The following is a 129796-nucleotide window of genomic DNA, read 5'->3' as shown; positions in this document are numbered from 1 at the left end:
AGGAAGCAGCTACAAATAATTAAATAAACCATTGGCTAGGGCAGCCAGAAGGGACCTTAGGGACTATCTTGTCTAACCTGATCGTTTTACAGAGGGGGAATACTGAGGCTGAGAAACAGGAAGCAATCATAGCATGCCTAAAGGATATTTAAAAAGGAACTGCTGGGCAGCGGATAGAGCCGCTGGAGTCAGGAGGACCTGAGTTCAAATCCGACATCAGACATTAGCTGTGTGACTCTGGGCAAGTCACTTAACCCTGATCACCTCTTTAAAAAAAAATCAACTGCTGGTCAGAACACAACTGATCACTTCCAGATCCCTAGAATGATCCTGAAAACAGACGGTGTGTCTGGCATCCAGGGATCTACCTAGTTAAGTTCAGAGAATGTTTTATTAAATCAGAGGAGGTCCATAATCTGTGTCGATAGAGGGAGCACCCACACTAATGACATCAGGGATCTCTGAAGCATCAAAGGAAAACAATCTCTTAGTCTGGAAGGGAGCCTAGAGGTCATCTGGACCAACCACCTCACACTTGTTGAGGTATGCAATAGGTCCGACTCTTCATGACACCATAGACCATAGCATGCCAATACATCCATGGGGTTTCCTTGGCAAGGATACTGGAGTGGTTTGCCATTTCCTTCTCCAACGAGTTAAGGCCAGCAGTGACTTACCCAGGGTCACACAGCTATTAAGTCTCTAAGGCAGGATTTGAACTTCCTGATTCCAGGTCCAGTGATCTATCCACTGAGCTGCCCACCAACCGCCTCACACTACATAGGAATAAACTTTGATTAACAGCTAGGGCCAACTCTTTGGCTATCCTGTCCAAGCCTGAGGGAACTCAAAGGAGAGATCCCATAATTCCCACACTTCCTGCCATAAAATAGAATACGAGTTCTGGGAAGGGGGAGGGGCATTGTTCTCCTTTCTTTCTTTTTTCTTTTCTTTTCTTTTTTGTATCCCCAGTGCCTGGCACAGTGCCTTACACACAAGCGTTCAGGGTTTTTTGTTTTTGTTTGTTTCTTTGTGTTGTCCTGATCTATGATTTCATTGGAGTAGGGAATCTCCTGATGTGGAAAATCACTCCAACAACACAGATGGGCAATTTATCCATAACTTACAGTCTTAGAGAGTCCCCTGGGGCACTGCAAAATCAAGGGACTTGCCCAGGGTCCCACAACTAAAATACATCAGAGGCAGAGCTTGAAGCCAAGTCTTCTCGACTTCACAAACCTAACTACTAAGTCACATTGCCTCTCATGTGGCCCACTCTGGGGGCTACCCCTGCCTTAGAGCTGCTCACAGTAGGCAGTTAATAAATGCTCTTACGATTGGAATAGTAATAGCTGACATTTATATAGCACTTTAAGTGATGTATATTTATATGTATATGTGTATATGTGTGTGCGTGCATTTATATGTGTGTATGTATATATGTATTTATATATGCTGAATATGTGTGTATATATGTGCCTTGTATGTGTGCATGTTTACATGCGTATAGTATATCGGCGTGTTTGTACATTGTACACGTGTTTGTGCATGTGTTTGTACATATGTATATGTGTATAGATGTATAGATGTGTTTATATATTTGTGTATGTGTGTATATTTGTATTTATTTTTGTACATGTGCATGTGTATATGTGTGTTTATATGTATGTGTACATACGTGCATGTGTGTTTACATGTGTACCTTGTGTATGTGTGTTTACATGTATATATCTGTGTTTGTACATTGTACTATGTTTATATGTGTGTTTGTGCATATGTATGTGTATGTGTATGCATGTGGACACATACAGATCTCTCTATATACACATATACACACACACATATGTATGTGTGTACATCTCACTTGAATAACCAGACAACAGGCAGTTATTTAGCATTTACTATGTTTCAGCTACTGTGCCAGGAGCCAAGAATACAGTGCCAAAAAGACAAGATGAAATATTCCCCTCCTTCAAAGAGTGTCCACGCCATTGGAGTAAACAAAGCATACATGTGTGTATGTGTGTATACACATATATACACACATATATACATATACGTACATACACACATATACATACATATATACATATATACACATACATGCACATATATACACATATATACATACACATATATACATGCATGCACACACATACACATGTATACATATATACATATACATACACATATATACATGAATACACATATATGCATATATTTGTATATGTGTACATATGTGTACATATACATATATACATGTATACATATATACACACATATCTCATATACACAACGTATACAGAATGAATACCGTGTAATGGGAGAGAGGGAGGGGGGAGGTACCAAAATTACCTCCATTTTACAGAGGAAGAGGCTGGAGCTCAGAAAATTTGTGACTTGTCAGTGTTCTGATACTTATACAAACAGTATGTACCAGGGGCAGGATTCAAATTTGGGTCTTTCTAACTCTAGACCCCATATTTTTATCTACTCCTCAGTGTCGCAGTCATAGCCTCCCTCCCTATTTCAACAATTTGGCTAGCAGCTACCATGGCTGTGTAAAACCAACAACAACCAGCTCACAGAATGCTGCAAGCCCAGGTTCTTTTGATCTGCTTTACTAAGGAAAGCAATGTTAAGGGGTTAACAATCTTACTTTAATCCAGCATACAAATATCATTCACTTAGTTCAGCCAGCACCCTGAACTTCAGAGCAAACATAAACAAATTACAAACATCAACAGACAGACCTTGTCTGATTCAAATCTCAATGCATAGTTACCAGGGTTTAACAAAGTCTGAACATCCGGGTTTACAAGCTGGAGGGCTCTTAACTACAGCTACCCAGAGTCTCCACATCAGCACACTGTCAAGAGTGAGAGCCTTAAGCAAATAGCTCTGTCTTCTCTTTTTATGCACTCTTTTCTGTCATCAAACGTCATCTGAGCAACCAGAACTTAAGCTCTTACTACTGGCTCTGGTCTTCGCAACTCCCCTTAGGACCCTGGGGCCTTCACGCCCACACAGGCTTAGCACCTAGTAGCTAGGGGTTTGGGGCCTACTTGGAAGCAAAGACCTCCCTTCATTTGCCCCACCTGGAGCCCCACCTTAGTTACCAATGCACTCCCCCAGCTCTGCTAGGTACTAGATGACTGACAGACTCACCTTTCTTGGAACTGCTTGGAGGGAATGAGGCCAGCTCGGAGGTTGGTGTCCCCCACACGCTTCGCCTGCCACCATGTGGGGTCATCTTGGCTCACCACTTCAAGAATGTGCCTCCTCTGAAAGGGCAACCCTGCCTCCTGACAGGGGATGGCTTTGTCCTCCTTCGGGTTGTACTGGAACAGAGCCCTCATGAATACCTGAGGAGGGAGAAGAATCTTGGCGTGAGGCTCCCAGACCCATCTGCCAAGAAGAACCTCCTTAATAGCCAAGAGGAAGCGAGGTGAAGGAAAGAAGAGGAAGACACAATTACGTGGATGATCAACCTTTGAAAAAAATCAACGTCTACATAATCTGTTGTCTAAATGATCCTGGTTTTACAGCCTCCTGGAAAAACCTCTATTTGGCTTCAGTGTCAAATGGGTCTGGCTTTTATGGGCCTATGTAGACCTAGTCTAGCCCTGAGCTTGCAATCTCAAGTCTATGATAATAGAGCCACACTCTTGGGTAAGACAGTAATAGAAAGAGCTAGGGGATCCTCGTGGCTATTACCGCCCTGTCTTCATTATCATTCTGGTTTTTATTTTGTTTTGTTTTTAATGGCTGGACTCCTGAGATCTACATGACAAATTCTCTTGGAAGCAGTATTTTCTAGTCTTGAAAAATATGCATATGTTCCAGCTAAAGACCAAACTGTAATTAATGTTTGCTGTAAGAGACGAAGGATTAGGTTTGACAATAGAAGATTAAGCAGAAATACAAATGTGTGAATTTACTAATTTTTCTTTCTTCCTTTGAAGGCATCAGTTATTGTTCAGTTCGGTCATAGATAAATTCCATCAACAGTGAGAAAATTTAAGAGAATATGCCAACATAAACATCAGTTTGCTTTTCTTTTAAGAGAGATGACAGCAGTCCTCATTAAGGGTTTTCAGAATACCAAAAAGTGTATTTTTAAAAGGCAGTTACTAGTTATGAAAGCAAAAGGGTAATCCCAAGCACAAACGATCACTTTGTCAGGTCCAAAGGCTATTTCTGACGTACTAACAGCCAGCAATGAAAAGAGAGTTTGTTCAGTTGTATCTGACTCTTCGTGATCCCATTTGGGATTTTCTTGGCAAGTGGTTTGCCACTTGAGTGGTTTACCATTTCCTTCTCCAGCTCATTTTCCAGATGAGGAAAATGAGGCAAACAGAGCTAAGTGACTTGCCCAGGGCCACACAGCTAGTAAATGTCTAAGGCTAGATTTGAACTCAGAAAAAGGAGTCTTCCTGATTCCCGGCCCAGAGCTCTATCTACTGAGCTACCTCACTGTCCCAAGCTACCAGCTAAATAAACAAACAAATGTCGACCACTGTGATATGCTCATTTCTTGGTTATTAACAACCATTATTGTTAACCATATAACAACAAATATTATTTTATAGATAGCATTTATGGAGAAAGCACTTTAAGGTTTGTAAAGTGCTTGACATACATTATGTCACAACAAATGATAGAGGTGCTATTATCATCCCCGTTTAACAGATGGGAAAATTGAGACAGAGAAAAGTTAAGTGGCTTGCTCAGAGTCACACAGGAAATAGGCCTCAGAGGCAGGATTTGAAATGCCTCTCAGGTCTTATGGAATCTATCTCCAACACTTCATCCCCAACACCATTTGGCTGCCTGATTGAAGATGGACATTAGGCATTTAAAATACAGCATTTTAGCACCTCTGGCCTACCTCATCTCAACTCCCCTATGCTGTGGTCAGTCTCAGATCCTAACCTGATATGATCCCTTACCACTCACTCCCCTAGGTAGAGATCCTGAGGAAGAATGAAATGAAATTGCATACTTTGTTTCCAAATGAAGATCTCATTTACCTCAGTGGCAAAAGAGGTCCCCCCCTCCGGTGGCAAAGTCAAGTCACTTTGTGTGTGATATGCTAACCAGTAGGGATGTGGGTTAGACGTGGAGAACATCCTGACTGTAACAGCGATAGAGATACTAGCTCATGTTACTAAGAAAGAAAAGGGTCAGTTAGTTCAGGGTCTCTCTCACTTCATCTGTTATCTGTTAGAAAGCCGTTTCACCCCCAACCCTCACCCTCCACCTCAGTGAAGAGCCCATACTTTGCTGTCTTTTAATCGATCTTCTTCTTTAACGGCCGGGATGATTTTTAAAGTGATGGATCCTTGGGACTGGGCCTGAAAGGCAAAAAAGATGGACATAAGGTTTCTTCCTAAGTGAAGTTCAATTTCTTTTTTCATTCCTAAAAAACTCAACTTGAAAAAGAAAAGAAGCCCGACGGATCAAGAAATAGCCAAACAAATTGTAGCATAAGAATGTGATAGAATATTCCTTGCCATCCTGAACAGCAAATAGGAGGAATCTGGAGAACTATGGGAAGACTGATGAAGAGTGAATGAAGTCGAAATAGGGGAAACCAATAAACACAGTGACCACAACAAATGAAAAGAAAGAAAAGATCCAGGAAGGGAAGCCATGCACTGTGGTTGGATGGCCACCCTTAGCTATGGAAAAGATAAGAAGATGTGCATCTGTTTCCTGCTAGGTAGCACAGAGGATAGTGTTAGACTTGGAGCCAAGAAGAACTGAGTTCAAATCCAGGCTCAGGTATTTACTCACTGGATGGCCTTGGGGAAATCACTTAAGCTTTGTCAGCCTCAGTTTCTTCATCTGTAAATTGCGATCAACAATAGCACACCTACCTCCCAGGGTTGTTGTAAGGATCAAATGACATGATATAGGCAAAGGGCTTAGTGAACCTTAAAGTGCTCTAGAAAGGTCAAAACTACGGAGTGCACAATGTGGTCAGATGTGGCCCCTGGTTGGCTTGGTTTTGCTTTAATTGTTCTTTGATAGGGAAAGCTCGATGGGTGGGTAAGGGTGAGGTAAATCCAGAAATGACTAGGAAACAAGAAATAAACATTAATGAAACTCTAATTAAGAAAGGGAAGAAAGGAGGGAGGTCCAAGAAAGAAAGGAAGGAAGGAAAGAAGGAAGGAAGGAAGGAAGGAAGGAAGGAAGGAAGGAAGGAAGGAAGGAAGGAAAAGAAAGGGGAGGGAGAAAAGGAAGGAGGGAAGGAGGAGAAAGAGAAAAAGAGAAAGGAAGAAAGGAAAACAAAACAAAGAAAAGAAGTAGTTCTAACTTTTTTCTGCACCTCCCTTAATAAAAAGTATCCACAAGTGAGAAAAATCTCAGATTGACTCCAGAAAGAATATACATGGACTCCAACTATCTCTCCTGACAACGAATTCTTCAAAATGCTTCTTGTTGACATGTTTTATCCCTTACTGGATCTCAGTCACTTTCTTCTCCTCTCCTAGCTCTCTGTCACTCTTCCCTCTTCCTCTATTTCTTCACTATTACCTACTAACCCACGGTCTCTTGTTTTCCATTATTTAAGGGATGTTTTCTAGGCTGGCCCCCCACTTCTTACTGGCCTTCTACTTTTTGGTCACCCCACTCTCTTCTCTGCTTTCATTCACTTTTCCTGGGCTGTTCTTCATCCTGGAGGCTAACACTCCAAACCCACCGGTGAATGCCCTCCTTCTGACCAATGGGACAAAATCATCCAGATTTTCCATCTGTAACCTGCTCTGACATCTAGAAGGAGGGAGGGGAGGAAATAAGCATGTTTAAGGACTAATTTTCTACTATGTGTCAGGTACCATGTCGAGCATTTTACAAATATCTAATTCGATCCTCACAACAACCCTGGGAGGTAGGTGCTGTTCTTATACACGTTTTACAGATGGGAAAACTGAGTCTCAGGTTAAGTGACTTGCCCAGAGTCACACAGCTAGTATGGGAGCACTGGTTGTAAGTAGAGTTGGGTCACCCAGGTTCAAATCCTGTCTTTGCTAGCTCATTCAATCAACAAGCATTTATTAAAGTGCCCTACTACATTCTCAGGGCTCCATGCTAGGTCCTGAAGAGCAAAAGATGAAACACTCACTACCTTTGTGACCTTGGGTAAGTCATTTCTCTGGGTCTCAGTTTCCTCATCTGTGACCCGAGGGAGTTGGATTAAATGATCTAATAATAGGTGCCTTCCAACTCTAAATTTAAATTGTGTAAATTGGATCACTTTACTCAAGGGAAACAGAGATAGGTTCTAGGAGCTGGGGAAGGGACAGACCTTTGTAAAAGGCCCTTAGGGTCCCTTCAAATCCCAGGCTTTCCAACCAGATTTTTCCAGAATCCTTCTTACTTTCACATCATTAACATGAAAAGTCAAGTGGAGTTTTTGAGGGACAAGAAGGCAATGACACTTAACTTTAGCCTTACTCTCATCACTTTGGACAATTCAGCGTGTCCCAAAATTCTTAGTGCAGGTTTACCTTCTTAAAGGAAGATTTTCAGGATAGCCTCTATATGTTACTAATGATACCTCATATGTGTTCACTTTACGTTGTTTAAAACATACAATTATCCCATGAAATTGATGGAGGTAGCCAACACATTATACGGATGAGAAAACAGATACAGAAAGCTATGTATGTGACTTGTCCAAGATCATTCAATCAACGAACATTTTTAAGCCCTTACTATGTGCCAGGCACTATGCTAAGCACTGGGGATACAAAGAAGGACAAAACCACGAGGATCTTACATTCAAAGGGGGTGGTGGTGGTGACAGAGCCAATGTCATAAAATCTTAGATCATGGAATTATAGACCTAGAGACAGAAGGGACATCAGAGGCCATTTAGTCAGACTCCCTCTTTTTACAAATGAGGAAGCTGAGCCCCAAGGAAATTAAATGATTTGTTCAAGGTTACACAGTTATTAGAAACAAGTGTCTTGACTCACAGACTCTTGCTACTATGCTATGCTGCCTTCCTCATAATTTCACATTCCCCAGTCAGTCATTTAACCAGAAAGATGGGGAATTTTTTCTATGCCTTGGTTTCCCCACCTATAAAGAGGGGATAATAATGCCTGTCCTTCAAATGTTGGAGGGAATGTGAGAAAAATGGGACACTAATGCCTTGTTGGTGGAGTTGTGAACTGATCTAATCATTCTGGGGAGTAATTTGGAGCTACATCCAAAAGGCTACAAAACTGTGCATACCCTTTGATCCAGCAATACCACTAGGTCTGTACTCCCAAGAGATCAAAGAAAAAGGAAAAAGACCTATATTTATAAAAATATTTATAGCAGTTCTTTTTATGGTGGAAAAGAATTGGAAACTGAGAGGATACCTATTGATTGGTGAATGACTAAACAAGTTATGGTATATGATTGTGGTGGAATACTACTGTGCTATAAGAAATGATGAGCAGGATGCTCTCAGAAAAACCTGGAAAGACTTACATCGACTGATGCAAAGTGAAAGGAGCAGAACCAGGAGAATGTTGTACACAGTAACGGCAACACAGTAAGACAATCAATTGTGAATGACTTAACTATTCGCAGCAATACAATGATCTAAGAAAATTCCAAAGGACTCATGATGAAAAATGCCATCCACCTCCAGAGAAAGAATTGATGGAGTCTTAATGCAGATTGAAGAATACTTTTTTTAAAAACTTTATTTTTCTTGGCTTTTTTTTTGTCTGTGGTTTCTTTCACAACATGACTAATGGCAATAGTTTCACAAGACTGCACATGTATAATCTGTATCAAATTGCCTGCCTTCTCAATGAGTGGGGAGAGGAGGGAGGGAATTTGGAACTCAAATTTTTTAAAAAAATGAACATTAAAAAATTTTGTATGTGGTTGGAAAAAAAATCAAATTTAAAAAAATAATACCTGTGCTTCCTATTTCACAGGAGTGTTTTGAGGATGAAGTAATCCCATACCAGCTTTGGCAGCAATTAGTTTTGGTGGAAGAGTTCACAGTAACATCACTCTCTCCCATTGAAATGGGACAAACTGAGGCTGTATGTGATGAGGAGGTATGATAATTGGGTGAGAGGGGGAATGAGAGATGAGAAGTCTGGGAGATCTGAGTCCAAATTCTCCTCCTGTCCCTGGCTAAGTAAGACATTTGCCTCCCCTTTTACACACACTCTTTATGCTGTAAAATTCCCTCTGCTAATTATCTCCAATTTATCATATATATATATATATATACATATATATACACATATATATATACACACACACATATATACACACACACATATACATATATACATATATATGTATATATGTGTGTGTGTGTGTGTATATATACATATATGATATATATGTATATATATATATATCTTATTTGTACATAGCTGTTTATAATGTTGTTTCCCCCATTAGACTGAGCTCCTTGAGGGCAGGGACTGGTTTTTGCCTTTCTTTCTTTCTTCCTTTCTGTCCTTCCTTCCTTCTTTCTTTCTTTCTTTCCCTCCTTCTTTCCTTCCTTCATTCCTTCTTTCTTTTTCTTTCTTTCTCTCTTTCCTTCCTTCCTTCTTTCCTTCCTTCCTTCCTTCTTTCTTCCCTCCTTCCTTCCTTTCTTTTTTTCTTTCTTTCACTAACGCTTAGCGCAACACCTGGCACAAAGTACAAACTTAATAAATGCTTGCCTACCGTTGACTGACTGTAAATAGGGAAGCTAAGATATTCACCCTGTCTGACCCCTAGGATTCCCAGGAAGTCATGGAGATGAAACACCCCCCAACAACCCCAACGCAACACACACCAGAATTTGACTGATTTCATCCGGCCGCTTATGTAGGACCACAATCCCATTGACTTCCCTCAGCTCATCTCCAACATGCACCAGACCTGAAAAGAAGACAGAGGAGCTGATGGATCAAGGAGGAGGCATTGTGAGCCCTCCCTTTACACCCCCTCACCCCAAACCTCCAAGGACACTGCCTTGTCCCATAAAGCACCTATGACAGTGTCACCTTTGATGTTTTGAAAAGCAACAATAACTCATCCTATTTCTTATTTAAAATAAATTCCAGGCACACACACATAGACCACACACACAGACACACACACACACACACACACACACACACACACACACACACACACACAGACACACACACACCTCAAAGGAATAGGGTGGGGCACAAGTTTAGAGAGGTAGGTGAAGATTCATTCACTTGAACAAGTATTTATTAAGCACCTATCATAAGCCAGATAGAGGACCAGCTTTAGAGTCAGGAAGACATGAGTTTGTATTCTGCCTCAGACACATACTCACTGTGTGACCCTGGGCAAGTCAATCAATAAACATTTTTTAAGCACCTACTATGTGCCAGGTATTGTACTAAACACTTGAGTCACTTAATTTCTCAGTTCCTTGGGCAAAATTTTAAGAATGCAATAGTGTGAGAATTGCTTGTACAAGCAACATTTTTTATAGAGTTTCACTTTATGACAGCAAAGGTCATGGGTTTATATTTCTACTGGTACATGAGGCTGAACATCTGCTGCCTTTGACCAGGTGAAACCTCATATTGAAAGAAGGGCTGATTGTGTAAGTCAGGGTTTTACTGTCATTTTCTTTTTGTTTTGTGGACCCATCGGCAGCCTAGAGATTTCTTTTCACAATAATGTCTTGAAATAATTGAAGGAAATGCTAAATTTCAATTAGTAAACATAAGGATGCAATTTTTTCTCACTTAAGTACATAGATCGCCTAAATTCTACCTACAGATACATTAGGGGTCCATGCGCCCCAGGTTAAGAACCCCTTGTATGAGCCAATCTAATTCAGTGCTTCCCATAGTTTGATCCAGGAACTACTGGGGGGTCCCTGAGAACCTTTCAGGGCATTCTCAAGGTCAAAATAATACTAATAATGCTAAGATATTTTAATTTTTTAACACAGTAAATATCAATATATAATATATACGACATACATAATTTATATATTAAGTATATAAACCCACATAAACAAAAGCTCTCTGGAGGGTCCTCAACAATTTTAGGAGTATAAAGGGGACCTGTTTCCAAAAAGTTTGAGAACCACTAATCTAATCGTTTTACTTTGTCCCAACTAATTCACACATCACTATCCAAATGCCAGAGGAGTTGCTGATCTACACCAGTGGAGGAGGTTTCCATACAGGGATTTCTCTACACCAATAAAATCAGAGGTAAAAACTTTCTTTTTTGATGTGTAAGACACTGTCTTCGCACAAAGACCAAATGAAAAGACCCCTGCCCTCAAGGAGTTTACATTCTACTAGGAGGATACAACATGTAAACTGATAAGTAAATATAGCATAATGGGGGGGGGGGTCGGGGGAGGGGGAAGAAAGCCTTAACAATCAGGCAAGTCAGAAAAAGCTTCCTGTAGGAGGTGACACACACATTGAGCTTCAAAGGAGTGAGGTGGAAGTGCACTGGGACCCAGCCTGTGGGAAGTCAGAGAAGAAGGATGTGCTTTAAGATGTCTCAATACACATCTGTCTCTTTGCTTTTATGTTAGTAAAATTTAAAAATTTTAGAAACCTTTGAAGCAGGGATTCCCATGCTCTTAGGAGCTGTGGTGACAGATTGTCCTTTTTTCCAGTTCCCAAACTTTCCCTTGTCCCCTCATCCTCAAAGTTCTCTGTGGTCTATGCTTACTTTACCTAAAATATATTTTTTGGTGGAGGAGGGAAGGAAATTGTGGTTCAATGACTTGCCTAAGGTCACACAGCTAATAAGTGTCAAGTGTCTGCAGCGAGATTTTAACTCAGATCCTCCCGACTCCAGTGCAGGTGTTCTGTCCACTACAACACCTAGCTGCCTCTACCTAAAATAAATTAAAATTTCTTTTTTTCCTTTGGGACTTTTGATAAGAACTCCATGTTTACCCTGGAGCAGTAGTTCTTAACCTTTTTTGTGTAGTGGACCACGTTAGCAGTCTGGTGAAGCCAGACTGACTCCTCAGAACCATGTTTTTAAATGCATAAAATAAAATATACAGGATTGCAAAGAGAAACAGTTATAGTAAAGTAAAAATGTACTGTTCTTTTTTTCTTATCCAAGGTTACAAACTCCCTGAAATCTATCCACATATCTTTCAGGGCCACTGGACCCCAGGTTAGGGACTCGTGACTTAGAGAAAACAGAAATTTCCTTCAACAAGACAGGAAACCTCTGCTCCCAAGACTGTTGGTATGTGTCTCCACTAGGAAGTGGCAAGGTTGGAGGAGTCAGTTTGGGGGACAGTACAACATTTAAGGAGAAGGACTTAGTCACTTACCACTCCGGTCAGCTGCGCCCCCTCTCATGATCCTGGCCACAATGACTGCCCCTGAGTGTTCATCCCTCCGGATGGTTGCACCCTGAATCAGACCCCGGAGAGAAGGTAAATCACTGAGGTGGAAACACCAAATCCCAGATCCTTGAGGCCCACATGCTCCATGTCCCTTCCTCTGCCTCCGGGGAAGGCTAGGCAAATTAGGGTTGAGGGGAAGACTCTCCAACACTGACAGGAGACAGTTCTCTCTTAAGCAAAGATCTCACTCAACAGGAAAAGTCACTGAGAAAAATTACACCACCACCATGACCACCTTGCATCTATATGATCAGTCAGATACTCACTAAGTTCTTCTCCGTGCAAAGCATTGGTAGAATGAATTAAATTAAATTAAATCTTAAATTTAAGTCAGGGATTCTTAACAATTTTGTGTCATGGAGGCTGAAGAAGCCTGTGTACCCCTTCTCAGCAAAAGCTTTTAAAATGCATATAATAAAATCCAAAGGATTACAAAGGAAATCATTTATAATGAAATAAAATTATCAACAATTTTTTAAAAATTTATAGACTATAGGTTAAAAACTCCTGGCCAGTATTTTCTTACCTATTATCTTATTTCTCACCCCTCTGCGATAGATAGGACAGGTATTATACCCATTTTTCAGGGGAGAAAACTGAAACACTGGAAAGGTCTCCATCTCTCTAGCTAAGTGATTTGTCTAAAATCATCAAATCAGGCACTATACCTGAGCTGGAGCTAGAACCCACCCTCCACCCCTGAATCCCAGCCCAGGCTCTCAGGACTACAAGGCACAAAACCTTTGTTTTAGCAGGAGATCACATTTTAACTGGAATCAACAGCCACATCAGCAGAAGCAGAGAGGGGTGACCAGGGCTCGATATTTTCTCAAATGTGTTTGAAGGGTTGAGGATAGGGGCTTGGTGAGTAAAGTGACTTCTGATGTTTCAAAGAAGCAAATAGAAAAAAAAAAACATTCCCCAATTTACTAGGAGAGCGGAAGAGAATGAGGGGGAAGAAGGGAGGGAGAAAGAAGGATGGGAAGATGGAGGGGAAGAGGAAGCCAGAATGGAGGACTGAGAGGAAGGAAGGATGAGGACTAAAAGGAATGGTGTGGGGAATAAGAGAAGGGGAGGAGGGCAGTCAGGTGGTTCAGTGAGTAAAGCACCAGCCCTGGAGTCAGGAGGACCTGAGTTCAAATCCACCCTCAGACACTTGACACACTTGCTAGCTGTGCGACCTTGGGCAAGTTACTTAACCCCAATTACCCTGCCTCCCCCTGCCCAAAAAAAAGAAGAGAAAGGGAGGATGGGGAGATAAGAAGAGGGGAGAATGGGGGATTGAGAGGAAAAGAGGATGGAGGAATGAGAGGAGGGGGACGGGAAAATGAGAAGAGGGAGGATGAGGGAATTGGGGGAATAAAAGGAAGGGAGAATGGGAAATAAGAGGAGGGGAAAAGGATGGGGAGAGGAGGTATGAAAAGATGGAAAGAGGAAGATGAAAGGATTCGAAGGGGGAGAAGAAGGGAGATAGGAAGACCCAATGAAAGGATGGGGGAAGACGGATTAGAGGAGATTGTAATGACAGAATGTGGTGGGGGTGGGGAGGCACAATATACATACCAGAGGTTCTTTGTTTTTCACAAGACGGACAATTTTCACTGACTCCTCATTAAAATCTTCCTCGATATTCTCAGGCAGAGGGGGAAGAACAGGGTCAAAATTCTTCTGAGCAACAGTATCATGTACCATGAGCACAGCCTGTGGGAAACCAAGGAAAGCTGAGAGCTATGGCCCTAAGGAAGGAGATGATGGCCCTGTGGCAGCCACTGCAGAGCCCCAGTTGCTAAGATGCAAAGGCCTTGGAGGGCTGACTGCACACAGACCCATCAGAAAGCCAGCAGCATGGAAAGGCCTCCCAGGGAGGCTCCCAGGCAGAAATGTCCCTGACTTTGTAGCAAGGGTAGCCTTTCCACATGTCTGTGGCCCATTCTCCCCAGATGGCATTAACCACATCACACAAAAAAACATGTGAGCTGAATGAGCCGGAATTTTTTAAAAGGGAAGCAAAATATATGCCCATCAATTGGTGAGTGGCTGAATAAATTATGGCATATGGATCTAATAGGATATTATTGTACCATAAGTCATGGTAGATGTGGAGAATGCGAAGGAAGACTTATATAAAGAGACAAGGAGCAAAGAAAAGGTGACCAACAGTATGGTTAGGGAATGGAGACTTGTGATTTCTTTGGTACAAGGAACTCCCAGATGAAAAAAGTCCCTCTACCAAAGCAAGCGGGTACCTCTCAGAGTCTGAGAGAGTTGCCTAAATACTAGGAGTTTAAGTGACTTGCCCAGGGTCACACAGCCAGTATACAGAACAATGCACAATATGATTTAAAAAAAAAAACCCAAACCAGTGTAAGAAACCTCCAAAAAAGAAACTCTCTTCCACCAATGCACAATAATTACAAGAATGTAAATAAAGTCATCATGGGGAAGTAACACAATTCTAGTCAAATGCCAGCTTTTTAAAGTTAACGGATGAAGGGACGATTTCATCTTTCGTTTTTGTATCCCCAGTGCCTTGCACATTGTTGCTGTCGTTCAGGCATTTCATTTGTGTCTGACTCTTCACATCCCCATTGGAGTTTTCTTTGAGAAGATATCAGAATGGTTTGCCATTTCCTTCTCCAGTTTATTTTACAGATGAGGAAACTGAGGCAAACAGGAGTAAGTGATTTGCTCGGGGTCACACAGCTATTGAAGTCCCTGAGGCTGGATCTGAACTCAGGACTTCCTAACTCCAGGCCTGGTGCTCTGCCCACTGCATCACCTAGCTGCCCAGCTTTGCGCACAGTAAGTGCCTAATAAATGCAGTTGACTGGCTAATCCTTCCTTTCTGTTACCAATCAATAAACTTTTTCAGGGAAAGTATTTTCTAAAGAAGATTGTTAGATTTGAGAGGAGGAAGAATAGGAGTTTAGAAGAGGTGAGATTGTGAGTAGAGCACCTGCCTTGGAGTTAGGAGGACCTGAGTTCAAATGTGGCCTCAGACACTTGACACACTCACTAGCTGTGTGACCTTGGGCAAGTCACTTAACCCCAATTGCCCTGCCTTCCCCCCTCCAAAAAACAAAAGAAGAGGGGAGATAGGGGCTAAAAGAGGTTGGAGGGAGATTGGAGGACAGGAGGATGGAAGGGCAGAGGAGAGGAGGGTGGAGTAATGAGAGGAGGGGGAAATGGGATTGAAAAGAAGAGACTAGGAGATAAGAAGAGAGGAGGATGAAGGGGGAATAAATTTGGGGGAGGGGGAGAGCAAGGTGTTTGTTGTGTCAAAACAAAATATATCAATGTTAAAAGAAAAAAAAAACTATGTGGGCCAAGACTGAGAAATGACAGAGGTCAGTACCCTGAGATGGGGAGTAGACAGCAGTTGGAGCAGCTCCCTCTCATCACTGTGGACTGATGCAGCCTGCAACTCTTCTATAACCTAAACAGAGACAGAACACCAGAGGCAAAAGGGAATTAGTTGAATGCTAATCAACGTCCTACTTGTGATAGGTTTTCCCAACTGTTTCTAAGCAATTTCTTGGTGAAAATAGTTGCTCCTAGGACTTATGGCCCATGTCCCAGCCCCAGACTGGCTGCACAACCAAGGGGTCCTGTTACATCCTTATCTGCTCAGGAACTGGGGGATCGATGCCTGGCATTGTAAACTCTCCCAGGCTCTGGGGAGTAGACATGGGAAAGCCCTCCTCTGGCTCACTGCTTCCCAGTAAGAACTTACTCACCAATTAAAAAGTTAGTGCATCAAATCTAGACCTGAAAGAGACCTAATCGTATTCAACCTCCCCACTTTACAGAGAAAGAAACAGAGAGGGAAAAGTGATTCACCCATTGTTACAGAGCAAACTAGTGGAAGTAGCAGGTCGTGGAACCCAGCTCTCATAAAGTCTCCAACCACCATAATTAAATAACATCTTAGGGGTCATCTAGTAGAATCTTTTCATTTCTGAGATGTTTTGTCCAAGGTCAAACAGAAAGGCAAAGGCAGAGTGGGGGAGGTTTGGAGACTCACAGGCAGGGCTCTCTCTTCACTAGATTATAAGAGGTTCAATTAAGAAGCAAAGGGGAAAAAGGAATTCTGTGCTTTTTAGTTTCCAGCGTGAACTCCTTCCAGGTAAAGACAGCACAGCCCCCAATGCTGAGAGTGCAAATCTGCCAGAGAGGGGAGACTTACATCCTCTGCGAGGGCTGTGGCACTATGCAGAACTGGAGTTGGGCTCTGTCTCTCATAATAGCGAAGTTTCTCATGAATCTGAAATGACAAGTGGGGTTTCTGGAGAATAAATGCAAACCCAGCTAGCTTCCCAAGCCCTCCTCCGAAAAAAACTTGCAAGAATTCAGGAGGGGAAGAGCTGTAATCTGGACCCCAAAGCATGTTACTGGCCACGAAGATAGTGACTACAACACAACAGACCACTCTTTTTCTAAGCCTGGGGAAGAACAAGGATTCCCAGAGACAGAGGAACAGACAGAATGACCATCAAAGGTGACCAGGAAGCCAAAAACATCTGGAAATTCTAACTGGGCCACATGGAATTTAATTGAATAAGCATTTATTAAGCACCTCTTATGTGGCATGCACTGGGGATACAAAAATGAAATACCCACATGTTTGTAACAGGGGTTTGATTTGTTCTTGTTTCTCAATAGGGAGACTACAAAGAGAGAAGGTGGATTGTTGTTGATTGAAAAAATATTTAATAAAAAAATAATTAAAATTTGTTCAAAGAAATGGGGAAAAAATGAAATAGCCCTTGCCCTCAGGGACTGAAAGAAAATGGGAAGTGGGAATGAAATAAATGTTTACCTTCATTAAGTAACTGAGGCTTTTCTCACTGAAGACATCTCTCAAGAACCCCATCTCTTCTTTATGGTTAGAGTCTGGTCTGAGCTGGGAGGTCAACAGGGCTAGGGTTTCATGCAACCCTGCAGAAAAGGGAAGAGAAAACAAAGAGGCAAATAGGTAATGAAAACTGAAATGGGACAGAATGATAGAATTTAAAGCTAGTCCGATCCCTTCATTTTATACATAAGGAAACTGAGGTACAGAGGATAAGAAGACATCCAAGGTAACCTGAGTAATCATTGGCAGGTTATTAATGTTAATTATTAATATTAATAATAATTGCCAGGTCCTCTGACTCTGACCTCTTCAGTCAAATTTTCTTGGTGACCTGGGGTTTTACTTTTACTAGGCACGAAAAATTTTAAATGTAACATATAAGATTTCAGACTGCAAAAACTTTGGACAATCACATACTAGTTAAGATATATCCAGAATTAGTTCTACTATTTTTTGTGACAGGTTCCTACTTACCTAACACTAACCTTATTTAACTGGGCTGAGACATTTACTTAGAAAGACAAATGCACAATCCAATCAATAAGGGTGGGGAGATTCAGGGTCAGGCAGGGGCAGGTCCCAAATTAGTCAATAACACTCAGTATAAAACACCTAATATAAGGTTTTCCCCCAAATTAAACCTGGAAAATATTTTCTAACTTATAGCTCCCTCTCCACTTATTCTTATCTTATCTTTGAGTTGTCCCTGATTCTTTGTGACCTTATTGGGGTTTTTTTGGCAGAGATACTGGAGTGGTTTGCCATTTCCTTCTCCAGCTCATTTTACAGGTGGGGAAACAGAGGCAAACAGGGTTAAGTGACTTGCCCAGGATCACACAGCTAGTAAGTGTTTGAGACCAGATTTGAACCCAAGTCTTCCTGGGGCCTGGCACTCTATCCATTGCAGCACCCAGCTGCCCAAGAGGACCCTCTCGGGATCATAAATTTGAAGCTGGAAGGGGTCCAACCCCTACATTTTATAGAGGCCTGGACTCACCCAGCAAACAGCAGTGACTAGGACAGCACTGGAGCATTGGGAATAGGGGATGGAGAAGTAGAGTTTCCTCTATTATTTAAGTTTCTTGCTGCCTGATTTCTTTCTACCCCTAATCTTGTGGGCACTGGGAGAGAGACTCACCTGAATCTTCAGATAGCACTGGCATGCTTGTCCTCCCAAAGGAAACTTTCTGGTTGAAGCAAGGATTCTTCTTCTACTGCCTAATCCAGGGGAGAGAAGAGGGAAGGAAGATAAAACTGATTATATCCTCTCTCTGGCTCTGCCCCAGCATTTTCAGCCAATAACTAGGAAGTGTCTATGTTTAAGTTCGGTTCTGGTTGACTGGTAGGACATGGTTCAATGAGGTAGCTCAGGCCGGAGGAAATTAATAGTGATCTCTGGCTTGGTGTGACCTTGGGCAAATCACTTCTTGTCTAGGGCCCTCAGTTTCCTTCTCTGTAAAATGAAGGGACTGCATTTGATGACCTCTGAGACCCCCCTTCAACATTAACATTCTACGGCTCTCTGATCTTTTCCTCCGACAATAAAAATGTGTTGTGTTTCTTTATGATGGACTTGGGCTCAGGCAAATTAATTACTTTCCTGGCTGACCATTCAGTGCTCTCCTCTATAGAGATAACTGTCCCTCCCTCTGCCATGTCTCCTAAGATACCCTTGAATACACCCCTCCTGCCCTTGGTCAACCAGTAACAAATCAACAAGTATTTACTGTATGTTTAACATGACATTCCTTCCTTCCCTTCTCTTTCCCTCTCCTCATTTTACCAATCCTCCAGGCTCCAGGATGAAGGAAGAATATAAAACATGAGAACTGCTAGGCTAAATCAAACCAATGATTCATCCAACCCAGGATTCTACCACGAATAGCCCTCAAGAACGCAGTGGCAGTAATATTCTCGGGGGGGGGGGGGGGGGGGGGGGGGGGCTGGAAAGGAGGAGAGGTATGGTACCTTCCGACCCTCTCCCACCCAACACATAACCATAACAGATACAGCTGGACCTCTATCAGCGATATGTATGTACCTACACCTCAGCCTTCCTCTACACCCCTCTTCCCAAAGTTCTCATCCCGGCCAACTCCCTCCCTGGGTGATACTGGAAAGTCTATATCTCTTAGGGTTTGGGGGATGGGAAAGAAAACCTGTAGCCAGGAAGAGGTTGTAGGAAGGAGGAGAAGGGTCCTGGAGGTTGTCAAAGGGGAGGGCCTGGGAAAGGATGGATGCTGGGGCAGGAAAATTTAAAAAAAAAAAAAAAGCTTGAGAGAAAGGAGTCTGCTTTAGAGGAAAGGAATACGGTCCTCGGGGTCCAGAGCGGAAAGGGTCTGAGCGCCTTGCTGGCCCCCCTCTCCAAGCAAGAGGCTCTTTAAGCTGCAAGCTCTCTATGAAGCTGGGGATGTGGATAGAGTGAGGATCGCGAGCCCCTGGCCCATACGACCCACTCTCCCCAGTCGCTCTCATCTTCTCCTGTGCCCCTGGACGACTCCCTCCTTTTTGAGTTCCCCCACCGAATTCTCCACCTACCCCCGGTTTTGAGCTCTGCCAACAGGGTCCGGGGTCCAGGCGCTTGGGGCTGCTGTCCAAAAGCTGGGGCCGCTCTCTTGCCCAGGCCGTTCCAGCCTCTTGCTCCGCCTTCCCTGGCTCCTCCCTGCGCTGCCGCCGTCGTGTAGCGTGTGGGTGGAGGAGGAGAAAGAGATGAACTGAACACTAGGAGATAGATCTGATACCCTCGGTCTGTGGCGCCGCCCCTATAGCTCGCCCCATTTTTCCTCCTTGGCCATCTCCGAAAGAGCCTTTCACCCGTATTCCCTGCCCTCTATCCCTCAATACACGCATCTCCTCATCCCCAGGGACGCTCCTTCCTCACAATACTCTTCCCCCTCCTCCCCTCACATCTGTCCCTCACATCTGGCCCCAGAAAGCCCGATTTCTTCAAGCCTTCCCTTAGCCCACTTGGGTCAGGCTGACCTAAGAATAGAATCTAATGTTATCAAGGCCGCTCCTAGTTGTGGATGTTTGTGCGGGCATTTAGGGACGTGGGGAGAGGAGGGGGGAAGGGGGTTAAGGGGAAAAAGAACGATAATTCTTCGTGAAAAGATGGAAGAGAGAACGTGGAGGAGGGCTTGAAAAGAGAGCCCCTGGGGGATGGAGGATGTGTGCATCGAGGTGTGAGTGGAGTGAATGTGAGGAAAGGTCTACAAGGCATATGTGTGGTAATAGGGTGGAGGTAGAGAAGCACCCTTAGAGCAGGTGGAAGTGTGGCTGTGTGTGGAGGGGGGTGGGGCAGTGTTGTGGAGGGAAGGATAGAATAATGTTCGGGAGAGGGGTGTGGGCAGGGAGAGTGCCGGGAGCTGGAGTGTGTGTGTGTGTGTGTGTGTGTGTGTGTGCCAGAATATGTGGCGGGAAAGTTGAGGAGGTTCCGTCTCACCAAGGAAGTTTGGTCACGCACAGAGGAACGCAGAGACTAAACTGGGGTCGTGTCAGAGGGAAAGGAAAGGAGAATCTGGATGGAAGCCATCATGGAGGTAAGTAAAACCAACAGGACTGGAGTCCTTAGAGAGCACGTGGGCAAATGCGGTGCATTGGGGAGCAGTCCTGGAGGTAGAAAGATCACTCCAAGAGTGAAGTCTCGGGCACGAGGCACCCAGCAGGAGTATAGATTTTCAGTGTGAACATTTAGACCTGGACATCGGCAAACACTATCACAAATCAGGGTTCCGCGTCTTGTTGACTGTCTACACTTAGGAAAGTGATGGCAAACCTGACAGTATGTCCTGTGTCCATTTTTGTTCCTGAGATCCAGTTGTAAAATATTCAGCAGCACACCTGAATTAGTATTCCTAAACCCACAGAGGCCAGATTTTAAAAAGGAGAAATAGCAGCAACCAGTAAAGCTAAATCCCCCAAGCTGGGTTGGCATTACATAGAATCCCTGAGGTAGGGGAGACCTCAGAGATCACTTAGTCCAACACCCACCTGGGCAGGAAGCCTCCTCACCCTGACTTTGAGCAGCTCTGCCTCACTTAAATCCAGTTCAGCGGCAAGTCAAAACAAGTCTTGTGATGCCATTGGTCCTCTCCCGGAATGAAGGACGATCAGTTGACCGAGGGTCATTCTTCCCCAACTTCAATATTTTCATTAACATGGAATTTTTTCTCTCCCAAGGCAACTCATTTTACTTTATGAAGGGCTCTAATTGTTTAGACGTTTTCATAAATTTCTTTGCCACTCCTACTTCTGCCCCTTGGGAATGACCAAAACAAGTTTAATCCCTCTCTCTCATGACAGCCCTTCAAATACTCACATGCCCCGCCCCATCTTCTCTTTTCTAAGTTTCTAAAAAAAAAAAACTTAAAAAAAAAACTTTTCCAGAATTTTCGAAGTCAATAGCAATATAAGTGATAAATGGAAGCATAAATATCGATTGTGTTTTAATCTTAGAACATGGCAATGGAGAGAGACAGAGATTCTTAATATGCTCATAACAAATTACGATATTCCAGGTCTAGATGGACCAAAGCTAAGTACAGCAGGACCATCACTTCCCTCATCTAGGGACTGTTCTTCTCTTAATCCCCACTTGCATTGGTGGGTCAGGTCCCAGAGCTTCTTGTCCCTTTAGGATTCTAGGAGATCCTGAGTAGCTGGTGAGTATCTTATTCTAATGCTATATAGCTCATAAGTCCCCATTGGTGTGCTCTCTCCATTGATTATTAGTCGTTATAAATTAGACAGCCAGGATTAGTTAGCTTTTAGAAGGGATATTTTACTAAGATGGTATAGGAAGAAGGGTACAAACCATTCCCCTAAAAGTCTATGACATGCACTCCTACCAGAGGAAAGTGGGCTCAAACGTACATGTACAAATCTTATATTCTGCAGCTCCTGGAAGTCCTTTTCCTGGGATTCTCAAGATGTTCCTCTTAGTAATGGTGTAGTTTTCTCTCTTTTTAATTAATGAATTAATTTTTTGTTACATTTTGAGTTCCAAATTGTCTCCCTCCCTTCTTCCCAACCCCATCAACATTTGATATAGATATCTATGTGGAGCCATAAAATACATATTTCCATATAGCAGTTCTTTCTCTGGAGGTGGATAGCATTTTCCTTCCTAAGTCCTTCACAGCTGATTTGAATGATCATATCACTCAGACTAGCTTAGTCATTCACAGTCACTCTTTGAACAATATTACCGTTACAACATCCTCTTGGTTCTGATCATCTCACTTGGCATTATTTCATGCAAGACTTTCCATGTTTTTCTGAAAACAGTCTGCCCATCTTTTTTGCTTTCCTTCTAATCTTGGGGACATTGATTTTATTTGTAAAAAACCTTTCTAATTTAATAAAAACCATCCATTTTATATCCCACAATGCTCCCTATCTCTTATTTATTCATAAATTCTTCTCTTAACCATAAATCTGATGGGTAATATGCTCCATTTTGCTCTAATTTACTTATGATGTGTTCCTTTATGTCTAGGTCATGTATCCATTTTGAATTTATTTTGGTAAACAGTGTAAGATATTGGTCTATACTTAGTTTCTGCCAAACTGCATTCCAGTTTTCCCAGCAGGTTTTTTTTTTTTTTACCAAATAGTGAATTCTTATCACAAAAGCCTAGATCTTTGCATTTATCAAACACAAGGTTACTGTAGTCATTTACTACCGTATACTTATACTCTGGAGCAATTTTCCTTAATAATTTTTTGAAGTATAATGTCTAGACTCCTCTTTTGATCATGATTTTCAGGTAGTCCAACAATTCTGATATTTCTTTTTGATCTGTTTTCCAGGTCAGTTATTTTTCTAACAAGATATGTCATGTTCTCTTCTATTTTTTTTCATTCTTTTGGTTTTGTTTTATTATTTCTTGATGTCTTGTGAAGTTGTTAGCTTCACCTTGTTCAATTCTAATTTTTAAGAAGTTATTTGCTTCAGTAAGTTTTTGCACCTCTTTTCTCAATTGTTCATAATTTTCTTGCATTACTCTTATTTCTCAAAATAAGCTCACCCTCCCCCTTGTAAACCCAGATGTTGATGCTTCCCTGGTAACTATGAGTTGTGATTTGAATCAGACAAGGTCTGTCTGTTGATGTTTGTAATTTCTATTTGTGTTTGCTCTGAAGTTCAGGGTGCTGGCTTTTCCTCCTGAACTGAGTTATATATGTATGTTTGATTAAAGTGAGATTGTTAACCCCTTAAAGTTACTTTCCTTAGTAAAGCAGATCAAAGAACCTATGCTGGCTGCTCTTGTTGCTGGGCTTGTTGAGTCTTACACTCCCACAGCTGCTGCTAGTCAACTGTTGTTACTCTATCCTGAAATGGTGATCAGGGTCCCACCCCTCTGTATTCTCCAGATTGTACTTGCTTCTTCCCTCCCATAGCCATAGCCTAGGACCACATCCCAGTCAACATACACAAGCCCTGCGTCCAGTGCCAGCAGAGGGGCCCAAAGTCTTCCCCAATCAGCCTCCTGACCCCTCCACTGTCAGCCAGGCAAAACGTTCCCACAGTTCTGGCTACCACCGATACATCTGCCCTCAAATCTCACTGTTTGTTGATGGGAGGTATCTGCACTTTGTTCTGGTCAGAACACCACCTCAATAGATCAGAACTTTCCTAACATCTTCCCAAGTTGTCTTGGGCTGGACAACTGCTTTACCCTGTCTTTTTCTTATTTCTGCCCCTCTAAAATTCAATGTGAAGCATTGTTTTAAGTTATTTGGAGAGGAATTTGGGAGAGCCAGGTAATTTCTTGCCTTATTTTCCCATCTTCCTACAATCCCATATGGCATAGTTTTCTACTGGGCTCCTGTAGAGTCCTGAAATTGCCTTTCCCCAATGTGTCTTGTTTGTTCTCAGCTAGAATTGCAGGTGTTACTGTCAGTTACTGATATTCTGGGGATGCTGCTAACATGCTGATAAGAAATCCAAATACTCTGACCTTTTAAAGATCATAAGGGCACTGAATGAGGGAAGGGGGGAGAGGGAAAGAAGACTGAGGCTCACGGCCTTTCTACCAAGCAATTCCCTAAGAAGGAGCTTGGCTGGTATGGCCCGACTCTACATTGACAGATACTCAAGACTGGATTCCAAACTGGCTTGCTCTTTTATAAAAGACTCACAAGCTGTAACCAAGTTTCTCCAGGCAATCCAACTCTACTTCCTGTGCAATGTCACTCCATTTCATTGAACATCTTTCCGGGATTTCTAGTCTAATGATTGATTCATTGATTCGATTTGATTCTTACCTGGTTGAGGTAGTAACTTAGAGTGGGGCCGGGTGTTTGATTAGAACCAGGGCCAGGCTGCCATTAGAAATATGCCAGGTGCCACAATGTATAGAGTGCTAGATCTGGAGTCAGAAAGACCTGAGTTCAAATACAGCCTCAGAAACTTACTGGCCATGTGACCCTGTGCAAGTCACCTAACCTCTGTCTGCCTTAAGTTTTCTCATCTGTAAAATGAGGATAATAATCTCACCTACCTCCCAGGGTTATTATGAAGATCTAAAGCACTTGGTAAACCTTAAAGGGCTCTATAAATGTTTTTGTTGTTGTTCAGTCGTGTCTGACTTCATGACCCCATTTGGGTTTTTTGCCATTTTCTTCTCCCGCTCATTTTACAGATGAGGAAACTGAGGCAAACAGGGTTACACAGCTAGTAAGGGTCTGAGGTCAGGTTTTGCCAACCTTCTCTTACAACCTTCCATCTCCCATCTCCATGACCTTGCACTGACCGTCCTTCCCACCTGGAATGTCCTCCCTTTTTAATTTCTGCCTCTCAGAATCCCTAAGTTTCTTCAAAGCTCAGTTCAAATGCCACCTCCTATATAATCTCTTTCCTGATCCCCCAATTGTTAGTCCCTCCCCTTATTACCTTATATTTACTTCATTTGTATTTTGTCTATAAGGAGGAGTTGATCAGGGACTCTCCTACTCAAATTTAAAATTACCCAGTCAACCCGATGAAATGACAAGGCATGGGCCATTGTTAGTTACTGGTTAAACAGAAGGGTCCCCCAAACCAAATGAGAGTGATTGGCTGACTGAAAAATCAGCCACTCTTTCTTGTGGTTTATAAAATTAACTTGAACAGACTCTTTGGGGCTCTCACCTCTTCAGAACTCATTCTTTGACTTTTCCCCTGTGGCTTCTCCCAAAGTGCAGCAATGGACTACAAGTCTTCAAGAGCTGAGAGCCCCAAAGAGTCTGCTCAGCTTAATTTTATAGGCCATGAGAAAGAGTGGCTGATTCTTCAGGCAGCTAATCACCAAAAGTGCCTTGTGTCCCATTAGTTTGGGAAATTTCTGAAACAAAACTTATGTCCCCTACCCCACCTCTGCCCTTCCCCTCTCCTCTTCCTCTTCTTTCTCCTCCCTCTCTCTCCCCACTCCTCTTTGTCTTCTCTCCTCCCCCCTCTTCTCTCTGTCTCTCTCTGTCTCTCTGTCTCTGTCTCTGTCTCTCTCTCTCTCTCTCTCTCTCTCTCTCTCTCATTGGTCATGACATCTGCAAAAAAGCCATAGTCTACAAGTCAAAAGACCTGGATTCAGGCCCTCACTATACCACCTGAATTTGACCTTCTAGCCAACCACCTTTTTACCTCCCTATTCTTATGCAGGAAATGGAAATGTTAAAACTTATTCTTCAGGAAGTCACTTTGAGGACAGAACAAGAGAATACAAGTAAAAACATTATGGGAAAATCACCATTAAAATGTTGTTGTTTGTCCTTCATTCTCCAAGGGAACCATGACCTCAGGGAGGTGCTGCTGTGACATTCAAGTGAATTGGATTTAAGTGAGGGAGGGCTGTGCAAAGTCACCAGCCTCACTTTCTCCTTTGGAGCCATCTGGGTCCAGTGGCCAGATACACATAAGGACTGCTGGGGATGGCCCCAGCTGCAGTGGAAGACCTTGGCCTTTTAAATCTAAGGGCTTTAGCAGGACTCATTTAAAAATGAAAGAGTATTTGGATGTTGAGATGCATACCAAGTCCTATACAAATTTGTTCAACATCTTGAACTTCCTTGCTGGGGTTGTCCCAGTCATTCCAATAACAAAGGAAGATGAGGAGGAGCTAAAGTATTATGGAGCTTACCATGGTGATCCTCTGGGACAACAATTTTAAGTTGGCAGTGAAAGAAACAATGGGACTACCGGTTGTTGTACAATGTGAAGCCCTGCCACAGCAAGAGGAACTCTAACTGCATTTTTTGAGAGGAGGCAATGCAGGTTAAGTGACTTGCCCAGGGTCACATAGCTAGTAAGTGCCCGAGGCCAGATTTGAATTCAGGTCCTCCTGACTCCAGGGCTAGTGCTCTATCCATTGTGCTACCTAGCTGCCCCTCTTTAACTGCATTTCATAAAGAAGGTAGAGACACTGACCCAGGGACAGAGAAGACTCGAATCCTGAGAGAGCTGGTGAATTGTATTTCTATTAAAATCGCAAAAATCCACAGTGCTAGACTGAATGCATCCTCTAGCAGGCAATCAGCAGTGGGATCAAGGCTTGTCTTCCTTCCCTTCCCTTCACTCCTGTCCCTTTCCCTTCCCTTCCCTTCCCTTCCTTTCCCTTCATTCTTTTCTCTTTTCTTCTCACTCCCCTCTCTCTTCTCTTCTTTTGCTTGTCTTTCTCCTCATTTCCCTATCTTGCCTAGACTGGAAGTACAGTATTGGACTGGGCAAGGCCCATTAGCCTTCCTGATGCACTGTGTCTAGTTTGGTTTCTTGCTGGGAGTGAGCTCCAACCATGATCGAGAAACAATCCCAAGAACCACCTGTGTCATTCCTGGATATGAGGAGCATAAATCCAGAGGCAATGGTACGGAAGGCTCAGGCTTCAATCCTCATGCTTGAGACTGTTGCTCTCAATGGCTTCATCCCATCCATATATAGAATGGGGGCAGGCTTAGATGATTTTGTCTTCCAGGACATTCCTCCCCCACCCCCCAAGGTAGAACAGGCTCAGGTATATGGTAATGAAATTCCAGTGTCTTGGTCACAAGGGCCCTGTAGCACCCTGTGTCCATTGAAGCCCATGGAAAAGAACATGTTGCTGACCAATGGGTGGGGGTTCAGCAAGCTATTCTAATTGAATGGGTTATAATCATAGTAGGCAGCCCAGGCACTTAGCTCTATACCTTCTGAGCTAGATGGACCTTCACCTTTTTCTGGAAGAAGGTTAGATCCATTTCATGAATCTGGAGCTAAAGCCACCTAGGGATATAAACTCTACTGGTCTGCAAGAAATAGAGCCTCTGGTTCAGGTCTGCAATGGGCAGTGTTAAATATACATGTACCTTCTTCTTGACTACAGAGCTTTGCACAGTTACTGGCAGGTAGTGCTCACTTGATAAATGTCTATTGACACCACAGGAAGCCTGATGTCTAGCAAAATGTCTGGGGGGTGGGGCGTTCCAATGCCAGCCAGCTCTGCTAACTGCCCAGATCAGGCCCCAGCAGCATGGATCACTATAGCACATTCTGCAAGCTGGTTTTCCCAGCTGCTTTTCACCTTTAAAATGACCTTATAAATCCTTTTGATGTTCACTAGTTCCCCTGTGGAAGTCACCACAGGCCTTGTTGAAAAGATTAATTCTGTGACCTCCCCATACTTTTGAGAAAATGTTGTTCCCAGAGACTTCTGGCTGAGATGGCTGCCTGAATGGAAGCAGGCTGTCCAGCTCACCTACTCTAGCAAAAACTTGGAATTCATACCAGACTGAATAAGTGTGATCAAGAAATCTAATGAGGAACTACAGTAAGGTAATTTTTCTATTCTGAAACTGCATAAAAGCCAGCCAACAGGCAATACGAAAGGGAGCCCCCCTCTAGCAAAGACCATCCCAGGGCATGCAACCAAGCCAACAGCCTCCTAGCACAACCAGGAATGACTTGGAAGCACTCATAGCCTTCAGGGCTCTCTGTCTGGAGTCTACAAGACTGCAGAGCTCCCCTAAGAAAGCCCCAGAGTGGAAAGACGTAAATGCGCTGGTGCAAAGGGAAGAGAGCAGAATTGGGAGAATGTTGTACACAATAACAGCACTATTGTAACGAAGATCAACTGTCAAAGACCTGGCAACTCTGATCAATACAATAATCCACAACAATTCAAAGGCTCATAAGGAAAAATGCTATCCGCCAACAGAGAGGTAACTGATGAGCTCTGATTTCAGATTTTTTTCCACTTCATTTTTCTTGCCATTTTTTTGGCAACATGGCTAATGTAAAATATGTTTTGCATGATTTTATATATAAAGTGGGTATCTTATTTCTTGCCTTCTCAATGGGCAGAGGAGGAGTGGGGGAAGAGAGAATTTGGAACCAAAAATACAAATAAAATTTGTAATACAAAAAATACAAAAAAAAATTTAAATTTTTTTAAGTCTCAATGTGTTTCTTTTATTCATTTAATATTTTATTTTTCTCAATTATATGTAAAAACAATTTTTTATTTTATCCCAAATTTAAGCTCCAATTTCTCTCCCTTCTTCCTTCTCCACCCCCCCCCCCCAGTGAGAACACAAGCAATCTCACATAGATTTTACATGTGTGGTCATACAAAACACATTTTCATGTAAGTCATCCTGTGAAAGAAAATGCAGACAAAAAAAAAAACCAAGAAAAATAAAGAAAATAAAGAAAAAGTAATTTTGATCTGTGATCAGGGTCTACCAGTTCTTTCTCTGGAGATGGAGAGCACCTTTAATCATAAGTCCTACAGAATTGTCTTGAATCTTTGTATTGCTGAGAATAGCTAAGTTATTACTGAAGATAACAATGGCAATAGATCATCAAATAATATTGTTGTTACTGTGTACAATGTTCTCCTGGTTCTGCTCATTTCACTTTGCATCAGTTTGTGTAAGTCTTTCCATGTTTTTCTGGGAGCATCCTACTCATCATTTCTTAAAGCACAGTGGTATGCCATCACAATCATATGCAACAATTTGTTCAGCCTTTCCCCAATTGATGGGCATCTCCTCAATTTCCAATTCTTTGCCACTACTAAAAGAGCGGCTATAAATATTTTTGTACGTACAGGTCCTTTTCCTTTTTGTTTTTTATCTCTTTGGAATATAAATCTAGTAGTGGTATTGCTTGGTCAAAGGATATGCATGGTTTTATACCCCTTTGGGCATAGTTCCAAATTGTTCTCCAGAATGGTTGAATCAGTATACAACTTCACCAACAGTACATTAGTGTTTTAATGTTCTCATGTCCCCTCCAACATTTATCATTTTCCTTTTCTGTCATATTAGCCAATCTGACAGATGTGAGGTAGTAGCTCAGAGTTATTTTAATTTGCATTTCTCTCATCAATAGTGATTTAGAACATTTTTATATGACTATAGATAGCTTTGATTACTTTGTGTGAAAACTGCTTGGTCGCATCCTTTGACCATTTATCAATTGAAGAATGGTTCTTATTTCTATAACTTTGACTCAGTTTTCTATGTATTTGAGAAATGATGTCTTTATTAAAGAAACTCACTGTAAAAATTTTTTTCACAGTAATGATTACCAACTATGTATTTCCCCCATCCTATTTTCCCTTTGTTTATTCTACTCTTTCTCTCTCTACTTTTACCCTGTTCATTTTCAAAAATGTTTTCCTTCTGACTTTTACCTTCCCCAAACTGCCCTCCCTCCCATCAGTTCCCTGTTTTCTCTTATCCCCTTCCCTTCCTACTTTCCCATATAGTAAGATGGATTCCATACCCAACTGCATATTATTCCCTTGTTGAGCCAATTATGATGAGAATAAGGTTTGTTCACTCCCCTCCCCAATTCCCCCATTTTTGCCTCCACTGTAAAATCTCCCATGTCAGATAATTTATCCCATTCTACCTCCCCCTTTCCCCTTCTCCCGGTGCATTCTTCTTTCTCATCCCTTAATTTTATTTTTTTTAGATAACTATACTATCACATTCAACTCATGCCTCTGCTTTCTGTCTACGTGTACTCCTTCTAACTGTCTTCATAATGACAAAGGTTTTTAGGAGTTATAAATACCATTTTCCAATGTAGGAATATACACAGTTTGACCTTATTGAATCCCTTATGATTTCTCTTTCCTGTTTACTTTTTTATGCTCATATTTTCTATTCAGCTCTATTCTTTTCATCAGGAATGCTTGAAAGTCCTTTATTTCATTGAATATCTATTTTTTCTTCTGAAGGATTATATGAAGTTTTTTTGGGTCGGTGATTCTGGTTTTGCATCCTAGCTCTTTTGCACTCCAGAATATCATATTCCAAGTCCTCCAATCCTTTAATGAAGAAGCTACTAAATCTTATGTTATCTTGACTGTGGCTCCATGATGTTTGAATTGTTTCTTTTTGGCCACTTGCAGTATTTTCTCCTGGCTGTGGGAGGTCTGGAATTTGGCTATAATATTCCTGAGAGTTTTCATTTTAGGATCTCTTTCAGGAGACGATCAATGGATTCCTTCAGTTTCTATTTTACACTCTGGTTCTAGAATATCAGGGCAATTTACCTTGATAATTTCTTGAAAGATGATGCCTAGGCTCTTTTTTTGATCATGACTTTCAGGTAGTCCAATAATTCTTAAATTATCTCTCCTGGATCTATTTTCCAGGTCAGTTGTTTTTCCAATGAGATATTTCACATTGTCTTCTATTTTTTCATTCTTTTGATTTTGTCTGATTGTTTCTTGGTGTCTCATAAAGTCATTAGCTTCCACTTGCCCAATTCTAATTTTTAAGCAACAATTTTTTTCAGTGAGCTTTTGTACCTCCCTACTTTTTAAGGAGTTCTCTTCAGTGAATTTTTGTATATGTTTTTTTCCATTTGGCCAGTTCTGCTTTTCAAGGCATTCTTCTCTTCATTGGATTTTTGTGCTTCTGTTACCATTTGGCCTTGTCTGTTTTTTAAGATGTTGTTTACTTCAGTATTTTTTGTGTCTCCTTTACCAAGCTGTTGACTTTTTTAATGATTTTCTTGCATCACTCTCATTCCTCTCTCCAATTTTTCCTCTACCTCTCTTACTTGATTTTAAAAATTCTTTTTGATCTCTCCCATGGCCTAAGACCCATTCATATTTTTTCTTCCTTTGAGGCAGGAATTTTGATTTTGTTGTCTTTGTCTGAGTGTGTGTTTTGATCTTCCTTGTCACCAGACTAAGTTTCTATGGCCAGAATTTTTTCTGTTGGTTGCTCATTTTCCAGCCTATTTCTTGATTTTTAACTCTATGCTAAAGTGGGACTCTGTTTCTCAAGTAGAGAGAGCACTGTCCTAAGCTTCAGGTTTTTTGTGCTGCTATTTTCAAAGGTAATTCTGGGGACCTGTAAGTTTTTGGCTCTTCCAGGGTGATAAGATCTAGGGAGAAATATGTTTACTCTTCTACGCTGTGCACTGGTTCGGGGGCTACCACAAACAGTTTTTCCCATCCTGGAACTATGACCAGGTTCCCTGCTCCCCTGTGGCTACAAGCTTGGCTGTGCTAATGCTCCTCCTCACAATGGGACTAAGACCCAGGACTGAGACCCAGATCCAAGTATAGACATGCAACAGAGTCCTGCCCCTGGTGCCAGCAAAGGAACCCTTGTAATTCTCCTTCTGACCTATTGTCTGATCCCTTTATCATCTGTGGGATGAGAGGTCTGGAAATCACCACTGCTGCCACTGATTCAATTGCCCCAGGCCTGTTCCTGGTTTGCTGGGGCCCAGTCTGTGCTAGCACAGCCTGCTCTGAAGTGTGCTCTTCTCTCACCCTGGTGCAATAGGCCTTTCCTGCTGGAAAATTGTTTTACTCCATCTTTTTGTGGGTTCTGTCACTCTAGAATTTGTTTAGAGTCATTATTTAAAGGTATTTGGAGGGGTTTGGGGGAGCACTCAGGTGAATCTCTGCCTTTATTCAGCTATCTTGGCTCTACCTTCTAAGTTTCAGGGTTTTTTTTAAATCCACATGGGGCCCTTGGAAGTTCCAATATTGAGACACCATAGAGGAGTCTCAATATTCAGTGCTGTCAGTCTCAAAGATCTGGGGGCCCTAGCTGAAGAAAGAAGAGGAGGAAAAGGAAGAAGAAGAAGAGGAGGAGAAGGAAGAGGAGGAATCTAGGTGACCAGGGTACAACCAAGTACCACCTCACTGAAACATGTCAGAAAGAGTGGAGCCTAGCTCTGGCACAAAGTCCCAATTCACAATCTAAAGCTGGAGAGATGAATAAACCAAAAAAGATACAATCCAATGAATAAATAAATAAAAACCCATCTGCAAATCTAGAGATCCCTTCAAAGAAGGTATGAATAACTCCTTAAGAACTTCTAACAGAGTCTTAAAGGAAAAAATGAATTTTCCACAAAACTATATGGATACGTAGAAGAAATGAAGCAAGAGTTTTTTAAAAATGAAATAAACACTCAAGGATATATATGGAAGGAGAATAAATAGTTTGGAAGAAAAAAATGATAAACCTTACCAAAGTAATAGACTCTCCAGAAACTAGAATAGAGAAAAATAGAAACTGATGACTCCATTAGATAGCAAGAAATATTAAAACACAAATCAAAAGTTTGAAGAATAGAAGACAATTTAGGATATCTGATAGAGAAAAAAACTGACCTGGAAAATGAGTCAAGGAGAGATAATTTTAAAATCATTTGACTCCCTGAAAATTATGATTTTAAAAGAAAACTGGACACTATATTTCAAGAAATCATAAATTGAAACTGCACAGATTTATCAGAAACAGAAGCCAAGTGTAGAAAGAATCCACCTATCACCTCCCGAAATGTCTCAAAAGGAGAAATCCCAGAAATGTCAAAGCTAAAATCCAGAGCAGCCACTTCAAGGAAAAAAATACTGCAAACATCCTGAAAGAAGCAGTTACAGTATCAAGGGATATCAAGTATCAAAAAACATATATTACTCACCTGCTATATGCCAAACACTGTGTCAAGCACTAAGAATACAAATACAAAAAAGAAATACAGTATCCCAAGGAGCTCACAGTCTAATGAGGGAATACAACACACAAAATGAAGCTAAAAAGGGAGGGGTGGGGAAGAGGGAAGATACTCAGTTTGGGGACACGAAGGAGAAGTCCGGAGAAATGCAAATAGATGTAAATAAAGATATGGCTGGTCTGGAGCTCTCCTTCCTCTAATCAGGGTGAATCCCAGGGGCAGAGGAAACCACAGTCAAGATTACACAAGAGCCAGCAGCTTCAACTAAAAATGAGCGGAGATCTTGGAATCAAATATTCCAGAAGTCCAAAGATATAATCCTATGGGGGTGGGGAGTAGATATTTAATGCTGTTGAGAACTTTTAAGCATTTTTGATGAAAAGATCAGAGCTGAGTAGGAAGTGTGAATGCAAACACAAGAGTTAAGAGAAACCTAGAAAAGTACATTTATTTGAGCAATTGGAAAGGGCCAAATGATTTTGTAGTACTAACATTTTAATAAGGGGAAAAGAAACAAGTGTCCCTTCAGAACCTTAATGTCTTCATTTGGCACTGAGGGAATGAAGTCAGAAAATCAGAAGACTCCTGAGGGGTGGATTGGTTCCATTCTGAGAGTTTGAAAAGGGTAAAGAGAAAAGAGAGTAAGAAGACTACATCAGTGTAGAAAGGGAAAAGAAAGGAGTGGAATTTGCTGCTTCTCCTAATGGAGGTGCTTGGGCAGAAGGGTAAAAAAATAGAAGAAGGGATAAGGGGACAAACATCAGGTTTACTTGAAACAGACAAAAGAGTATTATGTTACCCATCTCCTGACAAAGAAGTTAATGGACTCAAGGTGCAGAAAGAGGAAGCAGGGCTCTAGTGAGTGGCCCAAGTGCAGATGGGAGGGTAGAGAAGGAGATTAAGGACCTCCAACCATGAGTGATGCCTACCTCTAGGGGCCATCACCACATTAACATACTATTTTACACAGCAACAGGGGGATATAATAGACACAAAGGTAGAGGGTCTAAAAGGGAGGCTCTCCCTTTTAGATTGCTGTGGGGTACCCTAAGCAAGTCAACAAAAGAGAAATATAGTCTCAAAATACTTCTCATCTTCTGAGAACAAGTTACTCGACCCTGCTGTCATAACTAAGAGAAGGGCTAAGAGCTAGCACAGTCATCTCTCCTGCTTGCTGTACATCTCCACCGGATGTCCCACCTGGACCTTAAACTGAGCAAGCTGAAACCGAAGCTCCTCATCCTTCCCTCTAGCAAAAAACAAACATTTCATGTATTCTTTTCCAGGCTACACTCCTGTCTCTCCCAAACTTTTTCTACCAAGCCCTAGAAACTTCTTAACCCTGGAAGCTCAGTCCACCCCTGGACAACTTCTCATATTGGAAGTACCCTCTGCCCCTCCCTCTTAAGGGCCAATTCCTCCCAGAATTTCTATTTTAAGTGGGAGGCTCTGCCATCCATATCTTCATTCCTCTCTAGGCTGTACTCTTGACTCTCCTAGACTTTCTCTACAATGCCCCCACTCCAAGCACCTTCATCTCCCCGCTACATCCAGCTTCCTTTTATGTGTTGTTCTCCTCCTTTAGAATATAAGCTCCTTGGGGACAGAATCTGTTTTTCTTTTTCTCCTGTATTTGTATTGTGGTGCTGGAGAAATCAGTTATTTCTAAGGAGACCCCTGCCCCACAACCCCTGAGAAAACCCCAGTTTGCATAAGAAAGAATGGACTCAGACCTTTTGGCATTTAGCTAATGACCCTGGGGCTCCGTGACTCCTCCAAGGAATGTCAATAGATAAGATTATCCCACTTAACGATAACCTGTCAGAATCTTTGATCTGTCAGGACTTTTGTTCCTGTTCCGCTGGACCACCCTGTGACCTGGCCTGTAAACTTCAAGAGATAATTGACCGCTGCACCCTGTTTTTTCTGTATAAATATGACTTCTTCACCCCAACTCTGGGCCATTCTGATTTGGGTTGAACCCCGAATGATCGCCGGCTAATAAATTCTCCATTTAAAACTTATACTCTGTGGCGTGTTTAGCTCGCTCTTGGTATAACAGTATGACCAGGGTTCATGGCATTGTTTGTTGTTGTTGTTCAGTCATGTCCTATTCTACGTGACTCCATTTTGTCCATGTGGTTTTCTTGGCAAAGATACTGGAGTTGGTGTGCCATTTCCTTCTCCAGGGTGCCCCCATTTTGCAGATGGAGAACTGAGGCAAATAGGGGTTAAGTGACTTATTCAGGGTCACACAGCTAGTAAGTATCTGAGGTCAGATTTGAACTCAGATCTTTCTGACTCCAGCCCCAGTGTTCTATCCACTGCATGACCTAGCTGCCCCAACATGGCACACAGCACTTAATAAATGCTTGTTAACTTGCCTTCACTTGAGACAAAGAGATGTGAAATGAAATGTCACGTACAAGGAGCAATTGGCAGGCCAGTTTGTCCAAGACTGGAGAAAAGAAGAAGAGAATCAGGATTTATGCTGATAAATTTGGAGGAATAGAAGGAGTTAAAGAGCTTTTTGGTTCAGTTCCTCATTCTCAGTGAATGGGAACAGGCACGTGCTCTAAGTAGGGACAGGGAAAGAAAGGATCAAAGAGAGACTAAAAAGATTGGAACAGTCTCTGTGGGGAATAATACAGGAAGCTGGTTTACATTTTTCCTTGACAAAAAATTTAAATATCCACATTTCTGTATTTCTCACTCACCCCTCCAAATTTCTAACCATGCAGAGACAGAGGCTACTTAGGGGTTTCATCTCAACCTTCTGCTGCCACCCAGTGGTCATTTTCAGTAGTACTCAATCAAGTCCCTTGGACTTGAATGGAGATGATGCTATGCTGGAGCTGAGCAGTCAGTGTGACGATTATTCAGGGTTAGCAAATACAGGAGAAAAGCCTTCGGAATTTTCTCAGCTGCAGGGCTGGGGGGGGCAAGAGAGGGGCGAAGAGGGGTGCTCCTGGTTTCTCTGAGTACTCAGAACTGGGGAGGAGAAGAAGTAGATGGACATAGTTGCTGGAAGGAAACTTGAAGAATCAGCTGATAGAAACCCCTCCCACCCAGATGGGGAAGCATACACCCCTTCCACTTCCCTCTTCACTTTTATGTGAGATATCTGGAGGAAATGATGCTTCTGTGGGAAATACCTTTAAAAGCAGAGACTAACTGCTGAGATCTCACTTTCCCACTAACATTTTGAGAATCAGCAGGAGTCTTACATAGACCTGATGAACCCTTCCCTATAGGCCCAGGACAAAGAATCATCTTTCCTAACCCTCACGAGTTAGCCCCAGAACAGACAATGAGGCTTCTGCTGCTCTGGGGTTGGATCATCATTCCAGGTGAGAACAGAATGGATTTGACTAGAAAGCCCCTGGGGTGGTAGGAGGGACTGGGATTTGGCATGTTTCACTGTAGGTCTGCAAGATACTCCAGCTCCTCCAGAGTGAAGGACTTTGGGCATTGTATTCTCCTTCCCCAGAATCAGCCTTTCAGGCCAGCTCCGATCAGCCCACCTGCAGCATTTTTCTCTCATTCCATCTATCCCATCCCACCCAATTGTTTCCAAACCAACAATGTCCGTTCTCCCTTTTCCATCTTGAGATGCCAGGAGAGTATTGGTTCTGGTGGTTTCCCGGAGAGAGATACTCAGTTCCTAGAAAATAGCACCTGAGCTAAGGATCTTGGACTTGGAAACTGTAAGGCCACTCTTGCCTCTGTTTGGCAGTGTGAGTTAAGTGAATTGTTTTCCTTGTCTGACATCTTTTATTGTCTCACTTGTGACAATGGAGCTCATAATCTTGACTCCATTTTCCAAGAGAAACTGGGGGGAATTACTGATCTCAGAGATCATATAAAGGAAGAAGCAGAGGAATTCTGAGGGGAAAGACCCCATTCCTTCTTCCCTGAAGTAACTGAGCCTGTGTAGCTCCAGGTACTGCCAACTCTGCTCCACTTGATTTCAGGTTATGGAGCTGTGGTGGGTCCAAAGGAAGTCAGTGGGCCAGAGGGAAGCTCTCTGTCTGTGCAATGCTCCTATGAGGATAAGTATCAAGAAAACAAGAAATACTGGTGCAAAGACAAAGGAATATTTTTTAGCCGCTGTGCCACTGTCATCAGCACAGAGGCAGGGAAAGAAGAAACAGATGGCAAGGTGTCCATCAAGGACGATCCCCAAAATCTATCATTCACTGTGATCATGAGGAATGTCTCCCTTCAGGATATTGGGAAATATCAGTGTGGGATTTCCATGCCTGGATTTGATGAGGTTTTTGCAGTCACTGTGGATGTTTTTTCAGGTAATCTTTTCTCTTTCTAAACCGAGAGAGCTGAGGCTGAAGTGGGCTAGGGATGGGAAGGGTGCTATGGGGATGCTCAAGGAAAAGGAATGAAAGTCAGTATTGGAAAGTAATGGATTTGGCACGGTTTTGAAACTTGACTCACCAAAGTGACCTTGGGAAGTCACTTCCCCCTCTATGGACTCCAATTTCCTCACCTGTAAAGGGAGGAGGCTATGATCTTTTAATACTATTGTGTAGAGAACTGTCATAGGTTGGAAGCAAAAGAGATGAGCCCTAATGATACCCCCCAACCCTGTAGTCAAGGTCATTTCTAAGTACTTCCAAGCCAGGGATGATGCTGTATTTCTGGGTCTTTTTAACCTCCCCCTACCACATTGACCATTCACTCAGTCTAGGGCTGCTGCCTACTGGGATCTTAAAGGCCCATTAGTAGCAACTAGAAGATGCTCTTTAGGCTCTGTATGCTCCACAGAAGGTCCCCAAAGGCAAAGCCCCCTCTGCTTCCCTCAGGACACCATGAACTCACTACTCCCTGCAGTTCTCAGCCGATACTTAATTTTTTTCCCCCAGTGTCATAAGGTTCTTTTGGTTGGAGCTGAGGATCCTAAAGAGTTTGGGTAGTCTGGGGAACTGAGAGGATTTGGGTTCTTATGACAAGAGCCATTGAGAGTTTGGGGAATGGAGACACTAATAGCTTTGGGTGCTCGAAGCCAGGGTCACTGAGGGATATGGTGGAGGGAAGGGTTTGGGTTTGGGCCCAATAAATTCATCGAATCTTTATGTTTTAAGGGACCTTAAGGCTCACCTCTAAATTGTCTCTAAGGCCCCTTCTCTGAGATCTCAAAAGGTTATTAAATGACTCATCTAGAGCCACATAGCTGTAACTCAGGTATTCTTCCAGTGTACTTTCCCCTCATATAAAGGGAAGGAAATAACCCTTTATTAAGTGTGTTATCCTTAGCACTGTGCTAAGCACTTCAAAAGTGCTTAATATTTAATATATACACATATCTCATTTGAGCCTCACAACAACCGTGAGAGGTATTATGATCCCCATTTTAGAGTTGAGGAAACTGAGGCAGAGAAAAGTTAAGTCACTTGCCTAGGGTCTCCCAGCTAGGGAGTTTCTGAAGCCAAATTTGAACTCAAGTCTTCCTGACTCTAGGACCAGCACTCTGTCCACAGGGCCACCCAGCTTCCTCCTCATTGACTTCATTGGAGAATAGAGCTGGAGCTGTAGGGGAAAGTAGAGAGGGCTAGCTAGATGATGGGGGAAAGGAGGATTCTTCTCTCTGTAGGCCACCTGGACTTACCGTAGGTGTCATATGTTAGATTAGTTAGGAAGAGAATGGTCAGCTGAGAATTCCCTGTCCAGTCAGTCTTAGTTGGGGAGGGGGATGGCATTGTAATCGAAGAGGAGATGAGAGAATGGGAGTCTATCATGTATTTGCAATGAGGATCCCCTGAAGATTATCGAGCAAGGGAGTAATGTGATCCAATTGGTACCACAGGAAGATTGTACAGGCCACTGTGGGCAGAGTGGATTATAGGGGGTGGTACAGATTGGATCCTCAGAGACCAGCAAGTTAATGCAGCAGTCATAGTGATGGAGAGGCGAGTGTGGAATAAGCAAGCTGTGGGACCATAGGCAAGTGTCCTTGACTATAAATGGAGATCGTAACGTTTACACAGACCTTAAACAAGTCTCTTAACCTCTTCAGGTCCCAGTTTCCTCATCTGTAAAATGACTGGCCTAGGTTGGCCTAGATGGTCTCTAAGGCCTCTTCTGGATCTAAATTTAATGAGTCTCTGATCCTCTCTAATGCTTAGCATTCTAGAAATGAGTTTATATTATTAACATAAGAACATAAATGAGAGTGATTTCTAGCGGAATAAAGAGAAAGGAATGGGTGTTTTTATATGTATCTTTTGAAAGAAAAAAAATCAAGGATTTGGTGACTGATTTGGAAATAGAGAATGAAGAAGCGAGAGATCAAAAAATGATTTAAAGTTTTAAGCCTGGGTAACAGAGGGAAATGGTGGTTCCAGAGATAGAAATAGGACACTGGCAGAGATGAAGGGAAATGTTGTAGTGGAGAAAACTAGACTTGGACATTGAGAATTGGGGTTGGAAACCTCCTCTTCCACTTAACTACCTATATTCCTTAGGACAAATCATTTAACCTCTCTGGGCTTCAACCTGCCCTTCTATAAAATGAAAGGGTTAAGTCCTTTAGAGCTCTAAATCTATGAATCTATGACCTGGTATTTGAGGATTGCCAGTTTCACTGCTAGGAATCCCTCCCTAGAAAGGAAAATTGAGAGCTGGCTTTACTCTTTCCAAAGAGCACAAGAGAGTGATGGAGGAGCTGGGACTTCTTCATACTAGAAGGTCTCAGTTGGAGTCTTGAACTCTCCAGGTCTGCTGTGATGCACAGTGCTTATTAGCCCAAGACAGGATTCTGCTTCTCCTTTCTCTTTATAGGGCTCAGGAGCTCTGTCTCCCCAAACCCCTCCCTTCAGCCTCTCTCTACAAGGAGTGTCCAGCAGGGGGCAAAAGTTTGGGAAACTCAGTCTCCAGAGTTGAGTGAGTGATTGATTTTTGGGGAGTGGTGAGGGTGGGAGGGGGGCTGCCTTCTATGCTAGAGAAGTATTGTGCCATGAAGGCAGTGGACTGGGAGCCTGTGTTCCGACAGAGAGAGGGCAGGCTAAGTGACTGTTATTAGCTACCATCTCCTTCCTTCTCTGTCTGTCCCTGATCAGTGTGCCCACTGACATAAAATCAAAGTACACTGAGCAGGGAGGAGGGCAGTGATGTGCTGGGGCTAGTTTGTAGTAGCTCTCAAGACCCAATTGCTTCATTTTCAGTGTGAGCATTTACACTTCAAAAATAGGGAAACACACAAATCAAGGGACGATATATTGTTTTGTTCGTTTATAAATGGGACAGTGATAAGGTGAATGTTAATACTGCAGATTAAACTTAAAAGTTTGTCTTTTATGCAATTTTTTCAAACAGCCTGTGGCTAAATATTTACCAGGATACCCTTAGGTGTGGGTGAACAGTGCAAGGGGGTGGGGTCATGGCATAAAGGAAAGGAAAAGAGTCCGAGGGCCTCGGTTCAAATCCTAACTCTTCTGGTTACTCTCTGTTACCTCGGGCTAGTCACTTTCCTCTTTAGATTGTCAATCTTCTCCTCTGTGGTACATTGGGGGTTGAACCAGCTGACTTCTAAGGTCCCTTCTATCTCTACATCTGTGGTTGTAGAGACCTCTCATTTGTTCCTGGGACAGGAGATGGAGCTCAGTTGCACAGTTCATGTTGTTCCCAGTCAGTGGAGAGATTGGGTATAAGAAATGGGCATGGGGAGAGGACAGGGGACACTCTGGGGGCAGAAATCCTAGGCAGATGTGCAATGTGTGTTGATGCAGAGTACTTGGAGAGGGGGAAGCTAAGAATGATGGGTAACCTCACATTCTGGACCGTAACCATGCACCCGCTTCTATCCATCTGGATAGAAGAACTCAAGTGCTTCTGTCCAGATGTGGCCAGATGTCCTTGAAATGTAGACCATTCAGAATGGGTTGGGTTTGGGCTTCTTTGAGCCAATCTGGGCCATCTCCTGATTGAAACAGTGCAGAGAAGGTGATGAGGGAAGGGGTTGAGGTTGAAATATTTTCTTTTAATTTGTAGCATGTTCTAGTGCATATTAGCCCAAGACAGGATTCTCTGCTTTCTCCTTTCTCTTTATAGAGCTCAGGAGTTCTGTCTCCCCAAACCCCTCTCTTCAGCTTCTCTCTACAAGGAATGTCCAGCAGGGGGCAAAAATTCATCCAAGAGTGAACACCCCCACCCAGGAAAAGATGAAGCCAGCAACATTCACAAATGTGAGGAACAGGGGAGCAATCCTTCAAAGAGGCCAAGAGACCCTCCAGACAAGAACCCAAGATGTGGCCCAGACAGTCACTTCCCACGATAGCTCCAGTGATATGAACCCAAGGTCCAGGTGAGCTCCAGAGCTGAGGTCTCCTCCCTGAGGGCTGCAGTCCTGCCTGCCTCTGACTCTGATGGTGAAGGTCAGGAAAGGTTTCTCCTCCCATCTCCCATCTCTCTCTCCCTCCTATGTCCTTTTCCTTCTTCCATCTCCCTCTCTCATCTCCCTCCTCCTCTTCCTTTTCCTAGCTCTCATCTCCCCCTCTCTCTTCCTCTCCCCTCTATCTCCCCTCTTCCATTTCCCTCTCCAATCTCTTATCTCCTTCTACCTCCCTCTCCCTCCCCTGTCTCCTTCTTCCTCTCTCATCTCCCTTTCTTTCTGTTCCCAGGCCTTCCATCCCCTTGATCCGCATTCTGGCTCCATGCATCATCCTCCTGTCGCTATTGGTGGTGGTTATAGCAACTGTCCTGATCCAGTTCGCAAGAAGAAAAAAAGGTGAGAGCAACAGGTTCTTGAACTAGACCTCCAGCATCCCCTTCAGCTCTGACATTCTATGGTTCTAAGGGTTCGTTTGGCCAGGGATTAGAAAAAAAATCACCTGGTGAGATATTTGTTGGGAGAGGCAGAGAGAGAGGGAAAGGATGGAGGTAAGACTCCTCTGGTGTCCACCACGTAAACATCTTCAGATGCCAGGCTGTGCAGTTCCTCCAATCTCTTCTTAGCTCTGATTAAACTAAAAGAACATTTATTAAATGTCTACTTTATACAAAGTCCTCTGCTAAGCAGAGTTCTATACAATAAGATGCCTGAGCAAGGCTAGAGTAGCTTCAAGCTTGGGACTGATGCTGAAGGACCTATCTTGGCAGCCAGATGTGGGCAGTGTTATATCATCTTAGATGTTCTGGAATCTCTGCCGTGTGGCTTGAGCTTCAGGTTGATGGGATGGGATTGGCAGGAGAAGGGCAGACACTAGCCTCTCTGGGTGCCAGGGGAAGCTTTAACCCAAAAATGTTGATGGTTTAGAGGTAGACTGAATAATATTGTTTTTCAAAGTTCTTTGTAAAACTTTTCCCTTTGGATGACAGCAGAAGGATGTGGGTTCTGGGGATTTCTTATCACTCCTCTCAGAGCTGTCTTTAGGCTGGTCTTTGCCTGAATCTTCTACTTCTGGAATCTCTTTCAGCTCAACTTGTAGTGGAAAAAGGAAAGAATGGACAGTTTCACTCCTCAAACTCGGTAAAGGAATCACAAATTGATGCCTGATGCAAGAGCGTTCTCACTTTGAAGGGTTCCCATATGTGCCCCACATGGGGCTCTAAAGTCAGATGCCTGGGGTCTGCCCTTGGCTCCACTGCTTCACCTTCTGCTATCTTGGGCTGCATGAGCATGTCACGAAAAGGGCTGGCTTTGGAGTCAGTAGAGACCTGGACTAAGTCCCACCTCCACCTCTTACCAGCTGTGTGACCATGGACAAATCAATTAACCTATCTGAGCTTCTGTTTCTTCATTGTAAAATTGACATAATAATACCTACAGTACCTAGCTCACAGGGTTGTTGTGAGGCTCAAATGAAATTAGTATATAAAATGCTTTATAAACCTGAAATGTTGGTGGATTGTTGGCCCTCGCTTCCTTGACCAAAAATGGGATGCTAGTTTGTGTCTTCTTCCTACCCATGGGAATCATTAAGAATAGGAGCTCAACATGGGAGGAGCTGTGCCTGGAAATATTGGCCAATTCCTAGATCAGTCAATCAATCCAATTTATTAAGTGTCTGCCACATGGTAGGTGCTGTGTTAGGTGATGAGAACATATAGACAAAGAATGAAAAGATTCCTACCATCAAGGGACTTACATTCTAACATGGGACACATTCTAACAGGCTTAGGCTTTAAGGGGAACAGAAGCAAAAGAAAGAGAAATAAGAGCAAACCGCTCTGGTCCAAGGAAATGGGGAGAGCCCTGAGGAGGACATGGGGATATGCAAGGTCACACTCTCTACAGCCTTGATCCCTCCCACTTCTCTCCCTCCATCCAATCTCCCCCTTACTATGGCTAAGCCTGGGTTAGTGGGGTGGCCCTTGAGACTTGAGCAGAGCCAGGGAATCCTGGAAGAGATTAAAGAATAGGGGTGATTCAGATGTCCCAGTTTCTAGAGGCAGACACCTTAGGAGGACTCTCACCTTCCCTTAGTTGAAAGTCACCCCAACACCAGGTTAAAAAGTAAGAAGTGACTTAATATCCCTAGATTCAGAATCAATCAATGGGTCAGTTAATAAGCATTTGTTAAATGCTTAAAATGAGTCAGGCACTGTGCTAAGCTCTGGGAATACAGAGAAAGGCAAAAAGACAGTCCCTGATCTCAAGGAAGTCACAATCTAATGAGGATCAGTCAACAAGAATTTATTAAGGGCCTATTGCCCTGCAGGCATCAGAAGATACAGAATTAGAAATCTAGCTCTGCTTCTCAACTCACTGTGTGACTCTGGGCATCTCATTTCCTCTGTCCAGCCTTGAATTCCGCTATTGTATAAAATTAGAGAGTAGGACTAGATGTTCTCTAGGGTGACTTCCAGCCCTGAATCCAAGATCTTAAGATAGGGTCGTGTGTCCACTTTAGAAGAAGAGAAATTCATACGTCTTTTTATGTTCCCAGCCCCCTTCCCTTGGTTGTTTACAACGTTGCTTCACATCACATTTCCAAGGACGGTGGAAACAAGACTGACTTTGCCTTCTTTCCTGGCGCCGGAGAAAGACAAAAGACGTAGAGCCCTGATAACCCTTGGGATGCAGTTCTGGTTGGGGGTGGGGAACACTCTTGATATTTGGGGAGGCAATAGGAAACAGCTGTTGTTTTTCATAGGCAAGACCATAAGGCCAAAGGTGGCTATGAAGAATGAGGGATTTGGGGCAACTTCCTCTCTACTGAGCTCTCCGTCAATCTCCTGCCTCTGTGCCTTTGAAAATCTGTTCCCCCCATTTGGAATGCTTTCCTTCCTTACTCCTGCCTCTCAGAAACCCTAACTACCTTCAAAGCATGGTTCAAGGGGCTCCCTTCTACATCAGGCACTTCTGAATCCCCCAAGTTTTAACAAGGGAGGGAAGGCAGGGATAAGGAAGCCAATAGAACTGGAATTTAGTTTCTGGTCCATCATTAATTAGTTGTGTGACCTTGGGCAAGTCAGTCCTTAGCCTTGTTGCCTGGGTGCAGATAGAGCACATTTGAGATGGTAACCAGCAACTTAGAAGAAGGAACAACTAGGATGAGCATCTGTCTAGTCAGAGTTTCAAAATACCTAGAAGAGATCCCTGCAGCACCATTCCCAACATTTCCATTCCCTCTACCTGACCCCAGGAAATGTGGCTGTTGGACTAGAGCTAGGAGCCCCAGCACTTTCACAACATGCATATATCCCCCTTATGGACCTCAGTTTCTTCCATAAAAAGAAGGGAATAGATTGTCCCCTACTCTCAGGACTGAGCAGCGCTCCATGGTACCATTAAGAGGTCTGAAGGAAGAGGGAGAGGAAAGACAAGAAAAATAGTAAATACTTCATTTTATGGACCTTTCTTTCCCCAAAATGCATCTGCTTTGTGCATCATTTGAGATCCTTAAGGGTCTTGGAGTATGGGAGCATAGCAGAGGCAAGTTGGTGTTTAACCTTGAGGCTGCAATCAATGATGGAATCGGCAGCCTCAAAGTCTCTAGCCAGCCGGTCGATTATGCCAAGCCACCCCAGCAGGATACAAGCCATTCCATGAACTTCTGAGCATTGTGCCTTCATTTTTTTTCTCTGCTGGGGTTGCCAACAAGAAAGTGAAAATGAGGTTACTAATAAAATGAATGCTTGAAGTAATGAAAGCTAAATATACAAATGTTGAGGATTAACTGTACATTACCTCATTTGTTCAGCACAACAAGCTTGAGATAACAGGCAGGGGTCATTATCATTCAATCATTCAGTCATTTATTAAGCACCTGCTATGTGCCAGGCCCCTTGATAGGTGCTAGGGACAGAGAGAGAGAGAGAGAAAGCTATAAAGACATATACATGCATATGTATATGTATGTATAAATAGAGAGAGGGCTATAAAGACACACATGTATATGTATATATGTATATGCGTATGTGTATATATGGAGAGGTGGGGCTATAAAGACATTTATATATATAGAGAGAGAAGGGGGTATAAAGATATTTATGTATATATGTGTATACAGAGGACTATAAAGACACATATGTATATGTGTGTATAGATAGAGGGGGCTATAAAGATATGTGTGTGTATACATATATATACATATGCACACATACACACACATATATCTTTATATCCCTAGTAACTATCAAGGTACCTGCCATACATACATATATGTGTGTGTATACATACATACACATGTACACATATATATATAGTGTGTATATATGTAAATATATTATAACATATTTATAAAGATATAAATTAATCAGTCTCTGCATTGAAGGAGCTCATATCCTATAGGAGAAGACAATGAGAATGCTTATAAATATATAGAATAAATTCAAGGTAATTTGGTGGAGAAGTCACTAACAACTAGAGAAATCAGGAAAGGCTTCATGGAGGAGGAAGCATTTGAGCTGAGCCTTGAAGGAAATTGGGGGGTTTTAAGAGGCAGAGATGAGGAGGGAGTACATTCCAGCATGGAAGACAACCAGTACAAAGAAATGGAAATGGGAAATGGAGTGCCATGTATAATGAACAGTAAGGAGGCCACTTTGACTGGACCGTTAAGTACATGAAGGGTGCTAATGTGTAACAAGCCTGGAAAGGCAGATTGGAGCCAACTTGTGAAGGGCTTTAATTGTTAAATGGAAGAGTCTTTATTTGATCCTATAAGTAATAAGGAGCCACTGGAGTTTACTGAGCAGGAAAGCAGCATCGTCAGACCTGTGCTTTAGGATATACACAATAGCAATATTGGAAATTGTGTAAAGAATGGATTGAAGAAGGGAGAGACTTAAAGCAGGAAGCCCATTTAGGACACTAGTGTAGTAGTTTAGGCAGGAGTGATAAGGGACTGAACTGAGAGAATTGTAGTATGAGTGGGGAGAAGGGACAGATGCAAGAGATGTTATGAAGGTAGAAACAACAAGACCTAGAAACTGACCAGATACGTGGGGTGAGCAAGAACAAGTCAAAGATGGCTCTGGGTGACTGGGAGGATGAACTTGGGAAGTTAGGAAGATGGGGTTGGTGGGGTGCGGGTGTGACACCAGAGTTTTGTTTGGGTCATATTGAGTGTGAGATGCCTACGGGACATCCAGCTCAAAATGTCCGATAAGTAGTTGGTGATAGAGGACTGGAGCTCAGGAAGAAGTCTAGGGCTGGATATATAGATCTGAGTCTTCTTCATAGGGATGGTAATTGAACCCATGGAAGCTAAGAAGGTGACCAAGTAAGAGAGAGTAGAGAAAAAGAGAAAGAGAGGTACCCAAGACAAAGCCATGTGAAGGCATCCCCCCACAGTTAGGAGACATGATATAAATGATGATCTAACAAAGGAGACTGAGGAGAGGTCAGACAGATAAGAGGAGAACCAAGAGTAAGCAGCATCATGAAAATCCAAAGTGGACAGAATGGCCAGGAGGAGGTTATCAAGAGTAGCACATGCTGCCCAGGGGTCAAGAAGGATGAGGACTAAGAAAAGTTGATCAGATTTGGCAATTAGGAGGTCACTGGTCTCATTGGAAGGATGACTTTCATTTGAGTAGTGAGGTCCAAAGCCAGATTGTAAGGAGATGAGAATGAGTGATAACAGAGCAAATGGAAGCAACGAAGTGTAGACAGATTTTTTCAAGGATTTTGGCTGAGAGGGGAGAAATGCAGAATGAAAGCTTAAGGGGAAGTGAGGTCAAGTGAGAGGCTTTTGTTTTGCTTTGTTTTGTTTTTTAAGGATGGGAGTGACCAGAGCATGTTTATAGTAACAGAGAATGATCCCGTAGACCTGGAGAGACTAAGATTAGAATATAAGGAAGGATAATTTTGGAGGGAACATACTGAAGAAGTCAGGAAAGAAGAGAATCAAGAACACAGGTTAAAGTAAGGCCTCTTAAATACTCTGTGAATGACCAACCACAATTCCAGAGAACTTCTGGTAACATGCTGCCCACTTTCTGAGAAAGAGGTGACACACTCAGGGTATGGAATGAGACTTTCTAGGGGTGCATGGCCAATGCAGGAATTTGTTTTGCTTGACTAAACATATTCGTCAGAAGGGTTTTGTGTTTCTTTTCTTTCCTCTTTTTGTTTTGTTTTGTTTTAGTGGAGGAGGGGAGGGGAGATGGAGAGTAAAATTAATGCTTATTACCATATTTCCCCATGTATAAGATGCACCTTAATTTTGGGGCCTGAAATTTGAAAAAAAATATATTACATAAAGTTATTGAACTCAAGTTTTATTCATCTGCTCATAGCTTTCAGGCATCTTTTGGGCAAGTCTGGTGCATGTACGCATGCTTAGTCCATTCCGTTTCATGAACCTGAAGCACCAATTGTGTCCTCCTTTGAAATCAGTAACTTCTTTTTCATCAGCAATTCTTCTTGCGTCATGCTGAACCATCTTTGGGGACACAGGAATTCCAATTGCCCTTTGCTCTTCAATCCATATCTTCAATTCCCTCTCTAAATCAGGCCATTTTGATGACTTGCCTCTCATGGCCTTCTTCTGCTGTGGCATTTTCAGTAGGGTTTCTTCTTCCCGTAGCTAGTCTTGGATTGTTTTCTTAGTTGGAGGAGGCCCAAACTTACATTCAGCAGCACGATTTCCATTCACTTTTGCAAACTGGATCACTTTTAACTTGAATTCAGCAATGTACAAAAATCTTTTCTAAGCCATTTCTGGGCAGAATGTGGCAAAACGTAACCCAATATACTGGTGACAAATGCAAAACAATGAGCGCAAAGCCAAGTGCAAAAAAGCAGGAAATGCAAGTAAAAAAAATCTACAACCACTGTATAAGACGCACCCAGTTTTTAGACCTCAATTTTTTTTTGAAAAACAGTGCATCTTATACATGGGGAAATATGGTAATTGAAAAGAAAAGTTTTTAATCTGAAAAGGCTGCAGAAGACACGGAGTTCTAGGTGGTGAACCTCAGCTGGCCCCCTAGCTCTTCATCCAAATGTCTCAACCTTCTCAATGATATAGGGGGGAAAGGATAGGACTGGGGAGGGGAGGTCAGGAGGTTCTACTCCCTATTGTGCCAATGAGATGGCTGGATATAGGATAATAACAATTAGACCTGAAAGGGAACTTTGAAGTCATCTTATCAAACCTCTCCATTTTACAGATGAGAAAATTGAAGACCAGAGAGCTTCTAATGACTTGCTCAATGCCACAAAGGTACGTAGCAGAGTTAGGATCTGAAACCTGCTCCCCTGACTCCAAATCTATTTCTGGTCCTCATCGTACCATCGCCTCACCCCAAAGGACTTCAGTACTGTAATTCTCAGCCCATCTCTGGGAGATTAGAGGGCAGTAGGTGTGAAGGCAGCACAAGAGATGATGTACTCAGAAGACAGATAGCTAGACAGATAGATAGATAGAGGGAAGGATGAAGGGAAGGAGATAGATAGATGGATGATGGATGATAGAGGTAAGGAAGGAGGGAAGGAGATAGATATGGAAGGAGAGAAGGAGATAGATAGATAGATGGAAGATAGATGGAAGGAAGGAATGAGGGAAGGAGATAGAGGGATGGAGGGAAGAAGAGGAGATAGATAGATAGACAGATAAAAAGATGGATAGAGAGATGGATGATAGATAGAGGGAAGGAAGAAGGAAAGGAGATGGACAGATAGATATTTAATATGGCCAATGTGTCAATTTCTTTTGCTCAACTATACATCATTACAACAGAAGTGGCTTTTCTCTCCTTATTTCCTCAATTGGGGAAGGGAGGGCGTGTGAGAGAGAAGGAAAATGTTGGTGAAAATAAATAAAAATTTAATTTAAAAAAAAGCAAAGATAGAAAGGGAGCCTATGGGGTCTGTATGGGACTCCACAAGTCAGTGGCTCTAGTCACAGAACTATACTTACACACCATAAATCAGCTCCAGCCCCAGAAAGAAGTGGTGTTGAACTAACCTGGAGTCTTGGCTACAAGGGGTGCCCAAACTCTTACCATTTCTCAGCTCCAGGACCACTGCAGACAAGACCAGGGCCAACACAGAATAAAGGAACTCAGCCCAAACTGTCTGGGCCTTGGAGACATAAGGGGACATCAGTGGCCCAATTCTATAAAAGCCATGTACACACTGCCAGATCAAACCAGAAGAACTCAGGCGAGAGTGGAGCAACTAGATGGTACAGTGGATTGAGCACTAGACCTGGAGTCAGGATGACCCAACTTCAAATCCTGCCTCAAACTGTTACTAGCTTTGTAACGTTGGGCAAATAATTTCATTATCCTTTTGCCTCAGTTTTCCCATCTGTAAAATGGGGATTATAATAACATCTACTTCCCAGGGTATTTGTGAGGGTCAAATGAGATATTTTGAAGTTTTTTTTATCTTTTTCTTTATTTTTATCACATTCATGTGTTTTCATTTTGAGATCCAAGTTCTCTCCTTCCCTCCAGCCTCTCCCCCACCCACTGAGTAGACAAGCAATGTGATACACGTTATACATGTGAAATCATGCAAAACATAGCTCTTTATCAGCCACATTACCAAAAAAAGCAAGAAAAATAAAGAAAGGGGAAAAAAACACTTCCATCTGTACCCAGAATTCAGCAGTTCTCTCTTTGAAGGTAGCTAGCCCTTTCCATCAGGAATCCTTTGGAACTGTGGTAGGTCACTGCATTGATGTGAGTCACTAAGTCACAAAGATCTTCCCGTTCTTCTCATGTAATTTTGCATCAGTTCATATAAATCTTGCCATGTCTTTTCTGAAACCACTCCCTCATCATGTCTTATAGCACAATAGTATTCCATCACAATCATATGCCACAACTTGTTCAGCCATTCCCCAATTGATGGGCCTCCCCTCAATTTCTAATTCTTTGCCACCACAAACAGGGCTGCTATAACTATTTTGTATATATAGGTACTTTTCCTTTTTCTTTGATCTCTATAGGATGCAGACTGAGTGGTGGTATTGCTGGCTCAAAGGGAATGCACAGTTTTACAGCCTTTTGGGCATAGCTTCAAATCATTCTCCAGAATAGTTAGACCAACTTACAACTCCACCAACAACACATCAGTGTACCTATTTTTCCACATCCCCTCCAGCAGTTGTTATTTTCCTTTTCTGTCATATCAGGCAATTTGGTGGATGTGACATGGTGCCTTTAACATGCATTTTTCTAATTATTAGTAATTTAGAGGATGTTTTTCATATGATTATTGATAGCATTGGTTTCTTCTTCTGAAACCGCCTGTTCATAGCCTTTGACCATTTTCCAGTTAGGGAATGGTTCAAATAAGAATATGTATAAAGTGCTTAGCATGGTGCTTAGCACATAATAGATGCTCATGAATGCTTGTTTCTTTCCTTCCTTCCTCATGTATAAAATGGGGATAATAATTGCACCTTCCTCACAATCACATGAGATAATATTTGTAAGTGCTTTGCAAACTTTAAATCATTACATAAATGCTAGTTAGTATTACAGAACACAAGTGGATGTGAACAATTGGGCTTAGAAGTTAGGAGATTTGCCTTTCAGTCTTGATTCACACTAGCACAGCCAAGACAAGACCTTCTCCCATTTTGACTTCAGTTTTATTTTCTACAAAATAAGGAAGGAGGATTCAATGATCCCTAAGATTCCTTCTAGCTTTGACATTCTATGAGATATCACTTTCTCCTCTCCCCCCAACACACACACACAACACACACACACACACACACACACACACACACACACACACACACTCATACTCACCCACACACCTATTCTGCAGTACAAAATCTTTAACAGGTCTCACTGGGGCAACACCCATTCAGTGATTAAGGCTTAATAAGAAATGAGGCTGAGAATGGCCTCTTTGCCTAATTAAAAAAATCCTACCTGGGAGGGGAAGATCCTCAGGGTTTCTGGCCAAAACGGAAACAGTTGTTATTTACATTCATTCTGAGCCAATCAGGGCCCAACAATGACCAACTAGGGCTTAGCCTGGGACCTATTGGCCAATTGACAGGAGCCATAGTGATTTGAGGTTTAAAAAAAAGTTTCAGGAATTAAAATAAAATTCACATTCTTTTTGGGCCTTAGCTTGAAAACACCAAGGTCCCCTACTGCAACCTGGGCCATCTCCAGCTGTCCTGATCCATATGTGGCCCCTGTGTTGTACCAGAAGCGAGCGAGACACACCACAGAGTATAAGTTTTAAGTGGAGAATTTATTAGCCGGCGGCCATCGGGGTACGGCACCACAAATCAATGGCAAATGTGTTGGGGTGATGGCTTGGCTTATATAGGATATGGGGGTACAGAGTAAGGGGGAAGAGGAACAAAGGTCCTGGCTGATCAAAAGGTTCAGTCAGGTTATCGTACTAGTGGGATAATCTCATTTACATTCCTTGGTGGAGTCACAGAGTCCCAGGGATATCTCTCAGGAAGGGTCTGTCAAGTTATCTCTCAGTGGGATGGTCCTATCTATTGACATTCCAGGAAGGAGCCAAGGAGTCTCAGGGATATCTGCTAGACAGGATCTGCCAGGTTATCTCTCAGTGGGATGGTCCTATCTATTGACATTTCAGGAAGGAGCCATGGAGTCCCAGGGGGTTTGCTAAATACCAAAGATATCTGAATCCATTCTTTCTGGGGGGGCTTGTCAGTAGCTAGGGGTTACTCAGGGGTTCCTAATTTCCCTTGTATTACAACTGGACTCAGATGTCTCTGGAGGAGAAGGTGAGGCTGGTGACTTTGCACAGCCCTCCCTCACTTAAATCCAATTCACTTGCAAGTCATGACATCAACTTCCTGATGTCATGGTCCTTTTCTGAGAATGAAGGACAAACCACAAGTAAAAATACAAGGAAAGGAAGGTTGTGCCATGGCCTCTCTGGGTGCATCATCCCTTGTTATTCAAAGGGCCTAACTGTGATGCTTTATTGTCTATGTGTGTTTCCCTATGGTCCTCCAGAGGCAGCACCCAACCAGTTCCCCAAATCGAAGGGCACCAGGATAGGGACCCCTTTGTCATCTGCCTCTTCCTTTGTTCTTTCATACCTGTCACCCTCTCCTTTCTGATACCAGGAGACGGCCCTGCCTGTTCAGTTCTCAATGTCTTTGTTCCAGCCACTGGAGAATGAGGTGCTAGGGTAGGGAAGGTAGGAATGGATCCCTGAGCACCCTCTGATCAGCTTTCCCACAGCCTCAGAGCTCACTGGGACCTACTCCAACACCCAGCCCACTGAACTTTGCCACAGCCAGACCTTGTAGAGACAGCAATAGCTAGCACTGCTGGAACTATCAGACTGCCTGCTAAATAATGTAGGGAAATGGGGTGGGATGTTTTGTTCCCTCCCCTCATATCCTCTCCTCAAATCTGTAACCACCAAATAATGCACATGAGACTCATTGAATGACTGGGGAAACTACATCCCTGGATCGCACATCCCCTTCAGGTCTCACATCCCCTTTGTCCCATTTCAGCCAGTTCAAAAATAGCTCCATCATGACTTGGAACTTCAAACTGTGCTTGTGATGTCATTTCTATATGATGTGGTCTTCTCCCAACACCAACACGCACAGACACATACACATGTGTGCACATACACACATGCACATACACGCACATGTATAAAGGCAAGAAGTTTTTTAGCATGCAACAGTTGGCCACACGACTTCCTCCTACTCAAAGATGGGCATAAATGCAGACTTCAGGTTCCCATTATCCAGAGAATCTTCTCTTAAGCCTCAGTTTTCTCTTCTGTAAAACGGAGAGTTTGAACTAAATGATCTCTAAGGTCTAAATCCCGGGATCCTGTGAATAAATTCTCCAAATACATTATTTTTGCCATCTCCTTATTTGGGAAGAAGGGAGAGTAGTGGCAGAAGCGGACAAGAAAGGGAGCTGAGCCACTTTATAAAACCTAAGAAGCCCCACAGAAATATGGGAGAGGGGAAACAGGGAGTGGCAAATGGTGGGAAGATGAGGAGTGACCTAGGGATGGGTAAGGAAACTTGCTGGAGTCAATTCTTAGGTACTTGGTGCATCAGGCTCCTAAATCCTGATCTCTGACCCAGAATTTTATTTTATTTTAAGACTCAGGAAGAATAACAGGAAACAAAAGGAAAAAGATCCAGAAAGGAGTCGTTCCAACCTTTATTGTGAAGAGGGACCTAACCGCAGACCCACTGCCTTAAGAAGCCTGGGAAAGATCTAGTTGAAGAGATCTCTTATCAGCCCCTCCAAGAAGCCCTAGAAATGGTTCCTGGGCACATTTTGTGTTGATAAATAGGATGGAGTGTATAGAAGGATAACTGCTCCTGTCTGCACAAATTTCGCTAAGTGGGAAAATTAGGTAGACAGAAAACCATTATCCAACACTCCAACTCCCACAAGTCAGAACTAAGGCAGATGCCCTGGAGCCTGGAGCATAGTCCTCATCAAGGAAAGGTGAGGAGGGGAGGCCACCAGTGTAAAGAGTGGAGGAGTGGAGAACACCCCTCAAAGGGAAGATGGAGTTGAACTACCTACCACCTAGGAGAGTCTTCCACAGTCACTTTCACCTACAGGCAAAAGTGATGAATTAGGTTTCTTCCTTGACCTGTCCTTGAAGACAGTAGTTTCCAAAGTAAGTCCTTAGCCTGACTCCAAGGGGTATTTAATCAAGGTGGGGGGGAGGGTAGGAGTATGAATTTATCACTCCTCATCCTCCCCTTGATATCCAAAGGGGGAAAGGGGAGTTGTCTCCAACACAATTATACAGATATTCCTTCCACGTCATGACTTTTCCTATGACCGTTTTGAGATATGTAGGTCGTAATAAGAAATTAAATGGGATTATACCAGCCCTTTTCATGGTAGCAAAATATTGGAAATTGAGGGGATGCTCATCAATTGGGGAGTTGCTGAACAAGCTGTGGCATATGAATGTAATGGAATACTGTTGTGCAATAAGAAATGAACAGGCAGATTTTAGAAAAACCTGGAAAGACTTGTGCAAACTGATGCAAAGTGAAATGAGCAGAACCAAGAAAAACGTACACAGTAGTAGCAACATTGTGTGCTGATCAACTATGAATGACTCGGCTCTTCTTAGTAACACAATGATCCAAGACAAGTACAAAGGACTCAGGAGGGAAAATGCTATCCACATCCACTTAAAGAATTGATGGACTATGAATGCAAATTAAAGCATACTTTTTTCACTTACTTCATTCTTTTTCATGAGTTTTTTTTTCCCTTTTGATCTGTTTCTTCTTTCACAACTGTGACTAATATGGAAATATGTTCTACGATGGAGGGGAGGGCAGATGGCGGTGGAGGTAATAAAAAACAAACACTTTCAAAAGGGGACAGGGTCAAGGGAGAAAATTCAATAAAATTAGTCTTTCACAACATGAGTGTTGTGGAAGGGTTATACATAATGATATACATGTGGCCTATGTTGAATTGTTTGACTTCTGGGGGAGGGTGGGTGGGAAGGGAGGAGGGGGGAGAATTTGGAACTCAAAGTTTTTAAAAACAGACGTTCAAAAACAAAAAAAAAAGTTTTTTGCATGCAACTAGAAAATAAGATACACAGGCAATGGGGAGTAGAAATTTAGCTTGCCCTACAAAAAAGGAAATATGTTCTACATGACAGTGCATGTATAACCTATATCAGATTGCCTACCATTTTAGGAGGAGGGGAGGGAAGGAAGGGAGGGAGAAAAATTTGGAGAAAAATTTACAAGAAAAATCTTGTAAAAATGAACGCTAAAAATTGCCTTGACATGTAATTGGGAAAAAATAAAATACTATTTAAAAAAAGAAACTAAATGAGAATTTGGGGGGAGTTTTGCAGAAGACACAGAAGACACTTGAAGGCCAGCAGATGACATAAAACCTATGACCAAATATTTAACCCAAATTTTACAATAACACCCCATAAAAGAAAAAGAAAAAATTCAGACTTCTCTGGTATGAAGGGGGAGCCAAAAAATTTTATGGGAATTTTCCACATCTCAGGGGTACCATGTCCCTAAACCCTGAGATGTGAAAGGGATAAGTATACTATCCCCTTTATTCATTATGGCCCAACAATCCCCTACTCTGTATTCTCCTGCAGCTATTCAAATTCTCAGCATCTCTCCTTCTGTCCCTTGTAGACCTCTCAGGATGGTTATAACCTAACCTTGACCCAGGCACCCACACCAGCAGCTGAGCAAGAACCACAGGGAAATTCTGCCTCCACCCAGTGTGCCCAAACTTTGATGCCCAGATCATCTCGTGGCTGTGGCAGCTGGCCCTTGACTTGCTCTGCAATTCAGGGCAATGATCCATGAGTCTGCCAGCCCATCCCTTCTTATTTTTAGCATGACAATGATTCAACAGAATAAGCAGGCACGGCAGGGTTGCAATCTGTACCACAGATCTCATTATAGATCTTTCCCCCCAAATCCACCCCTCTTCCAAAATTCCCTGTTACTGTCAAGGGTACCACCATCTTTCTAGTCACCCAGGCTCACAACCTGGGTGTCATCCTTAACTTCCCACTTGCACCCTGCATATCCAATTAGCTACCAAATCTTGTCATTTCTCCTTAATGATATGTCTCAAATCTGTCTCTTTCCCTCTATTCACACAGTCAGCATCCTATTTCCAGCCCTTGTCACCTCCCACCTGGACTAATGTAACAGCCTTTTAACTGGTCTCCTTGCCTCAAGTCTCTCCCCACTTCACTCCATGATTTTCCTAAGTTACAAGTCTGACTGTGTCACTCCCCTACTCAATAAATTCCAGTGGTACGTTATTGACTCTGGGATCAAATACTGTTGTTGCTGTTAAGTCATTTCAGTCCTGTCTGATTCTTCATGACCCCATGTCGGATTTTCTTAGCAAAGATACTAGAGTGGTCTGCCATTTACTTCTCCAGCTCATTTTACAGATGAGGAAACTGAGGCCAACAGGGTTAAGTAACTTGTCCAGGATCACACAACTAGTAAGTGTCTGATCTAAACTCAGAAAGATGAGTTTTCCTGACTTTAGACTCAGCGCTCTATCCACAGCGCCACCTATATTACTTCATCTTTATCTCATACTTTCAAAAATGTCCATTTCTTATGCATTACAATGTAAATAATTAATAATACAGTAGCACCTGTACATAACTTATAAGCAAATATACATATATTATGTATGTGCTCAAAAATACTTTCAATAAGGTTACACAATGAAAACAGTTTGGACACTACTGCTTTAGGGGAAAAGCTATGAGAGTAGAGCTGCTGGACTGATCCAGACAAGTGGAAGAAAGAAGAGGAAGGTCACCTACTGATGCTGAACCTTAGGTCTTTATATGCAGTGTATACTGGCATACTCAAAGGTATTGCCGAAGCTCCTTCCAGCTCGTGTTTTGTGATTCTATCTGACTGAGTCACTGGAGTTGGTTCCCCCACCTTCCACTTCCCTATGCCTAGGAACACAGACATTATACTTTCCTTAGGGAAAATCTAGTCTTCATTTTACAGATGAAGAAACTGAAGCCCATAAAGGTGAAATGACTTGTCCAGAGTCACGGAATAAGATCAGAATTTGAACCCAATTCCTCCATCTCCAAATCAAATTCTCATTCCATTACAGCACATTACCTCTACTTGACCACCTTTCCCCAAGTGTCCACCGATGCTCATTTTATTCAACTCTCGTTTGAATAATAATAACCCTTGTGATTTTTCTATTGCTTTGGCAGGTTTGTGAAGCATTTTAAATGTATGATTTAATTTGATCCCGACAGCATCTCTGTCAGATAGATACTACCAATGTTATTTCCCAATTTTACTGAATAGGAAACTGAAACACTAGAAGATTTGCCCATGGTTACACAACTAGTAGATGTTAGAAGCAAGTTTTGAACCCAGGTCTCTTGATGCCAGGTCCAGCACTATGCTCTTTCTCAATAAAATATATGTTTGCAGTTTTAACAAACACTGAGTCCTTGAGTCACATTATTTCTGATTCTCCCTTGTCTAGTTCTATGTACTTTTCTATTTTTTAATCAATACCAAATGGTTTTGGTGATTGCTGCTTTATAATATAGTTTGAGATCAGAAAGTGCTATTCCTCATTTGTTCACACCTTCTGTCAATATTTCTCTTCAAATTCTAGACATTTTGTTTCTCCCAATGAATTCTATTATTATTTTATCAAGTTCCAAGAAATATCCCTTTGATAGTTTGATTCATATAAAATTAAAACTATAAATTAACTTTGAAAGTAGTGTCATTTTTATTGTATAGGCGTGGCCTAGCCATGAATATTGAATATTCCTCCAGCTATTTATTTTCAATCAATCAACTAGCATTTATTAAGAGTTTACTATGTGCCAGACTCTATGCTAAGTGCTGGGAATGCAAATAGAAGGAAAAAGGAAGACAATTCAAGGGCATGGGAAGACAATACATACCCAGGTGGCAGTCAAAATATGGCTAAGGAATGCAGCTAAATCTGGAAAATCAAGAATGACTGATATGGGGCTCTTCCCCAACATGGGGTTTCTGGGAAGAGCTCACCAATGGAGGAAGGAGCGCGAGAGAGCCCTTTCTTTATTTCTTTAAGGAATATTTTGTAAGTATCAAGTGTACTTTGGTAGACTGAATCCCAATTACTTCATGCTTTTTGTAGTTATTTTGAATGGTATTTCCCTTTCTCTTTTTGCCTTTCAGATTTTGTTGCTAGTTTATGGAAATACAATTGATTTTTTTGTGGGTTTATGTTAGAGCCTACAACTTTCTGCAGATATTATTGCCTCAATTAATTTCTTTGCTAATTCCCTTGGATCTTCTAAGTAAACTATTATGTCATCAGCAAATAGGTATAGTTTTATTTCTTCTTTGTCTATCTTCACTCCATTAATTTACTTTTCTTTTCATGTTGCTAATTATAGCATTCCTAGAATTATATTAAATAAAACTGAGGAACACCCTTGCTTTATTCCTGTGTTTACTAGGAAAGTTTCTAGTGTATCCCCAATGATTACAATGCATATGTTTCATTTTTGATAGATACTTTTTATAATGTTAAAAAATATCCCTCTGTAAAGGTTTTTAGTATAAGTTAGTGTCATATTTTTTCAAAGCTTTTTTTCTGCATATACTGAGACAATCTTGTGGTTTTGTTTTTTCGGTAATTAATTATGTAGGTTGCTTTCACAATATTGAACCATCTTTGCTCCCCTAACATAAATCCAATTTGATCATAATAAATGGTTTCTTAGATTAATTACTATAGTCTGTTTGAGAGGATTTTATTTAAATTTTTAAAAGTGAACTAATAATATTAATCTATAGTCCTTCTTTGCTTCATCCTTCCCTGATCTAGGTATTAGGACTATACTCATCTCATAAAAAGAGTTTAATAGCATGCCCTCTCTCTCAATTTGTGGGAATAATTTGTGTAGTGTTGGTATTAATTCAATAAGCCCTTTTTTCTTAGGGAATGCTTTCTCTTATGTCCTTTCAATACTTTTCGCTAAGAGGCTGCTTTCTCTCAGAATCATCAATGTTTCTCCTAAGTACTGTTCTCTGAGAGGCCACTTTCCTCAATGTTTGTCACGTAAATATCCCTTTTCCTACCTCATTCAGTAAATAAACATGTCCAAATAACAAAGAGGCACCTTACATCAGGATCATACACAAGCAGAAGAGGCAGCCAGGAGTCCAAGGCCCAGGCTCTGACTTATTTGGGTGCTGTCGTGGGCAATTCCCACCTGCCACTGTAAGTCCCAGGGTTGAGGGTTCCATGCTACACATTCTAGAAGGCAGAATAAAACAACAAGAGCAGTAGTAGTTGACAAAGTACATTCAATGGGTGCTTCTTTCTGTCAATGACCCATCCTTTTTTTTTAAGCAATCAGGATTAAATGACTTGCCCAGGGTCACACAGCTAGTAAGTATCTGAGGGTGGATTTGAACTCAGTTTCTCCTGACTCCAAGACTAAAGCTCTATCCACTACACCATCTAGCTGCCCCATGGCACATCCTCTTTTGACACATCTCCTTCCCCCCTCCTCTGCTTTCAAAGGAACCAAGGGATTGCTTTATCCTCCCAAAGTGCCAAGGCCTTCAGCGTCTTGAGCACATGTCCTCAAAAATGGCCAGGGGACACTCAGTCAGTACTTCATGTTGCACGCCCTCACAGGCTCATCTTTACTTTATGATGTGTATGGTGTACACTCCAATCCAACCCCTAGCTACAGTAAAGGAAGAGCAACAAAGCTTGGAAAGGTGGCTTCGGTCACTAGTAGCTTATCTGGAAAGGGTTAATTATCTAATCCTGCAACAATGATAGCAACAGATTGGACAATCAGGAAATCTACCCTGCTGGAGAACAATTGGCTAGCTAAAGACTGAAGCTCCACCTTGGCTCACAAAACAAAGGGGGGCATAAGAGAAAGCTCTGGTGAGAGAAGAGAAAGTCTGATAGGGAAAGGTGTCTTCTAAGGGAGAGGGAATGTCTTAAGGTCGAGAGATTAGCACCTGAGAAAAGGAGTAAAGGAGGAGTGGGAGAAAGTAAGTAGTGCTCTTAAATTCCATAGGACCCTAAATTCCTAACCAAGCTCATACCTTTATGCATTTAGACTGCCTTCAAATCCCAGCTAAAATGCCACCTTCTACAGGAATCCTTGCCCTGTGCCCCTTAATGCAATGGTCATTTTCTCCAATGCAAAAAACACTCCTTGAAACAAGGCAGCTTGAACAGAGATAGACCTAAGATCTCTTCTTGACCTTTGATCGGCTTCTTGCTTGTCGAAGCACCAATCTTTCACTCCTGCCCAGCCAGTGAAAGAGCAGGTCCAGGACCACCCTCTCTATCCCCACCACCCCCTCCCCCATCTCCCAGGCCACCTATCCCCTTGCCCTCTCTCCATTCTCTTCTAGGATCTCCTTTCATTTTATTCCCTTTCCTTTTGTTCCTTCCTCCCTTCACTTAGACACATTCAGGTCTCACTTGGTGGCCAGTTCATCCATCCTGGACAATAAACAGCTGAGATTAATGGTTCATGTTTCTCACACCACCCCGCCTCCCGCCCCCCCATCACCCACACAGCTCCTCTGTTAGGACTACAGAGACACCTAGCGATCAAAGTTGGGAAATTCACCTGCCAGATTCACTCCACTTCCCACACTCCATCATCATTTATCCAGAGTAGGAATGTGAGCCTCTGGCTGAGTCCTACTCCAGATGTGTATGGTACAGTACATAGCCTGTTTCTTTTCTAACTCTTAATTCCGAGATGCTGCCTACTCTCACTTGGTCATCTCTGTTTCAATACAATGATTTACGGTATATGCAGTGGATCGAGTGTTGGATTTGGAATGAGGAAGAAATGAGTTCAAATCCTGCCTTAGATACTTACTAGCTATGTAATCTTTAACCTCTGCCTGCCTCAGTTTATCTGAAAAATGATAATAATAGCACCAACTCACAATGTGCAAGACATTAGACCCACACAGGAGAAAAAGATACAATTCCTATTCTTAAGGAGCAATGGGGGCAATCTCCATAGGGAAGCCTATTTCTAGAAAAGCATAAAGCACCTGTATGTACAAAAATATTTATACCAGTTCTTTTTGTGGTGGCAAAAAATTGGAAATCAAGGGGATGTCCATCAATCGGGGAATGGCCAAACAAGTTGTGGTATATGAATGTAATGGAATACTATTGTGTTAAAGAAATGGGGAGCAGACTAATTTCATAATAACCTGGAAAAACCTACATGATGTGATGCTGAGTGAGGGGAGCAGAACCAGGAGAACATTATACATGATTACAGACACATGGTATCTGTGATGACTAACTTTGATAGACTTGGCTCTCTTCAGCAATACAAGGTTCAAAGACAGTTCCAAAGGACTTGTGATGAAAAGAGCTATCTTCATCCAGAGAAAGAACCACAGAGTCTGAATGCAGATTGAGACAAACTATTTGCTCTCTTTTTTATCTTCTTGTTTGGTTTTGTTTCTCCTCTCTCATGATTCATTCCATTGGTCTTAATTCTTCTTTACAACTTGACTATTGTATAAATAAGTTTAATGCAAAGGTACATATAGAACCTATATCGGCTTACATGCCATCTTGGGGGGGGAGGGGGAGGACAGAGAAGGGGAGAAAATTTGGAACTCAAAAACTTGTGGAACTGAGTGTTGTAAATTAAAAATAAAAAATATTTTTTTAAAAAAAGAAAGAAAAGCATAAAGGTCTGTAATACAGTGCTCTGCTCTGACTTTGGAGTATGTGCCGACATTCTGTAACTGGTTCTGTTCTGCTAACCACATGATGAAGAGACAGACTGTTAATTAGTTGGGCAGCCAGAACCAGGGTCCATTCAAAAGGCCTTGACCAGAAAAAGCAAGCCCCTTGCTTTGCTCTGGCTCTTTCTTTTTTTATTTTTTTAAAATTTTTATTTTTAGTTTACAACATTCAGTTCCACCACTCTGGTTCTTTCTTGCTTAGCTGTTGTTCTAATGAGAGAAACGATGATGCAAGCAGAGACGCCTGAGGCCTTCCCCCTCTGAGGCCAACAAGTGGTTGACAAACAGGGGCTTTTTTTCTTTATGTCTTTGTTTGTTCAGGTGAAGGTGTATTGGAGACAGCTATGGCCCTAGTGGGTTTCGAAAGGTTGGAATGTGGAGCCATCAGAAATTCAGGACCTTGAAATTCATGCCTGCTTTCACAATAAGCCCATCTTGATATTGAGGTCCTAAGGAATTATCTCTGTCAGGGACCCAGGCCAGCATAAAGGCATAGATAAAGGCATATCTAGCAGCTATGCTGCATTTGGAAGTGGACCCATGGGGGTGAATGCTATAGAGAAACTTGTTAAGTTGGAGCCCATTCTCCCAGGGACCAAAGGGGCATAGGGGAGAGTGTGGCCCCAACTGTTGGAGGAAAATGTTCACAACTCCTGTTCCTGCTATATCTTTGCAGGAAATATCCCTTCGTAAAAAGCTAATGGATTATAACTGGTTAAATGGAACTGAAGCGCCAATCACTTAATAGTGGGAGGAACATATAGGGTCTTGAGTTGAGAGCTTTAGAGAAAGCCATCCCACTGCCCTGGGGGGGGTACCCCTAGAACCTTGAGGGGGGAGATGTAGTCAGCCTCACAATCATGGTAATATTCATAAATAAGTACGATACAAGGAAGGGTGAATATCAGAGAAAGTTCTCTAAGAAAATCTAAGAAAAGAGCGATTGTTTTCAGCAGGTGGTGGGGGATAGAGGGTATTCTGAAAAAGCTTTAAGGAGGTGATGGATACCTGAATTAGTCCCTGGAGGAAGAGAAGGATTTCACCAGGCACAGATAAGGAGAATTCAATCCAGACATAGAGGACAAATAGGATACATGCATATGTTTTAACAATTCGGCTAGCAGCTGCTGTGGTCGTGTAAAACCAACAACAACCAGCTCACAGAATGCTGCAAACCCAGGTTCTTTTGATCTGCTTCACTAAGGAAAGCAACGTTAAGGGGTTAACAATCTTACTTTAATCCAACATACAAATCAGCTCAGGGGGAAAAGCCAGCACCCTGAACTTCAGAGCAAATACAAACAAATTACAAACATCAGCAGACAGACCTTGTCTGATTCAAATCGCAATGCATAGTTACCAGAGTTTAACAAAGTCCAAACATCCGGGTTTACAAGCTGGAGGGCTCTTAACTACAGCTGCCCAGAGTCTCCACATCAGCTGGCCCCAAGAGTGAGAGCCCTAAGCAAATAGCTCTGCCTTCCCTTTTTATGCACTCTTTAGCCATTATCAAACGTCATCTGAGTGACCAGAACTTAAGCTCTTACTACTGGCTCTGGAGTTAGCAACTCCCCTTAGGACCCACATGACCTAAAATCGTCAAAAAAATGCGACTTAAACCCACGTGGTCTAAAAGCCTCTGATGTCACAAACATGTCACTCAAACCCATGTAAACTAGGCTTTCCCTTGAGACAAGGAGGTCATCCAGGACTCCTAATTTAATCAAGGAAACAAAGGCCAAGCTCTTCAAGGGCACTTGGTTGAATAAGTGCTAGGAGCCCATCTTGATTCCCAGTACAGCATAGAAGGAAGGAAAAAACTATTATGTGCTAAGCATTGTGCTAAATGTTTTGCAATTATCTCATTTTTATCTTTACAAAAACTCTGGGAAGTAGGTGTTATTCTTATCTTACAGTTGAGGAAACTGAGGCAGACCAAGTTTCAGTAACTTGGATCACACAACTAGCTGGTGTCTGAGGCTTGATTTGAACTCAAGTCTTCCTGATGCCTGCTTTATTCACTTCATCAGCTAGTTTTGTGAAGAGCACCGGATAAAATGGGAGACATCTAGTAGTCTACTTTGGCTTAAACAGAGACTCTGTGAAGAATAATGGGACGTAATTCTGCATCCCACACCCAGCTCCCAGGTTTGGCTCACTTTTGTTTCAAGAACTTATCTCCACTAGGTTTGGGAGTTGTATATATCTATAGGCTCCTCTGCTTATGGTAACTTATTTTTGCCTAGTTCTGATTTCAGTATGCTTCCACTGTACCTGGTACTTCCAAAGGAATCAGTGTTTCCTCCTCCTCTCCTTCAGCCACACTGAAGCAGGGATGTGTCTCCTGCTCCTCTACAGAGATCCAAACCTCTCCCTAAAGTGGAATAAAATGCTGTCAATGAATGGACAGTGAGCCGTCGGGGAAGGGGGGAAGTTGTTGGTCAGTGAGCAATCAGTGGAAGGGAAGAAGTCTCTGGACAGTGAACAGTAGCGAGCAAGGGAAAATAGTTCGTTGGACAGTGAGCAGTGGGAGGGGTGGAGAGGAGTGGACAGGGAACAGTTTGTCTTCAGCTCATGCAGTCAGATGGAAAGGCAGAATCAGCTCCTTTTCACTTCTTCCATGTCCCAGGAAGGAAGGAGAGGCAAAAGCTTGGCTGAATTGGGCAGTTAATAGGGAGATGCTCCTTTACCCAGAACAAAGACAAGGAGATAAGTTGGTAACCTGGCACAGGGTTTGCATTATCTCATCAACCATGACTTTCATGAGGCTCTTCGTAGTCTATCTGGAACTAATCACTCTGTTCAGTGATGAAGCCTCATCAAAGCCTCAGAAGGAGGGTCCGGGGAAGCAGGGATCAGAAGACTGCTCAAGTCCCTACTTGTGAGATAGAGAATGAACATACTCCTTCTGGCATCTCCCTCACTAAACTCTCAAAAAAAAACAAACAAAAAAAAACCAAAAACCACAGTCCCAGAAAGCCAAGTTCAAAAGGCATCACTATACGAGAGAACTCTGGGATAGCATCTGCTTGGTTGACTCATCTCCATAGCAGTGCTATCCAGGTTCGAAGTCTAGGAACCTAAGGTAGAACAGAAACTGGCTAATGAAGTACTGGGAAGGTGTGAGCCTTTAAGGATCTTTTTCAGAGAGGGAGGAAGAATGCTTTAAAATGAACATATGTAAATAGGTGATTCTAAAATGCTTGAAAAGCTGCCCTTCTTAAGTAGGCTAAACATACCTCTGGAAATCTTATCTACTGTTCATTTATTTAGCAAACTTTCCTCCTGCTCCCCCCCCGCCCCCCCCCCCCCCCCCCCGCCCCCTACCCCTTACCGTCTTTGATCTACCCCTCCTTTGCCCCGCCCCCCTAGGAGTCACCACAAATACCAAATGAATGAAGTGTGAATTAATGAGGTCTTATTTTATTTGCCATTGGTTTATGATGCATATTTGTACCTTGTGATATCTCTGCTTCTTCCCAGAATTTTAATCTCCCAGAGCCTTCCTAATCCCTCTCTAATATCCTTGCCTTCTATTTTTTTTAGTCTGTTTTACATTCAAACTTCTCAGTCAAGAAGCCTCTGTATATCATTGCTCTGTATAGCTTTTCTCTCCCCATTCTTTTTCCTAGACCCTTCTTGAAAGCCACTCTTCTCCATTTTCTGACACTCTTTTCAGGGAGATCCCACACTTTTATCTCCAGTTTTGGACCCATCTTGCTTTGGCCCTCCCAGGATATGTCAGCCTCCCCTCCATGTATATCATCTCTTAGCCTTCCATCCCACTCCCCTCCCAGCTAAGACATCTGACCAGAGCGAAAAGGTTGGGCATCCTGTTTCTGAGGAATTGCTTCCTATAGGTGTTGCCAGGAGGCACTGGCCTAGGAGTCAGAAGATCTATTTCTGCTCTGACCCCTCCCTACTAACTGTATGACCTTGGGCAAGTCACTTAACCTCTTTCCAGCCTCAGTTTCCTCATCTGTAAAGTAAAGCTCACGATATCTGCCTTATTTGCCTTGCAAGACTGTTGAATATAAAATGCTTTTTAAGTGTCAGAGCAGTATAGAAGTGTGAACTATTGTTAGTATAGTCATAATACTCAGGAATTTTAGTGACAAAGTGTAGCTACCACCACCCATCCCAGGAGAAGTTCTTAAATTTTATATACCCCAATGGCCTGCTTCTAATTTGACTGAGTATGTTGAATGAATGAATAAAAAAGTAATTAGTAAACATTTACCACGTGCAAATCACTGGGAATACAAAGAAATAAAAGAATAAAAGAAAGTTCAGTTTAGGGCAGATAAAAGTCCTAAGGGCACAGCGGTGGATTAGATGACAATGCCCAGAGGTCCTTCGGTCCCATAAGGTGTTGAGAGTGATGGGGAACTATAGGACAGAGCAGAAGGGAAGACCTGGAAGCTGGTAAGAGGGCTCATGCTAAGACCTGGTATTTGTCATCGCATCAAAGGGAATAGTTGTAGACTCCCATCTTTTCCAAGCCCTATGAGCACCAAAAAAGGCTGGGCAAAGGAGAAAGGCAGGGAGGAAGACAACCCTGGCAGTGGCAGCTCTTCCCTCCACTAGTCCCAGATGGGTTCTGACTGTTAGTGTCACTTCTCTATTGCCTAAACATAAAACAGCCACGACTGGGGAGCTCTCCCAAGTTTGGCTGACAAATCGTCATCAATTAGGGGAGGAGCTCAGTTGAATCATCTCAAGGTGTCCTTAATGCCTATCCTTTCTTTCTCTTTCAATGGCTAAATAGATCTCCTTTTGTTAACTGCCCCATTCCCACCACCCCCACACCAATATTAAATCTAAACTATCAGGGAATTTGGCTGAGTCAGGCCCAGGCCAGAGCAATTGATCTGGTTGGGAGTATCAGAACATAATTCATCAAAGTGGGAAGAAGGGCCCGAGTTTCAGAGGAAGATAAGCCTGGATTGGCCTTCATGCTTCTACTGGTACTTTTGGTGATATCTCTAGAAATGATGGTCTTTTATTATGAGGCATTCATGACTCCTGGGAAATTGAAGGGTAAACTCTCTGTGGCCATTTAACAGGAAGGGAACAATGTGAGTAAGCTCTGTGTTCTTAAGACTATGCCTTAAAGATAACTGCAATAAACTGTGTTTTAGGCCCTTCTTTGTTGGCCTTCAAACCTGGTAATTTAAGCCTCCTCCAAGTTCTGCTAGGGGATCCCTTCAGAATTCAGTTTACCTTCAAAGCACCCTAGAGGGACTGAATTTGGAGGTGGGGTGGGGTGTGTGGAAATAGGGGAGAAATGTTCCCCTCATTAGAAATGAACAAATTCAGAAGAACTAGTTACGCTGAGCCCGTGCTGGGAATATTTGCCTTTGTATAGCTAGCGGTCATTATCACCCAATGAAGGCAGGGCGGAGGCTCCTGAAAAAAAAAAGGACCCCCCCAAATGAAGGGAGTCATACTTCTGTCAACTATTTGTTTCTGAATGACTTTTTGGAAATGACAATGCAGCTAAACCAGCAGTCCTCAGTCCTATAACTGTACATGGACATAGCCAGCTATTAAGGGACCCCAACAGTGAGAGAATGAGAACCAAGGCAAATCCCTGCAATTTTAGGATTGTATAACAACTGTGCTGAAGAAACTCTTTGAGTTTTATTCTTTTTTTTCATATGTGTAATATGGAATTTAAGAGACCAACAACAATTTCGCCACAAGGATTTTGTTGTGATTCTTTGGTGCAAGCCATTGGGGGAGGCATTAAAAATGACAATGCTAAATTCTCCCCAGGAGCCAGAGACATTTCTGGAATTGGGGATGTGGACAAATGTGCCAATCGTTCCCCTGTTTAATTAGCTGAGGACAGGCAGGGGAGCTATTTCAGTTTAAAGAGTTTCTACCAACTGCATGGACCTAATTATTTATATACCTGAGATTGTCTTTCCTGGGCTCTCCCAGATTCAGTCACTCCTTTCAAGGGACTGTGATGTTGTTTTGTTTCCCTTTCGTTATGTTTCTGTTTTAGTTTCTCTCTTCTTCCTTTAGTGCTGCTTGAATTCCAATATGGAACTAAACTACCAGGAGACTGGCCTGAGTCAGGCTTTCCTATTTATGTAAGCAAACTTGCTTTTGCCTAGGAGTCTGATATACAGACCCCTAGTGATCTCCATTGCTCTTGGGCCTTCCAAATGGAATCAGTCTTGCTCACTCTTCCGTCCTCAGCCAATGAAGCAGAAATATGTCCCCTGTCTCTTTGCAGCGATCAGAACCTCTCCTCAAACTCTACCCAGTGCGGTCATTAATCACCCGAGCCAAGGATTCATGCACACTGGATTTCCTTTTATATAAAGGGGAAATAGGTCCATATGTAATAACAGTAATAATAAGCAGTTGGGGAACAAATCATTTATAAAGAAACAGCTGCTGAGCTTCTGTGACGGGAAATAGAATCATCTCCTTCCCGCAAGCTCAGCCCTCTCCTGAAGGGAAAAGAAATAATCTACAAGCTTAACAGAGACGTGAGTTTTGAGCTAATCCCTCTTTAGCAGACAAGTGAGGGAGAAAGCAAAGTTCTTTCTGACTCCTCTGGATTCTCATCAGCATGCCACCACTGTTTTTCAGCTGGAGGGAAGAGATATTTCCTTATTTTTCTGCTACAGGAGCTCTCAGGGTTATAGAGGTAGGGGGTCAGGGGAACAATGGCCCTCCATAAGCCACTTGACCCTGTCTCTGCACCCAGAATTCCACCTGGTAGGAACAAGATGGATGCTAAATTCTTCTAGCTTCTATCTACATAAAGCTTTCAAAATAACCCCAGAAAACCTAGTTAAAAAACATCACCAAATTGGTGAACTGTCTCCATGGCAGCACTCATGATGTAGGTGCTACACATTTTTCTGGGAAATGCAGGTAATATAAAAATAAAATATGTCATTTTTTAAAAAAGCTTAATCCAAAAACTGGACCTCAAATTCTACTTTGCCCTAAGCTGTGCTATACAAATTGTGTGACAACTAAGGTATCCCAGTGCCGATTTGGGGGGAAAACCGGAGACTTACACTTTCCCTTCTTTATCCTTTTGTCCAAGCCCATGCCTTGAAGATCCTAACTGTCCTTTAAAGCCTAGGTTAAATACTACATCCTCCATGAAACCTTCTCTGATTCCCCCAGGGTAATGATCTCGCTGGAGTCACATGTCAAATGTCATTTTGCTCACAGATCTCTTAGGTCTTGTAGTAGGAGGGCAGGAATTAGTGACTCTGGGCTGAATCTCATCAGGACCCTAACCTGGCCAGACCAGATCTGATTCTGGACGCTGACCCCAAAAAGGTCATTTTCTTTTGCTGAATCATTGTCCCCACCTGGAGTTACTCCTAGAGAGTGTCCTAATACATTGGTCATAGCTCATGACTAAGTTTCCCCAAATGTGGATAACAGGGTCCCTACCTCCCATAAAGGCATTCAAATTACTATACATATATATATATATATATATATATATATACACATACACACACATATATATACACACACACATATATATATACATATATGTATGAATGTATGTATGTATTACACATATATATGTGGTATAGGATATGTTTTATTTCACCCCACAGAAAAATTTAAAGATGTGAAACACTCATAGAAAGAAATCCAAAGGCAGATACAGAAAACATATAAGGAAGTCAAATAGCCCATCAGCTCCTCCTAGAAGGGAGCTGAACTTGGGGCTGCTACTGGTCTCAAGATTAATACCGTAGTTAATGTCATCCCTGTTTTTCAGGGACACAAAACAAGCAAGCTCCTTCCCGTTTTACCAGAACTGTGAAAGTAGCTCACTTTGCTATCCATATAGGACCCTAAACAGGAACTATATGGACAATCTTCTTCATTCTAAGGGTTCATGCTACATCAGTAAATCCCTTCTCTCTCCACAAGGTTGGACTCCTGAATTCTCAAACTGAGGAACTCTTGAAATTGAACACAAGGCAACCCCAAAATTTGATTCTGCCTAGGAAACCTCTCTTTGTCTAGGTGGTTAGATTTCAAGATCAAAGTGCCTAGGAAATTAAAAAATCCCGGTCCTCAACAAAGAAAGTTAGGGTCCACGAAGACTGTCCATGAAATACCTCTCAGGGCATGTGCAAACACAGGTCTAACTTGGCCATTTGCTTCCAAAAAAAGTTACTACCAACTGCTCCTGGCCCTCCCACCCTTAAAATTTCAGGTCTGCTCTGCGGTACTGGTCTGTCTTCTGAAACAGGAGTGAGAAAAGAGGAGAGAAATAGAGAAAAAGACAGAGAGGTCTTTTTGCAGCTCACTTTTATAGACTATAGAGAGAGGAGGAAGCTCTTCCAACAAATCTTCTCCTCAGTGTCAGTCCGCCAACCATCATTAGGTGATCAGCATTAGAAAGCATGATAGATTTGGAGTTAAATGGCCTGGATTCAAATCCTGCCTATTCCACTCACCATCTATATCTTTGGGCTAAATCACTAACTTGAGGCCTCAGTTTCTTCATCTGTAAGATGAAGATGTTGGATTAGATAGACCCTAAGTTCCCTTCCAGCTCTAAATCTACCATCCTGTGATCTCTGAGCCTATGTTTTTGAGTTCCCTATGTCTAACTGGCAGGGGTATAGTGGACACATCCCTAGTACTTGGGGGTGCCCCTCAGATATCTCCAAAGGCTCCATAATCTCATTGATTGGGAATTGTTGAGAGACTCCCTTGAGCAATTCTCTTACATTACAATGATGATGATGATGATGATACACATTTCTAAAGGCTGTAAGGTTTACAAAGTGCTTTTCTCATAATGATACTTTACAAGGGATAGTGCATTATTATAAATGGAGAAACTAAGGCATGGAGAGGCATCCAGGATCACACAACTGGTAAGTGTCAAAATTGGGATTATGTTATTTTCATGTTGTATTCTATCATACCACTATTGTGTTATATCATATTATATTACATCATACCATATTGTAAGGAAAGATTGGTGTTTAGTTGACTCTAAAGCCAATGCGGTCCACAAAGTTTTCTTAGCAAAGATACTGGAGTGAGTTGCCATTTCCTTCTTCCTTCCTACTAGATTAAGGCAAACAGAGGTTAAGTGACTTGCCCAGGGTCACACTGTTAGTAAGTGTGGGAGGCTAGATTGGAACTCAAGTCTTCCTGACTCCAGGACGGGGTGCTCTATCTATTGAGCTACCTAGCTGCCATCTATAAGGACCTGCAATTTCTTTGGAACAAGGAACTTCTAAGTAGGGAAATGCCCCCTACTAATGCAAGTTGGCACCTTCTCCACAACTCATTTGTCTTAGAAAATAATTGTTAATAATCACATCATAGTTACTACGTACAGGAGCTATGCTAAGCACTTTAGAATCATTATCTCATTTAACCCTCACAACAACCCTGGGAGGTAGGTACTGTTACTATCACCATTTTACAGATGAGGAAAGAGGCTAAGTGACTCTCCCAGGGTCACACAGCTAGGAAGTATCTGAGGCAGGTCTTCCTGACTCCCGGTCTAGCACTCTATTCACTGCACCACCCAGCACTCATCTCAGTCCGTACATGCGAGAAGCGGCACCCAACCTGGGTCATCCTTAGAGGATAACTCTCCAGTCATTATGCCATGCTTCTCGTATTATGTACTTTATCACGTCATATTGTATTATACTGCATTACATCATCGCATGTTATATTTTATATCTGTATCATATTATGTCAAAGTACATTTTGTTATGCCATAGCTTATATTTGTTATGTCATTTTCAGTCACGCCCCACTCTTTGTGATGTGTTTCTTGGCAAAAGATACCGGAGCGGTGTGCCGCTTCTTTCTCTAGCTTATTTTACAGATGAAGAAACTGAGGCAAACACGGTTAAATTACTTGTTCAGGGTCACATATTTAGTAAGTCTGAGGTCAGATTTGAACTCAGGAATGTCACTCCAGGCCTCTAGGGCTCCAGATGCCCGTGTCACCTAGCTGCCACTATGTTATATATCATATTATGTCATGTTATACTATATCATATTTATAAATCTTATTAAAAAGAAACCAAAATCAGTCAGCTATTTAGTGAACTCCTTTACTCCCCAGAAGATGAAAATGTAATACCATACAACCGCATACAATATGATTTGATAGGATAGAGTACAATATTCAGCTAGGTGGCGCAATGTATAGAGTTCCAGACTTAAGATCTGACTCAGACACTTGCTGTGTGACCCTGGGCGAGTCGCTTAACCTCTTTTGGCCTCAGTTTCCTCAACTGTAAACTGGGGGTAATAACAGTAGCTATCTCCCAGGGTTGTGATGATCGAAAGTGCTGAGCGCTGTGCCCGGTCACATAGGGAGTGCTATATAAATGCTACAGAGCGTTAATACACAATGTAGCACAACGTAATATAATGTAGCAAAGCATAACATAATACGGACTATATGGTGGTGGTGTGATATAAACTACATTTTTACATCAATTGATAACTGATCGTCTTTACTCTTATCAAGGCTGTTTATGCCTGGCCATACCCCTGCTTACAGACTGCAGACGCTACGAGAGCAGGCACTGTCTCGCTCAGTGCTCTGCGCAGCCTCCTCAGCGCCCAGCCCGGCACTCCCGGCCCGTCTGCCAAGCTGCGGGGAGGTCATCCATCCCAGTCTCCCAGTAGGGCTGCGCGGGAGCACGTCCTCAGTGCGCAGCCGCCGGATCGGAGGCGGGGCCTCGCGTACGGCCACGCCCCGTGGGCGGGGCGCCTTCGCCCTGGGCCCTCCCCCCTCCCCCGGCCTCCGCTCGCTCCCCGCCGTTGCCGAGATCTCTTCTCAGCCTATTTCACTTTAGGCTCTCGCACGCGCGCCCCCGCGACCAGGCTGCAGGGTTCGGAAGCGCGCCGCACCGGCGGCACGCGCTGGGGGGAGGAGGAAGGGGAGGAGGACGAGGGGGGGCCGCCGCCGCCGCCGCTGGGGCAGGAAGATGGTGGCAAGCGCGCGGGTGCAGAAGCTGGTGCGGCGCTACAAGCTGGCGATCGCCACGGTGCTGGCCATCCTGCTGCTGCAGGGCCTGGTGGTGTGGAGCTTCAGCGGCCTGGAGGAGGAGGAGCCCGGGGAGGTGAGGCTCGGCCCCGGGGGTGGGGGCCGGTGGGGGCGTGCTGCTGAGGCGCAGCAGCTTGGGGAAGGGGGGCGCGGGGGCACTGCTCCGGGAGCGGGACCCGAACCCGGGGCTGAGGCTGCAGGGAGAGCGTGGGTGCATGGCCCAGGGGATGGCCGGAGCGGGGACGGGGGAACCAAGAACCAGAACCTCCCTCCCCCACCGCCACCGCACTCCAGGAGGGAGCCCAGCCCAGGCGGGGGTGGGGGGAGTGGGTCTGGGTCCCAGGAAGTCCAGAAAGGGGGACTGATGGGGGGGCGGGGTGAGGAAGAGGAGCAAGAGGAGAGGATCCCTGGGGAGGTAGACAAGGAAGGAGGGAGCCCTGTGGGCTGTGAAGGTCAAGGGGAGGGGAGCAGGCTGCGGTGGGGCGGGGGCGAGGAGTGGGGGGCGAAGGCCGAAGCTGGGGAGAGGGAGGTGGCCGCAGTGGGGACCTTCCCGGGATGGCCACGGAAAGGCAACTTCTGGGGGAGTGGGCTGGAGAGCGGTCACTGGAGCCCCAGGGCAAACTTTTACAAGTTGGGACTGGAGGAAAGGAGCCAGGGAGTGGGGCAGGTGTGCGACAGGGGAGGACCCTGTCCTGTAAACTTTGGGGACCCCCGACTTGGTTTCCCAGGAGGTGCCACATGGGCCAAGGCAGCAGATTGGAAAAAGTGGGGTGCGGGGCAAGTTGGAACTCTAGAGCCCGGACTATGGGGGCTGTGGGTGGGAAGGGTACTTTCTCTCTCTGCCCCTCCAGAAGCTGGGATAGGGGAGCCCGAGGATTGGGAAGACTGGTGGGGGAGGGGATTGTGTCTTCCACCTTCGGGGAGAAGGAGCCTTTATCTGTGTTTAGCCTAGGAGGATCTGGGAAATTTGGTCTCCCTCCCAAAAGAGAGAAGGGAGCTTCCTCTTCTTCAGCACTGGAAGGAGTTAGGGGTATAGGGAGGAGAGCCTGGAGATTGGCTCAGGAGGTGGGGACAGCTAGTCCACTACCCTCTTCTCTGAATGGAGCAGGCTCTGCATTTTGTCCAAATAGGGTCCCCACTCAGATATCCAAGAGCATGGAGTGTGTGCAGAGGCACTGGTGACCTACCCAGCTCCTTCTTGATTTGGGAGGAGCCCAAAAGAGATAATCCTTCCAACCCCATCCCAACTCCAGCTTTTAATTTCACACAAGGCTTAAATTCTAGTTAGACGCCAAACGGTCCTAGTAAGACCACATTCTGCTCTGGCACCAGGCAGGGGGAGAAGTGCCAGTCCTAGTAAGGGGAGTGCATGTTTATGGGCAGCCAGTTTGGTCTCAAAAGCTGTTCCTTCTGTGACCTGGACTGCCCCATCACCCTGCTGGGTTGTGGTCCTCACTTCCAGCTGAATGCTCATGCAGAAAGTAACAAGCAAGGAGACATCACTGTCCTGGGTCTCTGTTTGGAGGGACCCTGCATATTTTAAGGCTGTAAGCTGTCCTCTGGGTCCCTAGTCACACTGATTGCTTGGGAAGGGTTACCTTGCTCTTCCTGATGAATTTCCCCCAGTTTCTCTAAACCTTCTCAGGATAAAGGTAAAGGGAAAAGAAAGGAAGGAAGAGAAGGAAAAGTAACTATGAATCTTAGCCCTGCAGACTTACAGGTCACAGAATATCAGAGCTGAAATGGACTTTGGAGATTACCTAATTCAACCACTTTATTTGACAGGGGGAAACTAAGACTCACAGGTGTCTGTGGTCACGCAGAGCTCTTTTCAGGGCCAGGATAAGAACACAGACATTTCTTTTGCTTATCTTGCAGTGGGGCAGTTGTCAAAGCCCTAGGGACAGATGCTACACATACCCACTTGGTTGTCTCTGAATAGCTTGGGGAGTTCTCTATTCCCAGTTGGGGGTGGAGGTAGCGTGTCTCATACACTAATCCCCCTCCTCTCCTTCAACCTGTGGGTGCAAAGGTGAGGTATCACAGTCTAGTGACACATAGTTCCTATTTGCCCTCCACCCCATCCCCCTTAGCACTGTTGAAGAGGAGAGAGTGGGGGAGAATGAGGAAGTCAAGGCTCTAAGGTTTCCCTGGTGTCCTCTGTGGCTAGGCATACACTAGTGAGGAGGCAGGTAAGCGTCTAGGAATACAGCTGGGTCAGAAGGGCAGTCACCCCTTCCCCGCTCCACTTGGTACGGAGAGGAAGTTGGCTTTAAGCTTGCTGAGGTGATGAGCTTGTAAGAGACTGTTGGGTCTGCTGTTCAAGGCTCTCTCTGGGACAGGAGAGTGGGGAGCTCTCATTACACCTGTGTGTTCCCACAGGTAGCCGGGAGACAACTTGATAGTGGGAGAGCTCTCCCAGATAGCCAGGGGAGGGACTACCAGCTGGTGGGACTAGGAGGAGAGATGAGGAGAAAGGGCCTCTTGCCTTAATAGTGGTTCTTTCTCAGACCACCCCCTCCCCCAAGGTCACCTGCCTAGCCTGGCCAGGTCCCACCCAGGTGTCTCCCAGCACTTACCCCTCCTCCAGCTTCTTCTCAGCTTGTCCTTTCTGGGGTCAGCCAGCCCTGTGCTGCAGTGCAGGGCACAGAGATCCCATTTTCCTCACCACATCCTGTCCCCTGGCCACAGCACTGCCTGGCATGTTGCCTTCTTTTCTGCCCTCCTTCTTCCTCCCCATTCTCTCCCCCTCAGCCATAGTGTCTCTGACATCACCATCCACACTAGAGAGACCACAGCAGTGCTGTCTCTCCAGCCCCACTTGCCTGCACCTGGGAATGTCTTTTCACACCAGCCATGTGGCACAGAACTAGGCTAATCCAGCCTGCCATAAACTTGGGTTAGTGGAGTCTCTTACTCTCTAACTTTTCCTGGAGACTGCTCCTTCTTAACAGGTATAGAACTGAAGAGGGTTCTCTGTTAGACCGTCCTTCCTCTCCCTGCAGGGCTGCTACTCCAACCTGGAGCCCCCCAGCCTATCCTGGCAACCTGCCAAGAAAGAAGATAACACAGGGTTGGGAAAGCTTCATTTGTTCTATTCCCAGGGGACATAGGTATCCCTGTCCTGGGCCAGGCTCCTCTGACTCCCTCCTATTTTTAAGGGCCCTGGCTATGGTAGGCCTTGGAAATTGGAGGGTAGAGGTGGGCAAGAGAGGGGAACCTACTTGGTTACCAAGCAAAAAGAGAGAAGCAGGGACAACAAGAATCCAAATGTGTTGATATCACTGGAAGAGCCAGCCCAGACTCTAGCTAAGGAATCCTGGGGAGGTAAACTAAGTCCAGGGAATCAGGAAAAAGGATGGGGAGGTGTTCAAGGCTCTCCTAGATCTTGCTTCCTGCTTCACAGTGAATTATTTCCTCTTTTGCCACACTGATGGTGAACAGGAGGGAAGGGGCGGTTGGTAAAGTGTCAGGAGCAGAAAGAAAATTCGATTTGGACGTATTTCTGTAGCATTTTATGTTTCACAGTGCACCTTCCTCAAAGTAGCTCTCTGTACCATCCCTGTTCTACGCAAGAGGAAACTGAGGTTCAAAATAGTTAAGTGACTTGTCTGAGGTCACACAGGGAATAAATATCAGAGTCAGGACTTGAACCACGGGGCTTCCCGAGGAACCATGCTATTGCCTTTCCCCCAACCACCTGTCCTGTCCCTGAAAAGCTTTGTAGCAAAGGCTCATGTGTAAATGGCTTTGAGAAATTGTTCAAGATGCCTGGCAGTACTAGAGTGGGAACCAGGAAGCTTGGGTCCTAGGCCCAGCTCAATCCTTGACTTATGTGGATTTATCTCTCTGGGCCTCTTTTTTTCTGTAAAATGGGTCAGCCCTCCCTTGTCCTAAAGAACTAATTTTCTTTTTCTAAGCCTAGTTCCCAACCACTAGTGTAGCAACAAATGGGAGTAGGTGACCAGGTTGACAAAAGGCTACTGGTTCATTCATTCATTTATGTGTTTATTTGCAGAAGGGACGACAGAGGAAGCCACGGCCACCAGACCCAGGCGAGGGCTCTAAAGACAGAGATAGCTCTGCAGGGCGACGGGGAAATGCAGGCCGGAGGCACGGGCGCTGGAAAGGCCGAGTGGATAGCCCTGGGGTGTTGGTGGCCAAAGTGGTGAGAGCCGTCACGGGCAAGCACAGATTTAGCCGCCGGATCCCCCCTGCCCCACCCCGAGAACCCCTCAGCCGCCAGAATCTGAGTACTGGAGGTGGAGGAGAGGGGCTACCTGGGGCAGGTGTTGTTGGCGCCTTCCAGCAGGGTGACACAGGCAGCGTGGAGGGTGCTCCCCAGCCCACAGAGAACGGCTTCACCCCCAAGTGTGAGATCACAGGCAAGGATGCCCTGTCTGCCTTGGCCCGGGCCAGCACCAAGCAGTGTCAGCAGGAGATCGCCAATGTGGTGTGTCTGCACCAAGCAGGGAGTCTCATGCCCAAGGTGGTACCCCGACACTGCCAGCTGTCTGGTGAGGCCCCATATCATTGGGTAAAACCTCTCTCTCCCCTTTACCACCCATTTCTTGACTCAGGACATATGCACATCCAGCTCTTTGATTGGGGTGGAGGGTGCAGTAAACTCTGTCCCTGCCTGGGAGGTATGGTAGATACCCACCTTGGGGAATCTCTGGGGTAAAATCAGCTGTCCATAAAAGGAGCCCCACTGCCCTCGAAAGGGGGAAGTAGGGAGCACCTCGGCTGAAGTCCCTATTCTTTATACCTCTTCTGACCTCTCCCTCCCGCCACTGCCCAGGAAAGGTGAGCCCCATGATTCAGTGGGACGAGAGCAGAGTGCAGTTACCACCGGGCAGGCCCACAGTGCGAATTGCCTACATGCTGGTGGTTCATGGTCGCGCCATCCGGCAGCTCAAGCGACTCCTCAAGGCTGTTTACCACGAGCGACACTTTTTCTACATCCATGTAGACAAGGTGCCCTTAGGGGTGGGAGTTGATGGAGGGGAGAGGGATGTGGGTGGTGTGGCCAGGAGGGAGGAGAAATGGGAACAGGAGGGATGGGGAGCCTGGCCGGGGAGAAACCAGGAATCTTTGCCTATTTCTGGCCAATGGGGAACAGAGGAGAAGCCAAGAGGCTTATCGAGCTGTGGGCAAGGCTCTCTTTCATCTTCCTAGCGCTCTAACTACTTATACCGAGAGGTGGTTGCTCTAGCCCAGCACTATGCCAACGTGCGGGTGACCCCTTGGCGCATGGGCACCATCTGGGGTGGTGCGAGTCTCTTGAAGATGTATCTACGCAGCATGCAGGACTTGCTAGAGGCACCTGGCTGGACCTGGGACTTCTTCATCAACCTTAGTGCCACCGACTACCCCACCAGGTACTAGGGGCTCATCCCCCTTAAGGGAGGGATAGGCCAGGGGCAGCTCGGAACCTGGGTGTCAGCTAGGTCAGTGCCACTGGCTCTCCCAGTTGGAGAGGGCAGGGATTTTTAGGAAGCACAGTGGGAGAACATGAGAAGTCTGAGGAAATAAGAGGGATAAAGATTAGTGTGCCTTCTTCACTGTGAGCCTTCAGGACAAGGGTTCATCTGAGGCCTGTGGCCTTTTAAAAATTTTTCCTTTTTTTTCCCCAGTATTTTGATAACCATACTTTAATATGATTGGTTTCCTTTGTACTTCTATGTATGTTCGGCCTTTACACACATTATTCTAAGAAGGGTGCCCTAGGCTTCATCGTGATACAAAAAAGGTGAAGAACTCAGCTTTAAGATCATCACACCTACACCTACCAGCAGCCGGAAACAAGGATGTCCTCCCCCCACTCTCTCTGGCAGCAAATCATAAGATCATAGATCTAGAGTTAGGAGGGACCTTAGGGGCCATCTCTTCCAACCCCCTTGTTTTACAAATGAGGTAACCAAAGGGGCAGCTAGATGGCGAAGTAGAGAGAACACCAGGCCTGGACTCAGGAAGACCTGAATTCAAATTCAGCCTCAGACACTTACTAGCTGTGTGACCCTGGGCAAGTCACTTCAACCCGATTGCTTTCCCCCCACCAAAATAAAAATAAAACAAATGAGGGTTACCTCTCTAGGCTTGCCCAGGGTGACACAAGGAGATAGTAGCAAGGCCAAGATTTGAGTCAAGGTCTTCAGACTCCAAATCCGATGCTTTTTCTACTATATTTATTAAAGGCATCTCAGTTTATAATCAGCAAATTGGCAAAGATATAGTTTTTAAAAATACTATTGTATTTCTATTGTAGTGAATTGTATTTTCTGCAGAGAAACTGGCATCTGATTACCCCTTTGTTGGAGCTGTGAATTGACAGAATCTGTTTGGAAATCAATAAGGCTGCAATTAGGAATTAAAAAGCTGTCCATGCCCCTTGACCCAGGCCTCCCATTATGGGGACCATGTCTTTAGACTGTTACTGATGGGGGGCAAAGACCTGCGTGTGAACAGTATTTCTACTAGCATCATTTGTAATAGTTAGAAAATGGATGTCTAGTAATTGGGGAATGGCCGAACAAATTGTAGTGTGCATTGAGAATATGACTTATATGTAACGATATTATCCCACCACTTAAAGTTACAAATGAGAAAAATGCGGAGAAATATGAGAAGGCTTATATGACGTGACTCTTAATGAAAAAATAGACTCCAAGTAATGTTTTTGTTGTTCTTAGTCAGTCACATCCAACTCTTCTGTGCCCCCTTTGGGGATTTTCTTGGCAAAGATCACTGGAGTGATTTGCCATTCCTTCTCTAGCTCATTTCACAGATGAGGAAACTCAGGCAAACAGGGTTGAGTGACTTGCCCAGGGTCACATAGCTAGTAAATGAGGCCACATTTGAACTCGGGTCTTCCTGACTCCAGGCCTATCACTTTACACACTGGGACACCTAGCTGCCAATCACATTAGACATACTGATTATGACTGTATAAATAATAATCATTAAATAGAAAAATAAAATCAATAAAGTCCAGGAAAATATACAGAAGGAAAAGAATTCAGAAGACCCAGAGACAAATGGAATTTTCCATTTAAAGTTAATATACACTTCAAAAAAACCAAATTGTTAAAAAAGAAAGAAGGAAATAAAAAAGGAAAGAGAGAGAAAGGATGTATCAGAGAGAAGCTTAAAGGATAGAGAAGGAAGCATTTTGGGAGGTGGAGGAAAGATTGAGGGCTGAGACTGCTTTAGGGCCTGGGCCTCTGAGTACCTTCCTCCCTTTTCCCTTAAACTTGCCTGTTTGCTGCCCCAGGACCAATGACGAGCTGGTGACATTCCTCTCCAAATACCATGATAAGAACTTCCTCAAGTCTCATGGCCGGGACAACTCAAGGTGAGGATGAGTTATGGGTCAGTCAGTTTAGGGACTAGAAGATGCATGGGCTGTCTAGAGGGATCCCCCTCACACCCTGTCTTGAAAATAGAGGGATTGAATCATTGGTCGCCAATCCAGGTTTATAAACTTTCTGCCAGTTACAGGGCAGTGAGTGGTCCCAAAGCCCATCAGGCAGCTGGTTGGGGGTAGGGAAGGCAAACTTCAAGAGTCCCTTTCCCACCCTAGACTTGAGGATTTCCTCCCACTCACCCCTGCCCCAGCTACCACCAACCAGGTCCTATATCTGAGTGAGTCCTTCTGTGCCCCTTGTCCCCAGGTTCATCAAGAAACAGGGCCTGGACCGGCTCTTTCATGAGTGTGACTCCCACATGTGGCGCCTGGGAGAACGGCAGATCCCAGAGGGCATTGTCGTGGATGGCGGCTCAGATTGGTTTGCCCTGACCCGCAGCTTCGTGGAGTACGTGGTCTATACAGACGATCCCCTTGTGGCTCAGCTGCGCCAGTTCTATACCTACACACTTCTACCAGCTGAGGTGGGCCATCAGTCCTTAAGATAGTCTAGAGGGGAAGGGGAAGAGTGGCTGACAGTGGCCAGGAAGGAGGAGGAGAGTGGTCAGTACAGGATGGGCACGTGGTACCTGGCTCATTTCCCACCCACCTCCCCACAGTCCTTCTTCCACACTGTGCTGGAGAACAGCCCCACCTGCAACACCCTCGTGGACAACAACTTGCGTGTCACAAACTGGAACCGTAAGCTGGGCTGCAAATGTCAGTACAAGCACATCGTGGACTGGTGTGGCTGCTCCCCCAATGACTTCAAGCCCCAGGACTTCCTTCGGCTACAGGTGCTGCCCCTACCCACCTAGGGCAGACTAGTTTCTTGTCCCTGTATGCCCTTCCAAGTCCTGGCCTGAGGGGACTGGGGACCTTTAATCTCCTGGGCCAGGTGGGGAGGGAGAGTGGGGATGGAACATGTGGCCAGAGATGGGGCTGGTGCATAAGAATTAACCCCCTCCCCATACTTCCACCCACCCTCTCTGTGGTTTCATTGATGTAGGGAGCCTCCTGTGAGAGAAAGCCCTCTACCAAAGCAGGTCTGAATGGGGGGATCTTTCCTGCATCTTGCTGTCTGTTTATAAAATTGCCAAGAGCCAAAAGGTTACGTGACTTGCCCAAAGTCACATAGGTGTCTGAGAGGGGACCTTGAACCTAGATCTTCCTGGGTTCAAAGCCAGCTTTGGATTCCTGCTGCCTCTTGCATGCCACTTAGAGGCAGCCAGGTGGCTCAAAAGAGGCAGAAAGACCTGAATGCAAATCCTGCCTTAGACACTTTGTGATCCTCTTTCAGACTCTGTTTCCTCTTCTACAAAATGATAGATAATAGTACCTGTCACAGGGTTGTTATGAGGACCAAATGTTTGGAAAACACTTTACAAAGCTTAAAGCACTCTATCAATGTTCACTTATTAGTATTCACTTATTAGGTTTAAAAAGCACTTTGCATATAGTATCTCATTTAACCTCACAGTAACTGTGCAGGAGCTAATTCCAGTATTTTTATCCCCATTTTAGTAATAACGAGAGGCAGCATGATGCAGGGGACAGAGAACTGGCCTCAGGTCCTTTCTCTGACACACACTGGCCGGGTGACCCTGGGCACCCTCTCAGAGCCCTAGGCAACCTTCTTAGACCCTTCGATTTCAGAGAAGGTGCTGACCTGAATCAGCAGAACGAGAAAAAACACAGGCCCAACCCCTTTTCTGTGTGATTATCACCAAATAATAACTGATATTTATATTGTACTTGGGGCAGCTAGGAGACACTGCGTGGAGTTGATAGAGTGCCAGGCCTGGAGTCAGGAAGACTCAGCTTCCTGAGTTCAGATCTAGCCTCAGACACTTCCTAGTTGTGTGACCCTGGACAAGTCACTTAACCCTGTTTGCCTCAGTTTCCTCATCTGTAAAATGAGCTGGAGAAGGAAATGGCAAACTGCTCCAGTATCTCTGCCAAGAGAAGCCCCAATGGGGTCTCTGGGAGTCAAATGCAACTGAAAAATTGTAGTTAAAGTTTGCAGAGTTTGTGAAGATGCTGTAGATCATCTCAAAACAACCCCCTGGGGTAGATGCTACAGATATTATTATTATCATTATTAATTATTCCCACTTTGCAGGTGCATAGACTGAGGCTCAAGGATGTTAAATGACTCATCCATGGTTATATAACATGAGGTTACCCCAGACAGGACCTGAGGCCAGGTGGTTCCTGACTCTTAAATCTAACATTCAACCACACCAGGCTGCCTCTAGAGACCCAAAGAAGATCAGAGCTGGAAGAGACACCCTAATTCTACACATGACAACATATTTTGCAGTCAGGCCCAAAGAAGGCAAACCAATCAATCAGTGAGCATTTATTAAGCGCTACCTGCATGCCAGGCTCAGAGCTAAGCACTGGCGGTACAAAGAAAGGCAAAAACAGACCCTGTCTTCAAGGAGCTTACGGTCTAATGGAAATGGCTTGAACAAAGTCAACAACTAGTTAGTGTCAGTGCTGGGCCTAGAACCCACAGTCTTCTAAGCTGTGGCCCAGTGCTCTTAGCACCATGTACCACGCTGTCTTCTAGGGCCATACAGTGGAGCAGTGGTAGACCAAGATCCTGATCTCCCGGCACTTTTTGAACTAGACCCTTGTTGTCCTACATACGCATTCAACATAACTTTAATGTCTGACCTTTGATCCTCACAACTGTCCTTGGGAAGCCGAACTGGGAAAATGGGCACATGAGGGAGGTGGGATCCCCCGGGGAAGCTGGGTATAAAAATGATGCTACCCCTGAGTTTACCAAGAGGCAGTCTGGAGATGGAGCCGAAGCTGGGGTCAGGAGGGCTCCTCGCACACTTTGCTGGCTGGGTGAGCTAGTCACCTCAGGTTTTAGTTTCCCCATTCTTAAAATGAGAGGGTTGGACTCGTTGATCTCCAAGATCCCTCCCAGTTCTAATTCTAGCTTTCATCCTACTTCTGGCTCCTTGGCCTTTAGTGATAGTGATGCATAGGATGCAGGTAGAGCCCAGAGATCTCTTTGCTGCATGGGTGATGTGTGGCCTCTAGTCTCTTTGCATTCCCAACAACTGTCTTACATTCTTTATGCTCCAGCAACTCTCCAGACCTACCTTCTTTGCCCGAAAATTTGAGTCAACTGTGAACCAGGAAGTGCTGGAAATCTTGGACTCTCACCTTTATGGTAGTTACCCCCCCAACACGCCAGCCCTCAAAGCATACTGGGAAAATGCCCACGACTTTGCCGACGGCCTGGGTGGGCTCAGCGACATCCTCCTCACTGCCTACACAGCTTTTTCGAGGCTTGGCCTACGCCATGCTGCCGCCATGGCATCCCCTTCAACTAACCAGCTCTGCAGGTGGGAGACACCGCCCCCCTCCCCTTGCTGAGGTCAATCATCCCCCCTCTCTCCTGTCCTGGTCAACCTCTATATACAGAGTCCTGTAGGCTTTAGGGGATACAGAAAGTTATGGAAATATGGTCCCTGCCATTGGGGAATTAGTTCCCTCTTTAATGGGGAAGGTGCTGTCCCTTTAGGGAGCTTTCACTATGATGAGGGACATAATCTGTTCTAGGTCTGGTGGGGAAGAAAGAATACATAAGTAGAGGTTAAAAAAATTGGGATGAGTGCTTTAAAAAACTGCTTAAATGAGAATTTATGCTGTAGAGAAGAAGAGTGGAGGGTAGAATTGATATAAGGTAGGACTCTAGGATGGTCCTTTCTGGGACCCCCCATTCCTGGCCTGTTTCTGATGACAAGTGTCTTCATTTCTCCCTCCCCCTCCCCTACATCCATCATAGGTTTGAGCCTAAGGGCTTCCCATCCAGTGTCCACCTGTATTTCTATGATGACCGTTTCCAGGGCTACTTGTTGACCCAGAAGGTGCAGCCTGTGGCCTCTGGGCCCGAAGAGGCGCTGGAGATGTGGCTGATGCCTCGGGGGGCCCTGAAGCTGACAGAACACAATGGTCAGGCCAACCGGCTGCAGAACCTGGAGGTGGGATGGGGGCCCTCATCCCCTTGCCCCTATGCCCCTGGTACAACACTGCAGTCATGGGTGTCCTTTGATCTAGAGGGTATTGATGGCCTAATGTCTCTGGGGTCTAGTCTAGGTTAAGTGATGGGTAGAGAGAGAAACTTTTGGATCTCAAAAGCTCAGCTCTGACTTCCTTAGCCAAACGTTTATTGAGCACCTAGTATATGCCAAGCAATATGCTAAGGGCCAGGGATATACAAAGATACTGCTGTCAAGGAGTTTACATTCTGGTAGGGCAGACAACATCCTAGAAGTACATGCAAAATGCATAGACTTTTTTCTGAGTGAGAGTAAGCACTGGCAGCTGAAGTTTCTGTCATGGCTTTGTGGTACATTCTCCTCCCTGTCATTGCAGAGCAGTAGACAAGATTCCTTAGCGATCATGCACTCAGACCTCCTCATTTTACAAATGCAGAGAAGAGGAGATAGAGTACCTAGGGTCACAGACAGTTAGTGACACACTCCACCCCCTCCCCTTCCTGCCCATCCTCCTGCAGAGGACACCACCAGCATCTTCTCCAAATGCTTCCCTCCTTACAGGTGGGCACAGAGTGGGACCCCAAAGAACGTCTCTTCCGGAATTTTGGGGGACTGTTGGGGCCTCTGGATGAGCCAGTGGCCATGCAGCGCTGGGCCCGTGGCCCCAACCTCACAGCCACTGTGGTTTGGATCGACCCCACCTTTGTGGTGGCCACCTCGTATGATATCACTGTGGACTCTGAAGCTGAGGTCACTCAATATAAGCCTCCCCTGAGCCGGCCCCTGCGACCCGGTGCCTGGACCGTCCGCCTGCTGCAGTTCTGGGAACCGCTGGGTGAAACCCGCTTCCTGGTGTTGCCCCTGACCTTCAACCGCAAACTACCTCTCAGGAAAGGTAATGAATGATGCTTCGGCCCTGGGGCCAATCAGAATGGGAATTGCCAGGCATGTGGACTCAGCGGCCAGTCAGACCTCAAATACCATGTCCCACAAAGTAGTCAGTGTCCTTTGCGCTATCACTATGTTGAGCCTATTTTCCTAAGCAGAAATCGGGATGTGTAATTGGGCAAAGGATATTCCTTTTGCAGGGCCTGATTAAAAGGCCACTTTTCTTGAAATCAGAACTGCCCTGGGGAAATGCAAAATGTCCTGTTGCCATCAGCATCAGAGTGAGCACCTGGTGCCCTGCTCGAGTATTCTCTCTCTCTCTCTCTCTCTCTCTCTCTCTCTCTCTCTCTCTCTCTCGCTCTCGCACGCTCCCTCTCTCTTTCACTTCTCTGTCTCGCTCTCTCTCTCTCTCTCTCTCTCTCTCTCACTCTCTCTGTCTCTCTGTCTCTCACTCTTTCTCTGTCTCTCTCACTCTCTCTGTCTCTCTTTTGCTCACTCTTTCTCTGTCTCTCTTGCTCTGTCTCTTTCACTCTCTCTTTCTCTCTGTCTCTCACTCTGTCTCGCTCACTCTCTGTCTCTTTCACTCTCTGTCTCTCTGTCTCTCTTTTGTTCACGCTCTGTCTCTCTTGCTCTCTCTGTCTCTCTCTCTCTATCTCTCTCTCTGTCTCTCTGTCTCTCCCCTTCCCTCTCCTCCATCCCTCTCTGTCTCTCTCTTCTTCCCCCCCTCCCCCATCCTTCCCCCCACCTCATTTTCCCCCTCAGTTTTACTGATGAGGAAACTAAAGTCCTAAGGAAGTGAAGTGATTTGCCCAGGGTCACCCAGGTAGTGAGCATCATAGCGGGGATTTGAACCCAGGGCCTCTGACTGCAGAGTCAGGGCTTTTCCTGTTTTTACCATACTACCTCCTTGATCACAGTGAGGGAGAAGGAGTAGGGTGATAATGATAACTCCTTGCCTTTATGAGAGCACTTTTAGGCTGATCTGTTATCTCATTTTATCGTAAGGTAGTTGAAGCAGGGATGATGGTCCCTGTCTTATGGACAAAGGCCTAGAGGTGATAAATGATGAGCTTGTGGTCACATGGCAAGTGGCTGTCTAGGGGTGAGGTTGGAACTAGGGAATCCTGGTCTGCAGACCAAGCTAGGGAGTCCTTCTTGACTGATGTGGGCCTGTCAGACGGAGTAGGGAATATTGATTCTGTGTCCTTTCTGTACTTACCCCAGATGATGGAAGCTGGCTACATGCTGGGCCTCCCCACAATGAGTACATGGAGCAGAGTTTCCAGGGCCTGAGTGGAATCTTGAACCTTCCCCGGCCAGAGCAGGCAGAAGAGGCTTCTCGGAGGCACTCAGAATTGACCGGCCCCGCCCTGGAGGACTGGACAGATAGCACCTTGGGCAGCTTCTGGTCAGTGGCAGGGCTGTGTGCCACAGGTCCCTCCATCTGTCCCAACCTGGAGCCCTGCAGCCGGACCAGCTGGAGTTCCCTGTCTCCTGACCCTAAGTCAGAGCTCGGTCCTGTCAAAGCTGATGGCCGGCTGAGGTAGCGGGACCGCAGTGGGAGCCCGGGGAAAACCCCGGGGCGTTGCACCTTAGGAACTCCATAGAGGAAGAGGCAATCGAGGGACCATCCTCACCCATGGGCGAGAAGTTGGGGTCTAGGCCCACAGTCCCATCCCCCCTCCATTCCTCGGCTGGATTAAGCCCCAGGATCAAGCAGCAGATGGACACCGATGGGCTACTCATTGGGCAGTTCCAAGCTGGGGATTGGAGAAGAGTGGAGAAAACCAAGTTCCTTCAGCTACCGAGCCAATGCTGTTCCTGTGCCCTCTTCAGTTTCTCTAGGTTCTACTTTCCTGTTTTTAAGATGCCCTGTGGAGAGGGCCTAAGGACAAGAAGAACAGAGAAGAAAGATGTGCAATAAAGTCTCAAGCAGCCCCAGGGAGATATGGTGCCCCTAAGACCTGCAAAACAAGGGACCAAGTGGGTACTTCAAGGGGCTGCCTGAGACGGCCCGGGTCCCCTGACTGTCTGCCTCAGAAGCCTGGGCCAGTAGAGCTAAGGGCAGAGGATGCTGCTGGTCTTGGCAAAAAAAAAAACTATCTAAAGAGCTAGTAGGTAACTGGGTAGAGTCATCTGTGGAACCAGCCATTGGCCAGGCCAGGAGGTCAGAAAGGAGATACAGGAGAGGGAGAAGTCCAGGGCTCCTGGGTCTCACAGTCTGCTCTGTCCCCTTTACATTAAATGGGTGCTGCCTCTGAGGCACCTGAGGGGCTGACAGATGAGACTGCAAAGCAGGGAGCGTGAGGGGTCCTGGCCACAGAGCGGTCTCTGTGATGGAAGGATTGAACTAGAGAAAGAAGAGCAAGAACTGCCCTCTCAGGTTGTTCCTGAGAAGGAACCAGAGCAGTGGTGGGTCTGGAGCGCTGTGTAAAATCTGAAATATGCAACAGCAGAAATATATCTCTTACATCTCTAATATAGTCCCTAGCGTGCTTCCTGGAGGAGGAGGGGCTCCTGCTGAGTGAGGCAGGCACTGAAACCTGACGGAGCACTCTAGCAGGCCCACAGCTGGCACCTCCCCGTTCTCTCACCTTCCCCTTGGGAGCACCAGGCCCCGTTGCTGTCATCCCCCTCCTCCTATCCTGATTGCCATGGCCTCTGTGCCTCCCGTAACCTGTGCAAGGCCAGCCCTCTTCTCTCCTTCCCCATCTGGCCTCCCTCTACCACATTACCTTAGGAGCTCCTTCATGGAACCGTGGAGATGTCAGGGGCATCACATCTGGGCCCACTTGACTCCAGAGGGAGGGCAATTTGCAACCTGTCTGGACTTCTTTGCTTAAGTGTGGCCCCTAAATTCCTGAGCCCCTTGAAACTATCTAGTAGGCTTAGCAGTTTGGGCATGAGGCAGAATCCTGGACAGTTTCATTCTCATCCTGGGTGGCCCTCCTGTTCCTTAATGTCATTTACACCATAGTGTAATTTGTCACTGGGTTACCTTCCTGTGGGGTATTTGCATTTTATGCCTTATCCCTAATTGTGGGATAATAATAGTAAATACTATTAATGTAGTAATTTAAGTTTTGCAAAGCGTTTTACAGATAGCTCATTTGATACGTACAACATCCCTGGGGTCGGTGCTATTATAATCCTCATTTTGTAGGTGAGGAAACTGAGGCTGAGAAGAGGTTAAGTGACTTGCCCAGGGTCACATGGTAAGAGTAGTAGAATTCACACTCCGGTCTTCATGACCTACTGCTTCCTGTCTCATCAAACACCTAGTGTTTGGCTAGGGATTGGAACTGGGATCTACAGATCCCAAATAACCCTTCTTTTTACTGCACCAAGGTGGGAAGACAAAAGAATTTTGAATGAATAAGTTTGGTGGGGGGGGGTTTCTTGTGGGGAGGGGTGAGTTGGAGAGTGGAGGTAACCTGTTAACCACACTCTACCAGTCCATTTAGTGTAGAACAGAACATGAAATGAACAGAGCAGCAGCTGTCCTGGCAGCTGGATTTGGGGGTGGGAGTGGGAAGGACTAGAGAAGAGAACTTAGGTACACAGAGCTACAAGAGACCGCAGAGGCCATCTAGTTGGACTATATTTTATAGATAGGGAAACCGAGGTCCAAGGAAGTTAAATGACTTGTCCAAGGTCACATAGGTAAGTGCCTCAGAAAACAAGGGTCTGTGGGTGGGTGGGGGTGGGGGGGGAGATGGGGGAGAGAGAAGAAATAATGCTCTCCCAGACAAAGGAGTTGTCATATCCTCTCCCTAGAAACCAGCAGTCTAGGGCAATTCCCAGGACAATAGTGGGGCTAAAGTGAAGACTGATGAAATCGGCTTTGGGAAGGCCTCAGTGGACAAGGTGGGCAGTGAGGGAGGATGAACAGGCCTAACCGAAGAGACCATTTCCAGGTAGTATTTTCCTGCATGGCCAGGAGAGGGCGCCCCTAACCAGGAGCTTACTACACAACCCCCAACTCTGGGGGGTGCTCCAAGGAAGTGGAAGCAGGGATTCAGACCAAATGAAGATGCCTTTGGATTTAGAGGCATGTGATGTCAGGATGTTATTTTCCTGGTTTTAAAGACAGCACGATGTTTTTGGAAAGAGCTGTGGTTTCATTCTAGTTAAAAACAAAACAACAAACTTTGGCTCCCAGGTCACTTAAGTATTTCCTACGGATCGGCCAAGCTGGAGGGGTTGGGGGGTAGGGGTGGAGGGCTCGCCACCAATGGACTGATGACTTTGGAATGAGTTCTTTGCCCAGGGCAACCCATGAAACAGCTTGTGTGTGTGGTGTGCGTATGTTTACAAAGCCAAAGGCAACTAGCGCTTATATATTACATATGTTATTTTTTTTGAGAGTTTTTATTTTGAGTTTACAACACTTGGTTCTACATAATTTTGAGTTCCAGGTTTTCTTCCCCCCCTCCCCCACCTCCCTCCTCAAGATGGCTTGGAATCTGATATATCTTCTATGTATAACACACTAGTCAAGTTGTGAAGAAGAATTATGACCAATGGAATGAATCATGAGAAAGAGGAAACAGAATAAAGTGTGCCTCAATCTGCATTCATACTTCATAATTCTTTCTCTGGATGTAGATAGTATTCTCCATCGTGAGTCCTTTGGAGTTGTCTGCACCTTGTGCTGCTGAGAAGAACAAAGTCTATCAGGGTTAGTTGTCACAGAATCCATATGTCTGTAGTTGTGTATAATGTTCTCCTGGCTCTGCTCCGCTCACTCAGCATTATATCATGTAGGTTTTTCCAGGTTGTTATGAAGTCCATACCATCCCCATTTCTTATAGCACAGTAGTATTCCATTACCTTCATATACCACAACTTGTTCAGCCATTCCCCAATTGATGGGCATCCCTTTGATTTCCAATTCTTAGCTACTACAAAAAGAGCTGCTATAAATATTTTTGTACATATGGGTCTTTTCCCACTTGTGTGATCTCTTTGGGATACAACCCTAGAAGTGGTATTGCTGGGTCAAAGGGTATGAACATTTTTATAGCCCTTTGGGCATGGGTCCAAATTGCTCTCCAGAATGGCTGGATCAGTTCACAACTCCACCAGCAATGTAACAATGTTCCAATTTTCCCACATCCTCTCCAGCATTTATCATTTTCCTGTTTTGTCATTTTGGCCAATCTGACAGGAGAGATGTGGTACCTAAGAGTTGTTTTGATTTGCATTTCTCTAATCAGTAGTGATTTTGAGCATTTTTTCATATGTCTATAGATATCTTTAATTTCTTCCTCTGAAAACTGCCAGTTCATATCCTTTGACCATTTCTCAATTGGGAATGACTTGTATTCCTATAAATTTGGCTCAGTTCCCTGTATATTTTAGAGATGAGGCCTTTTTCAGAGACACTGGTTGTAAAGATTTTCTCCCAGTTTTCTGCTTCCCTCCTAATCTTTGTTGCATTGGCTTTTTTTATACAAAAACATTTCAATTTAACATAATCAAAATTATCCATTTTGCATTTTGTAATGCTCTCTATCTCTTGTTGTGTCACGAATTCTTTTCTTTTCCATAAATCTGATAGGTAAACTATTCCTTGCTCTCCCAAATTGCTCATAGTATCAGCCTTTATTCCTAAATCATGAACCCATTTTTACTTTATTTTGGTATATGGTGTAAGATGTTGGTCTATGCCCAGTTTCTGCCCTACCATTTTCCAATTTTCCCAGCAGTTTTTGTGAAATAGTGAATTCTTAGCCCACAAGCTGGATTCTTTGGGTTTATCAAAGAGTAGATTGCTGTAGTCGTTGACTTCTCCATTTTGTGTACCTATCCTATTCCACTGATCCACGACTCTGTTTCTTAGCCAGTACCAGGTAGTTTTGATGACTGCTACTTTATAGTACAGTTTAATATCTGGTATGGCTAGGCCACCTTCTCTAGCATTTCTTTTCATTAATATCCTAGATATTCTAGACCTCTTGTTCTTCTGGAGGAATTTTGTTATTATTTTATCCAGCTCTGTAAAATAATTTTTGGCAGTTTGATTGGTATGGCACTGAATAGATAGATTTAGGTAAAATTGTCATTTTTATTATATTAGCTCAGCCTAACCATGAGCTACTGATATTTGTCCATTTATTTAGGTCTGACTTTATTCACATGAAAAGTGTTTCATAATTATGTTCATATAGGCCCTGGGTTTGTCTTGGCAGATAGACCCCCAAATATTTTATAGTGTCTACAGTAACTTTGAATGGAATTTCTCTTTCTCTCTCTTGCTGTTGGGCTGTTAGTAATGTACAGGAAAGCTGAGGATTTATGTGGGTTTATTTTATATCCTGCAACTTTGCTAAAGTTGTTTATTATTTCAAGTAGTTTTTTACTTGATTCTCGAAGTAAATCATCATATTATCTGCAAAAGTGATAATTTAGTTTCTTCTTTGCCTATTCTAATTACTTTAATTTCTTTTTCTTTTATTGCCACAGCTAACGTTTCTAGCACCAAATTGAATGGTAGGGGTGATAGTGGACATCCTTGTTTCACCACTGATCTTACTGGGAATGCATCTAACTTATCCCAGTTACAAATAATGCTTGTTGATGGTTTTAGGTAGATGCTATTTATAATTTTAAGGAAGGCTCCATTTATTCCTATGTTTTCTAGTGTTTTTAATAGTAATGGGTGTTGTATTTTGTCAAAGGCTTTTTCTGCATCTATTGAGATGATCATATGGTTTCTGCTAGTTTTCTTGTTGATATGATCAATTATACTGATAGTTTTCCTAATATTGAACCAGCCTTGCATTCCTGGAATAAATCCTACCTGGTCATAGTGTATGATTCTCATGATAAGTTGCTGCAATCTTTTTGCTAATATTTTATTTAAAATTTTTGCATCAATATTCATTAGAGAAATTGGTCTATAATTTTCTTTCTCTGTTTTGACTCTACCTGGTTTGGGTATTAGTACCATATTTGTGTCATAAAAAGAATTTGGTAGGACTCCTTCACCTATTTTCCCAAATAGTCTATAAAGTATAGGAATTAATTGTTCTTTAAATGTTTGATAAAATTCACATGTAAAACCATCAGGCCCTGGAGATTTTTTCCTAGGGAGTTCATTGATGGCTTGCTCAATTTCTTTTTCTGAGATGGGGTTATTTAGGAATTTTACTTCCTCTTCTCTTATTTCTTTACAACAATCTGGGAGGCAGGTGCTTCCCATTTTATAAATGAGGAAACTGAGGCTGCGAGCAATTTGCTCAGGGTCATTCAGTGTATATTTGGAATATGGCTCCAAGTCCCTCATTCTGTCCACCCACTGGGCCACAGGTAATTCAAATGTGAATATATATATATATATACATATATATATATGCATATATATGTATATATATAATATATGTATGTGTGTGTGTGTGTGTGTGTGTGTGTGTGAAGAGAGAAAGAGACAGAATGATGTAATGGGAAGATGAAGGAAGCAACCAGCTGGCATTCATGAAGTACCCACTATGTGCCAGGGACTATGCTAGGTGCTGGAGATGCGAAGACACAAATGAGACCTGATCCTGCCCTCGAGGAGTTTACAATCTATCTGTAGAAACAGCAGGTCCACAGAAAAATAAAGAGTAATTTGGGTAGCAGTAGAACTAGCAGCTGGAAAGGCCTGTGGCAAATAGATCAGGAAGGCCCTCATGGCAAGACTGAAGTTTGAACTGAGCTCTAAAGGAGGCTAGGAATTTTCAAGAGGCAAAAATGAGGAAGCAGTGTGTCCTGGGAGCTGGGTGGAGTCGAAGTGAAGCTCATTTGAAGGTCCCTAAATGGAAGGTGGACTGTTGTGCGTGAGATACAGTGAAAAGGCCACTTTGGAGTACGTGAAGAAGAGGAATATGTAATAAGCTTGGAAAGGTGGGCTGAGGCCAGGTGGTGAAGGGTTTTCAGTGCCAAAAAAGAGGGTTTTGGCGTTTGATCCTAAGGGCAAAGGGAGCTATCAGCTTCCAGAACAGAGATGTGCATTTTAGGAAAATCACTTTGGCAGCTGTATGGATTGGTGAGGGGGTAGACCAATTAAGCTACTTCAGTTAGTCTCAATGAGAGTTAAGACTTGGGTTCGAGTGTGATCTCTGACACACACTAGTTATGTCTGCCTGGTCAAGTCACTTGATTTCTCAGTACATCCAAGCTAGGTGCTGGTGATACAAAGACAAAATGGGACAGCTCTTTCACAACCTGGCTCCTTCCTGCCTTTCAGTCTCTTTATACCTCATTCCCTTCCATCCATCTTCCTTGTTCTTCCTTTCTCAGGACACTCATTACTGGACTCTGGACATTTTCTCTGGCTGTCCTCCATGCCTGGAATTCTCTCTCATCTTTATCTCCTAGCTTCTTTCAAGTCTCAGCTAAGGTCCCCCCTTCTACAAAAAGCCTTTCTTGATCCTCTTTAGTTTTAGTGCCTTCTCTCTGAGATTATCCCCAGTTTATCCTGTGTGTATCTCATTTGTACATAGTGGTTTGCATGTTGTCTTCCTCATTATACTGGGAGCTCCTGGAGAATAGAGACTATATTCTAAAACTCTTTTTCCCCCCTGCCTTTCTTTCTATCCCTACACTTAGCACAGTGCCTGGCACACAGTAAGCACTTAAGTTGCTTCCCTCAAGGGAGTTACATTCTGGCAGGAGTGGAGAGACAACATGCAAAATATATATAAATAAATACAAGTTAATTTGTTGGGGGAGGCACTAGCTACAGATGGAGTCTAGGTGAGGCTTCGAAAGAGAGATAAATGCAAAGGAGAGGTCAAGAAAAAGTACTATGAAGGGGAGAGGGGAGAACCAAGACCTCCTAGTGCTTCCAAACAATTCTCTAAGTAAGCAACATGAGCTCCAGATCAGCACCAATGGAGAGATTTTCCGCATTGGGAGTTCCTTATGAAATCAAACATCCATATTGATTGCCCATTACCCCAAAATACATAAATGTGTTTAGGGTTCAGCATGTTTCTGTTTTGTTCCATTTTGTGGTTAATCAAATCAATAAACATTTATTAAGTACCTATTATAGGGTAGCTTGTGGCTTCATAGTGCACAGAGCACCAGGCCTGGAGTCAGGAGGACTTTATCTTCTTGAGTTCAAATCTGGCCCAGACACTAGCTGTGTGACCCTGGGCAAGTTACTTGACCCTGTTTGCCTCAGTTTTCTCATCTGTCAAATGAACTGGAAAAGGAAATGACAAACCACCCCAGTGTCTCTGCAAGAAAACCCCAAATGGGGTCCCCAAGAGCTGGACATGACTGAATCAAGTAAACATTATCTATCTATCTATCTACACACACACACACACACACACACACACACACACACACACACACACACACACACGTTCTAAGTACTTAAGGATACAAAAAAAGGCAGAAATATGTTCTAAGTACTTAAGGATATAAAGAAAGGCAGACAACAGCCTCAGCCCTCAAGGAACTCACACTAGTGGGAGAGAGATGAAAACAGCTTTGTACTTACAAGACCTATACAGGATAAGCTGGAGGTCATCTCAGAGGAAAGGTGCTGAAAGGAGCTGGGAACGGCTTCTTGCAGAAAGTGGGATTTCAGTCGAAAAGCATTTGTTACACTGGGGTTCAAATCCCTCTTCTGTTAATGCCACTGGGAAAGTCAGTTCATTCCCTTAGGCCTCAGTTTCCTCATCTATAAAATGAGGGATTTGGACTAGATGATCTCTGAAGCCAGCTCCATGAGCCCATTTCCCAGGTGCTACACCAAGCACTCTGAATACAAGTACAAAGAATGAAACAGTCCCTACTTACACAGATAAAATGACGAAATATTTGTAAAGCACTTAACTAGGTGCCAGGTATATGTTTTTCAGTTGTGTCTGACTCTTCGTGACCCCATTTGGGGTTTTCTTGGCAGAGACACTGGAATAGTTTTCCATTTCCTTCCCCAGATCATTTGACAGATGAGGAAACTGAGGCAAACAGGGTTAAGTGACCTGCCAGGGTCACACAGCTAGTAAGTGTCTGAGGCCAGATTTGAACTCACAAAGATGAGTCTTCCCAACTTCAGGCCCAGCACTCTATCTACTTCACCACCTCCATGCCCTTCCTGGTACATAGTAGGTGCTTAACAAATGCTTATTTCTATCCTTTTCCTACAGTCACCCTGTATTGTAGTGGGGGACATAAACATATAAAATATAAACAATATAAATTTATATTGAATAGATACAAATATACACATATATGTATATATGTGTATGTGTGTGTGTGTGTGTATGTATGTATAGGAGTGAAACAGAAGTGCAAGGGAAGGCACTAGTATTTGGAGTGACCAGGTAGGCCTCTGGTTTAGAGGAGAGACTCCATAGGACCTTCTGAAGGCAGAATTGTCTCATTCTTCTCTATAGGCTTCAAGACCAAAGCAGCAGAAACAAAATAACCAGAATTTGGGCTGGAGAAAGTTTTTGCTCCTGCCATGAAAATAATTAAGGCTTGGAGTTTTTTTTGAAGGAACTTGCTAATAAATCTAAACCATGTCAAGCTAATGTATCTGTATTGGGAGGTGCAGACAAAAACTTTTTTTTTTAAGTTTTGAAGTGTGGGAGCTTTGAAATCCTCCCTTGCCTAGCCCCTGGGGTTAGAGACTGAGATCTGAGATCTGGAGGGAAGGCGGGCAAGTGGACATTGGGGCCTCGAAGACTATACAATAACTCCTTTGGAGAACCAAAAAAAAAAAAATGTGGGGAGAAAGAAAGAAAAGGCCAGGTTGCTGCCCTGAGGAGAGCAGCTTTTGTGTTTCTGCCCAGTGTGTTTGGTTTCTGTGGGAACGTGAGACACATGGCTGGATGGAGTAGCCCCCAAGGCCTGGATGCAGCCAACCAGGACAGGGAGTCCAGTTTCCTGGTCCAATGGGAAGTGCAGATGGGCGGGGAGGAGAGTTTGTCTCGCAGCAGGAGGGGATTGGGGGCTGGGATGAGGGGACCAAGATGCAAAGATCCACTCTCGGTTGGAGGGCCAGTGGTGCCAGAGCCTGGAGCTCCCCAGGGGCTGATGGGAGCCTGAGCCAGGGGGAGGGGAGACTAAGCCACCCCAGCAGGTTTTCCATGGAAGCCATGTGCTGTTGTAGATGGAGCTACTACCTGGCAGAGCCTGGTCCAGGGCCCACCACTGAAGGGGCTGGGCAGTTCCTGGGAGCACTGCCTGTGGCATGATATTGCTGGGGACAAAGAGTGACCAGGCTCCCCCAGAGCCTCCTCAACCAGATCAGAGGACCAGAGAGGCTGGGAACCGAAAGAGCTCCCCACACAGGTACACTGGGACTGATGCCCGTGTTGGCCCAGCCTGGCCAGTGGTGCTTGCTGCCTCCAGGTTAACTCCTGAGGTCAATGCCTTCACCCAGTATCCCACTAACCTGCATACAAGTTACTCAACCCAGGATCTCCATGGACACCAACATTCTTGCCATCAGCATTGCCACAGGTGAGTACTAGCCACCTGGCAGTCTATCCTGTCCCCCAGGGCAGGCTGCCATGCCCCTAGTCCTGAGAAGTGAACCCAGCCCTTTCACTCAAAGTGGCTGAGTGTGGAACACCTGGGCCACAGGCCCCTACTCCAAGTCACCTTTTGTCCAAAGAACTCTGAGCGGGTGGGCTGGGGGTGAGGGGGTCTTGTTTCTTCTTGGGGTTGGAAGTGGGTGAAAAGGTAGAAGGGGCAGAAAGTTAGATATACATTTTAGGGCAGATAGTAACAAATTGGAAAGTGTCCAAATGAGGACGGTGAAACAGAAACTGTCCCATGAGGAAGGTGCTGAGAACAGTTAACCTGGAGACTTACAGAGGACGTGATGGGGATCTTCAAATTGCTGTCATTCAGCAATTTATCATTTCAATTTGACCCTGTGTTCTCTGGAGGCAAATTTTGGCTCCATACAAAAACTTTCTCATAACAAAAGCTGTTTGGTAATGGAACCAGCTGCCTTAGACCATAGATTTAGAATCAGAAGGGATCTTAGAGTTCTAATCCAAGTCTTTCATTTGCAATGTGAAGAAACCAGGTCCTAGGAGAGCTAAGTGACTTGTCCCAGGTCACACAGAGCCAGAATTTGAATCCAAGTCTTTTCAAAAGATCTGGTGATGTTTTCACTACACCACATTGGCAGTTAGTTCCCATCCTGAAAAATCTTCAAGCCAAAGAGAAATGCCAACTCCTCCAGTATGCTGCAGAGGGGATCTTGCTTTGTCTAGAAAGCTGAAGCAGAGGACCCTTTTCAGTGCTAAGAATTCTATGAAATCTACAAGTCACTTGGAGTCAAGAAGTCCTGAGTTGGAATCTTTCCTCAGACATTTCTTTGCTGTGTGCCCACGGGCAAGTCTCTAAACCGCTACGTCTGGGTTTTCTAGTGTTTAAAACATGGATAAGAGCACCTACCTCGTAGGCAGGGTTATTGTGAGGATCAGCATATGTATAAAGTGCTTGGCAAACTTCACAGTGCTAAATGTTAGCCATTATTATTAGGGTCCCCTGGGGTACCTACAACAGGCCTTTGGGTTTACCTAAGAGGATTTCTTGGATCTCAACTTCACCACTGATCCTTGGGATGGCCCTGGGACCAGTTCTCCCCCAACTTTTTCAGTTTCTTTGTAAAGTGGACTGTTATCACCAGTATGCACAGATCTCTCCCAGGGCTGACAGGGGAAGGGGTATGTCATAGTCTCAGAACTGGAAGGAACCAGAATCTTACCCTCAACTGACCAAATAATTACCCCAAACTTCCCTGCTCTTTCAGGAGCAAGGAGTCATATACTCTGCATGTTTCCAAGGTCAATTTTGTAATCAGAAACAGACAGCCCAGAGCTTGTCCCTTTTCTGTCTGCCTCAGTTTCCACAGTAGAAACAGGATATTCCCTCAGCCAAGCCATGCCACCAAAGATGTGGGGGAGGTTCCCTGCCTAGGGGGGAGAGGGAGGGGTGGATCTGAGGTTGACTGATGCTGGCTACTCCCCACAGCCCTTGGGGGAAGAGCTAGGAAGGTTCAGGAGGCTGGGCCCCTGACTGTGCCTTGGTGTGGTGGTGGGTAGTGTCCTCCTTCGTGTTTGTCCTGGCCATCTTGCTGCTGCTGTTCTACCAGAGAGACCCCCAGTGCTGCCAGTTCCTCTGCTCCTGCCGCTTCTTCCAGGGTCCTAGCCAGTGTGTGAGTACTAACTCTCTCTTTCCCAGCCTTGCCTCTGCCTCCTCACCATGACATCCCTGTACCATGCATGTTCATAGGACACATTCTTGGGGGCTACAGCTTTCTTTTCAGAGAAGCAAAGGGCATTTTCCAGTCCTGCCTCCAATGAACACCTCTTCTTTCCAGGGCTTTTAGCGTAAAATTTCTAAGGCTGAGGCTGCATAGCCCCCAAGTCAGCTAACAGTGGGTTGGGGAAGGGTTAACTGCCTCTGAGCCCTCCCCCACTCCCATCATTGTCCAGAGCTAAGCCAAAGAGCCCTTCTCAGTGAAGACAATGCTTTCTTCCCACTCTCTTAGCAACAGGGCACTCTCACTTTCTCTAGCTTTGAAGGGAAAACTCAAGTGTCCCCTACTTCAGAAATAGACAAAGGATGGGGAAAACCAGAATGAAGGAAGCTAAGGAGACAGTCCTTAGGGATACAGGCACCATAAGCATTAACAGCTTATTCAAGGTTTTCTGTACTATGGCTTCCCTCTGACTCTGACCTGGCAAGACAAAGGGGATTGTTTCTCTAAAGAGCCAGCAGGGCATGAAGGAATGCAATCTCTCTCCAGCCAAATGAGTTTTAGAAAAGCTAAGGATCTGAGGTTTAGACTCTGACTTAGTAGAATGAGGTGGGGGTGAAGGGAGGAAAGAAATGTGAAACTCCCAAGAAGGACCCTGGGCCTCTGCCCAGGAGTCAAGGCAGGTGCTCACTGACCTGGGGAACCTAGAGCTAGGTGAGGGTTAGGTTGCTCATCTTTGGTCCTTCTCCCCTAGGAGTGTCCCCCTCCTTATTTTAACAATGACCAGGACTCAGCCAGATCCCAGCCATCAGAGAGGATGAGAACAAGAATGCAGGTGAGTTGCTACTGTGCCAAATGAGGGGACGGTGAGACTTTTGTGTAGAGAAATTAGAACAAAGAACTCAAAATTAGAGGACAGGAGCAAGGAATGGGCTGTGAGAAACTGGAGATATTTGTGGAGGAAAGAGGAACCTTAGACAGATCTAAAGGACTGGGAATTTGGGACACAAAATCCCAGGGCAATGCTCAGGAAGGGAATCCTCACAATGGCTAATGGCTCTATTCCTTTCCTGGAAAGAGAGGGTCACTGGATATTGTTGATTACAGGGGCACTTCCAGGGTGATGAAGTATTCTGTGTGGGACTACCCAGCAACTACCAGTTGCCCCCTTGGCGTCCCCCACGTCTTCCCAGCTATGAGAGCGTTCGAAAGAAGGACCGGCAGCAACAGATTCACCGGCTGATTGCACATCGTTTTGGACTATGGGCCTGTAGAGAGGTGGTCCTGTGTTAATAATCACCTCTTTAGGATTTCTAAGAAGTTATCCCCTAATTCTTATCCAGTACCTCTCCACCCACAGCTTACATAGCCCCCTCATCTGAGTCACTGATGGGGAACACCCGAGACTGAACTACATCACTGGGGCAGAGGAGGATGGGTTTTCTTCCACTGAGAGAAGGACAACCCCTGGGAAAAGGCTTCTGCAGAGGGCACTGAGGGGTTGCCTTGTGAGATAATGGTTCAAACCCAACTTGCTTCTACAAAGGGCCAGAACCATAAGGGGGAAAAGCAAGCTGAATGGAGATGCCAGTGGGTGGGGGAAGTACAGAAACCAGAGTTTGGGAAAGCTTCCCCCCTTTATACTTTCTAACAGAGCTGACATCTCTGCTTCTTTCTCCAGCTTCCACCAACCTATGAGGAATCCCTGGGACCACTCCCTGAGGTGCCCCCCAGCCCTGGCTCTGCCCATCCATTCCAGAGAACAACTGCCTTCCCTACTCAGAGGAACACTGCAGTGTAGGAGCGTGCAGGCAGCCTCCTCCTGGCCACCTCCTTATCCCACACCAACCCAGGCAGCAGAGATGGTACCAAGCTGCCACCAGAGGGAGGATTCTGCCAAACTCCAATTGTGCAAGATGCCCTTTGGTGCCTTCAAGACAGTACAAGAGGAGGATCTCACTGATGCCATATCTTCGGGGACTCCCATCTGTGGTTCCCCCCCACCCCGAATTTCTGGTCCTCTGTCCTAGAAAGCTCCCTCCAGTGTTTGCAAGGAAGTGATGGGCCTACATTACTGCGCACAAGCACAAAGGGTAAAGTGAATTACAGAGAAGGAAGTCTTATTCAAGGCCACAGAAAAAATAAGGAAAAGATTTATAAGTGGATCTCAAGAATCCTAACATTTCCTGTTCCAGCTTCCTGAGGCTTCTGGAATGATCAGAAATGAAGTCTTTATTCCAGTCTTAGAAAGGAACTCTTGGTCTCTTTAGGCCCCTCTGCTCAGAAATGGCCAATCAGGGAGGGGCCACATCCACCAGGCCAATCACCGCATATGCCACACCAGACAGAGGCTGGTAGGGGAATGTCTGTTCTCCTACACAGAGTAAGTGCTACAGGCAACTGGGAGGGGTAAACACACTTTCTATCCTGACCCCTCAATTTTAAAGAACCTGGGCCTAAGCTACCAATCAGCTTTTAACCCTGTCTGAATTCCCTTTCCATACAATATATTCTCGAAGCCAGTTTCCTTACTGCCATTTACAGTATTAGAGACAAAGGTGTTAAAGGAATGTGTCTGAAACACTCAGTGTGATAGCTCTGGGTGTTATCTAGTTCACCAAAATCAACCCACTAGCATTCCCTTGGAAACCAAAAACTCAACCAGTATGAATTGCTGATTTATGCTCCTTGGACTTTTCCCTGTTTCTTCTGCCATAAAATCTTCCAGATGATAACAGAGGAAAAAATGAAGAGAAAAGGAGGCATCTCTAGGGTTTCACTTTGTGAAGTTGGGGTACAGTAAGGAACTCAACAAATGCCATCACTCACCACTTCTGTCCATCCAGCCCTGCCCAGATTTATTTTCCAAGTGATATGAACTCAGAGTTTGAACTAATTTTATTTTGGACCTTAGGTATGTCCACCCTCATTACTTTTTGAGTGGCTGCTTCATATAGTCTCTTCTGTGTTCACAGTCAACCAAACCCACTCTCTCAGGGAGACTTGCTTTCATCCCGATTCCTTGGCATTTGGCTCAATCTTCTTGTGGCACTTTGGCTCTAGTTTTCAACAAACAACATGGCCAGGATGCTCAGAGCATAGCCACCAATTTGAAGGTGCCCACAGGCTTGGCAGGGACAACGTGGACAAAAGTCTTATAGAGCACAGCACCCTTGGGCAGCTGGGTGACCAAGTCTACACCTTCAGGACTGTTGGGATTGGGCACATATACATCCTTTGTGTAGTGGACAGTGCCCTCTTCCAGGGCATAGAGACACTTGTTCTTACCCAGTCCTACCTAGAACACACAAAAACCTTATTAGCTGAATAGCTAGGATGTCCCTGGGCAAATGGAAAAGTCCTGGGGCTTCAGGGAATACCTTCCATAATGATCCTATTCACTGAAAAAAGCCCCTAGAATGGGGATGGGGAGAGACTAGAGAGTTCGGTAGTTCAATCTTGGGTTTTTTCTATTGCCTAAACTTCTTTGCCTCCTACTGCCTTAACATTGGTTTGTGATGGAAAGGGCAAGGATGACTCCAATATGTGACAGATGCACAAAGTTGGTACCACCAAGAGCTGGGTTTGTAACGTGTGTTCAGTTCCCACGGAAAATGAAAGATTCCAAGGAACAGCTAACTCTCAAAAGACACCCAGTTTCTCCTCTAACAATATCTTTGTCTGAGCCCAGAACAGCCGAGCTCATACTTTGGGTGGGACAGGAAAACTAATCAGGGGGAAACTCTGAACTCAAGCAGGGAAAGCTGGTATAATGAACAAAAGAAGAGGGCCAAAGGGCAACTCACATGAGCTCCTGGATGCCAGCGGAACTGGCGCTGAGTCCCAATGATGTTGCCAGGATGAACATATTGACCTAAAACAAAGAGAGATTTCAGTAGGGGCCTCTGAAACACTGAGTCAGCTGGGAGGAATGGTTACAAGGGGCATCAATTCAGACTCCTAAGCAACAATGATGAATCCTTATATCATGGCCCAAATGCTTTAAACCATCTTCTGAACCTGCCACTGAAGACTCCTGCCACACAGTGATATTTATGTCCAGTGGAAAGAAACTGAAGTGATTTGAGATTATTCCTATAAGGAATCCCCTTCTCCAGTCATATGGCACTGACTCCCATGCCTTGCCCAAATTTTCTTGGCTCCTTAACTCAAAGGCAGGTTCCAAAGAGGCCCTCATGTGCTAGGCTCATAGCACAAAGCATGGGATTGCCACCATTCCCCTTTAGAAAAGCAAAAGGGTGGGTGGAGAGAGGAAAACCCTGAAATACACACTTACCCTCCAATTTCTTGATGCCATAGTGTTTGCCTGGTGACTTCCCACCAAGGTTTTTTGAGCTACCTCCAGTCTTCTTGGATGCATATCTAACAGTGGTAGCCATGACCTGAGAGGGAGACAGCCCTGCACTAACTGTAGAGAGATGACAAGAAATGTAATTCAGGGGGAGAGCAACCCAGACAGATCAACTGTCCCTTGAGAAACCATGTCTCAAAGAAGGCATTTACGGTGCTGAGAAGGAGCAGTAGGTGGAGAGGTGGTCTGTTAGGAGGCTCAGAAATGGCACCAAATGTGTTAGTTTTCAGGGAGTGTCCTGCGGCCCTTGGCCTGTTTCTGGATAGCAGACAACCCATTCCTTGTATTGTCTGGGGCATAAACACTGGAGGGAGTCTATAAACAGAAGGAAAAAGAAAATAAACACCCTGTGCCCTGGGTACATCCAGCCCTGTCAAGGTAGGACATAGACTATTTGAGAATGAGGGAAGAGAGGCAGCGGTGCCAACAGGACACCCACAGAGCTACCCACTTTGGCTCCACTGAACCATCCATCTAGAAAACCCTACAATACGCACACACAAAAACAAATCAACTGCTTTTAAGCTAAAAACTGCAGCCTTGTCTAAAGGAGCCATCATCTTTAGTTCCTGGCTATTTTCAGACTGCTAAGTCCTTGGACCTTTTCTTCTCCCAATACCTAGTATAGAAATTCTTAATCTTTTTGGAATAGCAACTCTACTTATTTGCTTGACTTTGTGACCCTTCCCTCTCCTATCCCAAGTGCTGACATTTATTTTTAAAATAAAAATGAACTAAAAGTAATTTATTGTTTTACAAATTTTCCAACACCCTGGATTAGATCCTTGAGTAGTCACGAACTCAAGGTTGGTAATCATTACCTTAAGGAAGCTAGAGACAGTTACCGATTATTTAGAAACATACATAGCCTTCTTTTTTCTCAATTACCTGTAAAAACTTTTAACTTTCATTTTTTAAAAGTTGAGTTCCAAATTCTCTCTCTCCCTCCCTTCTCTCCTCCTTGAGAAGGCTAGCAATTTGCTATAGATTATACATGCACAGTCATGTAAAACCTATTTCCATATTAGCCAAAACATATGTAGTTTTCAAGGGTCATTTAGAAACTGCAGAAAGAAGATGTGGGTACCCTTCAGGTACCTCTGTCCAGGATCTCAAATAAAATCAAGTTTTCTATGACAGAAAAGAGTTAGAAGAAAGCACCTGGTCCAGTTTGCAGCCATCAGGTTGGTCTAACCCCAAGCTCTCCCAGACAAACTATGTCTTGGTATAAAGTTTATGGGTGTTACGAAACAGAAAACCCTTGCTTCATCTTGAGTAGAACATAGCTTAAGAAGTGAAGTTTACCTTGAAGCAGTGCTTCTTAACCTTCTTTTGTCATGGACCCCCCCTTTGGCAGTCTGGTAGTTTCTAAGGTTCCTTCCAGTACTGGATCTATGATCCTGTGACCTCTCTGGACCTTGGTTTCCTCATCTCTAAGATAAGGGGTCAAGCTAGATGGCTCTAAGGCTCTTTTCTAAATCTATGCTCCTATGAATCTCTCTAGGAGAGATGTTCTTAACCTTTTTGCTACCAAGGAGTCCTTTAGCTATTGAAGCCTATGGATCCTTTTGAAGAATAATTTTTTTTTTAAATAGAGAAAACTACATTACTACAAAAGTAACTGACTCTATTGAAATATAGTCATCAAAACTTTTTTTGGACCTCGGATTGTGAATTCCTGCCTTAGGGGTTATCTAATACAACCTCTTGATTCTACAGTGCAAGAAAATACCTAGAGAACTTAAGTGATATACCCAAGGTCACCCAGGTGGCTAAGCCAAGACTTAAACCTAGGTCTGTTTCTAATTTCAGTGCTGTCTCCAAAGACAGAGGTATACAGTACGTAACCAGGACCCATGAGGCCACAAGGATAAACAAGCTATTTACCAGGAAGGAGTGAAAGGCAGAGATGCCACAGTGAGAGAATTCTGTCTAGGCAAGATTGTGGAGTCTTAAGCACTAGAAAGGACTTTAGAAGTCTAATCTAAACTTCTACTCTCATGGAGGTACAGAAAGGCCCTTACTGGAAACTCCTTTTATGGAGGTTCTATAAAAAAAAGTTCCAAACCTATAGAATCTATCTTTTGAAGCTCAACTCAAATAATAGCTCTTGGAAGAACCTCTTCTTATTTCCCTCAGTAAAGCCCACTTAGATTGCACTCTGGATTTATTACCTTGTACTATTTGCATTTTATTTGGTAACTAGAGAACCTAGAAGTATTGGGACATAATTATCTGTGCTTTATCCAAACTTTGTACCTTACCCGGAACGAATAAAAAAACATTTATTAAAGATTTACTATGTGCAAAGCACTGTGCTCCGCCCTGGGGATACAGAAATAAAAAAGCAAGATATTCGATGCTCTGTCCAGCACAATACTTCGCACACAGTACGTGCTTCATAAAAGCCTGTGATTCTTCCCACTCTCAATCTTGGACCAACTATCACCGGCTCTTTCAGCTGATCCTGGTATAGCGTATCTCCACTACTCTCATCCTCCCTGTGGACATACTGGAGTGTTCTTCCTAAGTGTGCACAATACACTCCTCACGTGACCCGGCAAGTGCACAGCACAGCAGTACTAAAGCATCCCCCCAAACCTTTGCGCAGCACAAGCCCCGCCCCCACCATCTGAAAGGAGGTGGGAACGGGGGTCACGTGGGCAGCACTTCCCCACCCCCATCTAGTCACGTGGCCTACGAACGCGCCCTTCCCAAGGTGGGGAGCGTGACGTGGCCTACACTGATCCCGGCTTCCTCTACCCCAGTCGCGGCCCTCACGGGGCATGACCTCCACAGCAACCCGGTCTGTCCCTTCCCTAAGGGGAGAACCAAAGCCCGTTACCCGCTCCCCGAGCCAGGACGGGGCCTGTTTTCTGCGCCACCAACGATAGCAGCACCGTCGCCGCCATGGCTACCCTCTGTTCGCCGGCGGCCACAGAAGGCTTCCGCTTCCGCTTCTGCTTCCGGTAGCGGGGTTTCCGGGTCTCGCGATATTTCGGAATTTTTTGAAACGTCAGCTAACGCGCGCGCGTGCGGAGTCTGGAGAGACGCTGCAGGTGAGCCGGAATACTGGTGGTTCAGTGGTGTCTCCTCGCCACCCCCCCCTCCCCCCAACCCCAGCCACCCCAGGCCCTCCAGCTGCACTAGGGCTGCCCTCAGTGAGCGGCACCCAGGTCCGTCCTGTGGGAGAAGTAAGCGAGAGGGGCCTTAGACACCAACAAAACAGGCATTTGTGAAGCTCCTGCTACGTGCCCGGCACCAGCCTCAGCGCTGGGGACCCAAGTAGAAAGAATGAAACAATACCTGCTCAGAAAGAGCTTACATTTCAACGGAGGAGAGAGCAAGAACGTTATGGATACATGCAGCATAAATAGATACAGTTGCTCAATGCGTATTGGACGACTTAATTAGCGATACAAAATACTTAAGTGGAAGGTAATTTAGGACAGAGGGCACTAGCTGTTGGGTGGGAGCCTTGTAAAAGATGGTGCTTGAACCACATTTTAAAGGAAGGACTCTAAGATAGAGGTAAGGAGGGATTCAAGGTAAGGGAGAGGGCCAGGGCAAAGGCGCGGAGTCGGGAGATGAAGCGTTGTGAGTCAGATGCAGAGAGAATACTAGTGGAAGAAGAAGGAATAATGTCATAAGCATTGCCATAGATATGGGCCGAGTAGGAAGGAAGCAAGAGTATTTCCAGGCACATCGGAAGATAGTTTTAGAAAGAAAAGCACTAGCAGCTGGCAGGGGGGAGGACTTTATATGCCTTGTAGGAGGCTTTGATCAGTTGATTCACTTTCTGAGTAGTCTGTTCCTCAGAGAAGGACAAGTTATTGGTGGAGCTGTAACTAGAACACATCTTTTAATTCCATATCCAGTATTGCCTTTCCACTGGAAATCTATTTTGCTTCCCAAGAAGAGCACTCAGCAGCGAGTAAGAAGCAGCCTAGTGGACAGGGTGCTACACTTAGTTGGAATCGGGATGAGGAGTATTCAAATCCTTTCTCAGACAATTGCTGTGAGACCTGGGGCCAGTCACTTTTCTCCATTTGTAAATTCAAAGAGTTTTGGTTTGATGGCCTTTCAGGTCGCTTCCAACATCTCATAGACTGAGAACTGGAAGGGACTGTAAATATCACCTACTCCAAAGGCTGTCATGTAACAAAAGAGGGAGAAAAAATGAAGAAACAGGTTCAGTGACTTGCCCAAGATTGCACTAGGAATAAACAGCCAAACTGGGACTTGAAACCAAGTCTTTGCACGATGCCAGCCTAACTTCCCACCTGTCCTGTTTGATGTCTGCTGCTTCCTTGTTCCTCACGATACCTGCAGTCATAAAATCACAAGACTTTTAAAGTTACAGTAATGGAATTACATTTAAGCAAAACAAATCAACACTAAACCAAAAATCATGGGATTTAAAATTGAAAGAGTCCTTATAATTAACCTCATTTTATAAAGGAGGAGAGTCTATAGAGGTGAAGTGACTTACCCATGGAAACAGTAACATAGCCAAAATTCAAACCCAAGTCTGGTTACTTCCAAGTTCAGTGCTCATTCCACTACACTATATGAATCTATCCTTTAAGGCTTCCACTTTGACCTTCCCCTGATGCCACTAGTTCTCCAAGATAGAAAAAAGTCTATATTGGACAGGTGTCTTTCTCATATCTCTTCTCGTTAAATTGTAGATTCCAATACCATTCATGATTAGAAGAGGCTCATTTGGTTTAGTGGAAAGAAGAGATTTACATCTAGAATGCTTGGGTTGGAGTCCTGACTCTGCTGTTTGCCACCTATGTGAATGTGAGCAAAAGTTATTTCAACTCTCTGAATCTCAGTTTCCTTATCTGTAAAATGGCAGTAATATGTAGCCTGCCTTCACAGGTTTGTTGTGAGGAAAGTGCTGTGTTAAGTACAGAGTTGTGTGTGGGACCTGTTATTATTGATCTGACTCACAGGTAAGCGAGTGGGACACTAACTCTGTATCTCCCTCACACTGGTCTCTTTGCAGGGAATACAGCTTGACAGCCTTTTAATGATGGGTCCAAAGAAGCTACCACTGGATACAAGTGAGAGTGACTCTGAGGAGTTGCCAATATTTACGTTTCTGAAACAGAAGCCATCTTTAACAAAGAGCAGCCAAGTTGTGGTCCACAGCTCAGAAGCTGAGTGTTCTTCTTCCCCAGGGTCAAAAGAGTTGTCCGCTGTCCAAGAGGCAGCCAGAACTGTTTCCCCAGAAGAGCTAGTTACAGTGTTAAGTAGTGATAGTGAAGAGGAAGAGGAGCTTATTCCCCTGGTACAGAGACTTCAATGTAGAATGACAAATAGTTTTTCTAAAGCACAGGAATCAAGCCATCAGGACTCAAGCTCCCAAACTAAATGTGCTTTGGACCATCAGCCCAATGAAGGAAGAGCAGATGAATGGAAAGAACAGCATTTTCCAAAGGCCCTTGCTCTCTCTAATTCTTCCTCAGTTAAAGATGCTTCAGAGAATGACAGGGATGTTGTTGAAGAAGAGCCACGCAATCATCTTCCAGTCTACTACTCTGCCTCCCCAGTCCAGATTAGAAATTTGTCAGCCACGGAGGAAAGTTCAGTGCTCTGTCCTCCCCAGAAGAGAACTAAGTACACTCAGAAGGAGAGAGGAAGAGGTCGTCAGGGTCCCCTCCAGTCCCAAAGAAAACAGAAGGAAACTGAGCAGAGACAGCAAGAGAGAGAACGGAAAAAAGCCCTGGCCAACATGCTAAAAGCACAGAAGCCAGAGGAGTGTCTGAAACACATCACAATTGTATTAGATCCAGGTACTTTTGCCTTTTCTTAGCTTCATGCTGAATTGCCTACTCTCTTGATCCTACTTTGACGGTGCACTTTGCAATTTGCTGCAGCTCTCTTACAGCTTGATGGTGGTGGTCAGGTCCTCAGTGCTCTGCAAGCTATGGAGTGTCACTGTGCAATTGAGGCACAGACCATTCCATGTAGCATCACTTGGAAGAGGAGAGCCAGCCTGTCTCAGGTAAAGGCCTTTTCAAAGTTTTTGTATTCTTCCCAGAGTCCCTTGTCATAGATAACCTCTGTCTCTCAAGCTTGTCTATCACATTTCTCTGGTTTTGGGTCCATGAAGCTTCCTTTTCCTCTCTTTTTTTTTTTCCTTCCTCTGCTCTTTCAGAGAGGTATAGTAGACAGAGAGCTGGCCTTAGAGTCAGGTAGATCTGATCTCACCTCTGACACTCTTTCTAGGTGATCTAGGGCAAGCCACTTAACCTCTTAATTACCCTCTCTATTCCCCTGACAATCCTTTAAGAATATAATTTGAAGAAGAGTTGCTGGTCTACTTTGGTGAAAGTTGTTTGCTGGCTGGATTTGTCTATACCAATGAAATCACAGTTCCAGCCTCTTCAATAGATGAATCAGTAAACAATTAAGTGCCTACTGTGTGCCAGGCACTGTGTTAAGCACTGGGGTTACAAAAAGGGGCAAAAGACAGTCTCTGCCCTCAAGGAGCTTACGATCTAATGGGGAAGACAACATGCAAACAAATATATTCAAAGCAAGCTATACACAGGATAAATAGGAAATAATCAAAAGAGGGAAAATGCTAGAATAAAGAGGGGTCAGGGAAGGCTTGCTGTAGAAAGTGGGATTTTAGTTGAGAGTTAAAGGAATTCAGAAGTCAGGAGAGGAGGAGAGAGGCATCTATTATAAATGGCCTTTTTGAGGAATTTAGCTACAAAGGGCAGAAGAGATATAGTACAATAGCGGGCATGGAAGGATCAAGTGAGGATTTTTTTAGAGTGGGAGAGACAGGCATGTTTGTAGGCCATAGAGAATAAGCCAGCAGAGGGAGAGATTAAAACAAATGAAAGAAGAGGGATGACAGAGTGGCAAATCTCAGATGGGATGGAATGGGAGTGCTTCAACAAGTAGAAGAGCTAACCTTGGTAAGGAGTAAGGCCACTTCATCACAAGGAGAGAGCCTCAGAAGGCATATGAATGATAGGAGATGAGGAAGAAGGAGCTCCTAGCTATTGGCCTTTTTTCTGTAAAATATGAGTCAAGGTTGTCATCTGAGAGTAGGGGAAAGGGAAGCGGTGGGAAGTTTGAAGGATGTAAGGTTTAGAAGAGTCATTGTGGAGAGTGAGATAATGAGTCAGTGAGGGAGGTATAGAAGGATTGCCTAGTAGCAGTGAGTGCCCAGGTAAGACTGTGTAACAAATTTGTAGTGGACCCAGTTAGAACATTTGTGTGATTTTCTCCACCTTCATTCAGCAGCATGTGTGTAGGTGCAAAGGTGAGGAATGGTGGCAGCTATCCAAGGAAGAAGCTTGTCTGGGCATAATCAAGAGATATGACAAGGAGGCTAGGATTCAAGAGAGGAGGACAGTGAAGGGTTGAATGGGTTCACCAAGGAGTGAAGATAAGGAGAAGAAGAGGGAGGGTCTAGTGCTGGGGAGACCTGAGGGGTCGAGTGATTGAAGGTCACTGTTGGGGGAAGAGTAGGATTATGTAAGGGAAGACAGAGGGAGAGGTGAAAATCCACTAGATTTGGTCAGATAGGGGGATTTCAGAATGCTTGAACATTGAAGTGGTACATTTGTGGGTGATGGCAAGATGAAGAGTATGACCATCTTTTTGTATGACTGAATTGGGGTGGAGGAGTAGCCCAGGTGGATAGGTTGAGGAACTCAGTGTTAGGGTATTTGAAGGAGAGTCAATATGTATGTTAAAGTCCCCTACTATGAGGGTGAGAGTTGGGGAGGAGAGAGAATTTGTAAGCTAGGTTTAGATCTCATTGAGATAGGAAGGGGAGCGATCTTCGGGGTCTCTAGACAACAGCTATCATTATTTGATTGGATAGTAACATGAACATCAAAGAAGAGACATTACTGAGTGATGGGGGAAGGGGGAGAACTTGGAAGTGGCAATGGAGAGTAAGTATTCAGCTTCCCCCACCTTGACCAGCACTGAGGAGAATGAATGAAGGATGCCCAGGGAGGCTGTGTCATCAGAGGGAAGCCAGGTTTCAGTAAAAACTAGTAGATGGAAGGAGTGAAAGGGGAAAAGATTTAAGATGATGGGAAGTTTGTTGCCTATGGAAAAGGCATTCCAGAGGACACAGTGGAAGAGTTGGGTGAAGTCACAATGAGACTTTGGAGTAGAAGGGTTGAGGGGGATGGGAATAAGGAATCAGGAGGTAGGGGATGTGGAATGGGGTTTGGATGATGATCTACAGGAGTTCAGTCACTGGGATGTGAAGAGTGTGACCAGGTGTGAGAATGTTCATCATTGAGTCTCTTACAGTATAAATATTGCTATTCCATACTTCTTTCTCTATGTGACTGGTGACATGCGCTAGATGTAGGCTTCCTGGTTGTGCATTAGCTACACCCATCCACACATACCTGCCTCATTCCCCTGCTTTCTACAAGGCTATAGGAAAGCAGGCTATCAATTAACTGGAAGGAGGAATATATTGTAATTTGTCCACCAGGTGGCACTCTACGCCAGCAACTGAACATTGGGGCCTTCCAAGGAGATCCTTTGTTTATGCAAAATAACCCTTTCCTCCACTACTTTGTGACTGAGCAAATTAATTATACTTGCTACCAAATTCAAAAGTCATTCTAGGGGAAAGAAAATGAAATGTTCTAATTTGAAGATTTTGAGATTTTCTATGTGGCTATACACCATCGTGTGTGGGAAATTTCTATTGTCCAACCAACTCAGTATTTCATATTTCACAGGCCGTCCACATTGTTTTCATATACTAGCTGACATATATACATATACATACACACATACGCCCCACACACACACACACGTGTGTGTGTGTGTATGTATGCATATAGGCACCCAAAAAATGAATAAGGTGCCCATAGCGAGCCATTCAAAAATTACTACTTCATGCTTTTCCCAGGTAGCGAAATGATTAGGGGCAGAAGTTATAAATCTAGTACTTCCATTAACTGGGGAAAAATACACTTAGCACTGTGTGAGTGGGAAATGTGCCCTCTCTCACTCTCAGTAGCTGAGATAGCTCCCAGAAACTGCCTGTCCAAATGTTTTAGAAGCAGTATCTGATCCAGATGTAACTCCAGGAAGTACCAAGTCCCTGTAGCCCTGAAAATCAGCTTACATTTATGGGTCTCGTTCTCAGATCTCACAGCCAATAGTTTCTAAGATAGAGAAATCTCATTTCAAAGGAAAAAATAGTGACTTCCCATCACAACCTTGTGTTGATGACAAAATAGGAGGACTTTATAACTTTGGTATGCTAAGAAGGTAGCTAATGCAGAGGGATCATCCTCATTCCTCTCATTCTACATCCAGGACGGCTGCAATGGCTGAAAACCCTATCATAGAAGTGTAATCAGTGTGTGTGTGTGGGTGTGTGTGTTAAGTAGTGGCTATTACCTTTGCCTAGGGACACCACAAAGGCTTAAATGGTGTCCATTACTGTAAGCTCGAATGCACACTGCACTTAAGAATTTAGAGAATTTAGAACAACCAGGCATAAGGAAAATATATGGTTTCTATTTAGATTAATGTGATGTATAATCTTGATAGATGACACTTTTCTGCTGGGTAGGTGAGGTGGCCTCTTCCAGAAACTTGCCTAAACATTCCATTTCTTCCCCAACATTTGCTGATTCATACTATACTCTATACCTCTTGACAGGATGAAAAGGGAAACTTGACTGAAGAGCCAATCATTCTGGTCCTGCTCCAGGAAAAAGAGTTTATGACCATGATCTACAATTCAAAGCAGGTTGGTAGACCAAGAAGAGCAATAGAATTATAGGACCAGTTGAAGTAATCACTGCAATTACAATAATTAATTATTTCTTCTTACATAGGATGGCCCTGAAGGGAAGGAAACTCTGCAGAGCTTTGTAACTTGGGTCACAGCAAAAACATTAGGAAAAACTCTGTCACTGGCAGTCGTGGAACAGGAAAAATATTCTAGGTTTGGATTTGCTCTGGGGTAATTTTATAAAGGGCCCAGGAGCCGGGATTCTCTCCCCTACCAAAATCCATCAGTGATGTATGTGTTGCATCTCTGGTGTATGGTGTCCCTCTACCCAGCATAGGAGGGAGTTTCCCCAGTTACTCCTGCTTAACAGAGCTAGGCCTAGAGCTGCTATCCTCATTTCTTTTCCTTCTTCCTAGCTCTCCAAAACCCCAGAGGAGGCAGAAACAGGGAGTCACAGTGAATAGAGACCAAGCCAAGAGGAAGGTAAATCAGAAGGGATCAAAGGAGAACAGAGAGTTTACTCCCACACTGTCCAGGGTAGAAGTAGAAACGGTAAGTAGAGCTACCTCTTTCCCAAGCAATGCTACATACCAAGTGGGCACCTATAATTGCATTTGTTTATTTTCATTGGTAGGATATGTGACATTTGAACAGTTTTTGCCACTGAAAGATGTGCTTGGTTCTGAGGATCTGTATAGAGCTAGGTAATGGGGAACCTCTGGGTGATTTTAAATGACAGTGAGAATAGGCTGAATTACACTGAATCTGTATTTTTCTTCCTGTGCCCCAAATTTTATCATTGCTATTGTGCTTTGTAGGCTTTGGTGGAGTTGCAGCTTCACACAGAAGCCCAGATTAGAATCCTGAAGAGTTGGAAGGAGCTGGCTGACTTCATCTGTATGTTCACCAAGGCTGTGGCTGAGGCACCCTTCAAGTGAGTGATATTAAAGACAAACTTCATGCCAGGTCCTTGTCCATTATCAATATTCTTGTAGTCGGAGAAACCATCCCTTCCATGATCCTGGCTCCACTGCTTTTAGATGAAGAACTAATACTGTACCAGCTGACCTAACACTTCGCAGAGTTCTTACCTGTAAGCCTGGTAATGAAAATTCATGGTAAACTCCCTTCTGTGTTTGGTAGTGGGACACCATATACCAGAGGAGCAGTACTTACTTTATTGATGGATTTTGTCAGGGAGAATATCAAGTCCCTGGTAATAGACATCCATATATTCCAGGTACATTTGTTTCATCTGTTTGGGGGAAGGTTGGACTAGATTTTCCATGAGGTAGTTATTAAAGGTTCAGTAATCAAACCTCAGTAAAATTAAAATCTCTTTAGATCAAGACTTCCAAGTCCCACTTATATGAAGCAGTATGCATTGTATCAAAATTTAAATGTAATTCAATGGATACAATTGTGGAGTGTGTTCTAATGTGATTTACCTGCATTCGGTGGGCCAGCATGTCTAAGATAAGCCCAGTACTGTTATCACATGCTGGGGATGGGGCTTTATGGAGAAGAGCTCTGCTGGGTTGATTTAAGTCACCATTTGGGGGCTTTTTAGAACAGTTCCTTTGAGCTATTATCTGTGTTCATTTGGGTTATTACCTGCAGGAGATCTCGGGATTGGACTAATTTTTCCTTCTGTCCGGCGAGTGATTGGGCTGGAGGGGTGAAGGTGGACTGCTCTGGTAAGGGACTTGCACTAGTCTGGAGGAGACAGATTCAACAGCTAAATCGAGTTAGCTTGGAGATTGCCAGTGCAATTGTAACTGCCTATCCCTCACCTCGGCTTCTGCTACAGGTAAGCCAGTTACATTGTAGCACTAAGTTGGACATCATCTTTGCGGGCAATTTTAACCTTCTACCTCACAGATGGAAATTTTGTTTACCAAAAATTAGGATTTTAAATTATGGTGACTTTTATCCATGTGACCTTGTTAATGTCACTGAGCCTCATTTGTAAAATGGGGTGATGATGGCTATAAAATTCATAGGTCAGCAAAAACCAGCTTGCTGTGAACAGCTGCTTTTCCCACCAGAAAAAGCTGCAGCTGTCAGCCAGAGGTAGGGGCTATTTTATTAAAGGTATTTAGACATTTTTTTTTTTAGGCATATCAGCAGTGTTTATCCGAGCAAGAATGTCACAATCTGCTTGCAGACATCCAGGTGCGCCGAAGGGAGGGTGTAACATCTACTTCTCGCCGAGTTGGACCAGAGCTCTCTAGGCGCATCTATTTTCAGATGACTACTTTGCAGCCTGACCTCTCTCTGGACGGTTCAGAATGACTCCTAACCAAAACTAATGGTTTTTGCAGGAATGAATGGGAGCAGTGATCCTGTCAGTTCAATTTCGTTCCCCTTCCTGAAGGAAGCTAACATGACTAAATACAGGAGGGTGACCCTGAGAGAATTTGTCCCCCATTGTCAATTTATGGAATTCTTCTCTACCCAACAGATTAGGCAAAAAGTTAAATCTACATGCAAATGGATCAAAAATATCCCACAAGACACTTATTTAATAACAATTATAAAAAGTCCATCATAAAGTTTAGGAAATTCTAACAATTGTGACTGAAATGGAGTTAAAGCTCTTGGGTTTATCTGTGGGCTTGCTCACTATAACCAATCCCCTCACCTCTTATAAATCACAACATGGAATGGTAATCCCTATCATTGGGGCCGGGGTGGATCACTGTATAGCTCTGTGTACTTGCTTAGAATAGTTATGTGCTTATACAATAAAGTAATTATAGAAATGGTCCCAGTGCCTGAAGGAAGAGTAAAAGAGTATGTAGTCATTTCTACTACCACACATGACATGTGTTTCAAATAGAAATAGCAAAAATAGGAACAAAAGAAATCATTTCTTAATGCTAGGAGAGCCCTCACAGGTAGGCAGTTCCGTATCGCTGTGCTAAAATACAGGGTGTTCCTACAGTCTGGACACACAGACAAAAATGCATGTTTTCAAGAAATGAAATGAATGAAATTTTCAACATCATTTTATTTAATTGGAATATTAACAAATAACATCCTCAATTCATTTGTGATGCAAAGGTTGATGTGCTTTGCAACATTCACGTGAACTCGATGCAATAACTCCACATTGCCAATGTGTCCAGACTTTAGGAACAGCCTGTACTTGTCCCTGGAGTTGGTGATGTCTTCCCCTTGCTGTCCCAGGAGGTTTTTTTTTTTTTAATCAGGAATTTTTCCAGCGAATAAGTATCAAGGGGCAATAGTTATACCATTCTCCCTGAGATAAAGGACCTAAAGCAAAATTAACACCCGGTGTTTAACTCAGCTTAAGTTGCCTGTCTGGCTTTGTTAAGAGGCAGAATTTTAATTTTGCACAGCATTGCTAATGCCTCTTAAACCTTGTGTTAGTAAGAGGCAAGGAACAGAAATTGAGCTTATTTATAAATGTTAGCTCCAGTAAAGCAGTATCTACTCCAACTGAGAATGAGAGAACAGCTTTCAATCATACCACAGCAACAAAGGGGTTTCCTTTTCTGACATGGGGATGTCTTGTCTGTACCTAGAACCTTCAGGTAGTCCTAGTTCTTCTGTAAGTGGCAGGAATGCAAAAGTCTGCATAAACTACAAAGGGCCTATGCTGGCAGAAAAACTAGTTCTAGGTTACCACTGATAAGTCAAAGGAGATTTCTTTCTTCAGTGCTAGTAAGCCAAGCCATATTCCTATCTAGCCTCCTGAGTTTATATGGACAAGTTGAAAAGTTTCCACACTGGATTGGGACAGCTGGATTCAGGCTCTGTCACTAATTAAGCCATTATAAAATCAGGAGGCTGGACTAAATGGTTGCTAAGGTCCAATCCAGCTATAAAAAATCCATTATTTCTGTAGTTACCAAATTGCGTTAGTGTAAGAAAATAGGTATTTTATGTTGAACAGTGTTGCCTCCTGATCTAGTTTTTGTTGTAGTTGAGATCCTGGCCCAGGAAGTTATGAGTGGATAGATTTGTGACATACAAAAATATAAATGTGGAGACAGCTGACCATTTAGTAAAAATATGCCTCACCTTTACATAGCTTTGGATACCTGGATTAGAAAAGGGGAATGTTCATTTCCTCCCCTCTACCTTATTCCTTTAGGCATGCAGGCTACTGTTCCCCCCACCCCCCACCCATTCCCATTTTCTAAATCTACAGGGAACAGAATCTTGCATAAGGAACAGAGGCAAGTTCTAACATGGATTTCCTAGGACATAAAAACAGGTGTCTCAGGTACCAATTGATTGCCAGTTGGTGGTGACAAGTAGGTCCAATGCTATAAAAGGTAGTGTCTGGCAGAACACAATTCCATAGGAATCCTGGCTCCACAGACGACGAGGCAGCCAATGCTGATAACACACTTATTGCTGAGAGTTTGGCTGTAAGACTCGCTGCAGAATTTCATGGCTACGAAGCCCGTGGACAACATTCTCATAGATGGTGTTCACATTGATGCAGAAAGGCTGCCACTGTAGATCTGTCACCTGACAGGCAACTAAAACTCCTGTGGCACTGAGGAGCACCATCAGCAGCAGCTTTAAGAAAGCCCAGGACCAGGAATGCTTTTGAGGGCGAGACTTCACAGAGCGGGAACCAGACTTGGCCTCTGGAATGACAAAGGCATATTAGACAAAGAGAAGGCAGTCCTAGTGTACCATATCACATTCATAGCACTTTTTAATAAGGAGTAACTAATCCAATTTTATTAAAAGTGCTTAAGATTATTTCTTGGACAACACTATATTCAAAAGGATCAAAACTTGGCTGTCCTCTCCCTTCAGCTTTTTAAAGAGAAAAGAATCTAAAGTAGAAGTGTTTATATGATAGGTATATAATCTTGATGATGATCTCCTCATGATCTATTAATAACATACCAAGTCAGACTTAGAATTTGGACATCTTGGTCTGGATTACATATAGAAAATGTTACTTCCTAAGGCACAGACCCTTACAGTGTTTCTAACTTCAGTTCACAATACATCAGCTGAATAGTTTTCAGGCTCACTGATTCCTGCTACTGAACACACAATACAATTCTCAGCCATCACTTTCACTGGAAAGTTGTGACAACATACTTGCAGGCTGATGTGTCTCCTTCTTGGGTTTTTTCTCTTGTTCCTTCTTATTAGCCGCTTTGACAGCATCATATTCCTTTCTCCGACGTTCCTTCTCCTCTGCTTTCTCCTTCTTTCTCACTTCTCGTTCTTGGGCTTCCTTGGCCCGCTGCTTCGCCTCACGCTTCTTCTCTATTTCTAAGAGCATAAGAAATATTTACTTTCCCCTATACTGCCATAATGAAAACAGTGCAGGATTTAAAGTTCTAGCTCAGCCATTGCGATGCTTGTTTGTTGAGCAAGTCACAACCTCAGGGCCTTTTTTTCCTCATCTGTAAATTGTGATGAGTGGACCAGATGACCTGAGGTGAGTTTCACTCCTAAATCTATAATCAAAATACTGTTCTTCCCCACAACCCTACCCCAATTCATTTCCCAAGAGGGAGCAGATTTCTTCTTCAGGTTGACATATACTTTCTGATTGCAAAGACTGGATAAAATTCAGTATCCTTTCCCTTTGTGTCATAAGGCAGTTAAGATAAAAAGACCACCTCCCATCTTTTCCAGGACATAGTTCTTTACTGCTAAATTTTCATCAAGGCATTCCTAACCTCAATAGCAGATAACCTAGAAATGAAATCAAAATATTAGGATATTATATATAGAAGCAGTACATGCAAAATAAAGTCTGGGTACTGACTTATCTAGCTAAAAGATGAATTCTGGAAGACTAGACAGCCTCCAAAACTAGTAAGAAAATGAGAGCTCTGAAAAGAGGGGCAATATCTGGAGAATTAATTTTCCTAAGTTGAAGAATGAATGAGAAATATACAAAGAAGTCTACTGAGACTAAGAAAATAAACTGCAGCTATTTAGGGTTAGATTACACAGAGGGTGGGTGGGTATTGTCCTTCACTCTGATGTGCAGATTAGGTAAAGTTAGTGAACAGTTAAATTTGACAGTAATTAACTTTTTTAATGCTACAGTTCCTATCTATGTTAACATCTCAAGACAAAATGTTTCAAATAGACAAGTCTCAAATCATGAAGTGGTCATGGTTCAAGTTTATTTTTAAGTTGGCTCCCTGGAATACAGAACATTTTCCTGCAGAAACAACAGTGTTTTATTTCCTTGTTAAGCATGTCACAACCTCAAGGCCTTCCTTTCCTCGTCTTTCAGTCTCTACCAAAACCCTGCCACCCCAGAAATAGAAGGTCCTACCAGTAAGAAAGAGGCTTTTCCCCGTCACAGCAGCACTTTGTACATAAGAATAAGAAACAGTTAAGTGGACACATTAACTGTATCAGGGAATGCTTGTAATTACATGCTAAAACACGTACAACCCATGACTATTTGTCAAAATTCTCTGTAAGACAGATTAGGAATCACCCACCCACCTCTATTTATTCTGTAGGTTTCCAGCTTCTGATATCCAGAACATATTACTTTTTGATAATGTGACCTATTGACTAAGTTGACTTGAAGACAAGAGTCTGTAAGGAGTCTTAAAATCAGAAATTTTCAGAATCCATACCCCCAATCTCAGTTTATCTGTTCATCTTTGGAGCTCTAGCCCCAGAGCCCAACCCAGGTGCCCGGTGACTAGCCCACATAGCTAACTATATTTGGTGACCAGCTCAGCTTCACATCCCATCCACCAGGCCTTCTTACCATCTGCATGCTGCCACTATCTTAATGCCTCTCTCCCCACCTCTCCAAAACAAAACTCCATTCCTTAGCCACTACTTTCTATATATGTTATCTTCCAGGTTAAAATCTAAGCCTGATGGCATGCATATATGCATACATATAGTATCCCTAGCATTTAGCACACTGACTGGTATATAATAAACATTTAATCAATATTTACCTCGCTCAGCTTCCAGCCGCCTTTGTTTTTCTCTCTCTTGATCAGCCTGAACAACTTTCATGTGCTGCAGTACCTACAAAGACAAGAGTTAGTACTGTCATTTTACAGGTGAAAAAAGCAATTTGGCAAAACCAAATTAACACTCTGACCATGTCTGACATGGACTATGGTCTCCCACCTCTTTGACGAAGGGCAAGAAGTACATTTTCTCAACTCTTTCCTTGGGCCTTTACAATTACATTACAATTACAAAGTGTCAAGTTTCATTTGTTCTATTTGCACTATCACACAATCCTTGTATATCTCATTTTCCTGGTTCTTCATTCTGCATCAGTTCACCAAAGTCCCACACTTCCCTGAATTCATATTTGTTTATATAAATTTATTATTTCTTTGTTTCTGGCAAGGCAATCAGGGTTAAGTGACTTACCAGGGTCACATAGCTAGTAAGTGTCAAGTGTCCGAGGCCATTTTTGAACTCCAGTCCTTCTGAATCCAGAGCCAGTGCTCTATCCACTGTGTTGCATAGTTGCTCTCATATTTGTTATTTTGAATGGCACATAATACTTCCTTACATTCTTATGCTACAGTTTATTCATTACCCAACAACTGATGAGCACTTTTGTTTCCAATTTTTTTGCTACCACAACAAAGAACACTAATTCTTACTACTAATGTACTAGCTCAAAATAACTGAGCCCTAGGGATGGGCAAGTAGCATTTTCAAAGTTATGGGTTCCCTTATACCATTCAGGCATTTGAGAGTTTATAGAATATTTAACAACTGTCTTTGCACCCTAATGAATCAGGGCTGGACAAGATGCTTGGTTAATTCATTAAAGTAGTATGAAAAAAGCCAGGAGATCTACAAGGCATAGGACAAAAGAGGGATTCCTTTTAAAGATAACTCCATTTCACTCCTCACCCAGAACCTCTTATCAGGTCCAGATAATCTGAGTCATAGAATTTGAAAGCAACAAGGAAGGGCCATTCAAAGCTTACGTAAGGTGCTAAGGGAGGAAGATTTTTTTACTTCCTTAACAAGACAGTGTCTGTATATGGAATAAAGATAGTAAAATCTGAACTGTCCAATGTTAAGGTAAAATGAATTATTTCCATATTTTGCTGCCACATTTGTGCAAGATCTTATACCTTACCAAGATAAGCACAATACGGATGTTTGTTTTCAAATGCGTTTCTAATCAACTTGGGGTCCTGCCATCTCCATACTCCAGCCATACACAAGTAAAAACAGGCAGAGAAGGCCAGGCAAGTCAAACCCTTCAAATCAGTTTGCACGTTCCAGGGACCAGAGTGCTAAGCTACGGGACACAGAACTGAAACTCACTATGCTCAAATATGTCTGCAACCTTTCAGAGGGGAAGTACAGCTCAATGCGTGAATAGGCTATTCAAACAACAGGTGTTTGTTTCATGGACACATCTGGGGAAAAGCCAAGCACATCAGTGGAAGTTAGCCAAAGTTCAAATTCTGTGGGACTCTAGGTGTTAAACTTACTACCATCCCCTCAGTTCCTACTCTTAAGACATGTACAATTTAGAGAAGGAACTGAGAGGTACTGAAAAGTCCCTGTTATTGTCTACTATAGTAATCACTTACTGGAATTATCCAAAAGTACATATTAATACCAAGAGAAACAAAAATATCTTATTTTAAAAGATACTTGCTATTTAAAAGACTTGGGAGATACCATGACCACAGCATGGAATTTCACAAAAGATAATGGTAAGAAATGGTGAAATTTGTTGTTTCTCCTTTGTTCTGGAAGAGGACCATGACATCAGGGAAGTGATGTCATGACATGCGGGAGGGCTGTGCAAAGTCACCAGCCTCGCTTTCTCCTCCAGAGCTATATGGATGCAGTGGCCAGATACACATCAGGACAACTGGAGATGGCCCCAGATGCAATGAAAACAGATGAAACTTAAGCTATCACTATGAAATGTAGGCTCAATTAATACTTATTGGTAGATATTTCCCTACTATACCATTAAAAAATTAGATAAGTGGTATGGACCACAATAGTCTATCCAGCCAGAGAAGCAGAACTCTAGTAGAACGACTATAATTTTAGAGATGAGAAGCCCACAGTGCCTTGATCCTATGATGCTGGCCTTGGCTAGTGATTGCAGAAAGCACTGATAAGCAGAGAGTCATGGTAGTGTGTTTTTATTTCTCCTATCAGTAAAAGCAGGACATGTTATCTTCTGATATACCCAGTATAATTAAATAACAGATAACACTGATATTTTGCTTTAAGGTTTACAAAGTGCTATATAAATTTGATCAAGGATATGTTACAGGTGACACGTTCCTTTAATTAACAAAAAAGCTTTAAGAGAAAAACAAGAAGATACCAATACCATGGGAACACATGAGCAAGGAACATAAGAGGATGAAATATAGGGACCATATCCTTACCCTGACAGCACTCTGTTTACACTGCTTCTCATCTAAGCAATCACCAGCTACTTTGGCCAGGACAGGATCTAGAGGGTTATCCTTCAGATCCAGCCATTTCAGGTTCTGAAGAGAAGACACAGACACATTAAGCAAGATTTCACAAACATGTTCATCCAAAGTAAATAAACAAAGAGGTAGGAAACAATTTTGATTCTAACTGACTGAGGCAGTCAGGTGAAGTAATTCCCTCTTCGATGGAGTAGAAGAGATTCTGCTATAAGCCTTTTCAGATAACACACTGGCGTGTAAAACATGTTTGCCAGTGTTTGGCCTTATGGAGAATTGTTACCTTAAGCTGAGCAAAGCTGACAGGCAGGGTGACAAGCCTATTGTTGAGGAGGTCCAGGTGCTGTAGGTTGACCAGACGGCCAAAGTCAGCAGGCAGCTGCTGCAGGCGATTTTTACTCAGGTCCAGTTTCACTAGATGTGTTAGTCCACAGAAATCAGACTAGAATCCAAACCAAAAAGATTTCTATTCAATTCCACAAACATTTAGAACACTTTAAGACTTTGATAACAGGTAGACCTAATCAGGCCCTTGCACATAATGTCAACAAAGGCTACTTCATCATCATCATAAAAATAAAACAGTATAATGGAAAGAAACATGAACATGGAGTTGGGAGAAATCTGGGTTCAAATCTGGCCCCTGACAACTATTATCTGTGTAAACCTGAGCAAGTAACCTAACCTCTCCAGGACTCTTTCTACATGGGTAAATGAGAATGAAAATTCCATAATGTCTACTTCATAGGGATGTTGAGAACATCAAGTAAGTTCTTTATAAAGCTGAAAGCACTCTAAATGTCAGCTATTATGATTTGAATAGCCTATCAGATGATATCCTTTATCTTTCCCTAGGCACTTACAATCAAAGCATAGATAACCAAACAGGTATTAAGCAAGGCAGAGTGGCAAGAGGGCTACATGTGCAGAGGAGGGAGAGTTCAGAAGAACTGCTTCCTGGAGAGATAGAATTTCAAAAGCTTCAATAATTTAACTGAAATAATTAAATAATGAGCACCTACAGTGTGAGAGGCAGGGCAATACATGCATACAAAAGATAAGCAAAACCCAATCTTCACTAACTGTGAGTAGTGAATGATGAGCCAAAAAAAGGGAACATCAATAAAGCATTTTTTAAATTACATAAAAAGTTCAGAAAGGGACACAAAAAGGGCAATTTTGTTACTAAGGTGTTAAATTTAATATACACTTAAAAAAATTTTCATATACTGATGTTCATGGTTGCTAATGATTAAGTTCCTATTATAAAATGCTTTTAAATAATCCCTGCCCTCAAATATATTAATAACTATAGCTTAAAGCAGAATATGCTAAGAAAGGTTTAAGTAAAATGACATAGAATGATTCAGAGGAGGGAGAGAGCACAACCAATTTGAGGAATGTGGTGGGAATCAAGGAAGCGCTCATGAAAGATGGGTTCTTCAAGAATGGATTCTACCAAATCTTGGTTTGAGGGGAATCTAAACACAGGATATGTATTCAAGTAATACCAAATTACCAGTTTGATTAGAGTGTAGGGGATGTAGGGGATATATATATATATATATATATATATATATATATATATATATATATATATATATATATATATATATATATATATATATACACACATATATATACACACATATATATACACACATATATACTGCCACCCCATAAAAGGCTCAAAGGAAAACCTGAAGTGATTTCAATTATTATCATCCTACTCTTCCAACCAGACTTTTCTCCCAAGGCACAATCAATACTTTTTGTGTCCTTTTCACGATTATAAAAATTTGTTTCTACTTTTAACTCTGCATGATGTCATTTCTCATATATTTAAGGGGCTGGGCTTCAGTTCCTTTCTCTGTAAAATGAGAGGGTTGATTTCTAAAATACTTTCCAGTCCTGACATCAGCTGATTCCAGTACTTAATATACTTGTGAGAACCTTGATCCTGACTTATGATACAATATGGAGTCTTGAGAAAGGTCTGTCAGACAAAGTGAGGAAGTAAGGGGGAGATAGCTTTGGCAATAAAATTAACAAGTCGATTGTAGATGTTCAGCTATTCTCCAATTGTATATACTTTTTGCCTCTTACCAATAAAAGCTGCTGTATTTTTGTACAAATAAGTCCTTTCTGACTTTTCATTATATATTTAGGATAAAACTTAAACAGTGGAATCATTGGTTTAAAGGCGATGATCAGTGTTGTAATTCTTGTTGTATGCTGTCAGCCTAATCTCCAAAAAAGTTTGTGACACCCTGTGCCACCAGAAGTGTAGTGCAGTGTAGCGCAGTGTAGTGCCTATTTCCCTGTAGCCCCACCAACACTAAATTTTACCATTTCAGCTCATTTCTAGACACTGTCTTGTTTGGTTCTCTTGTAGATTTACACGTTATGTGTCCTATCTCCCAACTCCGCTAGAGTATGCTTTGAAGGCAAGAACCATGTCTTTTTCTATGTTCCCTACCTAGTACAAGGCTAATACAGAGTTCAATATGCAGATGTTTAACAAATGCTTACTCAATTTTTTTTTTAAAGTTAACAACCAAGTCAGTGCTAAATATGATGATGAATCTGGCAATTAACCAGATAAGACATGACCAGAACCTGAACTGAGCTAGCACTTATAGGGATGGAAGGTAAATGGCAGATTTGGGAGGAGTTGTGAAGGACAAAGCAACAGGAATTGGTAACAGACTGGATGTGATGACAAAAAGTGGTTAGTCTCAAATTATAGTTTCTTACTTGGGCAGCTGATGAGCTAGTGGCCACAGAGATGAGTCCAAGGCCCAATAATCCTTTCCTGTCCCCACCAAGGAAGCATGGTGTTCCTAAAATACCCTTCTTCCTAGGAATTCAAAGCGATTCACAAAATTGTTTCCATTCTCCTCAGTGATGTGAGGCATGAAATATTTTCCTCACTTTGCAAGGGATAATCTGAGGCAAAAAGAGAATGAGTGACTTGCCCACACTGTAGATAAAGCAAGGACTAAACCCCAGGTTTTTATCTCCTAATCTGGAGCTCCACTCAATCTCATATCCCTGAGTCTTAATGCCACCAAAAAAAAAAAAAAAAACCCAACCCCACAGCCTAAGCCATTCTATGACGCTCTCTTGTTCTGGAATTCCTCAATTTCCCTGCAAAACTTGCTTCTCTTCATGACTTCACTGTTTGTTATGGCACCACTAAAGACTAAAAATCTGTCGTCTTTGACTCCTTCCTCCTTTATCTGTCACCTGGCAAGACCGAATCCTGTTGTTTTTGCCTCCACGAGATCTCTTGTCTTCCATTACCACATCCATCACTGGTTCAGGTGTGATAATTACTTCAGTACCCTAATGGGCCTATTTCAAGACACTACCCCCTTTATAAGGATGACAGATTAATCTTCCAAAAGCAAAGCCCTAGTCATAGAATAACTCCTACTCAAAAGTCTTCAGTGGCTACTGCACAACATCAAAACTCCCCTTAGCTTTCAATAGCCTGATTTGCACCCAACTTTTATATCCAGAGCCCCCACATTCAGCCCCTTTTACAACCTACATTTACTGCCCAGAACCTTCCAAACATGGCTAGTCAAGCACAGTAGATGTCAAGCACCATGCTTCTGACAGCTTCCATTCTGGCATCTTAAGATATGGCTGCTTTTGACTTGCTGACCCAAACTTTCCTCTTCAGTATGTTTCTCAAATTTTCATGACTTCATACCCCTACTGCTTCTCTTGGTTTCTCACCCAGTTCCCAAGAATGGCTTTGACTCATGGCTTCTGCACGATGTGCCCAGAAGAGGAGCTAGTTATCTGTTCCCATTCTCAAACTGGCAGCTTTGATGACCTAAGTCATCTAGACAGAGACCCTCTGCTGGCCCTGCTGCCCCAACTCTTCTACTGTCAACCCCTACTGCCAGGGATAAATACATGAACACTGAGCTCCTTTGAGACTTCTCTTCACACATACATACTTACTACATATACAGGTGTATATACACTCCACACCAGCAAAACCACACTCCTCTCCTTCCCCTAAACATGGCCTAAGACTCCTTGCTTTCTACGCATATGCTGTTTACTTTACCTGAAGTAGCATTTCCCCTCAACTTCCACCTGGTCACCACGCAAGACCTAATGTAAATTCCACCTCCTTAGTGAAGCCTTCCTCAATACTCAAAATGAGTCTGTCAGTGAAAATGACATTAAAAAGGCATTGCCATATGCTTTGCCCCTGCACCCTAAGGACCATGCGACTTTTTCATTCAATCAGCAGTTAAAACCTTCCATGTGTCTTCCCCATTAGAATGTGAGCTTCTTTAGAGAAGAAGTTTAATTATCCTGTCTGTTTCCCCAACCTTAACACAGTGCTTTACATATAGTAAGCACTTTATAAATGCTTTATTCATTCATTCAGTCCACATCACCTAAGCCAGAAGTAATTTCTCCTTTCTCTAAGTTTCTATAGTACTATATATTGTTCTGATTATACTTGTACTATCGTCTTGATTAATTTGTTATATTTCCCCTACTAGACTTTAATTTCCAAGAAGATAGAAATATATTTTATTGTTTGTATCCCCCACAGCATATATCATAGGGTCTTACACATTACAAATATTCAGTAAAATAATTTTAAATTAAGTCTCTGTCCTCTTCAATCCCTCCTCCTAAAACCAACTACTAGCCTCCATAGATTTGATTAGAGCCATTGGCTCTCCCAGGGATTCATGCTCATGGCACATCCCCCAACCTGGAGCAAGGACATCCCCCTAGGTGCTCCAAGGAAAACCGGAGTCCTTTGTTGATCTTACCGGTAATGAAGTCAGTTTGTTGCAGGACAGATCCAGTATGGTGGCCTTTGGGAGAGCAGCCTAGGAAAGGAGCAGAGGAGAAATGTAAAATCCATATCTGCTCAGAGGTTTTTATACTTGATGACATCTGTTTGCTAATGGAGTATCTTCCAGAGTAGGGCAGTCAGGATAGATTAAAAAGAACAAAACAAGAATGATACTGAGAGGGCTCAAAAAGGAAAGCAAAAACTGAGGCGAGCTCTCAGTTACTTATGGAAGTACAGAAAGAAGAAAGTGTGGCTATTGGGCATGTAGCAAAGGAAAACTTGGATACTAGAATAGAACTTAAGGCTTCAGAACAATGCTAGATACATCTTAAAAAGTCTTCAGGACGATCCCCTCTTCTGACTAGGGCAGGGGCTTTTGACTTCTTTTTGGCCTGGACCCCCAGATGAAGCCTATGGACCACTTCTCAGAATAAAGTTGGTTTTTGTTTGTTTTCCAAATTCAAAAACGGAAGGAAACACTAAATTTCCATTAAAGGTTAGTGAAAATAAAGTTACACATTTTTCCATCCAAGTTTATGACCCGCCCTTAAATGTATCTAACCCATTAAGAATCCTGCCCAATTTGCCAGTGCTAACCACAGCAGACCCAACTCCATCCAGTTTTGTGTTGAAATGAGTATAAGACCAGAGATAAGACATTTGATTGAGGACATTCTACTCCTAACAGGAACCAAAGAACTGCAGTTGGAAGGGACTGTGGGGATCATCTATCTAGTCTTAATTCCAGATGAGGAAAATGATGTCCAGAAATGGAAAGATCATAATTTTAACAAGTGGCAGAGCCGCATCTGAACCCAGGTCTTTTAGGTCAATACTACCCCAATGTGTGTATCCCGACCTTTGGACAAGCCACTGCCCCTCTTGGGGCTTCAAATGCCTGATCTGTAAAAATGAACAGCGGGATCCCCAAGGTCCCTTCGAGTCCTAACATTCTAGGATTCAATACACTTCCCATATGTCCGGAAACAAAGGTCAGACAGACCAACTTCTTCCGGCCCAAGCAATGCCTCCAGGCTACTTCTAGCAGCTGGGATTGCAGAATTCCCAACTGTCACCGATTCTCAGCCACACCCAGGTCCCTGGGAAGGCCTACTTCTCCAGGGCCTAAGAAATTGACGGCAGGACTCCCCCCCCCCCACCCCGCGTCCCCCCCTTACATCTCAGATCTGGCACCTAAGGTGCGAGCCGAAGAACACCATCGCGTCTCAGACCCTCATTTACAGTGAAGGAAACTGAGGCCCGGGGTGGAGAAGGGTCATCGCCCAAAACGCCGAGCTGGGCCTGGAAGCGGGGCCTTCGCGGCCCCAAGGAGGGGGGATCCATCCCCCCCGGAATGACACGTGTCTAGTCCTGGGGCCCCGGTTCCCTGACCCCCACTCCCGCTTGGGGCCCGGGGGCGGCGCCCACACTGACCAGCTCCTTGACCGGCACCTCGGTGAGGTCACCGAGGCTCAGGTCCAGCTCGTTGCCGTCCAGCTTGTCGCGCAGGCTGGACCCCTTGCCTCCGCTCTTGGCCATGGCTCCGAGAGATGTGGGGAGTGGAGGGGGGCGCGCGAGGGCTCGGCAAGGGGAGGGGGCGGCTTCCGGGGGCGGGCACGCGCCCGGGCGCTAGGCAAGGCTCCGTGCGACGGCCGTTTAACGGCCGGGGATCCGTTTGCCAATAACAGCCTCAGACGACCGAGGCCCGGACACCGCTGCGCACCTGCCCTTCCGACCTCCTCGTCCCCGTAGGCCCGGCACTGGCACCACTACCGTCCGTCCAAGATTCCGTGGCCAGCCTCCGGAGCCTGAGACGCTGTTCCCGCCTCCGTCACTGCAGCCGCCAGCTACTTCCGTGTCCACGTCTTCCCTCCGGGAGACACCGAGGCGCCTCGGAGCGGGGTGGGGGGGTGGGGGAGCGCCAGAGAGGCTCGCGCATGCGCGAGTGAGCGCGCCGCCGCCCCCTAGTGCTTCGGAGGCTCCCGTGGTGCGCGGTGGAAGCTCAGTCTGTGCTTCAAGCAACAGCATTGGAGGTTCTGCATGCTTAGGTATTAGACCCTGAACCGTCCTTGGAAGTTCTAGTCAATCAGCAAGCATTTATTAAGCGCCTTTTGTGTGCCAAGCCCTGTAGTAGGCACTAGGGATAAACGTACAAAAACGAAACTGTCCCTGTTCTCAGTGTATTTCAGGGAGGAGATTATATGACATATCTATAGCTATGAATACAGATAGAACTCCACATGCACACATACATAGACAATACATACATTATATACACATATACACAACTGAAATCATAGATGCACTATATGTATGCATACATTCACACTATATACACAATATTCAGCTATACATATAAGAATATACCATATATCACTTCCCACTATATATACTGTATGTATATGGATATGTGTGTGTGTGTGTGTGTGTTTATATGTGTGCATGTAGTAGATCTGAGGCATCATTGATTAGGCAGCTTGGTGGCTCAGTATCTAGATAGGCTTGGACTCAGGAAAACCTGATCCAAAGTCCAAATTGGACCTTAGATACTTACCAGCTGTGGGACTGCGGGCAAGTCACTGAACCTCTGTCTCCCTGTATCAGTAAGGCACTAATAACAATACCTAGTTTACTCTTCTACAAAATGGGGATAATATTAGCGCCCACCTGCCACAGTGTTTGTGAGGATTAAATGATACAGTACTTGTACAGCACACAGTAGATGCTACCAAATGCTTATTCCCTTCCCATTCCCCTTCTCTAAAAAGCACTTGGCAAACTTTTAAATGCCATATAAATTGTGGCTATTATTGTTGTGCTTGGGAACTCTCTCTACTAATACTGGTTGTCACCTTCCCATGGGAGGTTAAATGATTTGTCCAGGGTCACACAGTCGGTGTCAGATGGA

General features: G+C 43.8%; 6 protein-coding genes across 9 annotated transcripts in view; 3 read left to right on the top strand and 3 right to left on the bottom strand.

Annotated features, from left to right (window-relative positions):
• MPP3 (membrane palmitoylated protein 3) overlaps positions 1–18424 on the bottom strand; it is a 48411-nt gene extending 29987 nt beyond the window's left edge. The window contains exons 1-10 of one of the 2 annotated variants that reach the window (XM_036756337.1): positions 18394–18424; positions 17220–17338; positions 16583–16664; positions 16088–16098; positions 15756–15836; positions 13964–14101; positions 12326–12407; positions 9815–9900; positions 5283–5357; positions 3169–3365 (exon numbers count right to left, since the gene is read on the bottom strand). In XM_036756337.1, coding sequence (XP_036612232.1) covers positions 3169–3365; positions 5283–5357; positions 9815–9900; positions 12326–12407; positions 13964–14101; positions 15756–15836; positions 16088–16098; positions 16583–16664; positions 17220–17338; positions 18394–18418 — 896 coding nt within the window. In that variant the 5' untranslated portion in view covers positions 18419–18424. The remainder of the gene's footprint in view (positions 1–3168; positions 3366–5282; positions 5358–9814; positions 9901–12325; positions 12408–13963; positions 14102–15755; positions 15837–16087; positions 16099–16582; positions 16665–17219; positions 17339–18393) is intronic. The other variant, XM_036756336.1, reaches the window with a different exon arrangement.
• Positions 18425–36345: 17921 nt separating this feature from the next.
• CD300LG (CD300 molecule like family member g) lies at positions 36346–42717 on the top strand. The gene is given in 7 exon segments (XM_036758221.1): positions 36346–36554; positions 37179–37511; positions 40000–40101; positions 41269–41521; positions 41838–41859; positions 41861–41944; positions 42633–42717. Coding segments are annotated over 6 exon segments (798 nt in total). The 5' UTR covers positions 36346–36514; the 3' UTR covers positions 41909–41944; positions 42633–42717.
• Positions 42718–72863: 30146 nt separating this feature from the next.
• On the top strand, positions 72864–87740 carry XYLT2 (xylosyltransferase 2). The gene is made up of 11 exons (XM_036758154.1): positions 72864–73015; positions 76958–77456; positions 77741–77916; positions 78118–78320; positions 80213–80293; positions 80613–80829; positions 80965–81141; positions 83450–83712; positions 84156–84351; positions 84931–85264; positions 86482–87740. Exons 1-11 carry the CDS (start codon positions 72881–72883, stop codon positions 86802–86804), a joined length of 2604 nt encoding a protein of 867 aa, XP_036614049.1. The 5' UTR covers positions 72864–72880; the 3' UTR covers positions 86805–87740.
• A 13625-nt stretch (positions 87741–101365) lies between these two features.
• On the bottom strand, positions 101366–105814 carry MRPL27 (mitochondrial ribosomal protein L27). Its single transcript, XM_036757010.1, has 4 exons — positions 105703–105814; positions 102783–102914; positions 102292–102359; positions 101366–101783 (listed from the first exon to the last, which is right to left on the bottom strand). The coding sequence occupies exons 1-4, from the start codon at positions 105767–105769 to the stop codon at positions 101577–101579; spliced, it is 474 nt and encodes a 157-aa protein (XP_036612905.1). The 5' UTR covers positions 105770–105814; the 3' UTR covers positions 101366–101576.
• Positions 105815–114991, top strand: EME1 (essential meiotic structure-specific endonuclease 1). Of its 3 annotated transcripts, XM_036757006.1 has the most exons (10): positions 105815–105916; positions 107872–108661; positions 108746–108873; positions 112537–112626; positions 112715–112824; positions 113028–113163; positions 113430–113545; positions 114232–114421; positions 114615–114684; positions 114779–114991. In XM_036757006.1, the coding sequence occupies exons 2-10, from the start codon at positions 107896–107898 to the stop codon at positions 114904–114906; spliced, it is 1734 nt and encodes a 577-aa protein (XP_036612901.1). In that variant the 5' UTR covers positions 105815–105916; positions 107872–107895; the 3' UTR covers positions 114907–114991. The 3 variants fall into 3 exon arrangements, with proteins under 3 accessions (XP_036612901.1, XP_036612903.1, XP_036612902.1); XM_036757008.1 differs by lacking the exon at positions 114615–114684 and having other exon boundaries at positions 114936–114991; XM_036757007.1 differs by lacking the exon at positions 114615–114684 and having other exon boundaries at positions 114730–114991.
• Positions 114992–115114: 123 nt separating this feature from the next.
• LRRC59 (leucine rich repeat containing 59) lies at positions 115115–128854 on the bottom strand. Its single transcript, XM_036757009.1, has 7 exons — positions 128323–128854; positions 126863–126922; positions 122332–122490; positions 122001–122105; positions 119559–119631; positions 117709–117885; positions 115115–117239 (listed from the first exon to the last, which is right to left on the bottom strand). The coding sequence occupies exons 1-7, from the start codon at positions 128425–128427 to the stop codon at positions 116995–116997; spliced, it is 924 nt and encodes a 307-aa protein (XP_036612904.1). The 5' UTR covers positions 128428–128854; the 3' UTR covers positions 115115–116994.
• Positions 128855–129796: the final 942 nt, after the last annotated feature.

Source organism: Trichosurus vulpecula, chromosome 4, assembly GCF_011100635.1.
Source record: "Trichosurus vulpecula isolate mTriVul1 chromosome 4, mTriVul1.pri, whole genome shotgun sequence".
Taxonomy (NCBI): Eukaryota; Metazoa; Chordata; class Mammalia; order Diprotodontia; family Phalangeridae; genus Trichosurus; species Trichosurus vulpecula.
The sequence above is the reverse complement of the archived record's forward strand: the minus strand, read 5'-3'. Positions and strand labels throughout refer to the sequence as shown.

What these genes read in the sequence shown, in the direction of transcription:
- EME1 (XM_036757006.1), top strand. Translation starts at nt 107,896, where the DNA reads ATGATGGGTCCAAAGAAGCTACCACTGGATACAAGTGAGAGTGACTCT. An exon ending in GAACAGGAAAAATATTCTAG is followed by an intron (nt 112,825 to 113,027) that starts GTTTGGATTTGC and finishes CCTTCTTCCTAG; the next exon opens with CTCTCCAAAACCCCAGAGGA. An exon ending in GCTGCAGCTGTCAGCCAGAG is followed by an intron (nt 114,685 to 114,778) that starts GTAGGGGCTATT and finishes ATCTGCTTGCAG; the next exon opens with ACATCCAGGTGCGCCGAAGG.
- XYLT2 (XM_036758154.1), top strand. Translation starts at nt 72,881, where the DNA reads ATGGTGGCAAGCGCGCGGGTGCAGAAGCTGGTGCGGCGCTACAAGCTG. An exon ending in CCGACACTGCCAGCTGTCTG is followed by an intron (nt 77,457 to 77,740) that starts GTGAGGCCCCAT and finishes GCCACTGCCCAG; the next exon opens with GAAAGGTGAGCCCCATGATT. An exon ending in ACCGGCTGCAGAACCTGGAG is followed by an intron (nt 84,352 to 84,930) that starts GTGGGATGGGGG and finishes CCCTCCTTACAG; the next exon opens with GTGGGCACAGAGTGGGACCC.
- LRRC59 (XM_036757009.1), bottom strand. Translation starts at nt 128,427, where the DNA reads ATGGCCAAGAGCGGAGGCAAGGGGTCCAGCCTGCGCGACAAGCTGGAC. An exon ending in GTAAACAGAGTGCTGTCAGG is followed by an intron (nt 119,632 to 122,000) that starts GTAAGGATATGG and finishes TTGTCTTTGTAG; the next exon opens with GTACTGCAGCACATGAAAGT. An exon ending in GGAGACACATCAGCCTGCAA is followed by an intron (nt 117,240 to 117,708) that starts GTATGTTGTCAC and finishes TTGTCATTCCAG; the next exon opens with AGGCCAAGTCTGGTTCCCGC.
- MRPL27 (XM_036757010.1), bottom strand. Translation starts at nt 105,769, where the DNA reads ATGGCGGCGACGGTGCTGCTATCGTTGGTGGCGCAGAAAACAGGCCCC. An exon ending in CGTCCTGGCTCGGGGAGCGG is followed by an intron (nt 102,915 to 105,702) that starts GTAACGGGCTTT and finishes ATCTCTCTACAG; the next exon opens with TTAGTGCAGGGCTGTCTCCC. An exon ending in GCTGGCATCCAGGAGCTCAT is followed by an intron (nt 101,784 to 102,291) that starts GTGAGTTGCCCT and finishes TGTGTGTTCTAG; the next exon opens with GTAGGACTGGGTAAGAACAA.